Raw genomic sequence first — 110,649 nt, 5'->3', positions numbered from 1 at the left:
TACCCGTTATCTCCAACTGGAGCTTTAGGTTTGGTCGAGGAAGCCAATGGAAAGAAAGCATAGCTGTGTCAAATGTGTTTATTCCTGGCATACGCCTCAGGACAACATGTCTTCATATCTTCTGTTGAGAACGTTACTTTATCTGGTGAAGCCACTGAAAGATGGAAAGCAAAGATTAATTGACAGCAGCTTAACAGATCTACAGTACATACTGTTGACATGGTGACCCAATACAACTGCATGTTTTGAGTCATAAAACTACAAATATACACGTGTCTTGTAGGTCAGTACCTATAAGAGATGAATGTATTATTTTTAACGAAAGGTACACTGCTAAACATTTTCATGGTTAGCCAGCTACTATTTTTTTTCTTTTTTTCCTTTTTCCTTTTAGTTTGAGTGAATAATTGAATGGGTATGTTTTGGCTTCCCATTTGTAAAGAGTGACTGACTCAACATCCTTTAGCATAGGTACCTTTGACCTGCACATTATTCATGGGCCACAAACAGTGTGCGGTTGCTGAAGCTTGACTTTTAAAATGAGTTGTTTTGTTTTTTGAGTGGAAGTAAAAGAGATTAGGTGCAGCAGTTAGTCATTTTGAGATGTAATTAAGGCAAATTAAAGCAGAGTTTAATCACAAATTCTCTCACGTTTCAGCATTTTAATGTTATAAACTCCACAGATGTAGCTTCGTGAGAGTTTTACATTTTAACAAGGCAGCAGTGGGGGGTTTATACCAGTTGTCAGACTTCCATCTATACTCAAACCCTTCCTTGGATAGAAATTTCAGAACACCGAATTCTCACAGACGTGAATGTAAATTTAGTGTCGCCTATAAATTTAGAACAAGGCCAAATTAAATTTTAAAGGTCTCAGGCGGGGTTCCCACTGAGACGGTAGAGCATGTCACAAAGGCAGCTTATGTATGTGAGGAGAGCGTGAGACCTAAACCACAGCGCACCCCTCCCCCTGTCATTTTAGAGAATAGTTCATCTTGTTTTTAATGATCATTAAGCATGCTTCCAGATGTTGGTAGGGAAATTCATCCTCACACAGTCTCCTGTGCTCTACAGCAGAAAACAAGAGTAGAGTGATACAGGAGATCCAAGAAAACAACGGAAAGTAGTGCTGCCTGCATCTTTAATTCATGGGAATTACAAACATTGCTCAATTCTTACATTATAGAACATATGGAAGTGATTTTTATAGTGTATTTAATGTGCCATTTCAAACAGTCTATCAACCTCTTTCCCAACTGGCGATTCAGTCAATGCTCTCTCAGAGACAGAGCAATTCATCATCGTAATGGGTCCTTGGATGCTGTAAATGTCAGTTATAGATTGTCTGAGAAGGCAACACATAATCAAGAACAATAAATATTTATATGCTTTCACTTTACTGAATATTGCGCTCAGAGTAATTATAAATTTATGCTTTGAAAAGGTTTCGGTTACAAAGAAAAACAGATATGGTTCCGTGTGAATATGTTTTAGAGCGATACGTCCAATTTCTAAAGACGAGAAACATTATTTTGACTGACAGATGTTTTTACATGAATTATTACTGAAAGACTCTTTGTTCCTCCTGCCTCCTGTTTTTGAAGGCTTTCATGTAAGAATAAACACAGAGCTGTCAAGAGCATTTTTGAAAATATTATTCATTTCCCAAACAACTGAAGAAAGTCATATTTTAGCACATGACTAGAAAAACAAAAACAAGCTTAATTGAATTATTTACTTTGACATCTAGAAGATTTTAAAAGTAGGATTTTAAAAGGCTATATTCAGTCTTTCAAGGCATAGTTTTTCTTCTCTATAACCATTCTCTGGCAATTTGCTACTTGACGTGAGTGTGAGGCGTGAGAGCGATGGTCCCTGTAAAATACAGGGTTAGCTATTGCTCTGATGTTTTTAATTATATTCACCTGCATAATCAGAGGGACAACCAGTCAGAGGCCGCAAATAAACCGAGAGGGCAATTTAAGAATCGTAAATCCCACAAGGGCTTGTTGGCATTTTCACTGAAGTGTTAAAGTAGTTATTTGTTTTCCCGAATGCTACCTTTGGTTAGTATACAGAAGCTGTGGTTAGAAAATGCACGAAAGGCCATGTTTGGTTTCTTTATACTGTTTACTTACTTTGTCATGCAATTTTCTGTTGCAGGCTTCCAATTTTGACTCATTTTTCTTTCTGTAGCTTCGTGTTTTTTCTCCAAATAAGAATATATCTTACTCTTATATACATTCACAAGAAACTTTAATATATACATCATCCTAGTACCAGGTGGGACCCCTTCAGAATTGCCTAAATTCTTCATGGCTAAGATCCAACAAGATGCTGGAGATATTGGTACATATTTTTATGCAGTTGCAAATTTGTGGGCTGCACATCCGTGATACAAATCTTTCGTTCAACTTTATCTCCAAGGTGCTCTATTGGACTGGAGACCACTGAAGTATAAAGAACTCCTACTGGAAGTAGCCATGAGTGCACTGTGCTCATAAAGGGATCGACATGGTCGGCAAGAATATTCAGGTAAGCTGTGACAATCAAATAATGTTCAGTTGGGCCCAAAGTGTGACAGAAAAATATCCTCTTCACCGCTGCAGTAGTATTACCAGCCTAAAACCTTGAAACAAGGCAGGATCAATCCACGATTTCTTTTTTTATGCCAAATTCTGACCCTACCATCTGAAAGTTGCAGCAGAAATCAAGACTCATCAGTCTAGGCAACATTTTTCCAATCTTTTATTGACAAATTTTTTGGTCAGTCTGTGTGAATTGTAGCCTCAGTTTCCTGACACTCACTGGATATTTTCTCATTTTTGGACCATTCTCTAGAGATATTTGTGTGGGAAAATCCAAATAGATAAACAGTTTCTGAAATACTCACACTAGCCCGTTAGACAATAACAACAATGCCATGTTCAGAATCATTTAAATCACCTTTCTTCCCCATTCTGATGCTCAGTGCGAACTTCATCAGGCCATCTTGACCATTTCCTAATTGTGCTGAGCTGCTACCATGAGATTGACAGAATAGATGATTGCTTTTATGAGCAGTTAAACAGGTGTACCTAATAAACTGCCTTTAGTCCTGCTAAGGCTGACTCCCATGTGGTCACACTAGCCTTTTTTTGCTTTTTGCTGACAGACATAAAGAAACTAATCAATGAAATTTTCCTTATACATATTGAATAAAATATCTTCTGTAAACATCACATAAAGAAGCCCGCTGTGTATCTAACATGTTTTTTTCTCCTTTTGCTTATCGCTCGGGACATGATTCCTCTGGCATGCAGTAAGTGGAACAACACCTGCATGTGTCTTGCGTATTAAATCACAGCAGCAGGCGAGATACGGTAAAACAGACATGCAGCCAAGTGACATTTGTGAGTTAACAACAGTTTTACCCTCTGTCACCTTGAGTTTAAACCCCAGAGTCCCCTGAAACTGGTATAATTTCCAAAGCTACACACTAAATATTACTGTAACTCTGTCACTCATTAAGGTATAAGCTGCTTCACAGATGTGGCCACAGTGGTTAATGGCTCAACTCAGCACCTTATGCAAGGTTTATACACTTTTCATGAGGCGGAGTACATTTTGAGTGTCGCGCAGACTTCAAAGTGATATGTAAATGTGGTGAGACTTGTGCCTGAAATATTTTGTGTATCTTCTGAAGAGAAGACATTTCAAAAGGAGATAAGTAGAAATCACAACTGGGCACTATAAGAGATAATAAAAAAATACTGAGTTGATTGTGGGCCCCCCACTGATTCCTAAAACCCACAGGAGCAAAAACAAACATGTGAAAGCCCCACGTATGTCTTTCCATTCTTTCATGTTGAGCTGTATCCGAGCATGCTAACCACCCGATTATGTGTATTTTATATTTTTTACCCACACAACACTATTTGAAAGGGCAAAAACCATGTCACAAATGAGGAATTCACCATGCAGCAGGAGTACATTTGTGGAAAAGTTTTTTTTTTGTTTTTCTGTTTGGTTGTTTTGTTTTTCCAAATAATAATTAAATCTGACTGACAGTGTAAATTAGACAGTTGTGGTTTAAACAAAGTGTTTCTAGCATGTGCTTTGAATCACATTGGATGCATTGAGGAGCTTTGTTTATTCAGGCATTTAAAACTCTGTAAAGATGCATTAGATGACAAAGATAAGGTGCTAACCTTTGGAACCAAGCGCATTATTTGTAAGAGAAGACTGATCCTATTTTACTTTCCTGAGCTATAAGGGCTGAATCACATCTCACCACCTACTCTCTGAATACTAAACAATGCTCTTTGAAGTTTCAGAACAAATTTGCAAAGCAGAGCATCACTTTCTCATCAGCACAATCCATGAGAGGATAACTGTGGCGTTTAGCAACTTTAGAAAGTTCAACTCTTATTTTGCAAATTAATACAGGATCAAAGTATGTATACGACTCTGTTATTGCACAGTTTCACATTTTGTTGCATTCCGGCATGGGTTTTCTTTCAGACTGACAAAGGGCTACTTAAAGATTTTTGGAAAATATAAAATAATTTCAGGGCAGCAGCAAGAAGGTCCTGAGTTCAATTCCACCATCAGGCCGGGGTCTTTCTGTGTGGAGTTTGCATGTTCTACCTGTGTTTGCGTGGGTTCCCTCCGGGCACTCTGGCTTCCTCCCACCATCCAAAGACATGCAGTTTGTTAATCCAAATTACCCATAGGTGTGAATGTGAGCACGAATGGTTGTCTGTCTCTGTGTGTTAGCCCTGCGACAGACTGGCGACCTGTCCAGAGAAGGTCCTGGGTTCGAATCTGCAGCCTGGCTAATTTGCACTGGGTTCTCTCTGGGTATTGTGGTTTCCTCCCACAGTTAAAAATCATGCAGTTATTAGTTAGGTTAGGTTAATTGGTGATTCCCATGAATGTGAATGCAAATGGTTGTTTGTCTCTATGTGATGAGCTGTCCAGGGTGTACCCTGCCTCTTAAATCTATAACTTCAGGGTTATGCGCCCCCCCCCCGCAACTCGGATAAAAATACAAGGATAGTAGTTGTTGTAAATCCATTTACTTTTTATGTTAACCAGACTCTAGACTTTGTTGAACATTATGTAATATGAAGATAACATGTAGTATTTAAGTGACCAAGTAGTATCAGGGTAAAAGCTATTGAATAGTTTTGGAATAAAGTGACAAAATCGTGAACAATTAAAATAATCCAAGAGTTCAACTTACTTCATCTAAACATGTTTCAGTCACATTTCATCAACACAAAATGCACAGGTTTATTGAATATGAAAAAGTTGTGTTGATTTAACTAAGTTGTTTAAGTTTCTGCCAAAGCAAAACAGTTGTGTGCAACCAATGTCCATTACTGAATTAAGTAAATCCAACATGGTCCTTTTTTTCAGTGTATGACAGCTGGAATAAGCTCCAGCGACCCTGAAAAGGAGAAGCCGAAGCGGATGGATAAAATTATTTCAAAAGCATTTTTTTTGACATTGCTTCTAACATGAGAGAGAGAAAAGATACCCCTTCTTCTTTCAAAATCAATTAAATGGCTGTGAGTTTTGACCTTTAAGCGTTTGTGCTATTACGTAAAACAAAAAACCCCAAAAACGTATAAATGATTAGAATGTGTGAAAAGAAAAAGAAATGTTCAGATAATCAAATACTTTATGCCAGGTAATTGATAATTTTCTGTTAACTGAATCAGATTATGGTTTACAGTAACAACATCAATGTGAGGCAAACAGGGGGATTGCTTTTTCACACAGGACCGGGTAGCTTTGGACAGCTTTTGTTCCCCAATAAATGAAGTCATTTTTACTCGGTTTATCTAATATGATTTTTTTATAATAAAGTTATGGGGCCTGGCCACTGGAGCGACTATGTGCTCGGCCTCACCAGCACTAAGTGGTATCATTGATCTAAAACTCTTCATTGAATTTGTGTTGCTGGCAACTTGTGAAAGATTTTTATTAGAATTCTCTGGTACATATTATGGCTTGCTGAGTTGACAGCTTGTTCAATGAAGTTTGTGCTTCAGTTTCGGTGAGTGGAATTCTGGGATTTTATTAGTCTGTTACTCAGCACTAATTGGCAGGTGTGTGTGTTTAGGCTAGCAACTTGTTAACCAAGCCAGGTAGTGATACCTATAACTGATAACACATATGACCTCCCACCACGGAGACAGAAAGAAATTTAACACTGAAACTATTGGTTAATAATTATTGTTTATTAATGTGCATTAGTTCTTGAATGTCTGCATGAGCTTTGTGGTACTATGCAGCAACCATACTGCACCATAATAGACACACATAAATTCTGTATGAGATAAAAGTGTATTTATGGCGTGGGTTATTTATTTTTCTTTTGGTAACACTAAAATAGATTTTTTTTAATGTAGGGGACTCAAAGGAACAAGCAGTCAATTTCTCAGGATATCAATTACATTCTTGTCTGAACTTAAAGTTTCGGTTTCCTATGAGTAGTAAAAAGTTTTGAAATTATGAGCCATAACTTTTATGAGATGCTGAGTGTGGTACTCCAACATCCAAGCAGACTGTGTATAGTGAACAAATTATAATGATGAGAGAAAATCTCCTTAACGTCAATATTTTTGAAGTGAATTGCAGTGTAAAATACATAATCATTCAAACACAGACAGTATCTATTTAGATGTGGAATCAAAGTGAAAGCAGATGTTACTGGAGGGTAAAATACTTTCCACTTAAAGTAGGCCACTCTTGTTCATAGCGCTCTCAGTAGCTGGGCTTATTCCAGAAACCAGGCAGGAGACGTGAAGTTCAAACTACAAGGCTCCCACTGCTTTCACCACGTTGTCTTGGGTAGAGCCTTTACAACAAAAGTCCATTTCCCAGGGTAGAGATGAAGAATGGTAACCCAAGAATCCAGATACAAATGTGTATTTATGTGAGTAGTCAAAAAAATTGCCATATTGTAAACATATATGGCTGCTACAACTGAAAAGGAGAGAGGAACACTCATCAAGAAGGCCATTTAGCATAATAAAAGAGTAATTACCTCAGCCAGAGCTAAAGCAGTGTGAAAATAACATCTCATACACATTGCAGTATACATCAAAAGTGAGTACACCGCTATGCAATACATCACTTACATTTGAAGTTATTAAAAACTGTATTATCCCAGCATACACCACCATTCTGGCACTGTGTTTCAGCTGATTCTTCCATCTTTAAAAGAGATTTCTTAGTAGTTCTTTTCCTTATGAAAACATGACGTACAAAATGCAGCTCGACATATCCCAGGTCCAAAAAAGAGAACCTTCCGGTGTTCATACATCATTTTATTACCACATTTACACAATTAGGATAATTAAAAACTCATAGGCTATGTTTTATTTTCAGGTTTTCTTCAGGTTGTATTTGTTTTAGTCTTCATAGCATATTTGTTCTTGATTGTCAAGTCAGAAATAATGCACTTATTGGGAGGCTTCCAATAAGTGTGTTGTACTTTTTTCCCCACTTCTGCTGTTATACATGTGCACCATTTGTTCTGTGTAGCTACATTTACGACACTGCACACTAACACAGGTGTTTTTGCTTATTCTGTCTAATTAGGTTTATGAGAGTTATGTGAATTTGGTTCTTTTCAGCTGCTTTTTTGCATCAAAGCACAAGGTTATATTTCAATCTTCCCCCATTAACTGCACTACAGTTAAACACTGTATACCTTTAAATCTCCAAGCTGCTCACAAGCAAATTAAGTACACAAAGCACATGGTACATAATTGTATAATGGGCAGTGGAAAATTGGAAAGGCTCTTTCACGCCTGTGCGAGACACCCACATGTAAACAACTAGCAAAAAAGAGATCAATGCTCCTGACCTAACCTCAAAGTGAGTTTGCTGAGGCTCGTTTTTTATTTTGTGCCAGATAATTGTGCCAGTGCACTGATAATTAGATGACTTCACTCGAAATCATTCTAATTATTATTCAGTATTATTTTTCCTTTTGTTGTACTGTGTCATATGTCACAGCATTTACTAATTCAATAGCTTTTTTTAAAAGGATTGGTGGTGTTCAAACTTGATTGTTATATCGCTGAATAATACCAAGTGAAACACTGGGACAACACACAGCTCTTTAATTTTTTTTATAAAAAAGCACAACATCAAGAATCATGCAAAATTTCCCATGGTAGCTTCTATTTAAACAAGCAGCAAATTTAAAACAAATTATTCATAATATGTTGTTATGTGGCTTTAATTGTCATCATAACCATCTTCTGGATTAGTTTTTCCAAACTAGGAAAGTTCTTGATCTTCTGATGACATTAAAGTTTGCTAATTAAAACAGAAGCAAATAAATTAACTAGAAGCAGTTAGTCACAAACAAAAGGTGAAAAAAATTCATTGCATACACATCGGAACCAATTCGTCAAAAGGTACATCAGTAAATGCATTGCTCTTAGATGTAAGTCTTAGCAAGCACTATGTGGCCTTCGAAACAAATAATTAGATAGCTAAATAAAACAAGTTGTTTTACATTTTCTCAGAGGGGATTTAAGAGAGTAATTCCAAGGTGTCCCTGTGCATTCTTTATTTGTAGTGTTGTAAAGAAACCGCACAAACAATCTGAATGGAATCAGATTGGTTGAGGGAGAACAGTAGTCTTCAGCAGTTATCAGCCGTGTATTGAATTGGAAATGGTTGATAACGACAATAGTTCTTGATTAGAGTAAAAATCAACAAAGTCCCCGGGTCCGAGAGAATGAAGAAACATTGCCAAACTGCTATCAAACTACTACCTCGAATAACTATGCCAATATGTGAAAGTTAAAATGTGGTGTCCGTTGGTGTGCACTGAATACAAATGATTATGACAAAATGGGAAATTTAAGCGCTTTAGCTAAGGAAACTACTCTAATCACCAACTCCCCTGGGAGCGTGCACAGCAACAAGAAACTTAGTGGTAACATATTCATTCAGATTTGGCAATCTTCTCTTCATTGAGCTGAGCTGAGCCTTGGGTGAAAAAAAAACACTTGCCAGCTAAGCACTGCCATATGTTATTGGCTGATTATGTGTATCATAATAAATCCTCAAAGCATTCAATAGAACATATGAGCATTCGATATAAACGCAATTTATAAATACATCATAAGTCATTATTCCCCCTTCAGCTGCAGCTTCAATATTATTCCCCACCTTATTGCCACTGCAAATTGTCATATACAAAGAAGATAACGTGTACACTGTCTGATAAGGTTAATTAAGTCACTGCACTGTTCAAATCTCTATGAAGGCTAAGCTCATGTTTTGTGGGACTAAAGAAAACACAAATATTGCATTATATTATTGTGTTACATGCCATCAGCATAGACAAACATAGTTATCAAAAGCCAACCCAAAAAGCAGTTGGTCTTAATAAAGATGCGGAAATCTGTTTATCAGTCTGCTACTTACTTACTTTTAAATCCAAATTGCCTGGAAGGCCTTCCTGGCCCTCGTACATTTTGATGTCAGAAGGTTAATTAGTAGCAGGGATTAAATATTTCTCCATGTTCTTATTCAGGTGGTTTACTGGAAAAGTGTTTGCAACTTTAAAAAGTTAGTAAGCTTATTGTCAGAAAGGCAGTTTACGTTAAAATGTCCTCTTGTTTTCTGTGTCTGTGGAAGGTCAGTAGCGGGATCACTAACAAATGGGTTAATCAGTCTAAAAAAAAGAGTAATCTTGTGGGAAAACACTATACTAAAAGTTTTAAAGAGAGATGAAAATCTTGGGGGGTTTTCAAGATTTCAAAAAGTTCTTTTCAGACAGCTCTGTGAAAAAGCAGAGTCAAACGTTTAACATCTCTACAGCTGGAAACCAAGCAAGTCTGGAGAGTCTGTTGATAAAAGCATGATGAAAGCTACATTTGGAACAGATTTTAAAAACAGATTTCCACTCAAACTATTTGAGTTTTGTGTTTTCAGATTTAGAGCCACAAATTAATATAGTGTACATATTTGATGTAATCTGATATGCATGTATCCTACATGTCCAGGATCATAACAGGATCCCCATATTCTTTATAATTAGTAAGCTTCATGCATGATTACCAAGTTTTCAGCTGACATATGTTTTTGTTGTCAGAACTTTGTTAAACTGGATGTATCAAATATTTTCCAAAGTAAAGCATGCACTATTTTATATATGGTTTAATTTAAGGTTTAATAAGAAGACAGAGGAAAATAACTCGGCCTTATTCTGGTCTTTTTATTTATACCTGTCCGCACATATTTTCATAGTCACTGATTTATGTCCCCAAGATGGATCTGTTGGAAGGTAAAGATGTCTGTTAAAACAGGTGTTGAGTGCTGAGTTCTTCAGTTACAACCGTTGGACGTCAGTGTTGGTTTATCTGACCAAATCTGTCTAAAAAATATGTTTATGTGCCTCTACGAAACTACTTTCCCCTTGGATGCATATATATATAATCTCCCTGACCACCTGTATACTTTGCAGGAGATACAGATTGTCGGACCATTGTACGGGGAAACTTCATATTAAACATTCTTCTCTGAAACTGCCTGCAAGTGAGGAGCACTACAAGTGTGTATTTGATTCACTAACAAGAATGGAGCTGGGATCTGTTTGCATTTAGTAAATCTGGCTATCCAAAGGTTTGTCCAGTACTGAGCCAGACTCGTATACAGATGTGAAACTAAAGAAAACATTTCCAACTCTAACTGACAAGTTTAGGTCTGCGCGCCAAGTTCCCAAGCAAAAACAAGGACAACAAAACAATTTGTTATAAAATATTTTAGACTACATTAAATGATTCCCAGTGCTGTGCAAAACTCTTGAGCTGCCCCTCGTGTCTTCATATTTCCCTTCTCAGGAGCCAGACAGATTGGAACATTTTAAAGTGGTCTTGAGCAACAGTGCTGCAGGCTTTCTGAAGATCTTTCGAAGTTTCTCAATGGACATTTTCATTGATTTTCGGCCATTTTCAGAGGAATGCTTTTTGGTTTCTTAAGCCATTTAACACTGACCTATGAATCATTCAAGCATTAAAAATACACCTGGAAAGGAATGGACCAGTGTTGTGTCTCCTATGACAAACAGCTTAACAAAGAACCAAGTTTAAATTCTATCTTTAGTAGCGATGAGAACTGCTGCTACAGTAACACATCTTTGGACCTTTGCAAACACCCTAACACATGTTAACATTAAGCTAGCCAAGAACCCAGAGTGATGTTAAAGGTGAGTAAATGCCAACCTCAGCCCAGCAGCCAGACCCTGATCTTCAAAAGGTAAAAAAGCATGATGAGCAGGCAGGCTGCAGCCTTGCATGACTGCAAACACTTTCCACCTGTTCATGTCTCTAAGGTAGAATTGCTGTGGCGATTGCTTTAAAGTCACTTTGTGCTGGTTTTCATCTTTGCTCTGTGCCGTCAGCTTTGTTTTCCTTCCTAAATACTAAGAGAAAGCTCATATGGGTGTCCTCATTTACATAAGGATTTGTCTTGATGTGTGGGATTGTAGCCTACAAGATTCTATAGTTAACTGGTAATTATGAGAAAATCCTTTTCAGTTAATTTTATGGAGAAACATGAAAATAATACAATGAGTAGTAAAACAAATTACTTTTTCCCGGGAGTAGTTAAGTAGCGTTCCCGGGAGTAGTTAAGTGTTATGCTTAATACATTGCTTCTTTTGAATAATGACCCCAACACTGAAATGAATATTTCATTTACCGGTTTACAAGAAAACACAAAGTGCACTTCAAAGGTCAGGAGTCAGTTAAATCAATTCAAACATTAATAAAATTCTAACTGTTGGAACATACATAAATTTGAAATTTTGACTAAATGTAAGCTAATGTGGAATAGCAGAAATTACGCTCACTCTATCACTTTTGACATTAACATTCAGATAGATTTTTTAAGGGATATAGGACTTCATGTACTGAGCTTAGGCATTGTAAACCTCTTACACACTAAGGTAATTCTATGCTACTGTCTAGAATGTAAAAATACAAAGAACTCGGAAAAGATACATTTGTTTGAGTGAATCATTTCAAGGTTGTTATCCTAAGAAATTACAGCATCTACAGAATCAGTAATTGGAAATACTTTGTCATCAGTATGGCAGCACGCTGCTATGAGTCATTACTCTACAACCGCAGTACTCTCTATTTTCATTGGTGCCATCATATTTTGGCCCCTCGCCCTGAGAGACTGCAGCATCCTTTGCTCAAAATGGCATAATTACAGCTGTTGCCATAATAAACTAAGATTGGTTGTCAGCCCCAATATCCCTACATGAAAGTCGTGAAAACTGTTATGTCATCATATTTTTTCAGCAGTAATTACAGCATTAATCAGGCACGATACCGTGTCATTTTCAAGCCTCTTTTTAGCAAAACAAAGAAATCTTAAATTGACATAAACAAGATTTCAATGAATAATCGGGAAATGTGCGCCAGCTGTAAATTGATGCCAGAATAATGTTAATTGTGACACTGTCAAATAAATTAGGGGACTGGGGTTTTTTTTTTTTTTTCTCCCCGGGCTTGTTCTGCAAAGCTCTTAATTTTGTTGTCATCCAGTGCCATCATTGTTTTGGGGCTGTAACAAATGCTTCAAAGGAATAGATGGGAAATTTCAGTGTTACTTCAAAGCATTGAATCCAGTTAAAGGCATAAAAGCCAGAGCTGCTGTAACCATGTATTTTACATATAATGCACTACAAACAAGCCAAAAAACAGCGAAGAATATTTGCACATTTGTCAAACAATAATCGCCTCATGCATAATTTATTCAATTCCTATTCTGCTTCCTCCACAAACCGCCGTACGCAATAAGTGCAACAAATCACAGAGGCAGAATAGAATTAAGCTATGGGATGCATTGGAGTAAATGCTTCTGCAGCAGGCCTCCTGAACAGCGCCTGATGAAAATGAATTAACAATGAAAGACGAATTTAAATGGAGTAATTTAATCACAGCGAGTTTAAGACAAAAGTTAGAGAGGGTTGAAACAAATCAAAACAAAGTAAAGCCTGAAACACAAGCAGATGGACTAGTAATGGGAAGCAGGTTGGGCTGGTTGCTAAGTGACAAGGGCTAAGAAGAGGGTCCATAGTTTTGGCCGCGGTTTTGCAGGAAAAACACTTCTCCTCCCTCGTCTGAGCCACCCTCTTTCCCCATAGTGCTGTGGTTATGACGCTGGCGGGGCAGGACAGAAGGCAGGCCTGGCCAAATAAGAAACAGACCCCTTTCACCCCAGTATTGCCTATTTCTCCCTGTGGCTTTTTTGTTTTCAAAGAAAAAAAGAACGCTCTCCAAAAATAGATTTGGGGCTCGCGTGCCAATGGGTTTTGAAACCTTTTTTTCCACTCCCTCTAGTCACGCAAGTAGCCTGGCAAGACCTTGAAGAGCGAGCAGGGGGAAAAACAGAATTTGAAATAGACAAGAGGATCATATGGGAGGGGGAGAAAAAAGTCTTTTTGGTGTGTTTGGAGAACAGATCATGGTAAGCTGAGGATGGAGCATCCCTGGAGCCTGGACTTTTGCTGAGCGAACAAGGAGCAGAGACTTCCGTGCAAGATCCAGGTATGAGGGGTTTATGGGTAATCCAAGCATGAGCAGAGAGACGTCTCTCTGCTCTGGCCTCATTTTAACTGGAAGGAAGCCTCGGCTCCTTCATGGACGAGTTTGATCCTTACCAAAGGGCCTACACACAAAGCACTTCACACTCAAATGCAAAGGTCCCCATTCCTTATAAGCCCATATCCTTTACTGCGATTCACTTCACAACTGCCTGTTCTCTGCAGATGGTATTCATCTTTTTATCTGCCACATCATATACTATGTCATCAAGATGAGATCACTGGCTAGTTCGCGTTATATTTGAAAGGCTGCCTGTTTTTTGAGCTTCATTATAGAAAATGCTTTTGAACATAAGACAGCGAGAAGGGCCCACAGCAAAAGCTCTTCTGCAGGAGCCATGCTAAAACCATTATGTCCTCCAGTCGTTATAGTAATTATGCTTTCAAGGCAACATTAGCCCTTTGCTGCTAAAGAGCATGGAGGTTCTTTGGAACATCTGAGTAAGGGTTAAATTTGGCAATAGAAAAAGGTAGGCAAGCTAAAAGAGCTCTGGTCCCCCCAAAATCTGTCATACTGTGGTCCCCATTCTGTGCTTCACTGCCTTTTTCATTGAGCAGCTTCACAGAGGGATTTTTTCTAGCATTCCTCAACACTTAATACCCATCTCTATGTAAGGTCAAGTCTGTATTGAGATCCACTTTTACTTTGCTCTCACTTTAAACGTATCAAGAAAATATGAATGTTTTGTGTAAATCCTTTTTAGGTTTTTCACATCAAAGCAGAAAGTAACTTTCCCATCTACATACATGAGTTTTAATGTCAGAATTTCCAGAATTTCATCATTGTTTTAATTATTTCTTGATGTTTGCCACTTTGCAGAGGACAATGATGCAAAATGAACTGTTTTGCAAGACCTAAATGATTACAGGTGGGTATTTTTTAGATTATTTCAAAAAGTGACATTTTTCATTTGTCTTACTCGCCTGCTAATATCTGTTCTGAAAGAAAACATACTGAAAGTGAATAAGTCTTTGTAAGTAAGAAAGTTTTTTTCCCGGTATTTCTTTAAAGCCACATCATCCATTTTAAAGTGGTGGAAAGAAACCCAGTGAAATCCAGCGTGACAATGAAATGGCACGCTTTTCAGTTAATCATGAAATATAATCATGTTGAGCTCACAGATGTCAGGAAAAATTCAGGTTCTTTGAGTAGAAAAGGATTGACGCAAATAGTGTCACGTTTCATGTACTAAGTATTTACTAACAGTAAAGTAACCAGCACCAGCTGATGATTTACACCAGAGGAGGTAGACATAACTGCAACTAAAAAGCCACTGCCAATCAAATATTCTGAACGTTTTCTGAGGTTTTACATAATAAATAGTATGCAATAAGTTCTTCCATCTAAAAGAAGAAAAAATCTTTCCAGACAGGCATAAGCTGCTTTTTTTTTTCAGAGACATAGACTTTGAAACTTGAATGAGAAAGATAAAAATAAACGAGACTATCAGATGTTTACCCATGGGACACCATCAGAAAAGATAATCACGTCCATATGCGACTTGTGCGCTTTTGTTTTTTTACAGTGTTACTTACACAGTACAACTGAAACAAGAAGCTCAAAATCATTTACATATTTATAACTGTAATTAATGACTACAATTCTAATAAAGCAGTAATAGTTTCTTCTTTTATTATGTTGCAAGAGAAGGAAATATCCCATCTATTCAGTGTAACAAAAGGAAAAAAATCCACAGCGCATGAAATTAGTGATTTAGCATGGTCTTTGATCAAAGTGAAGAAGTGACCAATATGAATAATAACACGCTGGCACTCCAGCAACTTTCAAAGGTTGGCTGTTTTCTCTATGAAGAAGCACTGTTGAGCATCGACATTATGAACACAAGCAGCTTACCGCAAACACTGAAGGAAAATATAAATCAGATTTTAGAGAGAATTTATGGTAATTGTGAACCTGATTGTTACTCTGATGTTTTTGTCCCTTGTTGACAATCAGTCATAACAACCTTCATTGCACAGAGTTGGCAAATTTGAGTGGAAAGGATGATGTTAAATGGGCAAAAGATTTTTGAAAAAATGTACTAATAATTGTCAGATCACAAGTATCACACAGGAAATATTTCTCAGGAGCTCAACAGATGCACATCCGGGTCGTCCTGCAGACAGATGTACGTTTTTGCACTGGTATTAGGTTGTGGTTTACTTTATCATGCACCTGAGGAGATCTATTATGTTTTTTGTCATTTCCTGATTATCACATGTCTACTGTTGCAAACGTGGGTGCTCAACATGGCCAAAGTTTCAAACAGTGAGGCTAGCGTATGTCCAAGTAGTCCCCGTGAGCTCTAAACCATTTCATATACGTTTTTGTTACTCTTGGATCTGTATGACCCAAAAGGGAGCTGATACCATTGATATAGTCGTATTAGCTCCGCAGATGTGGCTGTGAACAGACACCCCACCTTTTGTTAGTGAGCGGTAGCCATCAGACAAAAGTTCTCTTCAAGAGAGAGGAGTTAAAACAACTTGCTTCGGACTGGATGACCTGAGGAGCTGCACCAAAGCCCAGTATAATGTAAATAAAGAAAACAGAATTATGCATCCGTTAGTCGTCATAGTTTTTCTTTGTGTTTTGTGGGGGTTTTTTGTTCTGTTTTAATAGACAGTGATCCCAGATGTTGCTAATTTGTCTATGTAGTTGACTAAAGCTTGCCTGATCCCAGGCAGGGGAAATACATACAGTTGGGTCAATGTTGGCATGAATAATCATAACAGACAAAAATATGGGAATATCGTCTGGGTTAACACTCTACGTTTTATACAACATAAATAAATAAAAGGACACTAAAAGAGCTACCATATTCAGTAACATACAAGCATGACAGCACTGACATCCCTGTAAGAGATGAAGTCAGTGAAGGAAAAAAGGCAGCTGGCACTGAAGATTGCATGTTAACAGAGCAGTCTCCTGTATATTCACTTTGTGTTGACGGGAAAATGATAGATTTCATTTGGTTTATGCAGAGCCTTTAATTTAAGCTTTGAGTAATGACTTGCCTTTTGCCCTCTCACTCATATCATCTGAGTTCTGTTTTGTATACACTGGCCGCTGATCCAAGGTGCTCGGTTTGGGGCACAGACTTCATCTCATAATCCGAGTCCACTATGACACTCGTGCTGGGCGTGTCACCAGTGTGCTGCCCGTACACACACGAATTCACCTCTGTGGATGCATTTGTAATTTCTCAGGTTTGGGTTTCAGCTCAATAACCAGTCAAGAGGCAGGCCTTGGTGCGGGCAAACAGCATTAGTCCAGTTTCAGCTCTGTTTCATCAGACAGCAGGAGTGTTGTCCAGCCTCAGGCAGTGTAACAGTTATGCAATGAGTTCCCATGACAGGTGTATATATTAAAAAAATAACACTAACATTTCTGACATGCAGTCGTTCTGAATTTAAAGTTTGAAGTAAGAAAAGTTTAGACGACCAATCTGTTTTGATGATTTTAGTTTTTCTGACTGAATATTAATGTTAGAGCTGTATGAAGAGGTTTTATTTGCGATATGAAAACATTCAAGTAATACTAAACCATGATTACAGACATGTAATATATTTTTTCACATTTGTTTTACCTCACCCTGCTGTTTTTATGTGTATTATATATTCTTGGGAATCGAAAAGTAGAGCAGTTAACTCAAATAGAACAACAGTATGAAATTTCTAAGGTAAAACAAGGTCAACAAAGACAGAAATGGAAAAAAAATAGCTGTGAGTATGTCATACACCTAAGATTAAATCTTCGAGATTTGACCTGAGTTTGGTACATTCATCACATCCACATCAACATGATGAATGACTTTTGAGACCCAAACATGTAGGAGATATCTTGACAAAACAGAGCACAATTTTTTCATGAAGGCTGTCAGTGGAAATGAAAGTGTCTGTAAAGCCAATATTTCAAATAAGCTGTTATGGTATTGCAATTGAGTTACATCATATATGCCTATCAAGTTTAAAATTACACATAATGACCATCATTAAATCAAATATTGTTAAAATCTTTTTTTTTCTTTCATGTCAATTCTTTTCCCCTTTAATGTACCGCCTCTGGGACAGGGGCCTGTTTCACAGCTTTGATAACGTATGAGACTGAGGTTACAGGGTAGCGCTGGTGATTTCGGATATGTCCACAAAACATCAGCATACATCAGTGAAAACCCTCAGGGTAAGACGGCCTCCTTCATATAAATCATTATTGGGAGTTTTTTGCACGCAGTCCTAATTCCAGACATAAATACATGTGTATACAGACTGCAGACTTTAATGATTACATGATTTAGTATATTTTTCTAACCTGAAAAAAAACATGTGACTGAGGCAACAATGTGATCACAAGTACTTTATTCAGGCACTTTTTACTGGAAACATTTCTCTGGACAAGCCTAGAATGATATGTATGAACATCAAGAGGAATTTCTTTTCAGTGATACCACGGTATGCACAGTTCGGAGGAACACAAAGTCGAGGAGCACTTAACACTGATGAATACAAAACAATACAAACAACAAGGTACTGTAATTTTTATTTAACAGGTAGTGTTCATCTATATTTGGCCAATAGTTTTCAACTAAATAAAATTGACTAATCCTCGCAGTTTCTGATATCTGCCTAATAGATAAATAAAGATACGTTACAATGTTAGATAATCTTACAGTCTAAAAATGGAGATTAGGCAAGGTCATTATCTGGTTACTAATGTAAACAGATACATTTTATCTTCTTGCTCAAAGCACAATTATATTCATGGACACTTCATATCATAGGCAGCTGTGTAAAAGCATTGAGACATTCTGTGGTGGTGTTTAAACATTCAGAAATGTGTGTCTATATATACATGTATATATATATACACTTTTTTTTGAACTCCTATTATACCAACTGTAACACTTACTGGCACCAGTTTTAATTCACATACATGTTGTGTATACTGCTGCTGAAAGGAGTTGGGAAAAAATGGTCCAAGTAACACAAAGTGAGTTTGTCAATACATTTACACCAAAGGGAAAATAAAAAATCTGGACAGAACTAAAAATGACAAAAAATAAAACTGCTGCAAATTTCAGTGTTAGGATAGCACTAATTTTTACATTTCGAGTGTTTGTTTTTAACATTTATCTGAGGAACGTTAGTTATGTAGATAAACAAACAGCTTACATTCTCTGGAAAGATCAGGCTGCAGATAAGGCAAACTATTTTACATTTACCAAGTAGCTGCTCAGTGTTCCCTTATTCGTTTTTCGTGTCACAATGCAAAGAAAAGATAAGCAGTAAGGCTTGTTGTGAGAAATTAAAGCCATGTGCCTGAAAAACAGGATCATTGGATGTCAAGTCCTATTTTGCAGAATGTGATCGGGTGCGTGTTAAGGACTAAGACAACTTTTCAACATTTCACATTCATTGTTACCTTGGATGGAAGATCAAACACTGAATTGTAAGAAAATCTAGTCACATAATACTCTATTCTGACTGATGTTTCATTTGTTCAAGCGAGATTGTTTCTTCTTCTATAAATATTTACAATTATCTCTTACAAAAATCCTACTTCATGAAGAATTAATGGTGAGCTTCACTTAAAACCACAAAGTTAAGAATTAAAAGATACGCCACAAACGTACAGTACAAACAAGTATACAGTACATCAGCAAATATACAAATATAAAAATGTATTCTGAGGTTTTTGCACCCCCTTTGACATGTTAATGCCAGATTTTGTCAGAAACCACACATATATAAAAATATAGACAATGCTTTTGTACAAAATATTGACATCGTTTATGAATCTCCATTCAAATGTGCAAATTAACACTGATCAACAAAAGCATATGTTTATTTAATGCACAAATGCAGGCACACACACGCGCACACACACACACGCGCACACACACACACACAAGGCATAGTCCTTTTTTGGCCTGCTAGTGATGTATTTTTTTCATGAAAAAGCACCACATCTTCAGCTATTTGGACTTTTTGATATAACATTGTGTACTTCTCTTGAGAAAACAGAAGAGAGAATAGCATTGCCTCATTTCAGGTTGCAGCCTCTGTGGTCATACAGTAGAACAAGATTAGAACAGCAGTGATTCAGCTCAGTTCACCCTTTAAAATTTAAATCCTCAGCTCTGCCTCTTCACTGTGTTCCAAATTATGTTCAGTTGTGCTGATCACGGAGGCAGAGGGGCCCTGTGAGACACTGAAGGGTGTAATTGCAGGCGAACGTGCTGCCAGTGGTGAGAGAGACGGGGAGAAACTTGGAGACATCGCGATTGACGAGATGGATCCCTCAGCGCTGATGGGCGATCTTCGTAAGGAAGCCAGATTTGGGAACGTCCTACCTACGGCAGGCTTTGGATGTACAGTTTTGGCCCCAGGGTGGGCCACAGAGGTTATGAGAGGTGGAGGGTCAATTCTTGACTCTGCTTTTGCTTTGTGATGAAATGACCTGCGAGGATGAGGAGGCGCAGTTTCATCTTTTAAACGTGCTATTTCAGTAAAGACATTAGCTAAAGGTTGAAACTGGGGACACCAGTTTAGCAGGTAGTCCCAGTTATAGCTGCCCCTCAGCTCCTCATCACTGGCCACAATGGCTGTGAGGGAGCCATCTGCGGAGGGCTTTCCGTCCTCAGGGAAAGTGTAGTCTTTAGGGCGGGAGATGCTGAGTCCTCGTCCCACGCCTACATACCCGCACCCTTCGTCCCTGTAGATTGGCACCTGGCCAGCTAACAAAGTACTATTGACGCTGCTCGCTTTCTTTCCTTTGAACCAATCAATAGAAGGCTCACAAGACACATCTGATAGCTGATCAGCATCCTGCTGGATTCCGGAGTCTGGACCTCGGGCAGAGATGTGCTCCTGCATTGACGAGGAGATGCTTGACACTCTGGGATATTCATTAATCATCCTGATCTCATCATCCTCTGCTGCCTCTGCCTCGGCAGAGCCTCGACCACTGGAATGAGAAGGATCTAGAGATCCGCCACGGGTGTACGGACCCCCACTAGTTCCTCTTTGATCATTTGCATATCCAGGAAGCGCCTGATGGTAAATCATTTCATTGGCTGCTAGTTTTGTTTCCTCAAACTTGTGCAGCAGGGTCCCTGACATTGGTGTTCGTTCGTGTGTCTTTTTCTCCTTCTTCCGACGTCTTAACTTAACAAAAAATAGTGCCACGGCAATTGTTATCAGTATGACTATGATCCCAAGTGAAACTGCAATGACACTGACGAGCAACATGTTCACGTCTCTGGTGAGACCAAAAGATGTATGGGTAACATCTAAGGTAACTTTGGCCACTGATATGCGAGACGTCTCCAGAGGGCTGTGAGCGCTCACATCCAGTGTCATTAGACGTAGCTCTCTTTTAGCGCGACTCATGTGTCTACTGTAGCTATCCGTTTTTAAAGAAACCTCTCCAGTTGATTTATTGACTTCAAAATAAGGCGAGTGGTCTGCTAAGGAGTAGAGTACAACACCATCCACACCCCCGTCCTCATCTCTGGCTTGCACTTTGCCAATGACCTGACCCTTCTTTGCTCCCTCAGGCACTTCAAATAAGAACTCAGAAGAGGTGAAAACAGGATCATATTCATCCTCCCCCGTAACATAAACCTTCACTGTTACAGTAGCAGAATAGTTGCCTGCATCCACAGCCATGACCACAAACTGGAATGAGTTTATCTTCTCAAAGTCAAAAGAAGAGCGGGTCCGTATTTCACCTGAAGTATGATTGATGAAGAAGCCCTCTTTTCCTTCTTTAAAGGAGTCTAACATGTAGTACCTTAGCTGTCCAAAAACCCCTCTGTCATGGTCAATTGCATGCAGCATGGTAACTAAGGCGTTCTGGGGTTGGTTTTCCCTGATGCTTGCAGTTACTAGATTGAGGGGAAAGAAAGGCCGGTTATCATTGATGTCCTTCACTTCTATACTGACAGGGGCCAAAGCAAAGTGTCCTTGGCCATCAGTGGCCTGGACAACAATCAAATGGGACAACTGTGTCTCGCTGTTCAGAGGTCTCTGCAGCCTCAAAGCTCCAGTCCACTGGTCTACATGGAAAAGATCTGTCTCATCTCCTGAGCTTATAGAGTACTGGACCTCACTATTTGGAGCAGAATCTGGATCTGTGGCAGATAAATGCAAGATCTCAGTCCCTGCTGCCGTACCCTCACTCAGAATCACACTGTACTCTGTTCGGCTGAATACTGGAGGGTTGTCATTGGCATCTGTAACACTGATAATGATAGGAACGCTGGAGCTACGCTGAGGGATTCCACGATCTGACACCACAACCGTCAGGTTATAACTTGGTACCGCTTCAAAGTCCAGCTTCTCTACCAGGATTAGACTCCCAACTGTCTGGAAGCCCCGCCCCTCCAAGAAGCGCACGCTGCTCTCAATCTGGAAGGCATTACCCGAGTTGCCACTGGCAATAGCAAAATCAAAACCACAGTTATCCCGTAACAGGTCTCCATCCACAGCTTCTAATGTCAGAACAGTTGATCCAGGAAGGCCGTCTTCAGACACAGTGGCTCTGTACTCTGACTGATGGAAGATGGGGGCGTTGTCGTTTATGTCAGACACTTGAACATGCACAGTGGCAATGGCTGAAAGGGATGGAGTACCCTGGTCTCGTGCCTCAATCACCACCAGAATGGAGGGATTCTCGAAGTCAAACTCAGTCTTTTGTTTAGTAAATAGAGTACCTGCGAAGAAACAGAGAGTACCATCATAAGAAGGCCAACGTAATTTTAGGTCTTTCTTTCACAACCCATCATATTACATATCAGTGCTGGTTAGCTCTTACACAGTAATGAATGACTTAACTAAAAAAGTAAATTACAATTACATTTTGTAAACACTGTGGCAGATTTGGGTACACACTGTTTGAGGGAACATTATTTCAGGCAAATGGAAATGTTTTGAGGACAGGAGAAAGTATAGTTAGTGTAAAGAAAAAAAGTCCTCTTTTATGACGCATTCATTTTTAGATGCTATCTCAAGCAAAACATCTGAGGCAAATAACATTCGATTTGGTTTTCAATTACTTATAATGAAGAAAATGATTAAATATTTTGCAATACTCGTTGCGAATATGTCCAAACCCCAAATGAGCATCCAAGGAGCTCTTTAGGGAATGGCATTTTTTTAATGAAGTATAATTAAGGGGCTCTTAAACTCTGGTTAGAGTGTAGTTATAAACAACCATAAATGCAGTGCAGACAGTAATCATACCATTGACTGGGTCAATGTAGAAGACACCTTTCGTTGATGACATGACTCTGTAAGTAATTTTCCCATTGTCCCCAGAGTCACGGTCAGTGGCTGTTATGGTGACGACTGCGCTGCCTGCAGGGAGGTGCTCTGATACAGCCACCTGATAAGAAACACATTAAATGTAAATATATTTATCTCCATTACAGATTATTGAAAACTTTAACAAATATTCCGATAATCTAAAATGTAGTGAAATATGCAGTACCTGATACAAATCCTGGGTAAAGGTGGGGGAATTATCATTCACATCATCCACCAGCACAGTGAGGTTGGCCTCGCTTTGATGTTTAGAGTCAGATGTGCGAACGGTCAGAGTGTACCACGTCCTTTCCTCGTAGTCTAGTGGTCCAGTCAGCGACACTCCTCCTCCATAACAATGAATTCCAAACATGCCTTGGCTGCTTGCATCTAGGTGTAACGTGTAGGAGAGGGCTGGCCCCGAGTCCACATCATTCCCCGTTACCTGGGTGATTATTGTGCCAATGAGAGTATCTGTACGTGTGAAGACAAAGAGCAGATATTTAGGTGCAGCTAAAATGAAACACAGAGTGTCTTGGTTTAGAGAAAAAAAAACTTTTTCAAGAAATATCCGGTTCTGGAAAGCCTTGAACTAATAGACAGGAAATGAACGGAGGAGGAACTTGGCCATAGCTTGTTTCATCAAAGGGTCAGACTTTTCTCACTGAGCCCTGCTGAGCGAGCTGCCAGGGAGTGTGATGTGAGGCTTTATGATAAGATCACTGGGCTAACTTCCACTGTGAAGCTGACTTACCCTCAGGCACTCGAATCTTCTGAGGCAGGGGAATCATGGGACTGTTGTCATTGAGGTCAATGATGATCACAGTGAGGGTGGCAGAGCCAGCGAGCCGTGGGGTTCCCCGGTCTGTTGCCGTAACAACAAGCCTGGAGCGACAAAATTAATGTCAGCTTTTTAACTTTTAAACTTTCTGAACCCTGTTACACAATTCTTGGTCCCCAAAGCCCACATCGAACAGCCTGTTTTTGTCTGGATGTTTTTCTTTCTTTCTGTGTGTGTTTTCCAATACACAAAAGTGCCTGAAAGTCATTTTAAATATTAATAAAACAATATGTTTAAAAATATTATCTGCAGGGGATACATGATTTTCTCATAACACTGAAAGGCTGTGATGCAAAAACATGCAAAATCTACTTTTCTCTTTCTATAACAGAAAGGATTTTCTGAGTGGGACTTCAAAATTTGAGTCAAGTTTGCAGTAGCAATATAAAATCCAAATGAAAGTCAGGCGAAACAGTGCAACTCGTTTTTAAATCCTTGGATTTTTCAAAGCAAAATATGAACATAAAATGAGCAAAACTATAAAAACAAGGAAAAGTTGACAAGTAGAATAAGTGTACATTCTAACTGTAACAGAGTCTAAATATGCATGTGGATTAGCTGACAGGAAACTCATGCCAACATGTGGTTACAAACAAACAGAATAAAAGCAAGACTCACTTCGTTTGGGTCCAGATTTCCCTGTCCATTATGGCTGCAGTGGTAACGCTTCCAGTTAGTGGGTCTATCTTAAACAAGCCACTCATGGATGATGACCTGATAGAGTAAGTCACCTGACCATTTTGACCCTGGTCCCGGTCGTCTGCGGCCACCTGAGTGAATTAACACCCCATTTTGGAAACGTAAATATAGAAACATTTGCAGCAGCTGTTTTAGTGTAACTCGAACTAGTGAGCAATATTGGACTTGGAAGTCAATAGTTAATAAAAATGGGCTATATGGTTCTGGCTTCATGGCACAAGCGATTATACAGTAAATTCTTCTGGGACACTGAGATCACATGAAATTGAAAAGTCAATCCTTTGCAGCACTGAAACTATCCAGTTTTCTGATGCTTGAGAGTTTTTATTCTACAGCTTCACATTTAAACAGCAGCCAAGCATAATAAACATTTGGGGGGAAAGCTACTGCACCTGGATAATGGGAAAATCATAGCCTTGCGCCTCCCTAATGTAGGCTACATAGTTCTGGAGTTGGAAGCGTGGCAAGTTGTCATTTACATCCTGAAGGATTAAGTTGACAGCCATGTAGGAGCTAGAGGATGCTGTCTCAGCTTTCACCACAAGGCGGAGTTTTGGGGTCTCCTCAAAGTCCAGTCCTTCAGATTTCTGGACCCATATTTCACCTAAATCACAAAAGTATCAATGACTCAATTTCTACATTTCAAAAATATAGTCTTGTAATGTTTACTGCCATCTTACCAACCGTCGTACTGCCAACACTTACCAGTAATTGTGTTGATTCCAAAAGACTGCAATTTATTGCCACTGAATATACTGTAGGTGATCCCATTTTTAGAGCCATCTGGGTACTGGGCCTGAGCCTGTGTTACTACTGTGCCTAGAAGATGCAAAACACACTATGTTGATACATTTCATTTATACTTCTTATTTCAAATGTATATTTACACTCTTTGAATTACAATGTTAAAGATTTTAAATCACTTCAACCTTTAGCAGCGTTCTCTTGCAGGCTGACATCTCTTGCTGTGCGAGAGAAGCGAATCCCACTGTAGCTCTGCTCCTTTATGTAAATGATAACCACTCCCAGGGAAGATTGTGCTGGGTTCCCTTGGTCCATGGCCTGAACTATCAAAGTCCGTTGGCTTTGGGTCATGGTCTGCAGCTTCTCTGTGGCCTGGATTTCTCCTGTCAGTGAGTTAATGGTGAACCCCCTGACAGAGTTGGCGAAACGATAAAAAACAGAGCCATTAGCTCCAAAGTCTTTGTCCTCTGCTCTCATAGTGGCCAAAACTCGACGATTAGAGACACTACTGGCGGAGACATTCACAATAAGTGGGTCCTGAATGAAGAACGGAGCATTGTCGTTCACATCCTGAATATAGATCGTCACCTGAGCAGTGGAGTTACGTGGGTTTGCGGGGGAAGAATCGGTGGCACACACCTCAAAAGTGTAAGAAGCTGTTCTCTCTCTATCGAGGGGGGATGCTGTGATAATGCGACCTGTGTTTTGGTCTATCATGAACATGCTCTGGGATCCATGGCTCAGAAAGTACAGCACTTGGCTATTAGGACCATGGTCCAAATCAATGGCTTTCACCTCCAGGACGAGTGACCCAATGGGAACATCTTCCAAAATTTCTGCTGTGTAGCTGCTGCTCTGAAACTGGGGGCTGTGATCATTGATGTCCAGGACTATCACTTCTACAGTGGCAGTGCTGCTAAGTGCAGGGTGGCCCTGGTCCTGAGCTATCACCGTTAAACTGTACCCAGGCCTCTTCTCCCGATCAAGGGGCCGTGAGGTGGACAGGACACCTGACTGGCCATCCAAGCGGAAGTCTCCAGATGGATCTCCAGCTGCAAGTAGAGCGATAGCAAATGGCTTGTAAACATTTGAAACTATGTACCGATCATTTAAAACATTAAATCAAAAGAAGTTCTCACCTGTAATTTTGTAGTTTATCCTGCCGTTGTCTCCCGCATCCTGATCAGTGGCTCGAAGGGTGAATAGAGGTAGTGCTTCCAGGTTTTCAGGCACCTCTATGCTGTAGTAAAGACGTCCAAAGACAGGGGCGTTGTCATTAACGTCAGTCACCTTGATCCTCACAGTTGCTTTAGCATAGTTCGGTGGAAGGCCTCCATCTTTTGCAGACACTGCCAGAACATAAAAAAGCACACTATAATTTGTTGTAGTAATTCATAATTTAAATATTATTTTTATTATGTATCAGATCAGGCATTTTTTGTAAGGCTGTAGAACAATCAGATGACAGTACCTGTGACAGTGTAGTATTCCTGAAGCTCCCTGTCCAGAGACTTAGTAATCATAATCACACCTGATACTGGGTTGATGCTGAAACCCTCCTGTGAGATACCGTCATATGTCACCTGGCCATTGCTTCCTACAGAGAAACAAATATAGTCACAGCATTCTATTAAAAATGGCCTGTAAAAATAAATTAAAAATCAAAGAATGTCGGTGAAGGTCAGAGAGTTCCATCCTATAACTTGTAGATAATAATGAAAAAAATGCATTTACAACATGTTTCAAATTCTCTTCTAAAAGCTTGTATACTTATTTGTTTGTTTGTCATGAGGCTTGCTGTATAAGCATTTGGCAGCAAGAGCCCTCCCTCAGGCGTCTGTGTGCCAGATCGCGTGCTACGAGAAAGCAGCCTGGCAACCTCACCTGTTTACTTCACTAATTGCTTTTGAGGAGAAAGTTTATAATCCTTCTACTTTATGTGCTTCTGACTAACTCTGGGAGAATGCATGCTAACCCCCCCTCATGTAGTCCTTATGCAAATAAAAAGAACTGTTAATGTCTCTAATGTGAACACATAGTCAGCAAATGATGGCTAAGAAGAATTAAAAGCGGCACAAATATAATATGACAGATCAAATCCCTGCACATTATGAATCAGACCTTGGTCCAGATCAGTGGCAGACACTGTCAGCACACTGGTTCCTGGAGGTTGGTTCTCCAAGATCTCTACTTCATACTGGCTCTGCTCAAACCAGGGCGCCTCATCATTAACATCGATCACATGCACACACAGCAGCTGGATGGACGAGTGTTGGGGTATCCCGTGATCCTCGGCGATTACTGTGAGGTTAAAGATGTCCTGCTCCTCGCGGTCCAGAGGTTTGAAAATAGACAGAGAGCCTGTAGGGAGATGAATGAAGGGTGAAATATGAGGAGAGATTTCCTCTACGTGGGTACTTTATTATAGCCTGGTTAAAAGAGACAGTTAGACAATTACGGTATGAAAGCATGTCATCAAAGGCAATAAAAAACACTGCTTGCCATGATTGTGTTTGTAGTCAAGTTATTTAAAAATCAAGTGTGAAAACTTGCCGTGTGAGGGCCAAATCAGTGCTAATCTCCTCCACACACACACAGCTCTGCCTACCTGACTGCTACCACCACCACTGCTGTAACAGCCCAAACGGTCTGGCCACAGTTTACGAGATTTTCCACTGGAGAATGCCGCAGCCATCGAGAAAGAAGCAGTAAACACACACTCTAGACACGCAACAGCCAGGCCTGCCGTGCTCCGTAGGAATTAGAGGCACCCTAGCCTTTTCATTATCCTGCCCTAAGAGGGTAGAACTTGCAATGATTTAATTTCAATTTCATGCTTTAAAATCAAATGCAACTGTTAAAGAAAGAGAGGGCCAAGACTGTTTTCCTTTTAACTTTTTTTGTGTGTGTTTGTTTTTCACTTTGTGCCTTTCTAGGATTGAGATAACTTGCCTCTAAGCTTTTAATCTGGTATAAGTTACAGGCTGGAATTTTTCACCTAAATTTGATTCCTCTGTGATCCTACTATATCCCTGGTCACCGATAACACATGGGAAGGGGGAAAAAATGGAGGGATCTGGGGAGAGTTTTTATTTTGGATGTTTTGTAAGCATGTGTGGGGGTTGGTGGCGCCAACGCTGTGGACTGCAGTGCATGTGCGAGCGGAGGTTGCTCAGACAACAAACACATCTCTCTTATTTGATATGGCAAAGCCATTTATCAAAATTTGATGGGTTAATCCCTGAATGGTGTTGTCTTTTGCAGAGAAGCAGTCCCCCATATCACCAGTAAACTCTCCCCTACTTCTCTTGAAAGGAAAATTAATGACCTCCATTCTGACACTGAGTGATGAGAATGTGTCTCACACTGTGACGTTACAGATTTATAACAATTGCCTGATAGTTCTCTCTATTGTGGTTAGCTGTGACGCCAAGGTAATGAAAACAGATTGTGCAGAGTTGTCGTAGACCTTTGGTCACTGACCCCAAAACGGGAGCAAACCAGGTGCACAAAGGATTAACTTGTCACTATTCTAACAAATAACTAGTGTGCATGAAAAGCACTTCAAGATGAGTGCACATACTGGGCTGAAGCAGAAGTGACATGCATGACAGACGCTGAATGTTTCCATCCCCAAACTGCTCCAGGAGGCATCCTGGTTGGCGACTTGAAGGCGAGGGCGGAGCAAATGTTGACACGTGTCTCAAACACCACAACAAAGCCCACAGGACCAAATGGCCCAAGGTCAGCGCTGACTAAGTGACATACTCTAATGCAAGCACACAAACACATATGTGCATGCCTACGCACACATACACACGTGCGTACACATAAACACGCGTAACTGATCCCTCCTCTAATGGTTCCCAGAAGCCTGAGCAGGAGGTTCTTTGGTCTTTCATGGGAATAGATCCACAATAACAGATGATGGGTTGTTGTGTGTGCGCGCGTATGCACGTGTACTTGCACATTCTTGTGTGTGTGTGTGTATGTGTGCGTTTAATATTTGGCAAGCTGGCCTGTCTGGCCTCCAACTGAGAGAAATAAGTCATGAAAGGTGAAGCAAGAATTGGGCTGACCTTAGAAGTAAGCAGATTATTAAAACAGTTTGTGTGTGTTTATAGAAAGTAAGGTTAGGTGAATTTTGTGTGGAGTCGTGTAGAGTAGTGAGTATATATGCAATGCAAAGTGAAATTTAGAAGGAGATTCTGATGCAGATTTGCTTGTCTGGTTCAACTGAAAATAATTCATCTTCAGCAAAAGATTTGCATGACACAGTAGTGCTTTAGTTCTAGTTCTACAGCCTAGCAGGGCAGAGAATACAAAGAGAGACCTGAGAAACTGAAGCCAAAAGTTTTAGTATAATGATAAGTAGAAAAAAGAAGCAGAAAGATGAGGAAAACAAGTAAACAGCATAAGAGATTTGAAATCTTACTCATTATAATCTTCGAACTGTTTGTATTTGCACTTAAATTAAATATTTTTTAAGTAGACTATTCTTCTAATCATAACAACTCATAGTTGTGATCAGTAGCTATCCCAGATAACACTGGGTGGAAAGCAAAGTTCACAGTCATCGCCAGAGCTAACTTATGAAGATATAAAAAAAATCAGCTTTCCCTTTCGGGGTATTTTTGAAAAAGATAATGGCGAGACAGCAGTGGCACCTTAGGGCAGGAGCCCTGTGATCCTGACATATCACTGGTCACTGAGCGCAAAAAAGTAGCAAGAATATGTTCTGTTCCTTTATTTTTCTACACCTTAACTTCAGTTGCACACCCATCAACAAAGTGATTAATGTCAAATATACGACAGTACAGCCCTAATAAGTAGTGAATACAGCGTGTATGTCAAGACCTTTCCTGTTTTTGTGCAATTGCAAGGTGAAATCAAAATGAATTTGCATGTATACAATGACCTTTGGGTGTTAAAAGCCCTTTCTGTTGAGGATTGTGACAAGAAAACCGATCTAAAGGATGTAAATTAGCTATGCATGAAAAACAGCATAGCTAATTTGAATGAAGCACTTACTTCGGGCTGCACTTACCCGTACTAGGGTTGAGACTGAATGTCCCTGCAGTGTTGCCTGATTGAATTCTGTAGGTCACTCTACCATTCTCCCCTTGGTCTGCATCTCTGGCCATGACATACAGCACTACAAAGCCCACTGGCTGATCCTCCATCACACTGACAGCTGTTGGCGATATGAACACTGGTGGATTGTCATTCTCATCGGTCACATACAGCCTTGCCGTGACAGAACCCCAGCGCCTCTGGCTGACATCAGGAGCAGAATCTGTTGCTTTTACAACCAGGATGAGGTTTGGAGTGACCTCATAGTCCAGCTTCTGGCCCAAGGAGAGAACCCCAGTTGATGGGTCGAGGGTTAATAGACCTGGGGTATTTGGCCACTGTTGTAGTATGGAATACACCAGTTTGCTGTTGGACCCACTGCCATCCTTATCTGTGGCCTGGAAAGTATAGACAGAGGAGCCAGGATCCATGCTCTCAGAGATGACAATTGTGATGGGGTCCTCTGGGAACTGAGGAGTGTGGTCATTACTGTCCTCTATGTCGATGTCCAGGTGGACAAGAGTGCTGCTCGGAGGGGCCTCGGAGAAGTCATCCACTTCAATTTGCAGATTGTAGCGCGAGTCTCGTTCATAGTCAAGAGGACGAGCCAAGTAAACGTCCCCAGTCAGACGATCCACAACGAATGTGCCATCTCGGTCCGTACCCCCCACCACTGTGTAGGTCACCTTGTCGTCCTCTAAGGTTCCTCTATCATGGAGACGGACCGAGCCAATAACAGACCCGGGCTTGGCCTCCTCCACCGAGTTGAAAGTTATGGAGAGTGAATTCTTCTTGGTAGCAGGTCTGTTAATGCTGATAACCTGCAGTAAAGCAACACATTGCATTTATATTTAACGGCGCAGCAACATGGCAGCAGATCTAATGCTTGACTCAAATGCCCAGTGGCAGCTTACGTTTGCAATTTTCAATACAGAAGGAAAATATTTTATGGATTTTAGGCAAAGTTGAAACAGACGTTGTCCTCTCCACACTGAATGTGTTCACGGGGAATAAATGAAACCACTTACAAAAGGTTTTTATAGACTTCAATAACATGACTGCTAAGATTAATCTGACATCTGTTTGGATGCCAAGAAATATAATAGATGATAAAAGTGCTGCAATCAGAAAAGGACGTGTTATAAGGGCTTGAATTTAGTACTGAGGAATACTGCGGTACTGTATATAGTTTTACACTTCTTTTGACGAGCAGTTCGAGTGTCTTCAAAGACTACAACCTTATTACTTCTCTTCTGAAACATTGTTTAAATAAAACATGTTTTTTTCCCTTTGATACATGCATGTACTGTGAAAATTTAAGCAGCTGTGAAAGGTAAATGAGCATGGAGTGGCTTTATTGATGAAATTTTAATCGAAATTACTGACTGTGTTTTGTAACCTGATTGGCCAATCTGGATACTCAACAGTGTATCCAACAGCACAATTCCCACACTAAGTAGGCACTCAAAAAATATGCTGTGCTTGCTGACAAGCTCTAAATTGGTTCCACATTAGATGGAAAAGAAGTGTTCCAAAAATAAATTGGAATAGGCCTATCCTATCATCGACGGAATTAAATAATCATTCAGAAAAGATGATTAAAGGAAATTACACAAATACGTCACAAGGCAAGAACAACACTGCACTGTTTAATCCAATTAACTAACAATTATGACTTCCATTTTTTGTTATTGGAAAAGAGGAAAAATTGCGCTGGTGCTGACTGGAGCTGTTTATATAGGAGCTCAATTTTCCTGGAACCTATAAATCTACGTTCCTTCCAGAGTTCTTCCATTGTGTTTTTTTCTGTTCTATATTAAATATTAACACGATTTACCTTTAATGCTGTGTTTTATGTTGAGTGTATAGCCTTGCTGCTCCTTGCAAAAAGGGCTACTGTATTAAAAAAGTGTTGAAGTCATTGAGTATGACCTTGATCATAGACGTCTACAGCTGGCCCTCATCACGAGCCAGCTGGGAGTATTTGATTCAGATCCACTTTTCCATTTCAGATAGAAATTTCCCTTTTGAAAATTCACAGGGGAAGAAAAGGGGAGGGGATGGGAGGGGACCTTGTCAGAAGTGAGGCTGATATGTCTGCAACTAGTGCGAGGGGCCCAGGGATGCAGATCGTCGCTGCCCCGAGTCTATTCTTTGATATCAAATAGGTGAATATAGTGGGTGTTTGTGTTCGCAGTGGTTCCAAAACACAGTCTGACCTGAATGGTGAGGGAGCAGGAGGTGCTGCGAGGGGGCAGTCCTCTGTCGGTGGCTGTCACCGTCAGAGTGTACTCAGCCCGTTCCGAGTGGCTGAGAGGGGATGACGAACGCAACTCGCCAGTGTTTGTGTTCAAAGAGAAGCGCTCAGCTCTGGGACCTAGAAGAAACAGAGCATACCCGAACTTGAGATGAGAAGTGCATAGGAAGCCTGAACACAAACACAAACATTAAATTGAATCCGCTTTCAACAATATACAAAAAAAGAAGAAAAGCATGAAAAAATTAATAAAGACTGGAGGAAGATATATTTCTTTAAACGTCTCTATAAAGTACCTGACAAAGAATAGAATATTGTGCCATTCTCCCCTTCATCAGGGTCTTTGGCTTGCAGTGTACCCAGTACAACCCCAGAAGGCTGACCTTCCATCACCTAAGGGTTAAACCAGATTTTCAGCACTCTATGATAGCAATTTATTTTCTGCCAAACAACATTTGTGCTCTTTCGACATTACCTGAATTATGATGTTTTTCCCTGACTGACTGTGGATGAAAACAGGGTCGTTGTCATTTTCGTCCAGTACAGTGATGAAAGCGGTGCCTGTGGCGCTACGAGGGGGTGAACCTCCGTCTTGTGCCACCACCAAGAGCTGGTAAGTAGACTGCTGCTCTCTGTCCAGAGTCATCCTTGTGCTGATCTCACCTGGGGACACAAGTAGATAAATGAGAGAGATTTTATGCACAGGCACAAGTCCAGTGGAATAATGATGAGTCTTAAGAGCCAGCCGGCTTTGATCAGTGACACATAAGTAATAGACATGAACAGTGTGCAGATCTGTTCGTACACAGTCGGATACACGTTCATACACACAAACAGAAGATTTCTGAAAGGTTGGAAGATGCTCTAGAGACTCACAACTCTGCTAGAAGCTGATCACAAATCAGAGCCCGAGTCTCCACCTACAGACTAGCAGGCTCAGCAGGCCAATTAGAACTCAGCAGGATGCTTAGTGCTGCTGTCACCGTGATCTAACTAATTTATGACAGTGGCAGAGGGGCAACCTCAGTCTCTCATCTTTTAGAGATGTCTCTCTGACTTGACTAAATTGTGTTTTTCCACATGCTTTTCATTCATGAAAAATTAATTTTTTTGGTTATTTGAGCTTAGTTTGACCATAACACAATTTTACAGACAGATAAAATGGACATAATTAAGCTGATCAATTAAAATTTTCCAGTCAAGCATGTGCCAATATCTTCAAAGGCTGATCCTCTGCCAAGCCTTGGAGATCAATTAAACAAATAATATCAGCTTCCTTTCTCATGTTATCTCCTCTGCCACTGGTGAACTAATGTTTTTGCATGCCTGTTCTGTTCTTTAGGCAAATCAAATTTTTATGCCTTCATTACCTTTTTTGTATAAATATGCATATTTATATGGTTGCTTATTAAAATTAAACTAATCAAGCCACATTTTAACACTTAAGTCTAACTGACTAATCTCAGTGGATAAAATTTTCAGTTAACCTGTGTGGGTGTTAATCTGAAAGTGACGGTCAGGATGCAGAAAGCGGTAAGCGAGGCGTCCGTTGGGGCCGCTGTCGCGATCTGTGGCCAACACGTGACCAAAGCCTGTTCCCGGAGGCAGGTTCTCTCTCACAGCCATGAAGACCCTTTCCTGCGTGAGCCGAGGAGAGTTATCATTCTCATCAGTCACCGATATCCGCACTGTGGCACTGCCTGTCTTCTTTAACTGTCCATGGCCTGTACTGGCTAACACTGTCAGGAGGTACATGTCCTTGACTTCCCTGTCCAGGGCACTCTTCACAAACAGCCAGCCGCTGTCTGCAGCAATGCCAAAACCTGCAGCATCTCCATCTGGACGTAAATGATATGCCAGGGGAGCAACGTGACCAGAGGTTGGTGTTTCTCTGTTCAAAGCTCTGACTTGCAGAAAGCGTGTGCTTATTGGAGTTCCTTCTTTTAATTCAACGCGGTATGTGAGGGTGTCAAACACAGGACCCTGGTCGTTCTCTGCCTGGACATGAACCACAAGCATGAAGGTGGCACTTAGCTGGGGTACTCCACTATCCTTGGCGATAACCTGGAGGTCATAACGGGGGGTATTCTCATAAGAGAGGCTCCCTACCAATCGAATCTCTCCACTGCTGCGCTCTATGCTAAAAATCCTCTGGAGTCCATTTGAATAAGAAAGGTCAAAGGTGAGTTGTCCATTGACTGCTGAGTCTCTGTCCTCAGCTTGGACACGATAAACTACTGTGCCCATTTCTGTATGCTCTGGCAGCAGCAGGGACTCTGAGGATGAGGGCAGGAAAACAGGTGGGTTGTCGTTGACATCTGCAATGGTAATGTGGACACGGGTCTGGCCAAAGGCAGGAGGGTTGCCGCTGCGGGCCTGCACCTCCAAATCAAGAGCTGATTGGGCTTCATGATCCAGGGGAAGACTGGTCCTTAGGGCCCCGGTGTCAGGATCAACTGTGAAGTAGCCCGCAGGGTCTCCAGAGCTGATGGTATAGGAAATATCTCTAGAGATGCCTGAAAGATGTAAAATTACAAAGACAGGTCACTGAATTATAACATTTTTGGGGTTTTTTTTACAGAAGAAGTGTCAGATTAAGGTGTCTGTAGTCTGCACCTGTTTTACTGCTGGCCTGGACGATTCCCACAGCAGTCCCGCGCAGGACGTCCTCTGACACGGTGAAGTAATAATGAGTCTTTTCAAACACGGGCGGAGCCACTAAACCTGCCACCACACTAATGTTAACTCTGGCATTCACTAAGGCAACAAGACCACCACCATCCTGAGCAGAGATAACCATTGGAACGACAGAGTTGGCCTTCCCATAGACAGATCGAGACAGTGAGATCACACCTATAAAAGGATTCAAAGATAATACATTAACAGGCAATTTTGACATCACACAATATCATAAATTGTTTGAATTATTTCTATAAATCATTATAAAAGTCCAGAGCAGGAATGGGAAAAATATTTACACTGACCTGTGTCTTTGTTGAGAGTAAAGTATGGAGAAGCCCCTCCAGGCACTGTTTTGTATGTAATTCGCCCATTCTTGCCTGAGTCTGGGTCATAGGCTGTCACTCTGACAACAGATGTCCCAGGGGCACTCTGTGTGCTCAAACTAACAGCATAACTGAGAGGGTAGAAAGCGGGTCTGTTATCATTAATGTCCACCAGATCTACCCTGACATAGGCTACTGAGCTCAGTCCACCCTGCAGAGGAAACAAAAAGCTCTTTTGTTATGCCTTCACATATTAAATCATGAACAGTAAAAACATACCTGAAAGCAGGATTTAGGCCACATTAACAGCGCACATAGACCACATTAATGGTGGAAGTAAAAACCAGCAGTAAACCCAGTTAAGATTTCGATGTATGGCGTAGCCTCTAAAATATAGTCCCAGGAGGTTCGCGTAGGGACACAGATTGATAGTTTCCCTTGGGAAAGAGCAATATGTCATGACCCGTGGAGGGTGAGAGGGCTTGCTGCAACCCAAGTCTGTTTCATAGCCTTTTCATTTGCAGAAATACAGTGCAGGCTTTTCATTTGGACCAGGTGGCAAAAACGAGGAAGGCGGCAGTCCAACTTGTTAAAATATTACTGCCTGACAGTTGAGGTATTTTCCTTCTGATTGCTTTAACATGCCCGCAGTAATTTTCTTTCATTTTTAACTTTTTCTTCTTTAAGTATTTTTTGGCAGTCAGTGCACAGGATGCTGTACTAACTTAAGTCTACCTACCAAGGAGAACTATTCAAACTTGGGAGGGGGACAACTCAAAAACTCATTTTTTTCCCTGCACAGTTGGCCACATCTCTGCTCTCCTGTCTATAAGAAAAGCATGGCTGCTGTGTTTATGGGATTATACTGCAGCTCTGTGGATTCATGATTTCAAAGGGCGGTGGCTTACCCCATCTACTGCAGTAACAGTAAAGTCGAAGCTGGCTGGTCCTTGATCTCTGTCTAGTGCAGCAGTAGTGCAGATCTGGCCAGTCTCCTTGCCAATGGTGAATTTAGAGGGAACAGCGCTGTTAATGCCAGAGCCAAGAGAATAGGTAATCAAGCCATAGGAGCCGCTGTCTGCATCTGCCGCAGTCACCTACAGAGAGGAAAACATGCTATGGGTTAAACAGTCCAACATTGCACATTACAATTAAAATTTATTAAGTTGGAAGGGGAATATCTCACTGGATAAACTCAGCAGTTTCCATATTCAATTACGTTACTCTAAATCCTCATTAGATCAAAACTAATTTCTATTAGTTGTAAGAGTCAGGACAGTCCACAAACTGAAACAGGAGCACCATACCAGGTGCCTTTGAAAGCATCTTTGGATCCGTTCTTTATTGTTTATCCGAGCCACAACATGAGCCAAACAGGCCCTCTGGCAGAAAGAGCTCTGAGGGAATGAAGGGGGGGGCAGGAAGGAGGATGACTTCTACAGGCTCTGGGAGGCCTGCCAGTGGGAGAAACTGCCTGCTTCTAGAGTAGTGTGTGTCTGCAAAGGACAGTGACAAGAGCGACTGGGCAATGGTGGGATACCACACATTAGATTTTAGTGCAACGCATTACAACCTGATGTGATGTCCTGGATGCAGTCTGGTCTTAATAATGCTGCACATTTAGAGAAGGATAGAACCACTGGAGCTATAAAAGCAGCTCCCAAGCCATCAGCCAAGAAGCCAGCTAAATTACTGTTGGATCTCCCAAGACAGCACAAGGCAAACACACCAATCAGATCAACCCCTGGGTACGAGCAGCATAATTGTTTGCAAGTGTTGGTGCTAGATCGCAGATTAGAGTAGGGTTAAACCTCACAAGTTGATTAGAATTCTTCTTCCTTCCATGTTTTATAAATGAATCCTTTTAGCAAAAACACTAATTGGAATAAAATTGAGCTCATGGTCTGGTGCTCCAACGTGTAGCAGCAGGGAACCTCATCTGTGAAAGAGGGAGCACTCATCAGAAATATCGCCAAGAAAAATAAGGCAAGCCATGGTTATTATCAAATCCTGACTTTTAAAAAAGATGTTACTTGTATGGTTGTGAATGGATGGAAATCATTCACTTGAGGTGATGAAGGTTTGTCTGCAATAATTTAGCCTTCATCTCTTTCCTGAGCAGATGGCAGACGGGGGACTCAGCAGAGAGCCCTCTTGACTGTAACTCCTAACAGAGGGTGAGTGGGGTGTTGGAGTGAGAGAGTCGTAAGGCTGGCAGAGATGCAAGCCAAAGAGAAGAAGAATAATAAACCACACGAGGAAAGGGGAAACCAAGAGCAATACGAGAAAAGCTACTCTTTTAATGTGCAAAAGCTGTTGCTTACTTTTTATCATTTAGCAGGGGGGGACAAGTTATTTATAACAACCCCAAAGATTTATGTGTTTGGTTTACTCATATTTGTGTGATGAGTGTCAGCTGGGGGGAAACTGAAGGAGCACCTCGGTGTGAATACCTGAATGTTGTTAAAGAAAAAGATAGCAGATATGCAACAAGCATTTCCCAGCAGATCTGCAAGAACACATTTCCTCTCTTGTGACTGAACCTTCAAAAACCTTTACTGATTGTAGAAGCTATGATTTTTTTTCCCCATTTTGGGCAAAACCTTCTTTAAAAACTTTTTAAAAGTACACCTACATACAGCGTATGAAAAAGAAAGAAAAGACAAGAAAAAAATGCTTTCAGTAAGGTGGCAACAGGAGCTTTTTTAGTCTATTCAGGCTAAACAGCAGTTCACAATGAAATGAGGCTGTTTTTTTGAGTTTAAAAAAAATACCAGCTTGAGTAAAGTGCAGTTGTATAGTGTGTGCTACCAAAATACTTTTTTAAACCATGAAAACAATCTGTTCCTTGAGTTAACTCTATCATTGGAGACATACTGTAGATTACAATTTCACTGCTGTGCAGGTTAAATGATACAGAAGGCCATACCAAAATGACTACCGGTAATTTCTACAAACCAGAGTAATGAGTAAATTGTAAAAAATAAGCGTGGCACAATAAACTGGGTAATTGAAACCCCTACTTACAGTATTTTACCGTTTTTACAGTTGTTTGTTGCATGAGCGCACAGCAGTGGTGGGGGAGGGGACGGTCACATTAAGACATTTGATTGGGCAATCCCAGTGTCAGTAATGAAAATGAGCCAGTGTGCTGCTCAAAGTCACTGATTACAAACTAAAAATAAAAGTAGATTAAGATAGATGAATAAGCCAGAAAACATCAAACAAAATTAGATTCAAAAAAGTAATAAATAAAAGCCTTTTCTTTTGGGACGTTGCATAATGCTACAGTTCTGCACTGGTGTCACAGCGAGGAGTCATGCATTATTCATACTTGTTTATGTCCCTTTCATGCATTCTTGGTTTAATTACCATTCTATTCTAACCTTTTATACTATATATAACTTCCAGAAAGCACATTAAGGCTTAACCTCAACCACATATGCATATTGTAAATTTTAAAACTGGTAACCAGACAAGTCATTTAACATCTGCTCGATATAAATAGGAATTCTCCACCCAATGCAGCATAGAAAAATACCAGTCTCCACTATGTTGTATCCATCACTAATATCAGGTGCCTCTGTTTCAGTTTCCCAGTGACTTTGTACTATCTCCTCTGGAGTGTATAGGTATTACACAAACTTTATTTTTATTGGATTAAAGTTCAAAAGCAAGAGTAAGCTTAGATCATCACCAGCAGCCAGCAGTATTCTCCCTACACTTCATGTATGTGAGTGAGGAATGATGGGAGCTGTCTTATCAGCAGGGAAAAGGCAACGTTTGGCTGAGTCCTTAGTAAAACAAGCTGGACAAATCCAAAGATAACTGGGGAACTTTGTGGTTCTCCCATCAGATTCCAGGAGACTTCCAGAGGAGACTTTCTGACTGACTGACTGACTGACTGACTGACTGACTGTCCAGTCAAGAGAACAGAACTCACAGGAGAGAACAGGATTTTGTATATTTATATATAACATGTCCAAATGAAATAATGATCTTGAGGCTTTTTCCTGCTCTATTGTTTTCTGGGCCGTCTAATATCCTAATACTGTGGTCTGGGAAAGAGCCTGGCCTTTATTTTCTTTTCAGAAGGCCAGGATTTGGGTGATTTCTATTTTTGGATGTGAAATTTCCCAAAATGCCTTTTCTAATCATTGAATGTGGCTTTTCAGTTCTTGATCATAAATGTATGAGGTTAATGCAAACATATGTATGTGTGACCTTATTTGTCCATAGCTAGTGCTCCCCGCTAGACCTTCATTGTGCAGCCGTGCATAAAAACCACACCGTGGAAAGAACTAGTGCAAAAACCAGTGAGTAAGTGAATGATGCAAAGCTGGGCCCGCTGAAGCCAACAAGGGGTGAACTGAAGGCAATGTAGTTTTTATTCACGCACCCCGTATTTTAGAGTGCCCAGTCAAACAAATCCATCTCACGTATTCCTCAGCAAAACCAGCCAATCAGGACCGCAAGTCTGCCAATCCAAACAGGCCACAAATGACGGAGTGCGCATGTAAATGTTTGCCAACTGGGAAATCATCACACACATCAATCAAACTCTGCATGCACAAGTCCTGTGAGTGTACCTTAGATGCGTAAGCAAAGACACAAACGTACAAACATTGGGAATAAAGCGACTGCTCATCACAGTCTCGTGATGCTTGCAGAGCAAGACAGCGAGATCAAGTTAATTCTGAACTCCGATGACATCAAACTCCAAATATTTTTTTGTATTCTCATTGCAAACATACAAAACACAGATTAGTATGCAGCAAAACCAGCAGGGGCCCAAATTAAACAAAATACAGCAACAGTTTTAGAAAATACTGGATGACATTTCTAAATCTCTTAAGCTCATATTTATGACTGAGCTATCTTTTATCTTTCTGGAGTAGTGCTTTTACTTACATATGTTGGCCAGACAGTTGGCGTGGGCTTAAAGAAATATTGTGTGGATGTTAAAAAGGAAAAAGTTTTCATCCTTAGGTTTAGAATAAAGGGGACCTTGTTTAGTGAATGATGAAGATTTATAAAAGGTAAGGGAAATTAGTACTCCACCCACTACATAGATTTCAGCAGGCATATTTATGATGTGGAACTTTCAGAGCAGTGACGCCGCAGTTTCTGACAACCCAGTGAGATTTAGAACAATATTAGACCCAATCACATGCATTTTTCACCACAACATGGTGAATTTCATTCAAAAATAATATTCAATGACAGCTGTACAGGCATGACAAGTTAAGCTCTTAATAGCAGGACTCACACAGGAGCAATCAGCAGGGTAATGTGATAGATTGATAAAGTGACAAGATCATTAAAGACAGCAGAGGCAAAGAGGAAAGAGTAGGCTCAAAGAAGTAAAACGAGTGGGTGAGCTGTAGAGATCTGGACTGAGAAATGCTTTGAGCTTTCACAGCTGGTGCGAAGCCCTGCACACTGCTCTGCCTCTATTGTCCTGGCATCACTTCTGAAGAGAGCAGAGATGAGGAAAACGAGGTGGAGACCTCCTAAAGGCCTCTCTCAATAGCCGCTTAAGTAGCAGATGGGCAGGTCAGGGACTTTGTGACATGTCCCCCACCACACCAAAGAGCCAGACAAAGACCACACCCGGGCAGTGGAAGGAAGAAGCCCGCTCACTGTTGACAAATATATCAAAACTCTAAACATTTGTAGCACAGCCTGTACCGTCTGGATTAGGACCAACCATATGTGAAAGATTTCAGTGATTACTCATGAGACAAAAAGCTGAAACCTTCACTGCATAGTTTAAGACATGTGTAAGGTCTATAAAATTGTGACATTAAATACTGCCAAACTGTGGCCTGTGACGTCTAGCTGTTTTTGTGTAAGTGTGATAAAGGCAATGAAATATATCAAGTATCTCAGAGTATCATCCATATTGCCCCATTGTGTTCCACATATGTACACAGAGAAGGTCTGAATATGACAAAGCAGGGCAGAAACATGGTATCCCTAATACACTGCAATCAGGGTACCATACTGTAAAGCTGCAGCAACGCCAGGACTGGTTAAACGATTTGTTTTAACAGAGGAGTTGCTGTCCTGTGTATTTTAAGCATTTTGGGAACTTGTGTAAAGTTAATAACAGCTTATAAACTGATATTTCATCAGTACAAATATTTGTCTTAGTGCTGATTCAACAGTAAAGATAAGTGGTAATCAAATATATCAAGAGTCACCCTCTGGCCAGCATTAATATCCACATTGAATTCAAAGAAATAAAACTGTCCTTTCACTGTAATAATTGGTTCCAACTGCCCTTGCAGGAGTAATGAGCCAAGAAACACCAACAGCCTCCAAGACACCAGTGCTGATGTAGGAAAAAAGCTAAATAGTGGCTTGAAGAAAGTGTAAGACAAAAGTCTGTAAGTGGAGCTGAAGGATTAATACCCAGAACCACATGTTCAAACCTCACTGCTTTTGCTGTAAAAAGCAAAGAAAAAATGGGCTGGAAGTAGATTCCTTTGACAGCCGCACAAATTGCATTGTAGTAGGAATGACTTTAGATACAACTCCTTGGGAATAATGTTTTACATCAACTCCTAATTATTGTTATACCTCAGCATCAATGTACTGGCACCAACAATATCAAATAGTTTTATAATTACGCACAACAGCTTTATATACTTTATATGCATTTGAAATTCACATAACATTCAGCATTACTGCATGACTTAAACATGAACTATATCCAGATATGCTGTCTCTGTCCACATAAAGAACATCTGCTATACTGGGTATCCCAGTAATACACGATATAACTGTCAAAGTCAGTAACCATCTTAATCACACCAATTTCTCCCCCCCAAAAAATATCATGCTATTTGCCAGTTGCCAAGTCATATAATCAAGAGCTATCCTTTCACAAAGGTAATAGGTTCCAACTGCCTTTGAAGGGGGAATATACGAGCAGACGAGAGTTGCAGATGATGATTAACATATTTCCTTTACGCATGCTTAAATGTAAACATGACAGGTACGCTTTGAGGTTACTGCAAAAAAACAGATAAATTTGTGTTTAATTGGTTTGCAGCAGTGAAGCAGTATTTTGCCAGATTATGGCTCTTACTGGGCCTACTTTTATACTCTCTCAGAAAAAAGAAAGAAAAATCAGAAGTACTGATTTCCCAATCAACAGTGGTTCCATGAAGTGCTGCTTTTTATCCCTGTCTGAGTAAAGCGCAGAGAGGGATAAATGTGAAGGAGCTAGGTTCAGGGCAGCAGGTTACTATATTGCATGGAGCACATAGCTGGCAAAGGAACAAAGGGGAGGGATATAATGACACTTAGAGCTAGACTGCAGACAAGGGAAAAGTAAAGTTTCTGAGTCTTTCCTACATCACTCACTATAATACTACAGTACTTAAAGCAGGTAAGTTGAAACATCATAACAGAAGTTCTGTCTGTAAAGCAGGTAGAAGTCACGTCTCCAAAAATCCCATGTAATTGTAATTTTCCAGAAATGATTTGGGAGCATCCACATTCCCCAAACAAATTTTGTTACTTACAATGTATCTTCTAATCATAGTTCTCTTTCTCGAGCAAGCCTCATTTCTTTATATTTTACCTCCTTAAGTGATAGTCCTCCCTTTTTGAGGGTCTTTCAAAGATCTCTGTGGGCAATGGCTGCTTTTTCACTCATTTTATAGTCCATTCAATGTACCTGAGTGTTTGCAGAGGAATGTTGGTTTGTTAAGAAACCTACAAATCATAGAAGTACAGAAAAGGCACCTAACTTAAGGGGTGAATCACTGCTGTGTCTATACATAATGACAACATAGCAAAGAACCAATTTTAAATTGCATCTTTAGGCACTTTATGGCTAGGAATCGTTTACAAAAACACATAGTTTGCTCCAGATTCTTTAGCTGAAGTTATGAAAAATGCCAAAGATAACACAGTTTGACAGGCATAAAAATGTATTTTTTTTATGGTGATTCACAAAGAGCTATTACCCGAGTGTCTCCTGGATAAGTGGAGAACAAAAGAAGAAGTGGCAGGCCTAAAAAAATATCTACAGCAGATAAATAGTATCTGAAACAGGAAAAAAATCCAGCAAAGGCAGAAACTGAGAGATGCATCTGACACTTCAGTTGAAGGACAGAGGACCTTGTCTACTGCTCAGTTTAATCACTTCAGTATCTGAAAAACTGCCTGCCACTAGCTGCCTTGGAGATACTGTGGATTTTTTTTTTAAATAAAATGGTTCTATAGCGTAGTGGTTAACACATTTGCCTAACAAAGGAGCATCTAATGTTGGCTGAAGGCTCATCAGAAATGGTCTGAATGGAAGGGTGGCTGTCAAGAGCACATGCTTAAGGAGGGAAAATGGAGAAAAGGTTGAGCAATGCCAAATTACACAACACCTGAACTGAAAATCAGTATGATTAGGTCTCATGGAGTGATGAATCTGTATGGCAGCATAAAGGCAAGTAAATATCACAGCATAGCACTTTGTACCTACAAACTATAGACTTTTAGATTACTTAGTATAAGAAAAAAAGAGAACAGGTAATGCGATTCCTCTGGAAGAAAGCACGACTGCTGACCAGTAATGTTTAAAAAATAAATCTTTTCTGTGGTATTATAATTCTAAAAACTTAACCCACAAGACTCCACAGAGTTTCAAAACATAACTCCTAGTAATCAGGTCAAAGCTTAGGATACATTATCATAAATTTGCCAAAATGAAGCTCAAACAAACAAGTACCCTTACAATGGGTCATTTTTCCTTTTTTTATTTATAAAGAAGGAATCAAACAACATAAGCAATGCAGAGTCTAAATAAATAACAAACAAAAAACTTGCAATACCCATATTTTATACTCAGGCCCTCTTTGTACTTTGCAATTTAGCAGTTGTGAAAAAAGTTCAGTTGTTAGGTGGCCTACATTTTTTTTCATTAGACTTTCATTTAAAACTGAAGCGTCTGTCTTTCATCTGGACCTCGCATCTGGAAGTCATTAAGCGTCTAACCATTTAAGGAGAGACAGGTCCCAAAAAAGGCCAAACGAACAGAGAGGAGAGGTATTATGCTGCTGAAGAAAAAAGGTACAGCTAATAGAAATAATGGAAACGGAGGGCTATTTAAGAACAGACATGCAATACTATTTTTCAGCTTTTAAATCATGTGTGCGAGTTAATACACTAGAAACTCAACACAATAATGATGACAAAAAAGTCTGAGGAAGTATGACAGGTACACACCGACAGCTGCCCTGTAAAAACTTTCTGCACAGTCCTACTTTGTCTACCAGCATATCCAAGGTTGTCAAGAACAAATGTGATTCCAAGTGTTTTTAAAGTTTTTTAAACTCCTGTGTGTACTAACCTATCCAGTGAGAGCCTTGACCCCAAAGGTTCAACTGAGAAATTTGATTTGCATTTCTTTTTCAAAATATATTCTGAATAAAGTCCACACTCAGTGAAAAGGGATTGTTTTCATTAAAATTTGAAAAGCAATGTGTGAAAAGGTTTGCTCAAATTAGTGGGAAGGGCCCTACATGCCAAACATGCTGCTGGAATTGATTTAGGCTTAGAAATTGGGAGGAATTTTGAATTTTGTGCAGCGTTTGCCACAGCTTGCAAACGTCTTCCACATGATAGCAAGGACAGTTCTTGGAGAAGGCTTTGCACTGGCAAGAAAAATAAATGTGACAAAAACTCCACTGGGTGGGTAAGCATGCTGCTGGCGTGGCATTAACCCCTGGCCACCTGGAATGACAGAGGCTCCATCTGAGGGGCTCCTGCTCAAGACATTAGCTTGTTTATTTTTCCAAAGGTCAGATGTGAGAAACAAACCTGACTTTTTTTTTTGTTTTTTTCTTTTTGTGAATGCTGGTTAGTCGCCTGTTAAATCACTATGTTGACGAGTTAACTGGAGGAGCTTGTCTTCTACTTAGTTTCATTTCAGTGGCTGTGAAATTATTTGCCACAAGCTGCTTTGGAGATATTGTGGATTTTTTTTATATGAATTGGCTCTGTAGTTTAGTGGTTATCACATTGTATAACGAGGACTATCCAAAATCTCTGCCAAATATGTGGATCCAACCATTGTGGCAATCCCTTATGGATAAGGGAGTAGCCAAAAGAAGCTCTTATTATCTTTTGATCGACTAAATGCAAAAATAAAATTCTTAAATTAATAAAGATTTGACTTATTCAGCAGTAACATATATGTAAATGGACTGGTAATTATGTAGCACTTTTAACTGCAAAACCTTCGATAAAGTGCTTTATTAAATGCCTAAGCAACTTTTCTAATATTCCCACACACACTCACACTCCAGTGAATGCACCAGTCGGGGTTCTTACACAATGATACTGTGACAGGCAGGCTAGATGAACCAGGCCTCAAACCTCCAACCTTCTGTAGACAGCCTGCTCTAGCTCCAAAGCAGACTGTATAGTGTGGTGGATGCATTTTCACTGAACTGTGTGACCCCACAAAAAATTCACCTAGCGAGCCAGTTAAACGACCAAGACCTTCTCAAGGTCCAGTTTGGAACTGATTCTGGAAGCACGCTGAGCAAGATTCACTCTCACAAGACAAGGGGAGGTGACCTTACATCAAACACCCACAGTGAACCCTGTCAGGCTCTCGCTTGGCTCTGTTTCAGCCAGTCATCCCTTCCATAGTCCTCCAATAGCAGTGCTGAGCTCTGGTCTGCTGAGGCAGACCGGGCGGCGGATTGCAGGGCCTGAGTAGGTGGGAGGGGAACTAATATGAACCATGCACAGCACGGGGGTGCAGGAGTACTGATGTGGGTTAGGCGAGTACTACAGCTGCCTGCAGTGGGTGGGAGAATGCCCACAGAGCATGGCATGCACAAACAGAGCACAGATGCGGTGGCGGAGCCAAATTGGACCTGGTTACCAGAGATCCACGAGCTTGTTTGATGAGGTAGATAAAGATTATTCAGTGCTAGAGTTTGTGCTCTACTCTATGTGTGAGCCAGGTCTACAGCACAGGCTGCTACATTCCTTTGATCAAGCTGTCAGAAAATTTGTAAATACAAATGCCAACAAAGACCAGAACCTGCAAAGACCGGAATCTTATAGGCGATGAACTCTTTATCTTTGACGTGGTTTTGAATTTGCCAGTAGAGACACTCAGAGGAAGAACCACGAAACCACAAACTAATTTTAACCATCAGTGTTTAACATAAATCAGAACATGAATGAATCACAAATAATGGATAACACACTGGACAGATCCGATTCAAACTGTTCCTGTGCACTGGCTGATCATACAACAGATCCTTCTCTTCTACTTTAATAATCTTTAAAGTGGGATTTGAATTTGCTTGAAGAACAAAGAATGACATGCAGATGCTGGCTATGTGGCACATATGGACGCTGATAAAGACATGTAGCCAAAAATATGCACATACACTTTGTATGTTTTTACAGTATTGTCCCTGAGGCAGTGCTTAAGTCTGCAATCAGAGTAAGACTGGGATTGATTGGTGGAGTTTCTTAGCGCAGCAGAGGGAGCCATACCTGTGGTGTGGCATGGACTCAACTCTTTTAGTGCTCTGCAGCACCAGTAGGGCTCTAATGAAATACCAAAACTTCATTTCTCAACCGCTTTCATCTTACAGAAGGCAGGAAATGGGAGACGCACAGCAGCAGAGGAGTAAGCTTCCAAAAAAACACTGGCATTTTTAGGTGGTTGAATTTTGAGTAAAGGTTTCCAAAGTCATGAAATTCGAAAGATGTTTATTGACAGTCTACTGCCATTGTAATTTCTACCTGAAAACAGTAATTCAAACAGACAGTTTAGAAGGCAGAGCTTGAGTACTATGTTACTGTGCGTATCTGATTATGTAAAGAGTCTAGACCTGTCCAGTTTTACAAATAAACTCAAAGTTGCGAGGTGCTAGCGCTGCCTCTCTTCTGTGAACGTGCTGATGGCTAGAAAAGCCCATACCTACTTTTACAGGAAAATACTATATTTGTAGTCAAATAAGCGCAAAATCTTTTTTATATACAGTTTTCGAAATTGTCACTTATTTTGCAGAAATGTTTTTTAAGCATCAACAAACTTTATATCCTATGTTATTTTGGTGGCAGAACTACACAAAGGGGCTGTTGGCTTAATAGAGAGTACAATATTAACAGATGAAAAGCATGGAGCTTTCATTTTTTCTAAACGTGTTAAGCACTGGTTCCACTTCATGACAGTTGATGTCATTACTCAGCCGCCCAGGCAGCGGCAGTTACACATAATGATGAAGCTGACGGACTCTCCTGCAGCTAATTTAACTCAATTATGCTCTCATGCACCAGCATTTCACTTAATGTTTACTTAACTTCTCTGTCAGTCACCCAATGTCCTAAGAGACTCAAAGCTTCAGTGTAACTGTGCTGAATGTCTGATTGATATTGTTTAAAACAAATCATAAAAATGTTTGACTTACAAATAAGTCAGCGTGGGCTTAATTAATCAATACGGTGCATGTTTTCAACAGACCATTCTTACACAGCATACGTGACATTTTCAGCATCCTTTTAAGCTGCATGGATCCCAGTTGTCGAGCATATCATGTGACTGAGTTTTAATTAATGTGGCTGCCTCCCACATACAACAACCAAGTAATCGGCCGTTCGTTTGCACTTTAGGCCTATAACGCGTAACTTACCCCGCACATTTTTTTTGCCAGTTTTCCAGAGACACTCTTGCTTGTCCTAATGAGTTTTCAGATAAAGTGATGACTTCAATCATGTTCGTAAATATTCGAGTACGTTAGCGTAAGCCTGTTGATTAAAAGTAGAGATTAAAACCCAGCTCCGACAAGCACGACCCCTGCAGCCGCTGTTTCGCAGTGCTACTCTCATGATGTAGTGACATAATCAGTCCTGAGGAAGGAGAACTGGATTGCTCTCTAATGTTGTGCTCTCGAATGCAAGAAAAAGGAGGTGGGGATGTGGCGACGGGGTGAGCCAGGGCATTGGGGTCATGAAGGCCTACTGGAACCATGCATATAAACACACGCTGTCACTGACTGATAAACACTGCAAACAAACAAAGAGTGCTCAGGCTGGGCTCTGGCGTGCGAGCTGTTTCTCCAGTAAATTCTGTGTAACTGTAAGCCCTGCACTGAAGCAAGTCATCTTTGGTTCGGAAACACACAAAAATGACAACACTCCAGCAATGCAGATGGTCAAAAGAGCTGCGCCAACGTTTAGATCTCTTTCTTTTGTTTCACTGAGTCGCATAATTGCGAGTCAACACAGATTCATCCGGAGTGGACAGAGAATCATGTACCGATAACCAGATGAGTGCACACAAACACATACGCATTATGTACCGTATCTTTCCAAACAGTTTCCTGCCAAGTACAAACAACAGCTGTTCCTCGCATAAAACTCTGGCTCTGTCAAATACAGATGGATAGAGATACTGGCGGCATGTCATCGTTACACCTTTTATCCTGACGTTAAACTTGCTGAAAAATGTGATAACGAAATTTTCCACATGCACGTAAAACTATGTTATCTCCTAAACCAGAATACATTGTGTTACGTTAGAGCACCTTTACTGTTGGCATGTTCAATATATGTTGAATGCAATATTTGCAAATTTACCATCCGATGCATTCACTCTGATTCATGAGGAGTTCTTTTCACATAAACTCTTTTGAGCCTCCAAAGCCATAGGTGGGTTTCATTTCCTCGCTTGCATATTTATTTAGTTCTCAGCAAAATATTTAGGTGATAGGATAATTATATTTTATCTTGTATACATGTCTACTCCCCTTCTTCATGTGATTCATTTCAAACAATCCCCTCCGAGTATACATAAGGTAGTCAGTGAGCACTTCAGTTGTTTCTCAGAGCAAAAGAGACTTCCACAGTAAACATGCCCTCCACAAGATTACACTCACGCAAGCTCTTAAAAGGAACACACACAAGTCAGGATCCGACATGTTTCATCTATTTGAAAGATAAAAACCTGTTTGGGTTACCCAAAAGCCAAGTTTTGGCCTTGACTTCCCCTGATGATCCCCAAAGTATACTCAAACACACCTCGAATTCACTTCACACACTACTCAAGAGCACTTCCAGGCAAGCCTAAATCAGTTCAGTGATTACATTTCATGCTTTTCGCTTGGTAATGAGACCTGCATAGGATGGGGTTGTTATCATCAAGTGTCTGTATATGTGCTTCAATATTAATTACTTACACAGCTGTTTGAGAGAATGTCCTCTGTGTGAAGTTGGTGGAAAGTGGTTCAGGAATGACATTTTACTCTATCAATAACATCAGCACGTAGGTTCAAATTTACATTTGTATCTGTTGTTTGATTTTAGAATTGCTCGAGCATAACAATATAAAAGGATCCACACACCAAAATTGCTGAAACACACATTTCATCTTATGTTCAAATATTTTTTTTAATTAAAACCTTATTTCTACATGGCAGAAAAAAGCACTGCTACAGACCTAAAGATATGCAGCTGCTGAGTCTTTGTTTTACCCTGTGAGCATCACAAATAGTCGCATTCATAGTAAAAGTCAGAAGAATCATTAATAGTTGAACTTGCCAAAGAAAAAAGAGATTTTCCATATTTTATAAATGTGATCAATGTGACCCATTTCCACTTTCAGGCTCTGTGAAATTGGGCCTTCCTTCTCTTTCTCTCCAAAACTGATCTCATATTTGGCCTCAAAAGTTTACTCTCACAGATCCAAAGTCAAAACATAAAAATGTGTGTGTTATTGTGGTCACTGGGTATTATCGCCTTGTCCGGGTAAAAATCCCTCACATCTTACAGCACTTCAAGAGAGCGATATCACAAACTTAGGCCCTGATGGGCGAAACATGCTTCTTCTCCTGGGCACACCTATAAGGCAGGTTATTCAGAGACACAATATATTTCTTTTCCCCTTTTTGTAACATGCAGCATTTACTATTTTTAGCCATGTGAGTAGCAATACTTATGTCTCAGTCCATCACCGTGACCTAAATCACACATCTCTAAATCTACTAGATAGGCTGAAATTAAATTGACTCAGATGTTCCCGTTCACCCAGTGGGAGTCCCAGAGGATGACTCGCGCTGAATTTTGTGATTCTTTGTCTTTTGCTGTCACCTGATACTTCCAGTGCCACAAACAGGTCAAACTTTTCACATATTATAAAATATTTCAACCACTAATGGATGGCCACAAAGTTTGGTGCAGACATTTTTGGTTCCCCAGTGATGAATTCTAATGACTTCATCATATTTCATGCTCACATTTGTGGTTTTGGGAGAAATATTTCAACAAGGACTGGAAATATTGCAATGAAATTTACTTCAGACATTCACGTTCCCCAAAGGATAAATCACAGCAACTTTGGTGATCCTTTGATTTTTTTTGTTTTGTTTTCCTCTAGCGTCATCGTTTCGTAATTCCTTTTTTCAAAGCTTTGATTCGCGACCAAATGCCTTAGAAACTAAAAACATTCCCATCAGCCTCGGCTCACTTTGTGTTTAGTATAATACCACCATCTGCCATTTTTCAGCAAGACACAATAAAATAAACAACGTACTCTCCGTGTACAGTGTGAGAAACGCACGTGCAGGGATTGTTTACAAGAGAACTGTTTTGAACTTGGTATTTGCCTGTTTGTGTTTACATTTAAAAAGTGTGGAACAATTTGGCACATAACGTAATGTGATGACATTATTTCAGCAAAATGTTATTTTTCTGTTATTGATGGTGGCAGTGGAGGTACAGATATGAAATACTGGAGAGGTGGACTGGCCCGTTAAGCTTTCATGAACCGAAACACGACCGTTGCAGTAATGCGCCGCATGCTTTAGTCATCAGGCAGTTGCACCGTATGTACATAGATAACTATGAACTGCAAAGTACTGCAAATAGAGTATGATTACATCAGAAAATTCTTTTTTTGACCGTATGCAGGGACTTCACCTAACATACATTTTTGATTATGCTTTGCTAAACTCTGTGTCTACTAAACGAATGAGCTGTTTTCAATTCAAGAAAAACTGTGCAACTAAAGATAGGCCAATGATATTGAAAAACCTTTGTTGACCTAAAAGGAAAACACATGAAAAACACAACTGACTGAATAAACAAATAAATCAATGAAGTTGTTTTTCTGCTTCTTGAAGTCAAAACCTTCCTGTCAACAAACAGGCTACATTCTCTGTGAATTAATAAGAACTGAAACCACAATTTATCTGTGTTTTTTGAGGCGGTAACGCTTCACAAAGCTTCTAAAAGAGTTCTCTGTTTTTTGTGTTTCTGGTGTTGTTTGTGTTACGTAAAACAGCACATGTTGATGACAAGACTGGATAAGTTTCGCAAGATTTCAGTATTGAGAGGTCTCAAGTGTCCCAGCCCACCTATACAGACAACACAAGATGGTGTTTGTGAGAGTCATGTGTGTCTGATTTACACACAAAGGGGTACAAAGCATACCTAATCTGATCCCAACAGACAGAAAGTTCTGAATAACATGTGAGGTTCTGGGTCGCAGGTCAGCCAAATGTCCAGCTGCCCTTTCGTGACCTTCAGCCTGGCAACCATCTATTCCCTCTTTCATCTTCTATCCAGCCACCCGCCACTGGTGTGTCAGTGAGAGCCTCCATCAATAACAGTGACATTGACGCAGATAGGTGAATTACGGCATAGGAAAAAAAGGAGGGCTAATATAAATCACAGATAAAGTGGCACCTAACTGCTCCCAGGAGTCTTTTGCGTTCTCCCATGATCCAAGTAAATTTTGTTCGAACTTTGTAATTAAAGACTCCTCTGATGTTCTGAGGTATGATATTACAGAGAGTCTCAGACCAGCAAATGATCTTCAAATAAACCACAAACAGTAACCCGGTTATTAGTGAAGAAAAAAAACACACATCTTATTTCATGCTTTAATATGTTTTGCTACGGTTCTGCAGCATTCACTCTCTGTCATTTAGTTGTTGGAGTCAATGCTTCATTGAATACGCTGAAATCCCATTTCCAGCCATCACTGGCGTTTAATTTAATCTCAATTTGTGGTTAGTTGTTCTATGAGTGATGAAAATTATATAACAAACTGAACAAACTGCACTGAGTTTAAGTGACCTCAGGGGCATGGTGCAGGAAAATCATTAGAACTAAATGCATGCATCACACGTACAGAAGAGGTAAACGGGTCGTCATCTATCATCTCCTTATCTGCAGACACATTCAGCAAGTTCAATGTGAACTTTTGCTTTTAGTTTGGCTATGGTAGGACAATGTTTGAGCTAAACACATGTCTTGGAGTTATGGTTAGTCTCAAATCCTTTCTTGTGTGAAAACAGATAATCAGCTGCCAGCACAGCTTCATCATTGCCAGCTTCTTATGGATGCCATTCTCTGGAGAATCCTTTAGCAGCAGACATCTTTCCAGCTGGAAGCCAAGCAATTTCTGTGCTGATGTCAGTGTCTCTTTACTCCTCGCTTACATGATACTCTTGTAACTTCAGTATTGCTGATCCACTCAATTTTTTGAGACAGAGATTCGTTTTTAAACAAGTGAAACTTACATCTTTTTTTTAAATCAAATGCGTGCAATGTTATGCTCAAATGATATGCTTAAAACAGAATGTTAAAATAATGCAGCAGAGTCAAATTTAAATAGCACTTTTTGTCCAACAGGGAGCACATAGTATATAGCTGATCTAAGTTTTACTAGCTCCCTGCTATGTCACAAACATTATTTTAAACTATACTTGCTTAATTTTTCTTGACAAAATTCATCAGCTATAAAACAATATCAAGTTTTTCCATTTAACAAAGGTAAAAATTGTTAGTAGTGAATATAAGCATGATATTTTTTTTTGCTTATGTCTTTATTTGGACGTAAAATCATGCATATTTGAGCAATAAACATAGTAAACATTATAAATTGTATTTTATGAGATGTACATGATGACTAGATAGAGCTGCCTGATTTCCTGTCCAGAATTGTTGACCAGCCAGTCAGGCTCACATATGTCAGATTATGAGCTGAACAAATGGTCGTGTACACACGCACAGCCACACACTAGCATGTTGTTAGTATGGCGCTCTTCACTCTGAGTGGTGATACAAAAATTGCCAAAGCAAACCAGGGGAACACTATGAAAACCTTCCAAATAACAAATCTAATCAGACACTTAAGTCACCTTTATCTGATTGAACATGGACATTTTAAAGAAGCTAACAAAGCCAGCCATAAGCCAGCAGCCTTGGTATTAGTAAAGGAGAAAGAAAAATCACGAGGAATATTGTACATACAAGTGAAAATCAAAAGGTTGATGTGGTCAAGTTATACACATGCTGGCAAACGATCCAACTAAGTTACATTTGTTTCTAGTTGCTTCCATGTGAGAGGATCCTGTAACAGTTTGGGGGAAATTGTAAAATTAAACAATTTCTTTAACTGTGAAAGTAAAATTTTGAATTGAAGGAAAGTTTGTTTGTTTGTTTTGTTTGTACGTGCTGTTAATTCCAGCTCTTAGAAAGAAAATCACAATCAGCAGGTCACACTGCTGATTCTGATTGCAATTACATGTAGCCCTGTTTAAGAAGCTCATTATTCTACATGAGTTCCTGTGTGCTGCACGTGCTATTGTTGAGTTAAACATGTCGTTTATAACCATGATTATTAGGCTTTCAAACACACACATTATAGTTAAACAAATTAACCCATTACAGCAGTTTTAACAGACATTACAGGAAATGGATGTGATAATGTATCATATCCTGCTGGGAGACCCCGAGTACTAACCTCTTTGACTCTCTGTTGAGCACTTTGACTCTAGACCCTATGACAAAGGTGGAAATAAATCAAAGTTTGATTCATGAGGGAAGATTTATTGGCAGGAGTGGAATGTGTCACAGGGTGTGAGGACTGCCTGACCTAACAGACACAACAACAGTCAAAGGTCACCGTTACTCTTCCTTTTCTATGCAACTGCATGAAGGGGAGGGTGGTAAAGATGCGATGGTACACTTAGTACTTCTGAAATGAACACGGAAAAAGATTAAAGATCGGCCGCGTGCTGTGGAAATCTGTTTTGAACGGAAGCCAAATTTGACTGCGAGCTGAAAGAAGTAAATGTTTACTTTAATAGCCAGAAATCATATAAAGCTATCTTCTTTAATCTTGTTTACCAAGCTAGCTGCACTCTAATTACTTAATGTGAAGAAAAGCCAAGAGCCAAAAGAGTCCAGCTTTGCATGGAGTAAAAGTTTGCTGCCACTTAATGAGATAGTTTGGAGCATTGCTTAATTTTAAATGTGCCTCTTCACAGGAAGCAAACCAGGCAGTGACTTTACTCACAAAATATCTGAAATAAGTTGTTGAATGAAAACATTTTCCAGACCAGTCATTTAGTTGTTTCTGTTCTTTTGCAAAACACTGTAACTCTGATCAAATGTATGTTTCCATGCAGCTATGTGTCCATTTCTAAACTACAGATTAATCCTCATATGGTTTTTATATTAGAGGAAAAAATCTGAACCATTTCTCTCAGCACCTGTTCCATGAAAAATGGTCAAAGCATGTAAGAAGCTCCTTTGTACTTCTACAAAGCCCATAGCTGATATAAAACTGTCAGTATATTTCAAGCTCAGTGTTAGTCTAGAAGTTTAGGCGTATCCTCATTTGGAGATAACAGAAGTCATAGTGATATTTCAGTATAGGAATACAGGAGAGGTCATCAAAGTGGATGAGAACATAGAGAGGAAGAAGGCAGACCTTGACCAGATCAAAGTGATGGGCACAACATTTAATGACAAGGGCTACTAAGCAATCTAAGTCCTGTAGTAAGGAGGATAAACTGCCTGAAAGACTCAAAGACACACCCCTGTCTAATGTTTCTGGTGTCTCTCTGAAGTGGGAGAAGCGCCAGACGAAATCAGCGAGGCTGCCATGGGGTTAGTGATTTAGTGGCTAGTGGGTGAACCGATGCCAGTGACCAAGCAGCTCTAAGCAAGCCAGACAAGAAAAGAAAGGCTGAAAGGTTAAACAAATAAGCAACCCAATAAAAATAAAAATCATTTTGGGTGAGATGAAAAGAAAGTAAGAGAGATTTATTTTTCCCCCATTTGAGACATAAAAGTGAAGGGTTATTTAAGTTTGCTTTTTTTAATTCTGAAAAAATATATATATAAAACTGCATTATCTATTTCAACTCAGCAGGGTCAAGGGATGTAAAAAGCAGAGTTTGAATCACTTGAGTACAGCAGATGGAGAAAAACGTGCTGGAGACACAGAGCACATGGCATCCTTCCTTATGTCATAACTGTCTTAATGAAAACTCAACAAATGCCTGAGAACAAATGCAGAAGAGCTTAGAGACATTAAAGCTTTAGTGTTGGTCCCATATTTTTGTAGCCTAGCTTCTGGTTTTAGTTTTCAGTGGGAAATCATCAAATTAGGGATGTGGCATGGAAATCTTAAATTCTTTTAATCTATTGACCTCAAGACTCATTAGTCACTGGCAGGGCAGTAAAAGTATGGTCTGAATTCCATTATGGTTTAAAAAAACTGCTGACGTTTTGTCTTTATTGGACTCACTGGGTTGAGAAATGAAGCCACATTAAAAAACACCAACAATGCTCAAGATAATGCAGAGCCATTATGTGGCCATGTGCTCATGGATTTTAGTCTTAGCGTTTTTCTTTTGTCTCAAATCTTCCTTTGTCAACTAGTTTTGTTTAACATTGAACAGCAACTTATATCTGCCAGTCATACTTGTCTCAAAGTGTGAAAGGCTGCATTGTATGATGAGCCCGGAGGCAATTTTAGTACCCTTTTACAAAGAAAGGAAACTGGGAAAAAAACTGTGAGGAAAAGAGTGGGGAAAAGTAAAGCCAAAGTTTGGAAAAAAAAATCTCTATCCCCCTGTTCCCAGTTTCCTCTGACACTGGGGCCTTCCAGGGCTCATTCACTAACAACTATACAATGTTTTTCTTCCCTTTGATAGATTACATCAGCACACTAAGGTCTATCCCCTTCAAGTGCAAACAGTTGCAGCATCTCACAAAACTGGGGCCATGACTTTCATAGACCAGTATGATGGCAGGGACTCCTGGGAGAATATAAAACAGAACCCGAGATGGCACAGGTCATTGCAAAGAGCCGCTATAAGAAGAAGCATTATCTCCCTGCATGCATCACACATGCATGTGTAAAATTCTCAGCTGTGAACTGCTGAATCCACTAATCCAGTGAGACCACATACAACGCTTGCAAACATTTCAATAAACGCCTGAATGTGGGGTAATGAGGGATTAGTTGTGGCTTTCATAAAGAAACCGAAGGCCTTGTGGAACGTTTAAGTGTTAATAGCAGAAAGGAAAAATGGCACGAAGAAAACATATTGTAATCCAAAAAGCCAAAGGGAAATGGGGACTCTGGATTACTGGCAAGTCATGGGATCTCTCCAAGTTTTGTTTGCCAGTATATCTTAAGCTCATTTGATGGGTTTAGGATTCAGATGTCACATGATAGATTCTTTGGAGGGGAAACGAGCTCTGTGTGTAGTGTGCAATAAGCTGATCAACCACCTCTCAGAGGGATTTCCCCTTTCAGAAGGAAAAGTTTCAGAGTAAGGAACCAGTAAAACTAAGAATAACAGATGCATTGGTTAAAGTTGGACTGGATGATCATTATTAAATACGCAAAAGGACTATTACTCCCCTAACATTTTAAATTAAATCAGAAAAGCTTGAATTTTCTGCCCAACAGGCCAATTTTTCCTCTTTTCCTCTAAGATAAAGAGCGCAGTAATGAAATATTCCAAAAGATGTAAATTAAGCTTCAGATCAAAATCCCCATACCAGCAATTTGTATTGATTTAATTCTAAAGTGAGAAACTGAAAATGATGAGTCAAAAAATTTTGTGATGGTTAATTCAGGAGAAATTAAATCGGCATCTGTTTGGACCATGTGCACATCATTCAGCAAGCCAGTAAGCTGTTTAAGAGCACGTGGATGACCATTATTGCCTTTGCTTTTTTAGCCCCATTAAGCAGTTTTGTGGGGAAACAGTTTGCTTGCTTTGGAGATCAAAGTGCCACTTTTACAGATATTTCCCCTTTTGTTCTGCACACTGTGTGGCCTTTGCTTAAAGGTTTAAAGGACAATACTGCTGGAAAAAACACTTTGCACATAAGAAGTTTTGGGTATTGTGATTCTGGACTGACATAAAACCTTTTGGCTGACCACAGATTTGTCTTTTATGAGCTTTTATTGTTTGATTTTGTTTCCCCCTTTTGTTTGAGGTGGATTTTCTCTCTCTCTCTTACGCTCTCTCTTTTTAAATAAAGGAAGGATTATTTGTAGACATTCCAGAAACTCTTTAATGGCAGAAAAAAAAAATAATTTTTCCCCACTGCAGAGCCTGGCACAGAGTGTGCCCAGTGAGAACATTTAGGATTGTATAAAAAAAGAAGAAGAAGAAAACGTTAACCTTTACAAAGACAGATACGGCAGAACTATTGAAATGTAGTTTTAAAAGAGTATTTCTAAATCTCCTTTACTTTATACTTTGCTTTCACCTGCTTTCATCATTCATGCTCTCTTAGATCACTGTCACTGCAGAGACAATGACTAGGTGGGAGGAGGGGTGGCTATAAGCTTTCCCAGAACCAACCTCAGCCTTTGGGTTTATGAGGTGCTTTTGAAATGTGATGATGTCACAGGCCGGCTGTGAAAACATGTTAGCCGGCCGTTCCATTGGTCCTAATGACAATATTAGCAATGAACATAGAAAAGTGAGGAAATGTGCTGAAGGAACAGGCAGCATGAAACTGAGTGTGTGGCCTGTGATCACTCTCCACTTCTGCAGCAGGCAGTCTCCGAGTTTTATGAGCCAGTTTCAAACACACAAACTGATCTAGTAAACTTAGTTACGGTACCGTAACTACATGATGCAAAGCTTTCATTTTAATTTTTACCTTTAAAATCAACAAAGCAAGCAAAGCACATACTACTTTTTTGTTATCACATATGTTATATCTATAAGGTTAATACTGAGCTTGTGGTTGTGACAGTGAAATCAGAAGTTCGCCCACATTCCAAAGACAAGTGACCCCTAATTGTCCATGGTTGTAAATGTGAGCATGAATGTTGTCCTTCTCTGTTTCTTAGCCCAGTGACTGACTGGTGACCTGTCTGATTGGGATGGCTCCAATGCCTCGTGCAACCCCTCAGAAGGATAAGGTTGTACATATAATAGATGTATTATAATGTGGAGAAGCTGGTAAGTTATATTGTTTTAAAAAATATATATATTTTCTTGCTTTATGCTCAAACCGCAGGCGTGAAAGATGATCCTAAATCCCCCCCAAAACAACTCCTGCATGAAGCATTCCATATCTTTTGAATCTCACAAGCAGTACAGTATGTTCTATATTAGATATATATCAAACACAGTAGGTACAGTTATTTATTTTAGAGTGCTGTAAATCAGCAAGCCTCAAAAGGATTATGTCTGTGACCACAGACAGATAGAGTTTACATTTAACAGCAGTATTTAGTTTTGTTTTATTTGGAAATTGGTGAACAAGGCACATTAGCTGTGACAATTGTTTATCTTTAAGTGACTTTGACACATACACGAGAAGAAACGGCTTCGTAGCCACTTTGATCTAGTAAATTAATGGCGTGTAGCTTTAAGCCCTGTTCGGATTATTTTTAAGCAAAGCAGGGGCATACTGTGTGTGACAGTGTGTTGGCTTATTGTTTTTTATTTTACCTGCTACACTGTACAAGTTAATATAGTCAAAATCTGAAACTGATATGTGCAGATAAGGATGTGTTTTTAAGTCTGCAATTGCATGTCTCACACATGACAAAATATAATCTATTTATCTGACTTTTCATAAGCAGTTTGTTGTTATAAAGAGACTTTTTAAATGACTTGCAAAAAGTGAGCTATTTCCCACTTTTTTTTTTAAACATATCTCACATGTGTCTTAGATTTAGCTATAAAACATGTTACTGTGACATGTAAGGACTTTGGGTAGACCTTAAGGTGTGAACACATCTGCCACTAAAAACACAACACCTGCGAGACTTTGTTGCCCTTAACCGTCCACCAGAAATGTTCTCCCACCAGGTTCTGTGTTTTTCAGGAGTCCATGCATAGGTTGAAATGTTCTCAGCTCATTGAAACATTTTCACAGAGTCACACTCATCAATTTCACACCTGGGTTATAGTTGTTTAGTTCTGTTTTAAACATTCCTATTTCAACACATCTCCGTGTCATCGTCTAACTAGTACAGCTGTTTAGATTAAGCAGGGACGCTAGATATATTAGCAGTTGAGCTGTGCTTATACCTTCCCTGCAGTGTTGAATACATAACCTAAGTGTGAGGCTCTCTCCACTTACCATTTGTTTCTAATGTGTTTTCTGGTTGGACTCAGGGAAATGATAAATGCTTTTCCTCTAACTGACATTTTTACGAAGTACATTTTAAACAGTAGGTCATAGCTGAGCAGTACGTGCTTATCCCACCACAAGTGCGCTGTGAGCTAAAAATGACCACCGGGGGAATAGAACCTATTCACTACTCTCATCTTGACAACGTTGGACACAGATTGTAGACTTCCGATTGTAAAATTTCTTTTCACACCTTGTCTGGACAACACATTGGAGAGAGGAGGATACCTCCTGTCTCACAAAACCACCTAGAATGAGTTCAGCAACATACATTATTTTACACAGGACCATATGTGTGACAAACCCGCCTTGAGAATCATGAATCAACATGCCTACAAGTTTAATACGCATTTTGAATATGTGAAAATCTCATATAAAGATTTATCAAAATCATGACATATAAGAATGAAACAAAGAAACAATTCTATTAAAAACTATCAAGCACAAATTTTAACATCTAATTAAAGTTTTTCTTACTACAGAGTAAAACAATGGAAATAGAGTACATAAGATAAAACAGAGTTTATACAATTGTAACAAGGTTGAAAGTCAATATCTGGTACAATCCACTTTATTCTTTAATAAAGTCTGAACTCTCTTTAGCAAGCTTTCTTGTCATTACTTTGGGTAGTCTTCAGGAATACTGTCATTCAAAGCTATTCTTTAGATAGTGGCTGCCTTTCTGTTCTCTGTCAAGATGATCCCGCACTGCTTCAAGAATGTCGAAGTGGAGGCTTTGTGCAGGCCAGTCCAAGACTGATAGTGTTCTGTTGTGTATTTTTCTGTCCAGGTATGCTTTTACTGCATTGGCAGAGTGTGTTTGGGATCATTGTCATGCTGAGAAAAGCAGCTGATGCCAATCAGATGCTTTCCAGATGGCATTGCATGGTGGATCTTGATGGTACTTTTCTGTACCTATAATCCCATCGTGTATGGAATACATGATCCACAACACCACTGGCTAAAATGCAGCTCTGAGCCATGACAGAGCCTCCACCGTGTGGCTGTACACACTGACTAGTGTAACTCTGTCATGATCTCCTCCATACATATTGAAATCTGAACCAACATAATTTACATTTGGATTCATCACTCCTTCAGACATTTTGCCACTAATTTTCAATCCAGTAATTTAGAATATCTCAGCGTTTTTCCCTGTTTCCTAAAACTCATTGCATATGCTGAGACATGCTATATACATGTATCTATATATAGAGATATATATAAACGGAGAGAGAGCAAGAGCAAGAGAGCATACCACCATGGTTGCGTGCACACACACACACACACACACACACACACACACACACACACACACACACACACACACACACAAATATCTTATGAATCACTCTTGCACTCAGAGAACTAGAGACCTAGGCATGTACTTGTATGGGCAAGCTGCCCAGAAACTCTGTTCATAGTACTATGGATAAAGTAACTCATTTGTCTTTGAGCTGTTTTTCACCTCCCTAAAGAGAGGGGCCCTACTATAAGCAGCAAGGGACTCAACACCAGTTCAAAATGCAGAAACCCAAGAAATGGCTTAAGTTCATTTAAAAGGCGAAGGTACTTTATGTATAAAATCCCCTCTTTTTAAAATTGAACCCCTCAGTTCATGCAGCGTTGTCCCTCTAATACTTTACTTTCTCATTTTCTTCTAAAAGAACAACAACTTCTAATGAACAAATCAATCTCTTATCCTTGAAAATCATCAGGAATCAAGCTGTGAACGCATATCCGCTGAATTAACAAGAAACAAAACCTTTATCTCGGAGCATGAGAAGTTCATTGTTCCAGATGGATTCAAAAGCTCAGAGATTTAGAGTTCTTTGTAAGCAAGGCGAAACTTGAAACCATGAGTACTTGTGTGTGTGTGTGTGTGTGTGTGTGTGTGTGGTTGGGGGGGGGGCAAGAATAACAAAAGTCTAGAAAGGCATTGAGAAGAAAAAGGCAGTTTTCAGATTATATTAAAAAGCATGCAAGAACAACTTCAAACATACTGTACATAATCTAGTGATATGCATATACTCATAAACCATAAACTAACATAGTAACTGATATACTTGTCCCCATTTCTGAAAACATTGTGGCTTCATTCTTCAAACGTGTGCAATTTACAATTGAGAAGGGTTGAGGCAACTCTTCTCGTGCAGGCAATGAGTTGCAGGTTAGTCCCACAGCAATACACTAACCATGTGTGACTGTATGTAAAGAAGTGAAAAACGCACACATGCATACAGGCAGCAGTTCATTTACTAGCGAGGTATAAGCTTTCCTTTCATTTACCAGTTGTCCTGTTAGGTGTACAAGACTATGTCTGCCTTCTACATCCTGCAGAAACAAAGCACACCACTGTGTTTGACACATCTTCATCAACATGAGGACGCATTGAGGGATATTTCCGTACTGTCGGTAGCTGTTAGCGGTGACTGAAACATAAGGCTGCAGTGAAAGAGTGAGTTTGTGCACGTGTGAGTATGGTATTAGTGTAGGCTTGGGGTATAATTGAAAGAAATGACAGAGTTGAGATTGCTTTTCAGATTATTTTGCTGGAGTTAGTTAAACAACAATTGCACAGAGTTTCATATCTCGCTAATAAACGAAGGAATCTCTGTATGTAAGGGTGAGTCTGTGTATGCGTTCTTCAATCTCCCAACAACTGCTTCTCCAGTCCACTTCAGACATGGCTGATGCGTTGCCAGGGAGTAATCCAGGGATCCATTGTTCGTTCTCATATTTTGGCTAAAAGTTATTTTCTGTTTCCAACTTTTCCTCTAATTTGGCTGTTGTGTATGTGCACTGTGCTTTTTGTGAGGGGGGAGGGGATACCCGCACACAGGCAAGTTTGCATGCCTATCTCTGTGAGGACATTCACAGGCATAATGAATTCAACGTGACTTTCTCTTTGATTATTTAGTAGCTGCTTTGTTTAGCATTATCTCTGGTCCTCAGGCTGGATTAATGTGTTTTGTCTTTAATAACATATATAGTGACTGCATCCACAGAGCTGTCTTAAGCTAAGCTAAAAAAGAGTAATTAGCATATAACATAGCACGCTGGTTTTACAAAATAGTTCAACACATTTAGCTGCATTTGCTTGAAACATTTGTAAATTTTGTTTTCGTTTTTTTTTTTTTTTTTGGGGGGGGGGGTTGGTTGACAAAAACAGCATGTTTTGGTTGTCAAGGGAACAGGTATGCGGTGTTATTTTAACATCTTAGCTGGCAGTCACAGGACGGCTGTCTTTGACTGATCCTGCTGAGATAATAGGAAGAAGTCTTTGATTTGAGGTAATACCAGGTAATCGTTTCCAGAGAGCCATTCAGCACTGAGGAATGTAAAGTAATGTAAAGTAATCTGGTCACACTGGTTCTGAGGAAACTCTCAGAAGACGGTGCAGGGCCGTCACCCTTACACAATGCCAGCCTACATTTAAATAATAAACTGTAAGAAAGTTAAAGGAAGTTAAAGAGGAAAGAAAGAAGGATGGAAAGAAGAAGGAACTCGCACATCATCAAGTGAAAAATAGCTACTGGTCACATGTGCAACAAATGCATTGAACTGTGACACAATCTGCAGGTGTAGGTTGTTGGCCTGCTCAATGGAAACAAGCGTTAAACTACTGGACAGTGTTCTTGCAGTTCAAAGAGGAGTGGGAAAGTCGAGTGGAAAACCTCTTCTACTACAAAATTTGCTACTTCCATGAACAAAAGCCAGTTAAAGTTCAACTTGTCATTCACATTGCTGATCCTAATGGATAGTGTTTGAAATTTTGGCTTTGCAAAGGGAAGACGACGTTTCAGTTGCCAGGACCCTTCTGCAGTGGTCTAAGCCAACAAATTAAGAACGCCTGGCATACTTTGTGAAATCCTGTTAAGGATACTGTTGATGGGCAGGGACTTTGTCACTGCACAGACAATGGTTTCACTCTCTGCTCCCGGGTCATTTTCATTAATTAAGCAATGTGGCGCTCAAAAGTTAATCCAATCACACAGCAGTCTTTTCTCACGCTTTGGGGCCTGCCTTCTGGATGGCTTTGGTGGACCTGCTGCTTGACACCACAAGCAACACAACAATGTGTGCTGCCAAACGGAGCCGGGACAGAGAACGGGGATCTGGAAAGAGCGGAGGAAGCAACGGAAACAACAAACCACCAATACAAACCAACAAAGACGAGGCTTAACAGTCACCTAAATTCACTGCAGTATGTCAAGAATTTATTGAAAGCTTCATGGCACTGACTTTAGATTAAGATCTCCTTTAATGGATTTATATTTTATTTGAAGTAGCTGGTGTACATTGACACCGGCAAATAGGTGGATTCACAAATATTGTGTTACGTTAAAGGTGAAGTCAGTTTTTTGCACCTTTCAACCTTTCTCTCCCCTTCGGTTTCTGGTATAGTCATTTGGACATCAAGGTATCCCTTTGGCTCAGGCAGTTCATTGCATCTTCTCTTTCAGCACAGTAACTTCCTCTGCTTACAGCATATGCTCTTTGTATAGCCATAAAGCTACCCCCATCTGTCAGAAGATCCCAAAATGGTCATCCAGTTGAAAATATACAACCTACTTTAAGTGACACAAATTTGCTTCAACACTTTTTGGAATGTATTAAAGCACAAAACTATATCAACACTGATATCTGAGACTTGAAAAGTGAGTGATGTGAGGTGTTACTTTTGCATCTTAATTAAGTATCTTCAGTATTTCTTCTGAATACTTATGATAACACATTTTTTAAATAAAATTGTGCCTGGCTTTAATCTGCAAATTACAAACTAATGAGTTTAGTCTGTTTTTTGGAACGTGAAAGCTGAGAAAAACAGTCTCCATGGTTTTTGGCTGACAGACTGCATTAACTTTGTCTGTCAGCCTTTAAGCGGTCACTTTTTTGAAACCCATGCTTCAATTCTCTGCATGATGTTATGTGCCAATAGACCATTCACTGCTAACAGTTTGACATATTCCTTCAGACAAAGAGCCACAGGCCTCCTCAGGCTAATGGATATAACAGATCACAGCAGAGTCAGGCAAAAAAGATAAAAGTTGAAGTGGAGAGAACAGCAGAGGTAGAAGACTTCAGGAGAGACCCTCTCCATATTGCATTTCTTCTTGTTCCATTTGGAAAAATCTGTTTTGATTGAGAAACCTGGACCAAAGCTTCGAGTAGAGAGTATGTCTAATACAATAGTTGCCTAATGCCCTGGAGAATTGCTTAGACTACTGTTGGCCATTCTCTGACCCCTAATCTTTGGACTACATACCTTCATGATCTGTGGCCAGTCAAGAACAGAAAAAATGTGTCTAATGTATGCTGTTGTCACTCAAATGCCTGTTTCATGTCTTTAATTTTAAATGATAAATTATGCCTAAACATATATTTGTCCACTGCCAGAAGTTAATTCAGTGTGCCTTACTGGCACCTTTCCTCTACTCCTTGAAATCTAAAGAACCCAGTGTTTAAAACATCAATTAAAAACAGCTGCTGCTGGGCTGGCTGCAGTGTCTGCATTTCATAATGTATGTTTCATAACTTGTTAATCCTGTGAAAAAGCAGCAACGACTGAATTTACATTTAAACTAGTTCATTTAAGATTAGTGAAAAATGATATCTGAAGATTGATCCATTATGAGGAATTTTGATTTTTATGACAGCAGTGATGAGGGATACATTTGTTTTTGATCAAGGGAACAACTGCAGGATTAAAACAAAGGGTTTCCCTGGACTGTGAAGGGTGAAGGGTGATATGCCATCAAACGACCCTATTTTTACAACTGCCAGCTTCAGATTAGTGCAGCTGACAGACAGCATAAGAGTGTTGATGGAATTTGTGCTAAAGTTGGCAACCCAAGCGTGCTGCTCTCATCTATGCCTGATCACTAATACTCCCACCTAGTTATTGTGCAACTCTGGACTGAGACAGATGCTCAAAAAAACACGTAGCCACCCAAACCAGCCAGTCAGGAGGTGTGCATGATTGCAACCAACATTTTTACTTTACAGGAGAAAAACTGTCGGAAACACTAGAATTTGAGTGTGGATAGTCGGAGAGCAGGTCAACCTTAATTTTAAAGCCAATTTAGCCTCATCCATACACAGCTTATTGAAATCATATGACAGGTTAAATTTCTTGGCAACTATGTGATATGTGATGAGAACCTGCATAAATCACAGCTTAATCGAATATGAATCATATCCCAGAAATTATCTGCTCGAGATAAATTAAAAGTAACTACATATTCCAAATTAATGCACAATCCTTTAGTCACATTGTACAAGGCAGAGATGCAAAGATGGAGCATGAAACTATGATGCAGAGGTGCAAAAGGAAAGGAAAGAAGCAGATGGCAGCATCACTTCGTTTAAGCTACTGGAACTTTAGGGCAATCTAAAGAAAAATATTGTTCTCCTGTCTAGTCAGATCTCATTAGGCTGCTGGCCTAACTCAGTGTGACATCTTTGACTAATGTGGAGAAAAAAATAAGTCAAAAACCAATCCAAACATAAAGGCCGCGCTCCATCTCGGACAAACGCACACAGAACAAGTCTAAAGACCTGTAGAGCAAGCCCACTGTTCACCAAGCCACTGGAGACTCTGCAGGAACACAGAGGTGAGGGGGCTACAGACTTTGGCTTCTCTGTTATGTCCCAGAGGAGTCCTGTGCTACTTCCATTTCACAAACAACCTAAGGACTGCTGTGCAGGATGCGGGAAGTGGAGTGGCCAGCTTACAAAACAGAGAAACAGATATAAGTCTGAGTCTGGCCTGAGACCAGGTTTGTATCTGAGGTACTGGACCCTGACAAGAGGGAAAGGGTGAAAGGCCCTTAGTAAGCAGCGATAGACTGAAATGGAGATTTCATGCTGATTGACGGCTGAACAGTGGCTGTTCAATAATGATGAATTTATACAACATAGTCTGGAAATTTTGGAGCTTGAGCTGAACTCTTGCATGAAAGTTGAATTTCAATAACAGTGTTTTTAACACATAAGACTTTCAAAAAGCAGTCCAATATATTTTAAGTACAATAAAACAGAGCAGTTCAACAACTACATTATTTATGGTGCTTTTTCTATCTCGAGTCAGTGTTTATTTAGCTTATCAAAACAATAAATGGTGGCTATGCCGTTCTAATGTGCTCCACTATGAGCTATAGAATTCAATTCAGAGATCTCTCTGGTGCCCTAATGAAAAAGCCAAAGTCTATAACACAGTCTCAAAGGGCTCAGGAGATACAAGGGAGTTATGCGATACCCAATCAGAGTGGAGCCATAACAAACGCGCATGTAGGCAAAGATGAGAAGCAGCTGCTTACTCCTGGCTACTTGCTGGGTCTCAACCCACCCTGGTAAAACCATTCACGTAAATGAGAAAACACAGAGGACCAAAAGGGCTGGCCAGTTTCAACTACATAAAGCACAGGGCTGTTCCTGAGCCTTTTCAGAGTTTTCTGTGTCAAAGTGAGAAGGTTCTCAACAGCGGAACTGTGAACGACCTGCACGATGTACTGCACGATTTTATTGTGCTGCTACATAAGTGCACACATTAGTCTCTGATAAATCTTTACGTTAATGCCATAACATGAATATTCAAGCAAAAAACTTGAATGCAGCATCTCAATGTAGCCTCCCAGGGAGTACCATCCCTCTGGTTCAGAAAGCAGAAAAGTCTTGCCAGTTATTTTTTAAACAATTACACATTTTGCACAAGCGGTGCTTAAAATAGCCCATAGTCCCCCACGATCACAGTGATATAGAAACCCCTGATACAGTTTCAAAACTCTAGGACATCTTGGTGATGTCAGAGATAAAATCCATCCACCGATACATTTTCAAAAATCTAATTAGGACTAAGTAGAGTTACCTGCAGCTGGAGGACAACAGCCACTCTTTGACCTTGATCTTTGGCTCTTAATATCTTTTGGATGCATCACTCTAATAAAATTAAATGAAATATAATATTGCTGGGTAAACAGATTGCACTACAACCGACTCTGTTATGATTCAGTCTTGTGTATATCAAAGGACCACTTCAGCTCCACAGCCCTCATTCCTCTACTGGAGATATTTAATAATGTTGAAAAAACTGTGAGTCGGCTTGTGTTTCCAACAGCTGTGATTTGCGAGAAGGTCTCTCTCACTTGCTCTCTCTTTGACAGTTGGTTGTTCTACTTTCCCTTTTGCCTCCCCTCCTTTCTCTGAATCCACATAATATCCTTTTCCTTTAACTAAGTTCATCTCAACATAAGCCACAAGTGAATGGCGCGAGATGCTCATTTACTTTTGTCTGACTCATTTTAAATGGCTTTATCAAGACACCTCTCATTTCCTTTCTCTCAATCTAGTAGGGCAGACATCCTGCATCCAATAATCTCATGACGCAGCCTTCCACTGACCTTCGTGAGGGGACGTGCTGGAGCATTGACCGTATGCCTGCTCCTCGGGGCAGGAGTGAAAAGACCACATGCTCTTAGACTGTTTTTCATCTCTTTAGACAGACAGTTAATACTACCTTTTATCCCAGGTCTTACTCTTTAAAGTTTAGCAAATATGAGTTGTTTTATGTGTGGGAGATAGCTGAGGGCTGCGCTGTCCTGCTATGACCTGATGGGCTGTTATCATCTTTCCAAAGGTACGAGACAATTTGAATTAAAAAGCATGGAACCAGTTAGTTGTAGGTAAATGTGGCTCCACTATATGATGACTTGAGCAGGAATTCATAAAAAAGGATATACAGTCTGCTCTCTTGAAAGAATACATATGGTGCATCTAATCTGGCAACAATCTCTTACATTGCATGCGCTCAGCACCCATTTTCCCTGTTTGCATTGGAGTTTATGCAATCTGGTGCTCATTTTCCACATCAAACCCAAACACCGTGTGGTGACAGTCTCATGAAACATGAAAGAGGAACCAATTAAAGCCTGTCTGTTGTATATGAGTGAAATAAGCACATTTAGCAGTAATCCCACTGTTATTCTAACAGTAATGAGCAGGCAACAAGTTTAAAAAGAGAAAATGTGTTTCATTTAATGCTTGGTGTCCATCTTAAAATAAATAAGGGAAATTTTGAATTGATTTTCGTATTTTCCTCTACTCGCAAAAGCAATTATGCACAAATGAAGTTTAAACTGGTATTTTCCATTTTAAAAGAACATTAAGCCTCTGTGCGTTTACACTCCCTTTCACATTTCATTGCAGCAGATGACAGTGGCTGATGGATTGGGCTTTTGGTGGCTCAAACTGCTCACGGGGAGATTGCTACCAGATGAAGAGGTCTCAGAGTGCAAATTGGGCGGTTTTGAATAAAACTATAACTCCGTACGCTCCCAGGAGTGTTATCAAGGACCGCACTAAATAAAGAACACCAGTGTGACATCGGCGACTGAAATTAAAGTTGGCTCCACATCGTCTGATAACGAGAATTTCCAGAGGTCTCCTATTTGCCTAAAGGAACATATTTTGTGGTATTCGAGGTATTTGAGGTTAACCATTTTCAAAGACAATGGAATATTAATTTTAAGCTTTGCAAAAAGTTTTTTTCCCCTTTCTTTGGGGGGTCTTGGGTTTTTTAGCTAAGGAACTGGAAATTTTGCAGCTGGATAAAACTTGTGAGGCTTTGGTTCTCAGCAAGATTATTTATTCTTGTGAGCTTGTACTTAGAATAAAACTTAAACCTGCAAATGCAATGATCTCAGAGATCTTTCAGTCCTAGCAACAGAGCAGACGTGGAGAGAAGTTTGTGTATGATCTACTTGAAATTTCTGCATAAATTCTCATGAAATTCCTTTTCTCAGATTTGTCTGGATGGGAAACAAGTTTTTTTTTTTTTCAAAGACAGAATTACAAAATAATTTTACTGCTTTCAAGTGGGTTCTTCTATATTTTTTAAGCCACAGGAGAAAGAAATTTAAATCCACTGTGTACAGACAAAAATGTTATCATATAGAAGAACTTTAAAAACTCTCAGCCTGTTTTTTGAAAGACAGAACTTACTGAAATCAGTCTAAATTGCAGCTCTTTGGTTTAAAAAAAAAATGAAAAAAAGACTCTGTTTTCAAATTGTTGCTAATGGGTACAACGTATCCATTAGCAGCGACTGTACCCATTGGCAAATCTAATCTTAAAACCTTTGTGGCTTTTAAAAATACAACGTTTCCATCGTTGCAGATTTATAAGGCCAAAGGAAGATCACATCTTTTAGTTCACAGTAATGTGACTTGCTAATGTTATTCCTTGTGTGAATGTAAAGTGAAAAATTTAAAGAAGCATAATATTAAGATTCCCTGTAAGGACTAATGCAATCCAGATGTCTGTTTTTTGAATCGGGAGGGAAATGTGTGTACAGTCCCCTTAATCCACCTAATATGTAAAATTTCAAACAGATATGAAAATATTTTTCCTCCGAATATCCTCCAGATGAGAGACCATGTTGAGCTGTCTACTTCTCTTCCCTTCTTTGTCTGTCAATATTCCCCAGATGACAGGCCAGACTTCCTGATAGATCAGACTGAGTTGTTTTCATATGCAGCACAAAGTCCACTTTACTTACTTTAAAATGACACTCAAAAACAGGCACTCTCTTACTGCCTCAGATGTATGATCACCTCAGGCTGAAATCTCTAATTACACAGATTCAGAGTCTGGATTTTAATTTGATTTTCAAACTTAAGTAATATTAATTAAGTCATCCCAGTGGAGAGCACAGGAGGAGAGGAAGTGATTGTAAACCTGTGGAATTTTGCCCCGAGTCACCGACCTTCTGCCAGGTTCACGTGTGCTCCATCAACCCACAATTTGCTGTGATTGAGTCGACCTACACTGCTGCATGCAATCATACTGCCTTGGCCGTTCGCATGTCAGGCTTCTGACTCAGTAGCAACCATCTTCCACACTGAGTGAGTAAGTTTAGTAAACCATCAGAACCATGACAGCAGTCACACACACAGAAAAACGTGCAGGAAAGCAAAACCTCACTGGGAGCATGTCACTGATCCTGCTCTCATGCATGAGGGGCTGCCCTTCTGTCCAAAAGGGGAGCAGTTCTTTGTTGTCTTTCAAAGTCTGAGATACCCCCCCTCCACGACCAGCCTGAAAGAGAGAGAACGCTGGAGCCTCAGCAGTCAGTAAGATCTGTGGTGTGGCCCCTCCTTTTCACTGGGCTGGGATAAACCAGGGAGTGTGGCGCCTCTGAGGTTAGCGGGCTGCCTCATCGAGACACCATCTCCATCATGAGCCTATTTTTATTCCATTTTCTCGCTTTCTCTTTTTTTCTTCTCTTCTACTCAAACCACTCTAGCTCTTTTTTCAGCCTTCCAGTTTTGTCTTTTTCCATCCATCTCGTTACCACAGCCTTCTACTCCTATGATGCTGACTTTTGTTTCAGTGTGCATGCATGACAGAGGAAAACAAAAAAAAGCCTACATTGCTTGATTTCTGGGTTTGATCCCAATATTCACTTGCTTTTCCCCTTTTCTTTCTTGCTGTATTTAATTTGCTCAGACACTTGCCAAGCCGGCTAGAGTTCCCTGTCACTGGTTTGGCAAAGTGCTTCAACCCTAATGCACAAAAGAAATTTATCTAGATATATCACTGTCTAGCTTCAACATCAGCACTGTAAACTACAAAAATACCCACTGTCACATTTTTCACCATTAAAATCTCATTTTATCTAAACATAGAACCTCTAACCCAGATTAGCACTGCACTCAAATACATAATTAGTATGCACGCTGCAGTCTTCCTCACTTTTGTCCAAGAAGAGACACTGGCTGAATCTATAGACCATAGACTGGGTCAAAAATGAATGGGTTTGTTGGCGTTATAAAGCCCTAAATGTCATTATTGTACTTTGGCCATAAAGGATCACTGCGTTTAACCAGCTAATCCAACATGTTGAGGCAATTCACATGCAATGTGGTTATGCTGGTGAGTTAGCAGGGGGTCCCCAGCTTTCAGGAAAGCAGTTTACCATCATAAAGCAGCTGTCCCACATCAACAGTCCCTACAGACACAGACAGTGCCGTGTTTGTGCCATAAGCCATTCTATATGAGCGCATTGTGGCAACTCCTCCGGCATTTTTGAAAAGCCTGGCAACGGCAAGCTCACTGGGTGAAAAGCGTCTAGACTAGTCTTCTAAAGAGAGCCTCACTTCACATTGGCAGTCCGGGTTAGTAGTAACACTGACACAAGGATATTGATGCACTTGTAAATAAAACCTTAATTAGGACTGGTTACCAACTCCAAACTCCAACAGTCTAACTACAGCAAGTTGTGTATGGAGTATGCAAGTGGAAATGGAGTCATGACCAGAATTATCAAAAACCCAAGCACATGAAAACGTCTGGAACTATTAATAATTCTTTGGCACTTGAGGCAGTATTTTCAGTAAAGGCAACAGTAGTATGGCTGCAAACAGCCGTAGCTAAATGAGCTCAATATCTTTAATATCTTTAAAAAAAAGGACTTTCACGCAAAGTTAGTGTTCAATTCATTTGAATAATTTACTTTGCAGAATGGCCTGAATATGAGGAAATGGTTGATCCATCAATCTAATCTGTCACTGAGCTTTAGAACGACATTGTTTCTTCTATGTTCTTTGTTTTTGTACATCTAATGAGCTTTAAAGGGAAAAAAAGCAACAGCAAACAAAGGTAGAGCGTTATATAATAAAGTCCTCTTTGGCGAGCCTGGAAAGCATTCAAGACCGTGAATAAGTTTGGTGCTGTATGAGCACGCAGTTTCCTCTCTGTCATCCACAGAACACACCACTGTCACGGTGTTCATTTCCACTGGCTTCCTTCAGTACCCACATCTAAAGTTTCCCAGGCTTAAGCAGGAATTGGAAACTAACATACTGTCCAGTGTGAGCACAGTTCTGTGAGCGTATCATGCCAGTCTTTCCAGTCAGAGCACTCTGACGTCACGCCATTAATCCCTTTCACCATACCACCCAAGCCTCGGGGAGACCACATCAAATCCTGAACTCACTCTCCCTGAGAAGAAGAGTTTGTACCCCTGGGATTTCTTTAATGAGGCTTACAGTAGAACACACCAGCGCACCAGTAATGAACTTCACAGAAAGGAAAAGCACTTAGAGATGCCATTAAAGGAGAGGTCATATCAAAACTGGAGTTGTTTGCCGATTAGGAAAGCTGATTAAAGCTCCCCCAGCCCACAACCCAACACAAAGTCACATTTACTTGACATCAGAACAATGTTTGAGAAGCTGCTGTGTCAGATACAAGTTTTAATACAGTTCTTCTTTTGTTCTGGGCCTCCATTGTTTTCCATTAACTTTCACATGGAATCAGAATAATTGAGCAGACTTTTGTAACTTGCTTGGGTTTTCATTCATGAATACAGTCTGGGCGAATTTTTATGTAATAACAGTGCAAACTAGTTAAATCAACCGGTGATACGAGGTTACACAACTCAAGGAAGCTGATTTTCATTCCATGCATAGATGAATGGGAAACAAAGACTGCATAGAACAACCAGAAAAATCTATTCAAATACCTGGAACTGTATAGTATGAAACTGTAAAGTGTCAGCACAAATTTAAACAATGTAGATTTATGGTTAAAGAGTAAAACAGTTCGATATGAGCCTGCAAAATGCAAAGACCTGTGACTGAGATGTTTACTCACTTCAAGGCAAAGACTGAACCACTTCACTGCTGTTTATAATAAATCAGCAAAGTTTTTTAGAAAGTGGGAATTTCAACAAAGGACTTGTGCAGGAGCTGCTCTTAAAGATGAGAGAAGGCTCTCAAGAGAATAACAAATGACTTAACTGGCTAAAACGGTTTACAAAGGCCTAGAAGTGTCAACACGAACTCTACAGACAGTGCCACAGCTAGACAAAATATCCACCGACACAGTATTTGAAAGTATTTTTCTTTATGTACTCCAGTGATAATACTCCAAAAGGAGATCATTCTTCACGTGCCCTCAGGCAAAATCCAAGCCACACCATACAGACACTGAAAAACTGTGACTGAGAATATGAGAAGACAGAAACAGGATGCTGTAGAATATGTGAAATAAATATATATGTTTAATTGTTTTTTTAAGCTTCTTATTGTACACTGTAAGAAAAAATCCTAATATAAAAGTATTTTACTGTGTATTTTACAGTTTTGTTCTGTTCTTCTAGAATATCATGAAATTTACATAAATAGACTGTGATTTCACATTTCAAATGTAAATTAACATAAAATCACTGTAATGTAATAAGACATAATTTTCTTGTTTTTTAAATGTATTTGTCTGTACATATGCATATTTAGATTGTTAAAATACATTCACAAATGTATCATGATTTCACAAATATTTGTCCGTTATTTGAAAGATTGAACTGTTAAATTCAAATGTAATGCTATGGAAAAATATATAAAATGATTCTTATAAACTTTTTTTTACATCAAATGATAATTATTATTATTTCTATTTAGGGCGATCGTGGCTCAGGAGTTGGCAGTTCGCCTTGTAATCAGAAGATTGCCCGTTCGACCCCCGGCTCGGACTCTCTCGGTCGTTATGTCCTTGGTCAAGACACTTAACCTACTGGTGATGACCAGAGGGGTCGATGGTGCGATATGGCAGCCTTGCCTCTGTCAGTCTGTCCCAGGGCATGCAAGCCAATATTATTTAAACTAACTGTATATTTCTGTACATTTAAGTATTATTATTCATATTGCCACATTCATTGACCTTGTTTATAGGTAATTTCATTGTTTAATCAGATTAAAATGTTCCTAATTTAATGTTTAAAAGCACTTGGAAAAGGCAAAATCCCATGTAAAATTAGGGCAACAAACTGTATTGTCATTACTGAAAATAACCGTATTTTTATGAGAAAGTTATTTTCTGTTATTTTCTGGTATTATTTTGGCGCCCCAGATGCTGGAATATTACTGTCTTTTTAAGATGTTTTTTCTAACAGTGTATTTGTTTGTGTGCGTGTGTGTGAATGTTAAAATGCCAAATAAAACAAATATATGTGGAGATTTTCTAAACCAACCTTGCTGAGCTTTACATTATATTATTTAAGAGGTTTTCAGTTTTTAATGTTCTCCTTTTATCATTTCTTTACTTTTGATGTTCTTGTGAAAGCACCTCAACATAAGTTACAGAGAACTCTATATAGCTGTCTTCACTCTATAATGGCGCCAAAGTGTATGTTAGGATCATCACTTTTTGTTTTTGAATACGCTTCCATCATTAAGGATTTGTCCTGTCGTATAATAACATTAACAAGCCAATAAAGAATTAGGTCAACCGAGTTTCACATCCCGCTGGCCCTTCTGTATAGTTCTTCTGTGATTTAGGCATTTTGTGCAGTACATCCAAGCCAAATATAATTTGAGCCTGTGTGCTTTGGCTTCATCCTGACACACCTTTTTTAATCTGGGAACCTAGCAGCTAGTCGCGACTTAGCCTCTGCAGGCAAATTCTCTCTCATTTTTTTCTTTTTTTTAGGATCTTCTTACACTTCTTATTATGTCATTGAGTCACTTCTAACAAATGCAGATAAACTAAAAAGAGCAAATAATAATCTAAATTATCAACATGATAATCTTCTCCCTTATCTAAAGATTTTGTTCATGCTTTTGCAGATGCATTTTGTCAGAATGTGAAAAGAACACACTGGCACTTGTTTTTTCCTGCCTATCACAAAGTCTCAGGATCTTTGCAAACACATCTGAGATATTAATTGGGTGCTTCACCCAGTAGAATAAAATGCTAATGAATTTCTCTGTCAAGCAGAGTCCTCGAACACCAGATTTCTATTTAGACAAATAGGATAAAGTTGTCATTAGTCAGTGAGACGCACGTATGCATCCATGTCTTGAATTCAAATAACAAGGCAAGAACAAGCTTTTAAAATATTTTCCCAAAATAGAGACCTGAAACAAATACATCCTGTTTGCTCAGACAGACGCCCATCAGTCCAATGAAACACTCTCCCTCCTTCAGTGTTTACACTGTTGTCCTCAGTGCCCATGAAGGCTTTGTCCCATCTGAGATAAGAGATTTGTGACTGCTTCATCACAGTTCTAAACAGTGCGAGATAATGGCTGAATATTACCAACAGACTTTCCGCTTGTGGCAGCAAGGAGGTTGTAGATGTGGGATGAACCTGTTTCTGGAGGGAAGTGTTTTTTAGGCTGATAGAAGAAGAAAAAAGAAGGACAAATTGAATCTAATCGCACTGGCACTTCATTGAGTTCCCCCTTGTTATCAGAATGCAGGAGCGCCGGGAGGGAGACAGTAAAGGAAAGTCCCTGTCGTGAGACAAAAAACAGGGACAAAGTCGTCTGAGCAGAAATGAGGTTTGGAAGAGTGGGGGCCCTGTGAACTCTTCCCCATGTGTGTCCTTCATGACAGATGCAGAGGCCCAACCACTGACAACATGTGAGGATGGGGAGGATGGGGAGGTTGTGGAGGGCGAAACATGTTGAATAAACACATTCAGTCCCGTGCTACCCCCATGATTTCCCCTCCAAATGAAAACCTCAGTTGATATACAATATAGATTCATCTGATAGCTCAGTTTATACTATGTGTTTATACATCAGGATAAATGTACCTTCTCTAGCCAAGGGATCGTGATGTTCTCTATCTCCAAACAAACATCCTTAGACTCTGCTACATGTTCCCCAGACCTCTAGGATATGTTGATAATGTTGTGAGATAGCTGAGACAGTGAGACAGCCCAAAGAGAAACAGTGATGAACTCTGGAAAAAAAAAGGACAGCTTAACTCTAAACAGAGGCCACTACCTTTAAAAAAACATTTTTTTCACAAGCTGCAGAGTAGCTGAGCTTTCAAGGTTTCATGAGTTCACCTCTCCACAAATAATTTCGGGACTGTCCTCGCACGTAAATACTCCACTGCAGTTACAGCGGAAAAACAGGAACTTTGGGATGATGATTTGCCCATGAAATCGATGGGGTTTCTTGTTTACGCTACTCTCCACCCACTCTTGTTTCCCAATATTGCCATGGTAACAAACCACCACTTGAGCTTCATATACACTTTTGCACGCACACTGCATGAGGTAAATCTGCACTTTTTCCCTCTCAGCGTCTGCTTTCTTTCTCACTCTTTGCTCCTTCCGAGTTTCCCATTTGTTTCATTTTCCCCAGTTAGTTCTATTTTTCGCTCAGTTTTTTTTTATGCAGCATCAAAAAGCCCAAACTTTATACATAATTAATAGCCACAGATCATTAAATATATTTCAAAAAAGAAAGCCTAAATGGGCAGCTTGAGATTTCATTATTAAAATATTATATTATTTTAAAGCTTGAAATCATGTATAGTTAACAATTTTAAAGTCATTTGACTAAAAAGAACATATATATATATATATATGTGTATATATGCATATACATATATACACATATATGATATATATAAGATGTATATACATATATATGTATATACAGTATATATAGATATATGTATATACATATATTAATTTATATAGATATATATATATATATACACACACACACACACATATATATATATATATACATATACATATATATATATGTTCTTTTTAGTCAAATATACATATATATAAAATTTTGTCTCTGGTATGTCTCCTTCAAAGCTACTTTTTGTAGCCTGTGTCAGAATTTGGCCCAGTCCCACAGCAGAAGTGGTGCCCTTCCCCCAAGCATTTTAGGAAAAACATTCACCATAGTTCTCTGTATGTGTGTCAGTGTGATGAATAAAGAACGGAAGCGGGGCAGAGGGTGACTTCACACTTAAACAGCCTGTTTACAAGTCATTTACAGAACGGCAGGAGGGGGGAGAGTCTCAAAGGAGTTTTCCCCCAAAAATTGAAAAAGCCGCCTTTTAGAAATACACAATCAGGAAAAAAACAACACAGCAAAAAGCTTTATCTGCAAATCTAGTAATGGTGAAACGTGAAAAGACTACAGAAAAACAGAGAAAAATAAGCAGAAAAGCTGAACTGGTTACACTATTGGAAAATTTAGCAAAGGTGGAACAATGAAAGCTTTCCTGTACACGAGCAGATTTCCATGCAGTTCTTTTTATATTACAGGAGACAATTTTTGAAAGATGACTCCATGGTAATAAGAATGAAAACTGCAAAGAAACCACTAAGCTTATTACATTGTAGAATTAGTATGCTCGAGGTAAAAAAGCAAAAGGGAAGCCCATAAATAAAAAATGGAGCAGTAGCAGTGACGACGGGAATGGTGACAGGGGAAGAGCACTGACTGAAGCTGGCTAAGATTTAAAGGCAGAAAGGATGCCTGATTATTTTCTCTTTTTCCCATGCACAGTCATGAATACACTCAGTACATAATTGCTCACAAAAATGTCTCTGCCAAAGCATTATGACAGTGCATTAAATGTCTGCATCTCAGCCTCAAATCACACATAGTAGCATAAATGAAATGATGGCAGCTTGCACATGGGTTCAGTTACAATGTTTAAACTCAGTCTTCCTGTAATATTTTAACTTCTCTCAGGCAAACTGATGAAGGACATTTCCAATACAGTACCCTGAACTTCTGTGAGCATTACAGTATCCTCACACGTGTTTGCACTCTCATTATGTATGCATCAAGTACATTAACCAAGAGTTTTTACATTACAGCAAAACACAGGAGCATTGCTGCATGAGGGTACTCCATATGCTTCTGTGCAATAAGTAAGGAATCCTATATCGTCACAGGCTTATCAAACATTCTGTTTACTTCGGAGACCACAAATCTATCTGGATACACCCCAGGAGACTTTTGAGTTGTCATCTTTAAACATCACTCAGCTGCTTCCCCCAGGTTGAAAACAGTATTTATTTTTAATCAAAGCCTTTGTTATAACAGTAATGATGAAACTGCATGTGTCCTGCATTCTGAGTGTTGGCTGATCTGTCAAGAGAATCGGATGATCACAACTTTAGCGCTGCAGGGTAGTAACTGAAAGTGTGACAGCTGTGTTCCTGATGAACTGAGAAAATGTCAGCAAAAATGTGACTCGAGCAATTCACTCCTCCTTCCTCAATTAACTAAACACCCGCGAGCAATGACCAGCAGGAGAACGTTTTGGTTGTACTGGAAAACGATTAATGGGACATATGAAGAAATAAACTACCCAGTCCAGAGCAGATCTTTAGATGAATAGTGTTATCCCAGCATGGCATGACTTCACATACAAATGGCAAATTGCTACATTAATCACGATATCCGCTGTCTGGGCTAATCAGGGCCTGTAAGCAATAAGTTGTTGATGGTAAAAATTGGCAGCAGGTGATACTGTAGTTCACTCCGGGCATCAAACCAAAGATCTGCACCGGTTTGCAAACCAAGATCGTTCACATCTGCACACCCCAGAGTCCTTTTCAGTGAGATTGCATGCAAGTATCACTGCCTGCCACATGAAAGTGAGGATGTACTCTAGCCACTCTACAACCATCACGTAAAAAGGTGTTTTGTTCTTATCACAGTTGCACTAGGGGATTTGACAAAGGAGCAACAAATGCTTAGAGATGTTACAGAAAACTGTGGGCTCATGAAAGAAATGTCAGAGTGAGATTAGAGGTTTTTGTTGCAACTAAAATCTGATGAAGCGTATCGTGTATGATTTCCATCGATCTTCTATAAAGACATCGCCAGGTTTGACTGGACGCAGCTTCTTAAACCAGATGTCTGGATTCCTTCAGCCTTGGCAGTGATGCATTGACTTGCTGAAATTATCAACAAATTGTTTCTCCATTATGCTGGCCATTCCACCATCTGCATTTATTTCACTCCCGAGCTGACTTCTCAGACGCAGCGAGGCTGCAGACAATACACACTTTTTCTGGGTACTTAACCATGGAGTATTTTTTTAGGACATCCTCTGAGGGTGATCAGCTTTTCCAGCAAGGCTGAAAGACTGACTCTGTATAGTGTGCTTAAGCCATTCTCATTTAAACACAAAAACGTAAGGTACTTTTCACTTCAGATTCCACAGTGCTGAAACTCAGCATGGTTTTTGCCCCAGTTGGATCTGACTGGCTGCATGTCCAGCATTCAGCCAGCACTGGAAGAGAAGGGTGGTGTTCAGTGTTGATGTGCATTGTTCTAGTTTCACCATGGATTGCCAAATTCATATCAGCTCCATCAGTTTCTTTCGCCCACGTCGATGTTTTGGATCCCATAAGATTCATTTGTGATGCAGCCTGGGAGGAACCCAGACCACTGATTAGAGAATTTCTTCCACTGTCGAACCTTGTCTACACCGATACATGCACATAGACACACACACACCCCTTTCCTGGCTTTTTGTTCGTCTGCTATGATACCACATCACACATCTTGAATCCTGCAACCAGCTCTGCCTAATTACAGCAGACGGTCCCACTGCTCCCTTTGCTCCATGCAGGCTCCCCGCAGCACCAGGCTATACACAACAATCAAAACAAAGATCTGGCCTTTCAACACAGCAGCTAAAAGAAGCAGCACCCAACTCACAACATAAATTCTGCAGCACCAGAATCAAATTAGCCTTCCTAAGGAGGTACGCAACCCCGCGGTAATTAGCTCCCCCGCTAAATCTTTAAATCACCTAGTACTCAGGAAATCTATGTTAGGCTCAGCAGTTGTCTCATTACAACTAATCTACAGGGTGGATGCATTTCTATACAATAAAAATGGCACAACAGATGTCCTCCCTTACAACACAAGTGGCATTTCTGATAGATGTGGTCAAAGCATCAAGATATGCAAACAGCACTGTGAGGTTGGACCACCATGCAGCATCAGTACACACAGATTGGGAGTCTGGTTTTAGCAGGCCAGGGTGCCTTTCTGTCTGAAGCCAAGACAGACAATGTGGGTAAACCACAATGTAAAAGTGGAGCGTCTCTCCACACAAACCTCCTTTTCCGTGTGGTTTGTCATTCTCTTTCTCTTGCTCTGTCGTACAAGGCTTAAAAAAAACAACAGCTCAGTGGAACTGGGCTGAGTACAAGAAATAACAAATTCTTTGATCCTGAAAAGTTTTCTGTTTCTGCTCTACTCATCTATTATTACTGGGTATTGTATGAATATGTAAGATGTCTAGTGATATTATTAACAATATATTACTTTGACAATGAGATAAAATTACAAGCATTTAAAGTAAAAAATTATTTCTTAGCTGGCAAAAGTAAAATAAACTGTGCAAAATGTCACATTTCAGGTAGAAATCACTATGTATTCAGTCAGTTTTCATAATGTCCTGAATGATCATTATCTGAAAAACATTCTGTTTTTACAGTGCTAACAGTGGCAACACAGGTTCCACAAAGATTACCTATTTTTTGCCACCTGAATTTCCTGAAACACTATCCAACATCCACTATTTCTCACTTGGGCAACTTACGTATTGCCTAATCTCTGTGTTCATACTTTTTTCTAGCCCCAATCAGACATGGTTGTAAAGCAAACTGATCGGACTAAGAGCAGGTATACTCCCTGCACTGAATGCGCCACTCCTTCCATGACTTTTTGGGCTCAGTAACATTCTTCTCAATCGTTATTTCAACTGGCAGTCAGTGCAGCAGAAAGGCTGGAGCAAAAAGGGGGCTGAGGTTGCTGGCAGACAAAAGCGATGCATTCTTTGTAACAGTTAACTTCTGGATTTAGAGACATTGCTCAGCGGTTAAGATATTTTAGGGCTGTGTATATATAGTATATGCATGCATGTCGTGAATGAAAAATTCAACATGTTGGCAGCTGCTTTCTTTCATTACAACACATGACCCTCATCATCCTGCCAAAATTGATTTGTGGCTGTTTGTATAGAATGTAGTCTTCTGATTACTGATTTTTGTTACCTGGCAAACTGTCACTCAGTGTCTACTTTCCGGTCTGGTGGCTTTTGATGGACAGCAGGGGACTGGATGGATGATTTAGCACAGATTTGCTTTGGAACAGTGTGAATATCGCAAGCAGATGATGCTTCCTGATGCCCAGCTTGTTTAGCGATGCCAACTGCCTTGCACATGTGCAGGGGGACCACGGACTGTGAGAACAGAAGGCCTGGCAGCCGTTAGCACAGTCAGCCTCGAGGTCTACCCCCCTTCCCACTCATTCGTCTCAAAAGAGACGAATGGCAAAGTGAATAATCGTCTCTATTTACAAAGGTTAAACAAAAGTCTTCCTCTTGTGCCTGAATACAACACTGTAACAACGTGGCCATGTAGACACCCTTAAAGGCCACACACCTGCAGTCTGACTTCACTCTGTTGATAATTTCCAACCATTCTTTCTTGAGCGATCCAACCAGATAAGCCTGGGTCTGCTCAGACTGAGACCTACGAAGCTGCCTGTTTGTGTCACTCCAGGGGTGCTCAAGCATCCCCAGGCAAGCAGATGTGCTGCTCTCACCTGCTCTGATCCACATGTCACCACTCCACAGGGAAACAAGGGGAAGGGAAGAGGTGTAATTGGATCACAAAGAGGACACATAAGTGTGGGAAAGGGAGAAAGGAAGAGATAAGAAGTCTGATCATGGCAGAAAGAACAAGGACAGAGACAAACACAGAGACTCAGACAGGAAGAGTGATATCCCACTCCTCAGAGTCAGAGGATAGATGTTAGAAAAGGGATCAACAGCTGAATCCAGCTGCTGAGAATGAGCTTTGTTACAGCTGCCAGAGGCCGAGTGTCCCTCTGGAGACTCTCGGCTGTTTTCTTTGCGTCTCTCGCGCTCTCTACTTTCACTGTGCTCACACAGTCTTTCACAGAAACTTGGAAGCAGTGCTGAGAGGTCTGTCTCACCTGCAGCAGACAGTCTGGGTGACAGACTGTACTAATGAAATTTTGTGTCCCACAAGGGGGATATATAAGCCCATCTTCCTTCCTTGCCAGATGTGGGCAGGAAACCCCTCCAGTGAACTTTCATACCTCACAACTTCTGCTTTACAGCCAGCACTCAATGCGGTTGCATCACAGCACTGAGGTCTTGTAAACATTGCATACTCTTACCACTCAGCACTCACGTAATGGACAGCAACCAGCTACAAATTTGGACTGTGTTTTGCAAAATATCACTGGCTGCTGCCCGTTTGTTTGGACATTAGACATTTGGGAAAACATGATATATTATGATGGGCATATTTTCCTGCATTTACAATGAAAATTTCTCCTAATAATTATTAATAGTTATGAATAAATAATAAATTAAATCTTTGCAGCTCTACAGTATAGTTAAATGCAGTAGTTGCACTTTAATCCTTAAATGCAGGGTTCCTTTCATGTTGTTTCACAGTTCGACGTGCGCACACCCACAGCTTTGGTTTTACACTAATGAACAGTATTTCCTCCCAGCTTCTGTATTCAACCATATAACATTAAATTCTCACCACAACCTTCTCCTCTTCCTGTGCTGTTGGACAGAAAGAGGCGGCAGATTTGATGATGGACGGCTAAGCACAATAAAATGCGTTCAGCTGTCTCGAGCAGAGCAACTTTGACCTGAACACCCACACTCTATCCAGATGTACATCAGTGTTTATGTTCGCTTCATTGCCCCTGCTAGGCCCAGGAGTAAGTGTTCGAGGAAGTATTACATTCACGAACACATTAAGTAGCACATCCAGTTTCCTGCAATTTTACCATTCCCTGAAAATACTGTTATACCACAGAGCCACAATGAAGCTCGGTAGTTAGCAGGAGGAAAAAGAAACAGAAAAGGGAGACCAAAAACAGAGTCAGCTTGCCTCAAGCTAAACCAGTCTCAGAGGAAGAAAAAGCCAGTCTGGTATTAAAACAGACAAGTGAGTATTTCGCTTGGCAAAAACCATCTCCAGGAAAATGTCTGGTGAAAACTGATTACATGGTTTGTATACCAAAATATCCATATGAAACTGGCAGTTCCCCTCATTTTCATAGTTTACCTCACTTATTTTCAAAATGCTGCAGTGTCATTTGAATGTTTTTGGAAGAGCTTTAGTTGACAAGGTAGTTGTTATGAAAAATGTGTGATTGAGCAGGTGTCACGTTCAGTCACCAAATCATTACATTTTGCATTTTCGTTTTGTAAAGTTCAGTTTGGGTGAAATTCAAAATGAGCCATTTTTATGTTTCGAATTTTTATGGGCTGAAAATGTGGTCGCCGTTCAGCGGTAGCTGCTGAAACAGTGATAGGAGAAACTTTTTATGGAGAAGGAGAGAGCTGCAATTTCAAAATACGAAATACTGAGGTTCACGTGCCACTTGCATTAGCCAACTTCATAGATTTACTGTCAGATATTAAATTTTCATTCAGTTTTTAATATGAAGTCAAAAGTATGCTATACTGAAAAGACTATAAAAAGCAAGGTCTAATTCATCAATGTAGGCTTTCCAGGGAGGAACCTAAACCAAAAGCACCATCCACAGTTTATCACTGAATACCTGAGTCTTCACTACACAACAAAGCACTTATTTAACCGCTAATAAAGAGCTGAGGACACTGGATTTGTATCACTGTTATTAGAACCTGCTTAGTCATTAGAAGGTAGGTGGTCATTGTAGTAGAAAGAAAACTGCGGAAACTGTGAGTGTGAAAAAAACACTAGAAAGAAGCTCAATCATTCATACGTTTTCTCGGAGGGAATTATGGGTATTTTTCCCTCACAGAGTGGTTTCTTTTATGTTGCCAGGAATGGAGTACTGATTCATAGTGCCACTTCACTGAGGTACCCCTTTCAACTAGGTTTTCTTTAAAGCATTCAATGTGAAATAATAGATATGTTTGAATGCTGCTTTATGTGGTATCTAAACTTAAAAAAAGGCTCATAGTAGGTCTGCCCACGAGAAATCATAGGCAAAGAATAATACTCATAGATTAATGTTTTTTGAAGGAAAGAGATTTTAAGAAACGGAAGCAAATTAGGCACCAAAACAGCAGATAAATGCAAAAGTTTGAATACAGCTTCAAGAAAGTCTCACAGAAAGCAGTCTTCGTCTCATGTTGCTAAGGGGTTTGCAGCAATAAAAGCGGTCCATTCAGTCATGGACGTGGGGGAGGTGGCTTTAAAAATTAGTTCTGGCCTATCTTCACACCTAGGTAATGAGAAATGAAGTGAGATCAGATAAGAATTTAGCGTCTGCCGGACAAGCAGACAGACAAGGAAGCCCCCCTGCTTATGTCACCTCCGCTACTCATGCAAGCGCTTGTCAGGGTTCATTTCCCCCTCAGCTGCTCGGAGACCCCCTCTCGCCTTTCTGCTGGAGCCAGAACAACCCGAAAACAGACAGAGGGGCAATTCTTAGCAGAGACCCTCCAAATGAGCCAAGAGCCGCAATGATATGAGGCGTAAATTATTCCCCAGTGCAGGATTGTGACACAATCAACTGAAAACTTTCATTACTTATTACATATGTAAAAGCCAAGACAACCATGTGCCTCATTATGTTTAACAACGACTTATATTACTTGTATTATATTCTTCTTCCTCAATCAAAAGCCTCTGATTAACAGATGTGATAAAATGACGCAGAAGTAATAACTTTTTTCGTCTTATTACTTTCTTATTATTCAACAAGGTCTTCACACATTTGCATTAAAAAAATACACTTGTACAATGAAATGTAACAGTTCCTCTTGAGTGAATGCATGCTTGCAATCTGGAACGGAGATATAATATGAGGCAAGAGAGCATAATTTATAAAATGAAGTGTGGACTGTAGAAAGTTGCGTTGGTATTGTGGTTCCGGATGTGGATTCGGATATGTGTTGTAGAGTTATATTGAACCTCGACACCATCCAGAAAACTTGTAAATTGGACACAGTTGGAAAACTAATAAAGGAGAATGGAATTAGTAACGCCTCATGAAACACATTCCATAATGCAGCTCATAGTTTTCAAGTGCTGTTTTTCATGTCGAATTTGATTTCCCCTCTCCAGGGTGACCTATTTTCTTTGCAGCAGATCTCATATATTGAATTACAAGAGTGATGCCTGTTAATAGGATTAAGCCCTTATTTTTTATTTATCCCCCCCCACACACACATCTAATTATAAAGTCATCTGTAAAAGCATCTGATGTATAGTGAAAGTGACAAAAAATAATCACGCCACATGAGAATAGCCCTGAAACACCCACAGATGGGAAGAGGAAAGTGAAAAGGTAACGTGATAATCATAATGTCCATACTATAGGTTTTTTTGGGGGGGTGGCTTTGTCTGTGAAAGATGGGTACACTGAGAATTTTATCTACAAAGAGAAAAGGCAGTCATCAGATGTCTTGCTGAGATGTTTGGATGTAGAACTGGCACCCTAAGTAAGAGCAGTCTGTTCTCACATGGGCCGCCAAACACACGTCTGCAACAACCAGTGAAGCCCAAGAGAGGCCAGAGAGCAGAGGCTTTGAAGAACTACTTCATACTTGGACTCAGTAGGACCCACAGATCAAGCATGTCATACTCTTAGGAACTGTCTGAGGGCAGGTAGTAAGCAGCCAATGGAGAGTAAAGACAAAACTCTGAAAATCGCTGGTTCGAAAGAAAACATGAAATCGTTTTTTCCTTAAACTTTTTTAATCAAACATGAACTCCAGCTCACACTGGAAACAGTGATCTTAGAGTTTCACAGTCCAAAACATACATTTTTTAATTACTCTTTGGTCGACTTTCCAATTTTCAAAATCAATTTCAGAACATTCCCCTTTCTCATTACACTTGCGGTCTTTTTGATTTATAAACTACCCACAAAAAGTCCTTGTAGTGCCTTAACTACATTTAAGTGTCACAGTATGACATTGTGTCTCCTTTCACCCCTCCCTCATCCACAGCAAAATCCTGGGCCAAGATCTCATCTGCTAGGCCGTCCATCTGGGCTGCACTCTATTTCCAACTCCTTGATCCATGCAGTACTGCTGTACACACTTGCAAAACAGAATCTCTATACTCGTAAAAAGAAACTCCAGCTTGCTGATGTGAGAAATGGCTTGAATGACACCTGATATGCCTCATTTTCTCTTTGTAATTGCTGTCTTTTTATTAATAAATGACTAGTGGAAATTATTTTTTACCATAAAAAAACACTACATTTACATGGGTGCTCTAATTTGTCTGAACTTTAATTCATCTTGTCGCTTATGGCCATTTTTTTCTCACGCTCAACAACCCTAATTAAGGTGCCTTTTGAGACTGAAGTGACATCTATTTCTTTGGATAAAGCCCTGAATTTGTCTCTGTCTGTGAATATGTGAAAAACTCCTTTGTGCCTCGGCTGACGGAGGACTTTGCACTGCCTCTGTTACCCTGGAAACCTTTTGAGAGGTGAAGGAGAGGACAGCCAAGGAGCAGATCATGTTGGCCTAAATTTGCAGGTAAATCCTCACTAAGGCTGTCCAATTTAAACAGCTTTAGCATTAAATAATAACCCTCGATGAGGAAAAAAGGAGTTACTCTGACAAACTTCTATTTTATTTATCTAATAACTTTCCATTTGTCGCTCTCCACAGTTGCACCAAAGTCCAATGCAGACCCTTACATAAGCAAAGTGTTAAAGCATGGGAGTGTTGATCAAATCAATCAATTCATAACCTTTTACTGAATTAAAACATTAAAAAATCCTACCTCGAGAATGCAGGTCCCTGGTGCTGTGTTCTCCTCGACAGACACGTTGTAGAAGTTTCTCTCAAAAACAGGCTCGTTGTCATTTATATCCTGAAGAAAGATGTTTACAACTGCAGTGGATGAAAGAGATGGCTTTCCTCCATCAGTGGCCACCACAGTTATACTGGGACTAGGGTTCTTTTCATAATCCAGCTGGGAGAGAGTGGTAATAATGCCAGTAATGGAGTCTATACTGAACCAACTGTAATAAGCACTTCCATCTTGTAGGATGCTGTAGCTTATGTCCCCATTTGGCCCCTGGTCTTTATCTCTAGCTGTTACCTGTAACACAAAGCTACCTGGAAACACCACTTCAGGAATGACCTGCCTGTACACTGGTTGGTCAAAGAGAGGAGGATTGTCATTGATGTCAATCACTTGGATAGTGAAGGAGGATTCAGCCCTGAGCGGAGGCATGCCGGAATCTGTCGCCATCACCCTCAGCTCATAGGTGTCTCTTTCCTCGCGGTCCAGAATCTGATCCACACAAATCAAATAGATTATGCTATCCTTAGTGGTCAGGGCAAACTTTCCATCACCTCCCTCTAGTGACACATTGACATTAGCATACTCTCCGTAGTCTGGGTCAGTGACTGAGATGCGGGCTACGTACTGGCCTGGCTGTGCCCCTTCTGAGATTCTGGGAGATCCGTCCTCACTGAGAAAGATGATGGTCATTGTAGGCTGGTTGTCATTGTAGTCTCTGACATGAATGGTGACAAAGGCATTGGTCACTTCTGGGTGAGTTGCGTTGTCTTGCGCCTGGACCACCAGCTCGTGGACCCTCCTCATCTCGAAGTCCAGTGGTTTGTTGAGGGTGATGACGCCAGTGCGAGAATCTATGACAAAGTAGCGATCTGGGTCGCTTTGTCTCCTGTTAATTTCATATAGCACCATCCCATTATCGCCCTCATCAACATCTGTGGCAAACACCTGCAGGATGTTACTTCCTGGTTGAAGGTTTTCAGATATTATAGCATGGTAGCGGCTCTGGTTAAAAACAGGAGCGTTGTCATTAATATCTTGCACAGTAATATCTAACGTCATCTGATCAGTTCTTTTGGGGGACCCGCCATCAAAAGCCTCCAAAGATAAAGTATAGGTGGATCTTTTCTCTCTGTCTAGAATGGTATTGACCACCAAATCCAGATAGAGAACTTCATTGCTTCCTCTCCTGGTTTCCAAGGTGAACGCCTGGCCAACATTTCCATCCTTGATAAGGTAACCCTGTGTCGTAAGCTGCCCTTTATCACTATCAACAGCTGGCTCGAGAGGAAACCTAGTGCCGATAGCTGTCTGTTCAGGAATTTTAAAAGTGGCTTGCTTTCTGGGGAACTTTGGAGCGTGGTCATTTATATCATTCACCTTGATGGTCACCTCTACTGTCACACCTGTCATGGTGACTGCAATGAAGTTGTACCTATCCCTTAATTCTCTATCCAGAACTTTGGCAGTTTTAATAATGCCTGTGCTTTCATCTATATCCAAATCACTCCCTACTCCTGTGCCCTCATGGTCTGAAATGAAGTACAAGGATGCTGTTACGCCAGGGGGGAGTCCTGCACTGATGTCACCTACAATTGTACCTGCTGGTTGCTCCTCATCTAGCTGTAGCTCAAGGGTTCCCAAGACCACAGGTGAGTGGACTGCTATAAGCTCCAAGACCACATATACCATTAGCACTATCCTTTGGCTCCACCAACCCTCACGATGCAAAGAATCCATTACAGACTTCCCAAAACCCTTGGCAGCAGTCTTCATTTTGGCCCCTTCGTTTTAAACCTAGAGACACACAGAGAGGAAAGGCTGAGCAATATCAAAATATTATTTATAAAAAAGTTAGAACAGCAGAAACTAAGTAAAGGTGTAATATTTTTATAGTAAGGTAGTTTAAGACACCTAGGTAGCCTACATGCCTTAAACACTTTCCCATATGTTTTATTGACTTTGCTCCTACCCACACTATATACAACTGGCCAAGCACATAACATTTTCCTTCACTTCTTTTTCACCTAATAAGTCGACACCTTGTTTCTCCCATATACCAGAGAGCTCCCCTTTGCTAAAGAAACATCAAAGCCACAGGCCACAGCATACCACTTCAGACAGGGAGTCTTTAGCTGTTGCTCTGCAGCTTTAATTAAAAGGGTGCGAGAATCAGTTTTGCCAGGCTACCCCGTGTGTTTGCCATAGCTGTTCGCCTTTGTATAAGTCTGGGAGGTGAAGTCCTGGATTTACTATTTACCACCACATTTATCTTTCGTGGAATGAGGAATTTTAAAACAATCCCCCCAAGAACCCTTTCAAATAACTCTCCTTAGGCAAACATATTGAGTTTATGAGAAGTAAGAGTGTGAGTGTTAAATCAAGGGGAAAAAATATTGAAACACTGATATTTAAAAGCAGCAAGGGTATTAGGATTTCTTGCATAAACAATAGGCACACTCTGGCAAAGGATCCACACCACTGCAGAGGAAATGTAATTGAGACTGAGAGACACTGTGGAGCAATGTGGAAATGTTTCAACAAGACTGTCACCATCTGCAGAATAATCCAAAACCACCAAGTGTCTGGCTCAAAGAAAATTATTGTGTCGTTTTCATTACATAAAAAGACAGGCTTCCAATTGTCTGTGGTTCTGTGTAATAGGTCTAATTCATAATGACTTTAACTTCCTGGTTAAGTACATTTTGCTTTAATTTAAAGAAAATATATACAGAAGTGCATCAATATTTGAAGGGCTGGCTCTCTGTAAAAAGCTCTTTAAGGCTCCCCCCAGTGGATTAATTGATACCTGCAAGGAAACATTCAAAGACATCTGCGCATCTGTGTGTGAGCATGTGTCTGTGCGTGTGTGTGTGTGTGTGGACTAAATGCCTTCCTGAATGCTGTGTGGCGATCTGTCTTAGCCACAGTGGTAACAGTGTATTTGAGTGACAGAGCAGTACTGCAGAATTGAAGGGCTCCATGCAGTCTACCTCTTTCCCTTTTTCTGGCTCTGCAGCATTGTAATTGAGGTCTGCTGGAAGTTGGCCATGAGCACACAAGATTCCAGGGCTAATTTCAGTCTGCCGTGATTCAGAGCCCACAACACTGAAGATGCTAACTTTTAACGTCATAAATTGCTTTGAATTTAGTGTGAGTAGCGAGAAACCTTGTATCACATCTTGTTTTGAAATATGGCATGAGAATGTGTCCTGTTTGCATCTGGTGTGTTACCGGTCCAAGATGATTCAATGGTTTAGGCATAAAAAGGAATTCTGAGCCAATTTGCTCCATTAATCTCTAATTCTTATTGCTTTCACAGAGACCATAATAATTGCAAATGACAAAACCATAAAAGGCGAGCGCTACAAATTCACCATTACATAGTACAGTTTGGGTTGTTTTCTGAGTGCTGTTCTTGGCAAAAAACATAAGCACATCCATGACAGGCTGAAAATCTTGACAGCACTTGAACTTTAAAGCCTCAGTACTGATTTACTTTACTAAAACACTGGGGATGAACTTTTACAAAGCTCCCTCCAGTGCACAAAGGATAGCTTTTCAAGGCCAGACTCCCTGACCAAATACCACAACTGAAATAATGCAGTTTCTGGTTGAGCTACAGTGGAGGACCTCTGCAGAGCAGCGCAGCCTAATGGATATAACATACACACAGTTGGGTAAGCTAATTGAACAATACCAGGTAAAGCAGGGCACGTGGTTTCAAAAGATTCAGTGTGAGATTAAAGAGAAATCTATGCAGACTAAAGCTAAGATGTTAGCCTAATATATAACTGCTGTTGCCCACCCACGCAGGTATCACTGAGTTTCATACCTGTTCCTAAATTGCCAGTGAGAAGTCACATGTGTCAAGCTTTGGGAAAGAAAACTCTTCAAAGAGGCTGCTGATGGTTAAAAGCTGTTGCATTAAGTAAGCCAATCCGATTGTGGTTTGGATTCAAGCATTTTTCTTGCATAATTGTCCTAGAACGTGACTCTCTTCTTCTGGTAGTTAAATACTGTTAATGGCTTTTGCAAAGATGACGCAACCGCTGGTGGATTAATCCCATGTTCTCTGAACAAAGACACTAAAATGTTTACTTTGCACGAGCTTCACTATTTTTTTTTTCTCTAAAACTGGCGTGTGCGTGTAATATATCACGCACACCTCAGTGTTAGCTGAAACTGTAGCATTGACCCAGTTTCTTTTGAATCCTTTAAACCAAGTCGAACGACCGAATCGTTGGTTCGTGGGATTTACATACAGAATGAAAATCTCTGTTGGAATAAACTAGATATCATTGTGAACACTTTGGTAGCATGACTGAAATCTGCATCAAAATCCCTGGCAGCCTTGAATGCTGGGAACATCAGGGCAGCACTTTTTCCCCCTCCACTGTAGTCTAAATCGTGTTTGGCAAAATGTATTGGATATTAACGTCTAATAGCTGAAAATACTTGGGCTTATTTATATCTGGCTTTACAGTTTTGGGTGAAGTATGAGGTCTATTTGTCTTTCTCTGCTGCTATGAAGACAAGTAGGCCTTTGGTTTGGCAACTACTACAACAAACAGTATCTAAACAAACACTACTGCTGCCTCCCTCCATGAGCCATAACCAACATTACATAGAAGAATGCCAACACTCTCATGAAAATATAATTCTTAGCAATGCAAAGTAAAAGACACTTTAAAAAAAAAGGAGAATTAAAACGGTGGATTTACCACAGATCATCCTGCCAAGTCATATCATTTCATCTGAGAATTTATACATATGTTTTGAATAGAGAATGCCTCTCAATTGCCACTAACTGAACAACTGTCAAACACTGGCCTCAAGCAAATGTCTTAATCACAGACAACATCGGAGATAGCTTCTTGTGAGTAAATGATGTGCTAACTGGAAATACATTATTGGTTAAAAATCGCCCTCCATCAAACAAAAGTTTAGCAAATTACCCCCAAAATAAAGCAGGCTTCTACTCCATTAACGCAACCAAAAAAACCTATGTAACACTAACAAACCAAGAGGGACAGCTATAGTGACAGACTGCGTAAAATGAGCTTCTAATTCCATGTCATGAGTCTAGTTACTCACAGAAAACGTCTGTGGTTTCAAGAACACGCCAGCCTGCTTGGGGCTCGATGGAGCCATAATGGAAACCACAGACAGAAATGCAGATTGACTGGACATGAGGATGGCAAGCTTAGCTCAAAGCAAACTACAATGCTCTGAATGTTTGCCAGACTAAATGCCACATTTCTGTACCTTGCATTACTCTTTGATACTTCAGTCGTTGGGCATGTAGTCTTAAAAAGCCCTTGAAAAACCATGACAGGCCCTTCCTGACAATAACAAACATCACATTGGGAAAACCCACAAGCTACATTTTTTTCACTGTGAACCCTTCAGTTCAAGGTTCCGAGGGTCCGTGACAAAAGGGATCATCTCTTTCCCACAACAAGAGCAGCATGGGTTGGTTCAGCTGTTTGTGTAAGATATTCAGGATAAAAAACACACACACCTAATATCTTTGAAGATGACACTGCCTGACATTGCACTGGCAGTGCTAGTGATTGCATCATTAAAAACAGATGTGTATCGTGTTACAGTAGCAAGGGTGCAAGGAGCAGCAACAGTACTACAAACTAAGGTAAAAGTTTTCCTGACACACATTTTCTGATTATAAAAAGGGCAGGTCTCATTGGGAGTTTTTAAATCTGCGGGTGTCCAGATTGACATTCTTGCTTTCGCATTGATGCAACTTTTTTTTAAAATGACAGGGACTGGTCATAAATGTTGAAATGAACTTTGGAGGCGACAGCTTTCTGGCAAAGTGCCCTCAGACGCAATAGCTGATTTACACTCAGCTTGTTTGAGCGATGATTGAACTGCAAAAAGATGAGCAAAACCACAGACGGGCAATTTTCAGAATGTGCAAGGCAGTGAGAAACTTTATGGTTAGATTGCATGAAACATATGTGCTTTTCTTTTCTTTTTTCAGGAATCTGCACACTATAGTGCAGATAGCATCAGCAACATCATACACACGCCACAGAGACAAGACTAGTGAAAGGATTGCTTCATTCAGTGCACCAAAGGGAATATGACATAATTCTTGGACTCTTATAAACGCCACAGAGGTCCAAGCTGTGGTTTTATCCACAAGTGGTGCATCTTTCGCTTGTTTTTTCTGCAAGTTTAGATTTTAACTCAAGTCTGAAACATGGCACGCACTGCAAAGATGTGCTGGAACAGAGAAAGAGTTAGAAATGACCCTATCATACAAACAAACAGCCTCACAACTAACCATGCACAAAAATGAATGAAACAGACTCAGCTCTGGTGAATGAGCCTCATAAAATCATACAAGTGTTAGGGTTTTTCAAACTGATGACTGGTAGTGGAAAAATAGAAAAAAGAAAAAAGAAACAAAACCTGGGCTGCACCATGGCAACCATCACACAGACAACTGCATGGCGATGGATCCCAGTGACTTAATTGGCTTAATAATTAAAAGATATGAAAACCTTTTGTGGTTAATGATGTGAGTAATCACTGAGCAGCTATAGGACCAGCCGTGCGGCTACAGCAGCACTCGGAGGACTATACAATAACTGCATATAGGTTTCCCAATTTCAGAGGAATTTCTTGATCTCAGGGGGACTTTAACAAGGTGCGATTTAACAAACTGTTAAATGTGTTGTCAGCTCTTCAAAGTCTACCCGCTTAAAGTCTACGTAGTATTTATTTTTTTAACTTACTGTTATAGAGTTGAAAAACTGCCAAATGATCCATCCATATGATCAACCTTTGCATGAAAGAAGATTAAGTAGCCTAAATTAGCCACATTGCATATTGACTGATTGTAGAAATACTCTATTAAAATGACACGTACACGAGCTGCTTTAAAATTTACTTTCTAGTATTTGTTTTTAATTAATTAAAACTTTTAATGCTAGAAGCGAGTCTGCATAAATGCAACGGAGCGCGCTGATGCATTGGTCTGCTAAAACAGTAAGTAACAGGCAATTGCTTTGCATACATCCCTCCACTAAAATCCTTTTCTAAAGCAACGTGATTAGTAACGCGTTGTTAACAATATATAAGTGAAAGGGGGTAAAGTGTGCTTAGAGATAAACACTGATAAATAACTTCAACATCAGGCTGGTTACTTGTGGCGCTGGAAGGTCTGCGCAGTCCAGCTTTGATGGATACTCACATTCATTTGTTCCTTTCCGGTGTTTAAAGATGATAACTTGCGCTTCCAGATGTACAAATTCCTCTCACTGTTCCCTTATGAAGACGAAGTACAGAGTTACATCCATCCCAGGAAAAAAGGCATTATCCCCGCGGCACACTTTGTTTCTTTGCTAAATTCCTATTCAGGTCTCTTCGATTTCTTATCAGACGAAATGATTAAAAAGAAAGAAGCAAACTTGGTCTCTTTGTAAAAACTTTCCTTTCGTCTTATCGGCATCCACTGCCCGCCTGTCTGGGCTCACACACACTGCTGCAGCACGCTAAGTGAAACCAAACGATGTGGGGGCAGAGCGGTGAACGTCCGTCTCCAAAATCGAATTTCTTCAACACGTGACGGAGTGCAGCCTCCTGCTCCTCTCCTCTTTCTGCTGCTGCTGTGATTACCACAAGGAGCCACACCGACTGCAGAGGCAGGTCAGGTTATTGCTGAACTTTGGTGCCACCATCCTATGCGAAAGGGAAGTGTAAATCAGATACAAAGCTCGCTGTGCTCTGCTCATCTGAAGAGTTAAACTGTAAAAGAAATCGCACAGAAATCTCTGCTGTGGTGACATGTATATGACGCATATGTCAGCTCAGTACTTTTATAAATCCACTGATTCTTTACACGTATATTTGTTAAAACAGCTGAATAATTTCACCAAATAATACAAATACAACATACAAACTCATTTTAATCATCCCACTGCTGAAGTAAACTTTCAATCAGTATAAGATATAAACCCTTGCATTCATCATATTCATTTACTTATGCTTCCAGGCACAGTGAGGCTTGAAATGTATAATGTAAATCGGGCCTGGCTTTAGTGATTATGAATTATATCCACCTGAGCTACCTAACAAAACAACCTCGACACAGCCACTGGATCATAAGGAGATCTAGCCATCATACAGACAACATTTTCCTTCAGATGTTGGAAGTCAAGAAACCTCCCTGGGGTATTTTCCATCTAAGTCTAAAAAGGATACAATGCCTGTAACTTTTCCTCATATGTTGTGACTCTTTAAAGGAACATAGCTTACATCTTCAGTCAACCCCCAAGGGGAAGCTACACTTTTATCTCTCATGGTGCTGGAGCCATAACCCTGCTTCACTTTCTTGTCAATCACTAAAAGCTCTGAAAGTTATTAAACCCTTGTCACTTTGCATTTAGAGCTTATAAACACGAGAGGGGCAGAGAGTCCTTTTGTGTCTGTAGTTTTACTGAGAAACATCTGATGGAAATGGGATGAATGCCCCAATGTTTATTCATTTTTCTTCTTTGTCATTAAAGAAATGAATTTGAAAACTGAATTACCCCTGGCAAGACAAAATAAAGACATTTTATTCATGATATACCTGTGAAGTGACAGTATAAAGGAGGCTTTATGAATAGTAATGAACTAGCTGCTTTGTTCTGTTTGCACTGATTAAGAAAAAGAGAGATTATCAAAAAGAATAAACAAAAAAGCTTGGTCACTCTCACCGTGTTCATTTTTTTTATTGCGGCTAAAACTTTCTTTCCTCCAGCCAACCTCGTTATGTCTCCCCACTTTCTCTCCCTGAACTGCTTTTTCACCCAGTGGAATGAGTTCCAGTGCTGGCAGCTTCTCATTATGACTGTGACAGTACAGCAAGGGAGGCAACTCACACAGATATGCATATATTCACACTAATCGACATGCTCAGATGGTTTTACTTCAACAGGGACAATCATCCATATTATCTACACTACCTGTCCCTATTTTAATGCCAGCCAGACAGAACAACTTAAAATGACATGGAGCTTGGCTCTGTTCTTTATGCCCTGGATGTAATTTTGAGTGCAAAGCATCAAAAGACAGATACAAGTGGGAGTTAAATAGTATGCTGTGCACAAAATAACATTTGCAGTATGCATTAAAAGAATTCAGCAGACGTAATAAATATTGGTGTTCTTAGAAAGCAGTATAGATAAATGTTTAGCAGAGCTGGAAAGAAAATAAAGTGTTTTGTTTATGTTTTATTTCCTTTCGTAGATAACATGTAGGGCTGTTTCATATCAATTCAAGTTGTTACTGACACCATCTCACTATCTTCGCAGTTCCTCGTGCAGCATTATATTAAACAAAGTAAAATCCTTTACCTTATCAAGATTCATTTTTATTGCAACTATCCTTTTCTTTTTTTTAACATAAATATATTAAAAAGCAAAGCCACAAAATCTGCCCAGTGACAAAGCAATGGATTGTCAAATATCCTGTTCGCATACTAATGACAAAATGTTCACTTGGCATCACTTGGCTTGCCTATTCCAACTTTGATAAATTATTAAAGATGAAAAGATGTACAGAAACTAGGAGCACAGATGTCAAACTGATGGATTTGTTTATGGTTTTGCAAACAACATTAAGCAGATTAGGTATTGTACTGTGGATAAATCAAAACACGAGCGGAGCATCTGTTTTCCATCCAGCGTCGGTGCTTGAGTTCCATACAAAAGTGCAGCCTAAGTTTACGTCGTTTTAAAGGCTCAGTCTGCATTAATTTTACCTATGCTCACCTCACACTTCAGTTTTTCAAGTCCGTTCACATGCATGAGATTGTCCAATTTATTTGCTGTATAATGCATTGTGTTCAGTTCCTACTTGGCTTTAACTGACTTGACTGCCCTCATGAGTCATATAAGGCCATGAATAAAAAAACAAGGTGCCGTAATGGTGGACAAATCTGCAATTCTACTTTGAGGTTAGATGCTGTCCACATCAAGACGTTGTGGTCTTAGTAATTTTTCTGTGCTGCTTATTTTAGTGACATTTGACCGTGGATTAGAGGGAGTACCACAGCTTGGCTCCTTTAACCCTTGCAGAAAGACCATGAAAGAAATAATAAATAGATTGAGTTTAATCAAGATTAAAGGTGAGTGTGTGACATGCCACTCTTTCTCAGGAAATCATATCAGTAACTGCTTCTAACCTGATACACAAAATGTAAAAAAAAATAAATAACAAAATACATGTATTTGTGAAATAAAACATCATGGTGTTGCACCACAAGCAATTTTTTCAGCTGCTACATTAAAACCATAATAAGACTCAGATGTCCTTGTATCTCCCTACCCTGTAATTCTCAGTGTTTTGATGAAATATGATTTTTGTGAGATCTTTTCATTTAATTCTCAGTTTCTTTTGTGTAGCAATTGGCCCCACACATCATTGATGGCTGATTTGTGATTTTTTTTTATTTATTTATTTGCTCTCATAAAGTTTATATCGTGGCATTTGCAAGTGTGCCCTGGGTAACAAAAAAGGCTTTGAATGCGTTTAATTTGCAGCAACAATTTCTTGTTGTTTGTCAAGTCTTGGAAAACAAAATAACAAAAATGGGGATGACCTAATGAAGTTTTTGGTTAAAAAATGAAATAGGGGGAATAACAAGATGATTAATTTAATAGTTTTTGTAGCATTCCACAGAACAAAAAGCTGAGGAAAAGATATATACACATCAAATACTGAACTTGTTAAGCCACTGAGGCGTGGATTATCTGAGCATGCTCGCGTTCATTTCATTCTTTAAAAGTAATGGATTCATTTGTGATGCTTAAATGTAAATATTCTGTAATCCAGAACAAAATCCAGGACACAGACTTCACAATGCTGCTCTACCGGAACCCCATCTGGATCAAAACACAATGGAAGTTATGTCTGCAAGGTGAATAGTACAAAATGTTGAGGGTGGGGGGGTTGGGCACATATTTAAGCAGAGGCCTAATGACTTACGTTGAGACGAAACACTAACCAGAAGCAGTAGTGAACCATTTCCTCCAGACTGCTGTGCATTTCAGGAAATGTGAGCTCTAGCGTGTTAAATGTCACCTTTTAAGTTACGGATGGGAAAAGTTCATATGAAACCTGCACAGTTCAAGATCAAGTCATAGAGTATCTAACGTTTCATGCTGTTTGGTGTGTTTTCTTTTTTTGTATAGCGCATGCATTTATTACCCTTATTGATATAGTGCATATTCTACGCTAGACTTACACTGTGTGATCCTTTCCACAGGATACTGCATATTGAATGAGCATGTGGTTTTCATTTGGTTGATAAAGTTCCGGGAATACCTACCTCTTTGTCATCTTCTGGTTAATAGTGAAGATATTTTATAGATTTCATGTCTCCACAAATTGCCATAATAAATTGTTCATGAAACCAAAAATCCTTGTGATGCTCTGACACAGAAATGAAGGGCCTACAAAGAAAGAGATTTACTCTCAAGTTCTTCACTGTGATTACTGAACAACGTGAGTAAGCATCTGTAAAACTTAATGTTGCGTTTGCTTTACTCAGAACTAATATCTGGTTCCTTTTTTTCCCCAACAGATGCAAACATGAAAGGGACTGATATAGCCCTGTGTACAGTATATATTTGAAAGAGCAGCCTGTAGAGGTGATCCTACTTTCACTTTGCTGTTACTGGGTCAAATCTCCCTGTGATGCCAGCTTAAAAACTTTATTATTTTGTGTCTGAGCATAGCTGTTTATAAAAACGACCTTCTGAATTGTTAACTACAGTCTCATTGACCACATTGTAACCAACAAAAAAGGCAAAGATAGTATAATTGGTGTGTTAACTCCAAAAAAGTACAGTCTCATCCAGGAGGCAGCGTATAATTCTGTCGGGGTCATCCTGTTCCTCAATAGTCTGTGCTGTTTCTAGGAAAGTTGTGAAATACAAGGTGTGAATGTGAGAATACATAAATACAAAACAGAGCTCTGCTGACAAAGAGCCTGCCTGAATTGTATGTGTGGATTTAAGAGCTTAAGTCTCACTAACCACAACAACTTTTGCAACAAAGCCTGTATGTTGTCTGAGACTTATCTTATTTTATCCTAGCGGACAAACTTTTAAAAACCTGCTTCTGGTTTAGTATTGTTGTTTATACCTGTCGCCAATCCTAACTGATCGAACTCAGATTATCTTTGTTTCTTGTTAAGACAAAAATCTAATTTAAGATAAAGTGAAGGTTTTGAGGCCAAGAGGCTATCTTAACTCTCAAAGATAAATGAGGTCTGACAGTAAATAATTTCCAGTGTTTCAGATCCTTTTTAATGTGTTTTAAGTATTCCTATGGTCTTGAATATTTGTGACCATGGTGTGTAATGACTCTTACAAAATATCATTTATTCATGTCATGGTATTTTACTCCTTTGGTTTAATCTGGTGAGTTTAATCACTGTTAAACATGGTAAATAGACTTGTCTCTGTTGTCCTGGTTCTTGACAAATAACCGGTTTAATGAACTGTACAAAGAAATAAAGCTAATGAGAATTAATTTCCATTTGAAGTCTTTGAAAACAGCCTCAGGGTGAGGAGAAATATACTGAATTAGAGGGTAAATTGATAAAACTGGCATTTTCCCTCAAGCAATGCAGAAATGATATCTTCTTGTAACTGCAACAGTGAATCTTAACAATTTTAAAAAGCTCTGCCAGGCATTAGTTCTAATTAATTAATTAAGCATTAATTCAGCATGTCTGCAAAAAAGGAGGATGCAGCTGTAATGGCATTTGGAAATTACACTTTACATGCTGTATATATAGTGTGAGGACTTATTTTTAGACCTATAGTTCATTAACAGTAAACATACAACATAATAATATCTAATAATCTATAGTAGACTGTAAATATAGTAGTCTATAGTAAATAATCTATAGTATTTCTAAACACTATACAGAACTTCAGTCTTCTTAACAGCAGTCTGGCTTATAACAGTGCCACCCAATTTGGTAATGAATGCTTTCTAATTAATACACTATCCATCACAGAGTCCAACATGTCGTTCTCCTGCAGGACAAAATTCCTGAGACATTGTAGGGAGTCTAACTGATTCTGATGGAGATCACTTTTATTCTCCAGGAATGCATTGTGTTGTGGAGGAAAGGAATGCACAGCTTTGAGAGAGATGCCCTGGAATTCTCGAAACAATTAAATTGCTCAAGCAAAAATTTCTTTGAGGCAAAAAAAAAGTCCTAGTGAGGGAAAAAAGCCTCTAATCCCATTACTCTGCACTTCACAATGCTGTCAGTTGAGAAAGTAATGTTGTTGACTCTACTTGGTTTGTCATTTTGAAGCACGGCATTGCAATGAGTGGCACTGAAGTGAACAATCGCTGTCAGGGTCAACCTGGGCAAATTCCTTCATCGTTTCACCATGGCAGCCTTACTCAACTCTGCTATAACTGCATGTTTTCACAATATTGTCAGAACATTACTTAAAAAAAGAGTGTTCATTAAAACCATCAAATAGATGGAGTGACAGGATAAACTCAAATAATATATAACCGTGGAAACTATTTTCCTTGTCCATGAGTCAGTGGATGCAATCATTTACTTTGGCACATGCGAGGCTTTCGGTTGGTTCCACAGGAAACATGAATGACCCACACCCTCCTATCAATACTAAATATATTCCTATTTTTATGGCAGCTGGGGCAAAAGTCATCTCATTTCACAACTTGCCAAAGTACCTCTGAAAAATGCTATGTTCCTGATGGCTTGAGCACGATTTTTCTCATTAAAGATATAATCAGTGGTTACGCTTTCAAAAAGGACATATGTGTAAAGAATGTTGTTTTGCCGGTTATGCAGTCGGGGTTAAGGCATCAGCCCTAGAGGCTGGCAGCTTCACCAACAATTTGTCTAAGGGTCACATGATCCATATGGTCATGCTCATGAGCAAACATTTACATAACAAGAAACAGAGCTGGATGGTTGCAAATTGTAAACAGTTACTCATGGAGATGCAAATACAAAACAGCTTTCTGAAAGTAGTGCATCAACCAATTCGAAACATAAAACTAAAGATTGAGATTTTTTTTCCTGGCTCTTTATGTTTGAAAAACTAGAGATTAATCTTGCCAACAGTAATATGGATATTTTAGGTGTTCTTGTAATTTTGTGGGGTTGCAAATAAGAAAGCACGGTTGCCGTGCGGTAATGTCCGTGGTCATTTCCTTTATTTTTGTAATGACAGTGGCTGTTTTCCTGCATAATTAAAATAGATGCTTATGAAGATCTTGGCATCCGTAGACTCACTGCCAGGTGCAGAGCCAAAGATGGGAGACCTATTATCATCACCATTAGGCTATGAGGAGAAACCCCAATAGGACTACGAAATAGACAGTCGAGTGTAACTGGCCATTTGTCTGCATAAGTGCACTGGAATTACGCAGCTCTCTGGATAATTAAGAAATGGACATTTCACATTAGCTATTAGCAACTATAATGGAAAGCATCTGATTCTGTTTGAAATTCATCACGGTGAACTATATTTATCCTCTTATGGGTGCTTATGGGTTTTTTTGCCTGAGTTTTGAGTTTACACATGAATATTTAGATTTTTTTTTATGTAGCCGATATTCCCTGTTTGACTTCTTTATTATAATATTTGCAGCTAATTTTTTTGTTTTCAACTTTTTGAAAACTAGCTGGTTAGAGTTGTGGTTTTATATTCAATCCCTTGAGATTCAATTTATGCTGCAACGCCTGTGTCTTCTTTTATCTTGCTGTTACTCTGCCTGTTATTAACTTCCTGTTATATTCTGTTTTTATTTAATTTTTACGTTCTCTTGTGTCTTCTAGTTTTGCTTGTGTGTCGTTGCCTTAATTAGTTTCAGTTGTGTGTATTTTCTTCCCTTGTTACCTTTTGTATATTTAAAGACCTAGCTGGTCAGTGTTCCTTGTCTGATTGTTTGTAGTCTTGGTGGTTCTGCCTCATGTTTGCCTTGTTTCAGATGTAGTATTTTAGGCTTCTGATAGGCTTCTGGATTCCAGCTGAATAAAGTTTTTTTTTTCATGTTTGTTTGCAGGGAAGTATTTGTCTGCAACTTTGCAAAAATGCTTCTCTGGTTACCGGTACTTTCCTTAACATTTAGAAACGCAAATATCCACCAAATATAAATATTTATGGCGTGATTGAAAATTATGTGCCAAAACCTTATGCTGGAATTTTATCTTTAATGATCTGTAGTAATAAATGCATATGTTTGATATGTAACATAAAACAAATTACTCTCTGGGGATATCAGTTTCTCTAGAGTATTTGTCACGGGGGGAAATCCTTGAACTCAAGCATTATATTTTGCCATGGGCAGGTTCAGCTGCCAAATATAGGAATTTTACCTTAATTTTAGACTTTGAGAATGTCAGAAATAAAGTGACATCAAAGAGCAATAACACAGCTGCGACCATGTACAGTACATCCATTTTCGAAGGTCCGGGTAACTGGTCAGCTATAATCTATGACTTTAAATCATCCTGCAAACTGCAATAGCATGCAGCATAGCCTGCAGTGTAAAATAAGATCATCTTGGGAAACATAATATATGCCTGACATGAGTTTAGGAACAATGCTAAATAGTAAAGCTATAGAAATCCATGACACGCTCAAGAAGAGGAATGGACAAATGTACAAAGGTGGCGTGGAGTAAATCTTATATTTAAACAGCCCATGGGAGGATACATCAGTATGCCATGTTTCAGCGTTAGTCATGCACAGATGTTTAAGAAGAGAGCTGCTATGTTACTGTCAAAGCCATATGTGCTTTGGTCTGTACAAACACTATAATCAGTAGCACTTTATAAAGCAGCTGCAGAGCCCACAACTAAAAATACACAGTCAAGGTTGCAAATCAGAATTTATACCAGTATAATCACTTTAATACTGAACGAAATGATTTTATAACCTCAGATATCGAATATAACCACATCCTGTTTTTGCGCTTTGATGATTCGCTGAGGTTTTAAACCCAAATCGTTTTCACGAAGCTCAAGGAAACGTGTTATTCTCAAACTCATCAGTTCAGGAAACTACAGCCAAAGCCTACAGCCTTATAACGAATGGTAGCACTGTCGCAACAGATAAACCAGGGGTGTGATCACAGTGGTATGAAAGAAGTGAGAGACAGCCCATATCTTCTGCATGTTGAGGAGTTAAGGTCATAGACCAGGTCCCAGCGAATAGTTGCTTTTTAATGCTGTTTTCTTTAAATTAAGCTGAAAGTATATATATATATATATATATATATATATATATAGGGGTGCAACGATACACAAAATTCACGGTTCGGTTCGGTTCGATACTTTGGTGTCACGGTTCGATATTTTTTCGATACAAAAACAATGTTCATGCCTTTTTAATTTGTCATTTATTAAAATTATAAAGATATATTTTAACTCAAAAGTACAGTTTTTAAATTTAATGTTGATGAGACAAAAGTAATTAAAAAAATAAATATATCTCAGGGCTCTCAAAATTTCAAAATCCCTGGTAGCCCTTCGGGCAGGGACTCTTCAGTTTTTAGTAGCCAAAAATAAATTTAAGTAGCCCGAATAAAAAAGAGAGCAATTTTTTGACTGATGTTTTGTTTCCTTTACAATATTATACTTTAGGAAACAAAACATTAATCAAAAAATTGTTGAAACACAAATTACAACATTGTATAAAAATTACAATCATCAACTCAAATACTTGGTTCTAATTGAACAGAAATTTCTATGAACTTGTAAGAACTGTGTAGGACATGAATCAGTCTGTGTCAGATCCTGAATTTGAAATTTCCACTGAAGTCACGGGTAAGAGACAAGTGGAACCAAGATCTAGGCCATTTGCTTTTTGAAGTTTGCAAAGACTGCTAAATTTTGCCAGTGGTAGTTCACTCTTTGCAACATAGTACGCTGTTCTAAACTGATTTTTCAGGTTTATTTTTAGTATGTTATTTGCAATTGGTGTGTGTTCTGGGAAAGATATTGCAGACTGAGCAATAATGTGTTTCTTGCATTTCTCATGGGTTCTAATGGGGGCCTTTCTTAAAATGACTGGTCCCAGTAACAAAGGCGCTTGTCGACTCAGAAATCGAGAGAAAACCAACAACACACCCGGCAGAACATTATGTTATTTACACAGGTGCACATAAGTGGTCCGCATGTGCGCATTCGCTGTCAAAATAAAAGACGCGCACCAGATAAGAAGTTGCAATGCGCGTTCTCGTCCATATAAAAGGCAGTGTTTTTGTCCACTAGAGTGGGATTTTCACGGCACATTCCGCACCACATCTCTGTGCGTTCATCATTTGCAACCACTTTTTCGAGAATACGCGCTTCTTTTGTGGTTCGGACTCCTTCTGACATTTGTTTGGAGGTGGAGGAACACCAAAGTAATTGCTTAAAGGAGCTTCTTCGACATCTTTAAGAGTTCTAAACAAATGTCTGTCCTCCTCCAGAAAATCTTATGTATGCAAACACGCGTTGCAACTTCATATCTTGTGCACGTTGTTTTTTTTTTTGTTTGTTTTTGACAGCGAATGCGCACCTGCGGACCACTTATGTGCAGCCCCGGTTATATAGCTCGTCATATTGCAGCCACAGAAATTCTTTTGTCCATGAAACCATAAAGCTGCACTTTCTTTTTGCCTTGTAGTCTGATTTGTCCTAACTTTTCCGTTTTGTGGTAAGCTTTTCTTTGGCTGTCACTTCTTCACCCTGACCTGTCTTATTTGGCTCAGCAGAACTAAAATATATATCCTGCTGCTTTTACACACACACGGTCAGCGATTCTCTGCGCGATCAAGCTCTCACATGTTTAAGCTTGCTGCGGGAGATTTCACTTGTCATGTTTGCATAGTAAGCTAACGATTGATAAGACGATGTCAGAGGAATTGGTGCGCAAATTATCATCACTCACCAATCAGTGCTGTTGCTCTCTATACACAGTTCGTGTATAGTGAAAGCAAGTGAAAGCAAAAAAACGTGCGCAAATTCAAACGCGATTTCAATAAGTCACATATTGACAGTGGCTCACCGATGCCAATGACATAATTACCCAGCTACATTTCCGAAAGAATGCAAAAGCATTGACATATTGTAGCGGGTCAGGGCTGTTCGGGGTTCTGTTTGTACAGTTATGTTTTGTGTATGTTGCCATGGTGACGGGTGACGCCCTCTCGCTGCGACAGTATGTCCTTCCTGGGGTCAGAGGGTGCCCTGTGTGTTGTTGTTGCTGTGCAGTGTTCTTCTGCAGATGTCAATAAACGGCTGTGCTCCCTGGCTAGCTCACGGGAAGCAAGACCAAACGACACCTCCGTCTCCTCCTTGTCTGAGCTCGCCACATTGGTGTCAGAAGTGGGATAGCTCACCCTCGCCGTAATGGAGAGAGACATTCAGAGGCTGGAGCAAGCTGTCGAGGAGAACATTACCGGCTTGGGAAACTGGCGATGGAAGAGAGAGGATGGGAGTGGCCATGTAAGTCCCCCGACGGGTCCCGATGGCGCGAGCGCACCGCGGCGGCGGCCCGTCGCGACAGATGCTAGGGCAATGCTTCATGGGCTACCTCTGTCGACCCACACGCCGAGCCCCCAACCGCGAGCAGTCATGCCTACCACGCCAGTTAAGGCACCTGGACATTTGCAGGACTTTGTGTGGGGTAATGGGGTCGTCGGGGACGACTGACCCCTTGGGTGGGGGCTATGTAGCGGGTCGGGGCTGTTCGGGGTTCTGTTTGTACAGTTATGTTTTGTGTATGTTGCCATAGTGACGGGTGACGCCCTCTCGCTGCGACAGTGTGTCCTTCCGGGGTCAGAGGGCGCCCTGTGTGTTGTTGTTGCTGTGCTGTTGCCGCGCTGAGCAGTTAGCTAGCGGCAGTGTTCTTCTACAGATGTCAATAAACGGCTGTGCTCCCTGGCTAGCTCACGGGAAGCAAGACCAAACGATACCTCCGTCTCCTTGTCTGAGCTCGCCACAATATATTTTTCTTCCTACAATAGCCCGACGGGCAGGGCAGAGATAGATTTTGGTAGCCCGACTGGAAAAATCGCTACCCCCGGGACGTCGGGCTAGCGATTTTGCAAGCCCTGTATCTGATTGAGGAATCACTCATCTTTGGAAAAGAGAGTTTATTACAGAGAAATGGCTCTTTCCAAAATAAAAGCTATACTATACGCTTCTTCTGGGCTATATTCTCAGCAGCATATTGTAGCGGGTCAGGGCTGTTCAGGGTTCTGTTTGTACAGTTATGTTTTGTTTATGTTGCCATAGTGACGGGTGACGCCCTCTCGCTGCGACAGTGTGTCCTTCCGGGGTCAGAGTGCGCCCTGTGTGTTGTTGTTGCTGTGCGGTTGCTGCGCTGAGCAGTTAGTTAGTGGCAGTGTTCTTCTGCAGATGTCAATAAACGGCTGTGCTCCCTGGCTAGCTCCCGGGAAGCAAGACCAAACGATACCTCCGTCTCCTCCTTGTCTGAGCTCGCCACAATATTAAACATATTAGGTCCCCATAAGGAGAATCATGTGCTAACGGCTGTCTAAATGACTCGGGTAAAGTTTGTAGCATGCATCCTTGTTGTTTTTGTCTGCTTCCACTTGTCTTTGCACTAGGATGATGTCGGTGTAAATGTGCAGTCATATTCGTTGTGTTCCCACTAGTGCTGTCAGGTTAATCTCGTTGAAATGACGTTAAAGCCACAACAAGGCAAATCTCCGTTAACGAGCTACCCCTGATCGCCCGTGCGTGGGGCTAGACGGCCAACACGTTAACGAGCTAACTGCACTAACACACTAGTTCCCACCCATGTAATTGAGCATTGCGTGGCACTTTAGTCCATGACACGCTTACCTTCAGGGTCATACGTCACATGAAAACCAAAATAATTCCAAACGCCAGATCTGAATGAGGGTGGGGGAGGTTCAATTTGCCATGTTGCAAGGAGAGCTTAACTTCTGTCTCGCTAGCTTGCCCTGCGCTCTCCCTTCTGACAATGCTGTCTGTGTTGAACGCTCAGTGGATCTGCGCTCGACAGTGCAGCCTAGGCGGAGTAGTCGAACGCAGATTCACTGAGCACTCAACACAGACAGCATCGTCAGAAGGAAAGTTGATAAAATAAATTACAAATTTTGTATTGTTCGATACATATGCGTACGGAACCGAAAGCACTGTATCGAACGGTTCAATATCGATACGAGTATCGTTGCACCCCTAATATATATATATATATATATATATATATATAGTTTGTATAATTCCAGAATTATACTAACTTTGCCATTTAAAACTTACCACAAGCTATTATAAAAACTTGATCATATCATTAATGACATTTAACCTCAAGCCTGAAATTTTAATTAACACGGCAAGAAGGAACAACTCTAAAGTAATGTTTTTGTAAGCACGGCTTACATTCAAATGATAACTTTCCCTGTGATCTCTGCTGTGCCAAAAGATTGATTAATAATTAAAATATCTTGTGCTCACAGAAAAAAACCTCCGAGAGATTTATTTCTATCAGGCAGAACTGTTATGGCACATCTACTTACTGATGTGCAAGAAACCCCTATTAACTCTCCTCAGGTACCTGCTCGCACTGTAATGCACTATTCTACTCCCTTAGAGCTGGAATAAGGATGTCCTTGAACATGAAGGCAGAATTTAACAAGGCTGAAACTTTACACTGACATCTTCTGTTATTTGATGTGTTTAGGTAAAGGCAAGACTTTAACATTAAGCCACCTTTAAGACCACTAAGCAGGAGAACGGACCAATAGTGGAATAACAGCAAAAGCAATGCAGAAATTAAAAATAGGGGCCCATTTCAATTTGGGGCTAAAACAATTGCATATCAAGGGTACTGATAAATGCTGATGAGTCTTACAAAGTAGTGCTATACAGAAAACAGAAGGCAGTAAAAAAAAAAAAAACTTTTTTACTTTGATGTTCAGGACAAAATAATTTCATTCATTAAAATGGAAGATAAAAGGGTCACCGTGAGGGTACTTTACTGAACTTTGCTTCAGTGAAAGATCAGGCACAGACAGGAGAGGAGAAAAATAACAGTGTATAATATCTACCAAAGTGTTTTCCTAATCACCACAGGGAACCTCCAGGAGAGGAAGACTCTCTCCACACCAGCTCAGATCTGGTATTAACATCATATCCGCTATATCCACTGCAGTCACTCTATGGATATCTTCATGTCCATCCAGCATTAACTTTACGTGCACGCACTGGAGTCTGGTGCATTATGCATAAGCCCTGACAGAAAGCTTCTTGCCTTAATATTGTCTCTCATTAGATTTTGCAGTCTGTGTGAAAAGTTTGTTCAGATGAGTTTTCAAAAGCAATATCAAGTTTGGCAATATCACTGGTTTGAGCAATAATCTCAGTGATTAGGTCAGTTAAACATTGCCACAAAATATGAACATAAATATGAAAGATGAACACCAGCTTCCAAAGTCTAAAATCTCTGCAGAAATAAGCACAATTTGTGGGCTTCATTAGCTGGCACATTTATTATATAACAAAGCATCTTTTCTGCAGTAAAGTAGATATTCAATATTCATTTTTTCCAGCTTGTTTTCTACTTTACATCTTAACAAATATAAGACTCTTCATGTTTTTGTTTGGTCTTCTAAATATTTCTTTCCCACAGCATTATCACAGTAAAAAGCCCAGTGCAACAGGTGCAGGGATGGGAGGTCATAGGTTATGAAGTGTGTCATGGTAAATGTAAAAGTGCTTGAACAAGCACCACATTGAGGCAACATATTTATAGAACATATTTATAGGTGCTTATTATGTAAAATATATGAAGAAGATTCCAACATTCTTGCCTCTCTATCACCAGCAGGGACAGAATATGTGATATTTAGTGGTTCACACTCACCCATTTGGAAAAAACAACATTTTCCCCAGTGTTTTCTATAAGCTTTATGCACACAGCACTGTTTTCAATCAGCTTGCTGAACAGTGACAACCCACAAGCCGGTGGCATATCCCAAGGCACCAAACCCAATCTGGGTGCAGCACAGTCTAAATTTAATAGGACATCAGAAAGCATCCTGTTTCTCCCTGTGGTGAGTGACTCCAAGGAACAGAAACATCTGAACCTTACGTGAGATGCTCTCCACATCTGGCACCCGTCCTGATTGTTTCAGGGGTGTGGGCATGCACCAGCAGCTGCAGCCAACCACCCCCAGATGTTTCTGATAGGCTGAGTGTCTAGCTGTTTGTTAAGCGTGAGGTGATCTTTGATCCTTTAACAGCGTTGGCTGCAGTGTTATTGTGAGGAGGGCCCGAGAAGCTCTGCGAGGCACACAGCGGAAGTGCTGCAACCTCACAGAAAGGCCTGTGGTTCGCTGTGGTGAAAACAGGCATGGTAAAGTGGCTTCAGCTGTGGAAAAGAGCTCTTTGGAAACCACCCAGTATCTCTATCCAGATCCAATTGTGCTACTGGCATCGTAATAGAGGAAATCAACACAAGTATAGTCTATAACCTTGGAGGAGTAAAGTAGTCTTTAAGTGAGCTTTTATGTGAAAGAAATGGAAATCTCTGAAACTTCATAATAAAGCTTAAAACCCTACGAAACCATCTCTGATATTATTTTCAGCAAAGTTGTGCTTTGCTCAGTTTCTGCATGTTTTTTTTCTATCACTACTGAGCGGTGCAACACATGGTGGCAAAAGACCAATATCGTAAATGACCCCTTTTTCCTCTTTTAAGAAGGCGTCTGTCCTGACATGATCACACATGGCTAAAACATCCTGGTCTAACATCCCAAGGCTATAAAGGCCCAACTATCCCTGTCAAAGTCATGTCAGGCTTTGTACACCCACCATTTGGATTCACAGAGATAGTATTTTAGGAAACGGTGCACTCAGGCCAAAAATTCAAAAATAAACAGAACATTTGTGGAGAGGGAAGCTGTGCCACTCCTGCTTCCTCCCTCCACTATAGCCTGGTTCCACTATAAGAGCACTTT

At 39.9% G+C, this 110,649-nt stretch overlaps 1 protein-coding gene across 1 annotated transcript; it reads right to left on the bottom strand.

Moving 5' to 3' along the window:
* Positions 1–17,978: 17,978 nt before the first annotated feature.
* On the bottom strand, positions 17,979–95,235 carry LOC120737053 (protocadherin-16-like). Its single transcript, XM_040037498.1, has 21 exons — positions 94,850–95,235; positions 87,604–89,424; positions 36,470–36,658; positions 35,541–35,772; positions 35,173–35,409; positions 34,044–35,072; positions 33,032–33,219; positions 32,853–32,949; positions 32,519–32,676; positions 30,274–31,120; positions 27,348–27,587; positions 26,698–26,823; positions 26,366–26,575; positions 25,412–26,278; positions 25,188–25,301; positions 24,875–25,086; positions 24,402–24,553; positions 23,697–23,827; positions 23,130–23,416; positions 22,883–23,024; positions 17,979–22,353 (listed from the first exon to the last, which is right to left on the bottom strand). Exons 2-21 carry the CDS (start codon positions 89,401–89,403, stop codon positions 19,763–19,765), a joined length of 9,849 nt encoding a protein of 3,282 aa, XP_039893432.1. The 5' UTR covers positions 89,404–89,424; positions 94,850–95,235; the 3' UTR covers positions 17,979–19,762.
* Between the last annotated feature and the right edge of the window lie 15,414 nt (positions 95,236–110,649).

Source organism: Simochromis diagramma, unplaced genomic scaffold (assembly GCF_900408965.1).
Source record: "Simochromis diagramma unplaced genomic scaffold, fSimDia1.1 OVJJ01000463.1, whole genome shotgun sequence".
Taxonomy (NCBI): Eukaryota; Metazoa; Chordata; class Actinopteri; order Cichliformes; family Cichlidae; genus Simochromis; species Simochromis diagramma.
This window is presented reverse-complemented; position numbering and strand designations above follow the sequence as displayed.

Coding starts and splice junctions, on each gene's coding strand:
- LOC120737053 (XM_040037498.1), bottom strand. CDS start 89,403: ATGAAGACTGCTGCCAAGGGTTTTGGGAAGTCTGTAATGGATTCTTTG. Junction 36,659..87,603: donor CAGGGACCTGCATTCTCGAG/GTAGGATTTTTT, acceptor TCCTCTCTGTAG/GTGACTGCGGCAGATGCAGA. Junction 31,121..32,518: donor CCTGCTCCCTCACCATTCAG/GTCAGACTGTGT, acceptor GCTTTACTGCAG/GTTATCAGCATTAACAGACC.